Source organism: Schistocerca nitens, chromosome 3, assembly GCF_023898315.1.
Source record: "Schistocerca nitens isolate TAMUIC-IGC-003100 chromosome 3, iqSchNite1.1, whole genome shotgun sequence".
NCBI classification, from domain to species: Eukaryota; Metazoa; Arthropoda; class Insecta; order Orthoptera; family Acrididae; genus Schistocerca; species Schistocerca nitens.
In genome coordinates this window covers 242320219-242464397 of record NC_064616.1, presented here as the reverse complement: position 1 = coordinate 242464397, position 144179 = coordinate 242320219, and the positions used below count along the sequence as shown (strand labels likewise).

The 144179-nt window shown below is 43.7% G+C and overlaps 1 protein-coding gene and 1 long non-coding RNA gene across 4 annotated transcripts; one reads left to right on the top strand and one right to left on the bottom strand.

The window, feature by feature from the left end:
• Positions 1 to 24249: 24249 nt before the first annotated feature.
• On the bottom strand, positions 24250 to 28384 carry LOC126248199 (uncharacterized). Its single transcript, XR_007545426.1, has 3 exons — positions 27524 to 28384; positions 27326 to 27435; positions 24250 to 26157 (listed from the first exon to the last, which is right to left on the bottom strand). It is a non-coding gene; the product is annotated as an uncharacterized LOC126248199 (long non-coding RNA).
• Positions 28385 to 38267: 9883 nt separating this feature from the next.
• Positions 38268 to 142936, top strand: LOC126248198 (retinol dehydrogenase 13-like). Of its 3 annotated transcripts, none has more exons than XM_049948995.1 (7): positions 38268 to 38305; positions 101621 to 101751; positions 111211 to 111414; positions 118991 to 119149; positions 120688 to 120807; positions 131468 to 131675; positions 142391 to 142936. In XM_049948995.1, exons 2-7 carry the CDS (start codon positions 101631 to 101633, stop codon positions 142527 to 142529), a joined length of 951 nt encoding a protein of 316 aa, XP_049804952.1. In that variant the 5' UTR covers positions 38268 to 38305; positions 101621 to 101630; the 3' UTR covers positions 142530 to 142936. The 3 variants fall into 3 exon arrangements, with proteins under 3 accessions (XP_049804952.1, XP_049804951.1, XP_049804954.1); XM_049948994.1 differs by lacking the exon at positions 38268 to 38305 and adding an exon at positions 49877 to 49998; XM_049948997.1 differs by lacking the exon at positions 38268 to 38305 and adding an exon at positions 60823 to 60877.
• The last annotated feature ends 1243 nt before the right edge of the window (positions 142937 to 144179 follow it).

Genomic DNA, 144179 nt, shown 5'->3' with positions numbered 1-144179 from the left:
GTAGTAAATGACTTTTGCTATTTGGGAAGCAAAGTAACTAACTGATGATGATTGAAGTACGGAGGGTATAAAATGTAGGCTGGCATTGACAAGAAAAGATTTTCTGAAGAAGAGAAATTCATTAACATAAAGTATACACTAAAGTGTCAGGAAGTCCTACATGAAAGTATTTGTATGGAGTGTAGACACATATGGAAGTGAAACACGGATGATAAACAGTGTAGACAAGTAGAGAATAGAATCTTTTGAAATGTGGTGCTACAAAAAATGCTGAAGATTAGAAAAGCAGATCACATAACTAATGACGATGTATTGAACAGAACTGGGGAGAAGAGAAATTTGTGGTACAACCTCACTAAAAGAAGGGATCGATTGGTAGGAAACATTCTGAAGCATCAAGGGATCACCAATTTAGTTTTGGAGAGAAGCATGGGGGGTAAAAATCATAGAGGCAGACGAAGAGATGAATACAGTAAGCAGACTCAGAGGAATGTAGGTTGCAGTAGTTAATCGGAGGTGAAGATGCTTGCACAGGATACAGTAGCATGGAGAGCTGCATCAAACCAGTCTTCGGAGTGAAGACCGCAACAACAACAACAACAACAACAACATGGTAATCAGCAGAATCTTATATACCAAAAGTGTTAATGTAACCTGTCACAGCAGAACTATAAAAGATTTATGGTTAATGAAGATGTGCACCTGCTATCATGTTTTATGATACAGTGATCTTTGCTGATGAGTTAAAAATGCATACTTGTACAATCATATAATTAATGGCCAAACACATAATAGTACACACAGTAATTCTTCTAAGCAAATTAGGTAAATAATTAACTTTCATCAAGGCTAAAATTGTAATAGAGTAAATATCATTTCAAGAAAAAAAAAAGAAAGCATTTTCCTCTGTCTTTGCTGTTTTAATGATCACATACGCAATGCATAATTTTTAGCAGGTACTTTTATAGAACCAATTATGTCATAGTGTCACCTTTTGAATATTGATATTAGGATAGACAATTATCAGCTACTGACCCCATTTCATTAACAATGTCTTAACCAAAAGTTTTGGATAATCTGATGTAGTTACAAATAGTTGGGAATATCTTTAAATATGAAAATGTGAGCCAGTCAGTTTGAATTCCAGAAGGGTTTCTCTAATGACTGTGCCATGCTCCATTTCATGAAAGATGTATTTAAATAATATTATGAATAACGAAACAGTATACCGGCCATTATGTACAGTACTGCCTGCAGACACAAATGCAAATAAAAGGAATATACAGCTTAGCTTTGGGGACTAATAGCTACTTCATCAAGAAAGGTTGCTTAGTATTTGGAGAACAACCAGGTGAATCTGAGTTGGGAAAAGAGTTAAGGAGTAGCAGGAAGTGGAGGAGTTCATCTTCTGCATTAGTCCACACCACAAAGATATTATTGATAAGTCAGTACTGAGCCAGTGTTACCAGCTCCCAGATCCTGAGAAATGTCATACTTATTCTCTAAGAAGTAGCCCTTATTTGTTTACATGTATGGTCCTCAAAAGATTTCATTTTTGTATTAAAATATGTACCTGACAAATTTTCATCTTGCAAGAGTAAGGTCAGTGCATCACTTTCTTCTTTTATGTAATTATCTTCTGATGCAGCGCTACTAAATTACTGGTTATTTGGCAGAAGCTAGCAGTAACAATATTGCATAAAGTGGTTAACTGTTCATCTTGTGGAAAACTTTTGAAGGTAAATGGAATTCTTACACAAATTCCCCAATACATTTAATACTTGATGGTTTGAGTTGCAGATAACAAGAATCATTTTCAGCTGAACTATGATTTACACATCAATAATAGGAAACATAAAAATAATTTTCATATAGTCTTTGCCTCCTTTTCTAGCAATCAGAATCCTGTTATGTACTCTGTTGGTAAGGTATTCAACTAGCTCCTGTCTAACATAAAGCAGGAAATAGGGAATAACTATGAATTTAACAGAAAATTAAAAACATACACCGATGAGCCAAAACATTGTGATCAAGCTCTTAATAGCTTGTTTGTCCGTCTCTGGAACAAAATACGTCACTGATTCTGCATATCAGGAATCCAACTGTTTGTTAGTAAGTCCTTGGAGGTATGTAGCATTAGATGTCTGTGCATGTGCAGATGTCGTGTAATTCACATAAATAACAGGCTGCTGATTTGCTTATGCGGTGATTGTGTCTGATCATGATCCAGATGGCCTCCATAGGGTTTACATCAGGTGAATTTGGTCACTGAGACATCACTGTGATTTCACTATAACGTTACTAAAAACCACTGCAGCACAGTTTCAAGATACAGACAACTATACTGCTGGAAGGTGACATCACCATTGGGGAAGAAATCAAGCATGATGGGACGCAGGTGGTTTGCAACTGTCAGCGTGTCTTCGATTACTACCAGAGGTTCAGCACAAGTGCAGGAGAATATCTCCCATGACAAAATACTGTTCCCACCAGCCTGCATCTGTGGAGTGCTAACATTTTGAGCCACCATTTACCTCAATGACAGTGTTTGTGGAGACAACCAGCATGGCGGCAGCACTGTCCCGCTGAGATAATAGTCCGATTAGGACATTATCTGGGCAAGCACCCACGCCAGCAAAAGGTCGGCACGTGTAGAAATTTTAAAATTACAGTGCAATGCTGTACCAGATTTTTACATTGTTACGTATATAAATGCAGAATAGAATAAATGTCATTTAGTCAGCACAATGTCATGGTTAAATGAGCATTTAAGCACAGGGCAACATGGTTCAATACAGTACGAAGGAGAAAATTTGTATCCAGGACAAGTTGACAGTATTGAAATGGCTGAAAGGGGAAATAATTTTAATGTGAACAGGAGTAACAGTATAAGGGCAATTGGTAGGCAAGATGATGCAAATGAAATAAGATATGGCAGAAATCCAGCATATGATGACTAAGACGAAGAAGTGGTAGAATCTGAGTTAGAACCTATGGAGACAGACACTAATTCTGTTGCTCGCCAGCGTCGTCCATATCAATATGGTGAAGAAGGTCACAAAGCAATACAAATAGATACATCTGAAAATACACCACTTTTATCTACAGCAGCTGAAACAGCAGTTGATGGAGCAGCCTTAACCACCTCTTTATCCACAGGACAAATACCTGGTGCTGCTGGTGTAACAGCTTTAGCAGGTGCTGGAATTAGTTGAAAGAGTGAAAAATAAAGGATTAATGTTACCAGGTAGTGATTACGTGGGACCTGGAAACCCTATAAATATTGACGCACCATGAAGTGGAGCAGATGCCATTGCCAAAGAACGTGATGTTGGGTATGATCGTTTATTGAAGGAAGCTCGAGAACGTGTTTTTACTGAAGAAGAATTTAGGCAACGAGTACAGCAGTTGGTTGCTAAAGCGATTATAGACTTTGCAATTGATTGGAGTCATACAAGAAATTGGCATTCTTTTGCAGGAAAATACGGACTGAAATTAAAAACTTTTGTTGAAAAGAAACTTGAAAAAGTCTTATATCCAAAAAAAACCTGATGTCAAACAACAAGATATGTATATTTATTTATTTATGTATTTTTACAAATAATTTATATATTATATTTATATAATAATAATAACATTTCTTGCCTTCGGAAGTACGATTGGCCTCCTTGGGAACGCCCAAATTGGAATCAAATGCATGAAGGCCAGAAACGTTATTCATATGAACAATGGTTAATGTCTCGTGTACATCGTGGTTTGCCTATAGATCATGATTAGATTAGATTAGATTAGTTTTTCATTACATAGATCCGTGCTGAGGAGATCCTCGTGGATGTGGAACACGTCAATTTTTTTTTTCTTTAAGCTGAAATAACAATACTAATAGTATGAAAATATACAATACATCATTTGTTTCTAATAAAAAATTCATCGATGGAGTAGAAGGAGTTGGCCACTAGTAAGTCTTTCAGGTTCCTTTTAAGCTGATCTTTATTTGTAACTAAATTTTTTATGTTTGCTGGCAAATTATTGAAGATTAATGTTCCTGAGTAGCGGACCCCTTTTTGAACTAAAGTAAGTGTTTTTAAGTTCTTGTGCAGATCATTTTTGTTCCTGGTATTGTATGTATGAACTGATCTGTTTTTGGAAAAAAGAGGTATATTATTTAGGACAAATTTCATTAAGGAGTAAATATACTGAGAGGCAGTGGTTAGTATACCCAGTTCTTTGAAGAGGTTTCTACAGGACGTCCGTGAATTTACTCCACAAATAATACGTATTACACGCTTTTGGACTCTGAAAACTTTTGTTTGACTTGAAGAGTTACCCCAAAATATTATACCATATGACATTGTGGAATGAAAGTAAGCAAAGTATGCAAGCTTTTTCATTTTTATGTCGCTTATGTCTGCTAACAATCGAATTGCAAATACAGATTTGTTAAGGCATTTCTGCAGTTCTGTGGTGTGCTCCTCCCAACTGAATTTATTATCAGGTTGTAATCCCAGGAATGTAAGACTGTCAACCTCTTCTATCTGCTCTTCTTCATACTTTATGCATATGCTGGGTGGAAACGTCTCACAGGTTCTGAATTGCATATAGTTAGTCTTTTCGAAGTTTAATGTCAGTGAGTTGGCATTAAACCATTTATTAATATCCATGAAAATATCATTAGCAGACCTTTCTAGAACTACACTCAACATACTATTTATTGCAATACTTTGTGTCATCTGCAAACAAAATGAACTCTGCTTCTGGCAGTGTAACTGATGAGAGATCATTAATGTACACAAGAAAAAGCAATGGCCCTAAGATGGATCCTTGTGGGACACCACATGTAGTTTCTTCCCATTCTGATGATGACTGATGACTCAATTCACTAGTCCCTTGCACTGGCACTCTGTTTCCTGTTAGCGAGGTATGACTTGAACCATTTTGCAGCACTGCCCGTGACGCCATAGAATTCTAATTTATTTACAAGGATGTTGTGGTTCACACAATCAAATGCTTTTGACAAATCACAGAAAATATCTACTGCTTGTAACTTGTTATTTAATGAATTAAGTACACTTTCACTGTAGGTGTAAATAGACTTCTCGATATCAGAACCCTTCAGAAATCCAAACTGTGTTCTTGATAATATGTTATTTGTGGTCAGATGGTTGAGAAGCTGCCTGTACATTACTTTTTCTAAAATTTTTGAGAATGCTGGCAAAAGTGAAATTGGTCTGTAGTTTGATGGTATCTCTTTATCCCCTTTCTTGAATAGAGGCTTAACATCAGCATATTTTAGCCAGTCAGGAAATATCCCAGTTATAATTGACTGGTTACACAAGTAACTTTGAATTGCACTAAACTCAGAAGAACATGCCTTAATTAACTTTGTTGATATTTCATCATAACCACTAGAATGCTTTGTTTTTAAAGATTTTATTATGGAAGTTGTTTCTTTTGGTGAAGTGAGTGACATATTCATGTACCCAAAGCTATTTGTAAAGGCTAGTTTCAGATATTCAAGAGCCCATCAACTTCTGGAGGTACATCATTAGTATTCAACAGGAGAAACTGCCTGAACATGACGACAACTTCTCTGAAGATGAGATAGAGCTTTTGGACAAAGAATCAGACAATCATAACCCACGTGTACCATTGGTTCCACATTCAATGATATTTCATTTCCTATGATAATCTGTCTTAACTGCATCTCTGAGTGCAAACTGGTTTGTTTTGTTATTGCAACAGCCAATATGACCAACATTCAAGGCTAAAGAAATGAAACAATCAAAAAAAAATTCTTCCCACTATTGGGTGGACCAACAATGAAAGGTGTATTTAACTTCTTACTAAATACATAAACATCATTACCACAACTTGTTGCCATTGGTAAACAGCATTACAATTAAACCATGACACCATATTAGATAAAAAATCAGTTGCCTTGTTTGTGTCATCGTTACATTGAAATAATAGTAATTTATTAAGCCAGCAAATAGAATCTTGTAATGTGTAACAATAATCCCAGACATTAGTAGTATATGAGTAAAATACGTTTTCTTCAGATCCAGAACATAGCAAATTTTGGAGACCACACAAATCCAAGCCGCTCACTGACTTTTTGTACAATTCTAAACCCACGTCAAAAAAACCTTTGAACTTTGGATCTATCAAGTTGTTGTTTTTTTTTTTTTTTTTTTTTTTTTTTTTTTTTTTTTTTTTGTTATGGTTTTAGGGCGCAAAACTGCTACGGTCATTAGCGGCCGGTCTGTGACTTAGGAAAAGCTAAAAAAACGAAACTGGAAACCAGCAGCAACGGGAGCAAAACTCAAAAAAGTGGGGAAACCAAAAACAGAAGGAAAGCTTAAAAAATCAATATAGAAGGGGGGTTGTTTGTCCCCAAAATGAGCTTCAAATTGCTGACGTCATCTCACTGGCACTAATGAACTCGAGAACGCGATCGGCTGATCGCATGTCATCTGCTAAAATGGAAGATATATCAGGCGACAGCTGTAGACGGGCGCGTAACGGAGTAAAATAGGGGCACTCGAGTAAAAGGTGTCTCACTGTCCACAGTTGAGAGCAGTTGGGACAGAGTGGGGGAGGATCGCCGCTTTAAAGATGTCGATGGCTAAAAAGACAGTGCCCTATCCAGAGTCTAGTTAAAATTACCTCCTCCCGACGACAAGTTCGGGAGGAAGAGGTCCAAGCACAAGGAAGAGCTTTCACGTCCCGCAATTTATTATGGGGAAGTGTCGACCAATGTGCGTACCATAAAAGAGCAACACAACGACATAAAACACTCCGCAGAACGGCGAAGGGAATCATGCGAATAGCTGGCCAAAGAAGAGAGACTGCAGCCTTGGCCGCTATATCGGCCGCCTCATTTCCACAGATACCAACATGTCCTGGGATCCAGAGGAACGCCACAGAGACGCCCCCCAAGTGGAGCAAGTGGAGGCAGTCCTGAATCCGGTGGACCAGAAGGTGGACAGGGTAGAGAGCTTGGAGACTGAGGAGAGAGCTGAGAGAGTCTGAGCAGATAACGTACTGTATCCGCTGATGGCGAAGGATGTATTGGACAGCCTGGAGAACAGCGTAAAGCTCTGCAGTATAAATCGAACACTGGTCGGGAAGCCGAATTCGATTTAGGGTGTCGCCAACAATATAGGCACTCCCAACACCAAACGATGTTTTTGAGCCATCAGTGTAAATAAATGTGGCATCCTTCATTTGTGCGCAGAGAGCAGCAAATGCCCAACAATAAACAAGAAAAGAGGTACCATCCTGGGGAAACTGACAAAGGTCACGGATCAGGCAGGTCCGGGGCCGGAGCCAAGGCAGTGCTGTACCCAAAGTTGTCAAGAAAGTTTTAGGAAAGTGGAAGGAAAGAGACTGAAGCAGTTGACGGAAGCAGACTCCCGGTGGTAGTAGGGAGGAAGGGCGGCCAGCATACCCTAAATCCAAGGAGGCGTCGAAAAAAATGTCATGGGCCGGATTTGCAGGCATGGAAGACAGATGGCTAGCATAACGACTCAGAAGGACAGCTCGCCAATTGGACAGCGGAGGTTCAGCAGTCTCAGCATAAAGGCTTTCCACAGGTCTGGTGTAAAAATCTCCAGACACTAAGCGTAATCCACGGTGGTGGATAGAGTCGAGATGCCGAAGAATAGACGGCCGAGCGGAGGAGTAAACTATGCTTCCATAATCCAATTTCGAGCGCACTAAGGCGCGATATAGGCGGAGAAGGACCACTCGGTCCACTCCCCAGGAGGTGCCATTCAGGGCACGGAGGGTGCTGAGGGATCGCAGACAGCGAGCCGAAAGATAGGAAACGTGGGAGTACCAGCACAGCTTTCTGTCAAACATAAGACCCAAGAATTTGGCGACGTCCGCGAACGGAAGGCTGACAGGGCCTAGATGTAAGGAAGGCGGAAGAAACTCCGTACGACGGCCAAAAATTAACACAAACGGTCTTACTGGGAGAAAAGCGGAAGCCGGTTTCGATGCTCCAAGAGTGGAGGCGACCGAGACATCCTTGAAGCCGTCGTTCAAGAAGGCTGGTCCGTTGAGAGCTGTAGTAGATCGCAAAATCGTCCACAAAGAGAGAGCCCGAGACATCAGGAAGGAGACAATCCATAATTGGATTCATGGCAATGGCAAACAGTACAACACTTAGCACGGAGCCCGTTTTCTTGGGAGAAGGTGCGGGAGAGAGTAGTGTCCACCCGCACTTTAAATGTGCGCTCTGCCATAAATTCACGAAGAAGAAGGGGCAGCCGACCTCGAAAGCCCCAAGAGAACAGTGTGCGGAGGATGCCTGTCCTCCAACAGGTATCGTATGCTCTCTCCAGATCAAAAAATATCGCTACTGTTTGGCGTTTCCGGAGAAAATTGTTCATGATATGAGGAGGGAGCAACAAGATGGTCAACTGCAGAACAATGCTTTCGGAAACCGCATTGGGCAGGTGTTAAAAGACTGCGGGACTCCAGCCACTAGGCTAAATGGCAATTCACCATACGCTCCAAAACCTTACAAACACTACACGTGAGAGAAATTGGTCGATAGCTAGAGGGAAGATGTTTGTCCTTTCCAGGTTTCGGAACAGGAACGACGATAGCTTCCCGCCATCGTCTGGGAAAAGCACTGTCGGACCAAATTCGATTATAAAAGCGAAGGAGGTAGCGCAGACTGTGGTATGGTAAATGCAGCAACATTTGGATGTGGATACCATCTGGTCCTGGGGCGGATGAGCGAGAAGAAGAGAGTGCATGTTTGAGTTCCCGCATGGAGAAAACAGTACTGTAACTTTCGCGATTTTGAGAGGAGAAGGCAAGAGGTTGCACTTCCGCTGCACGTTTCTTTGGGAGAAACACTGGCGGGTAATTTGAAGAGCTCGAAATCTCAGCAAAGTGTTGGCCCAATGAGTTAGAAATTGCGATGGGGTCCAATAATTTATCATGCGCGATAGTGAGCCCAGAGACCGGTGAGAAACTAGGCGCTCCAGATAACCGCCGAATCTGACTCCAAACTTCCGAGGAGGGATTGAAGGTGTTAAAGGAGCTAGTAAAGAAGTCCCAGCTTGCTTTCTTGCTATCGCGGATGACGCGACGGCATCGCGCACGGAACTGCTTATAGCGGATACAGTTGGCCAAAGTAGGATGGTGTCTGAAAACGCGAAAAGCACGTCGCCGCTCACGTATTGCGTCACGGCATGCCTCGTTCCACCAAGGAACTGGGGGGCTCCGGGGCATTTCGGAGGTGCGAGGTATTGAATGTTTCGCAGCTGTAAGAAAAACTTCTGTAATATGAGTGACCTCATCGTCGACACTAGGAAAGTGACGGTCATCGAATGTCGCTAGAGGCGAAAAAAGTGTCCAATCGGCTTGGACAAACTTCCAGCGTCTCGGGCGCATAGATGGCAGCTGTGGCTGCAATCAAAGGACACATGGAAAGTGGTCACTTGAGTGTGTATCATCAAGAGCGAACCATTCGAAGCGCCGAGCTAGCGGAACAGTACCGACCGAAAGGTCCAAATGAGAGAAATTTGTCGTGGAGGCAGACAAAAACGTAGGGTCCCCAGTGCTGAGGCCAACAAGATCCGCTTGGTGGAAGACATCTATCAATAGTGAGCCGCGCGGACAAGGATGCTGAGATCCCCAAAGTCGGTGGTGGGCATTGAAATCCCCAACCAGCAAATAGGGGGGCGGAAGCTGACCAAGAAGATGAAGGAGATCAGCTCGTGCCATTGGTGTGAACGATGGAATGTAGACAGTACAAAGAGAGAAGTTGTATCCAGGAAGGGAAAGACGGACAGTGACAGCTTGGAAGGAAGTGTTTAAGGGGGTTGGGTGATAATGAAGAGTATCATGGAGAAGAATGATTAGTCCTCTATGTGCCGGAGTGCCTTCAACAGAGGGGAGATCAAATCGGACTGACTGAAAATAGGGAAAAACAAAGTGGTCGTGGGGACGCAGCTTTGTTTCCTGAAGACAGAAGATGACCGGCGAGTAGGATCGTAAGAGGATCGACAATTCATCCCGACTGGCTCGAATGCCGCGGATATTCCAATGGATAATGGACATAGGGTGGACAGAAAATGGAATAATGTGACCAAGATTGCCCTCAACTCAACGACTGCTCAGAGCTTGCGACCGACGGTGTGGAACGGTATTCAGCCGAAGGCAGAAGATCCTGATCCATAGGTTGTTCGGGAGCAGCTCCTGCCACCAGTGATCGGCTGGTTGATCAGCCGCCAACAGTGCGCCTCGGCGACACAGAAGACGGCCGAGGGCGGTTACCGCCAGGCGGTGCTGTAGATGAGACATGCCGTGGTGGTGAAGGAGAGGAACTGGGTTTCTTATTAGCCTTTTTGGAAACAGGATGTTGAGATGAAGGAGGAACCGATGTTTGTGAAGTTGGGGTACGTAAAAAATCTTCACGAGTAGGCTCTTTTTTGGAAGTCCGGGTGTCTGATTTTGGGGCTCGAGATTTAGCAGAACCCGATGGAGGGTGAGCCATAGAGTTAGCAGGTGAGAGTGGGTAGGTTGAAAGGGCGATCTTTGCACTGGCCGATCTGACGACCGTGGCACTAAAGGTGAGATCACAAGTCTGAGTGGCTGCCTCCATTGTTGGCCGAGGAGAGGCAAGGACAGTGCTGTATTTACCTGTGTGAGGCACAGTGGGCTTTCGACTGGCGAATAACTTTGGAGCAGCAAAGGTCGACACCTCTTCCTTCACTCCGATTTCCTGAATGAGCCGTTCGTCTTTAAAAATGGGGCAATCTCTCGAGGAAGCAGCGTGGTCACCCATACAGTTGATGCAACAAGGGGATGGAGGTGGACAAGCACCCTCATGGGCATCCTTGCCACACGTAAAGCATTTGGCCGGATTGGAACAGGACTGGCTGGTATGATTGAACCACTGACACCGATAGCAACGCATAGCGTTTGGGATGTAAGGGCGAATGGAAATTATCTCATAGCCCGCTTTTATGTTCGATGGGAGTTGAACTTTGTCAAATGTCAAGAAGACAGTACGGGTTGGAATGATGTTCATGTCAACCCTTTTCATGACTCAATGAACAGCCATGACACCCTGGTCAGACAGGTAGTTTTGAATTTCCTCGTCAGACAATCTGTCGAGGGAGCGTGTATAAATGGCCCCACGTGATGAATTTAAAGTGCAGTTCGCTTCCACCCAGACAGGGAAGGTGTGTAGCAGTGAAGTACGCAGCAATTTTTGTGCCTGGAGGGCACTGACTGTTTCTAACAACAAGGTGCCATTTCGTAATCTGGAACAAGACTTTACAGGACCTGCAGTTGCGTCGACACCTTTCTGAATAATGAAAGGGTTGACCGTGGAGAAGTTGTGACCTTCGTCTGACCGAGAAACAACAAGGAACTGTGGCAACAATGGAAGAACTGTCCGTGGCTGAGACTCATTGTACTTACGCTTGTGAGCAGACATAGTAGATGATGAGGAAACCATTGCAGAAGTATCCCCCATGATTACGGGCGTCTCCGATGGCCCACACCTTCCTTGTGGGGGCCCTCGCTGAGGGCACTCCTGCCTTGGGTGATTGTTCACACCTCAGGTCACACCTCCTGAGAAACGGACGGAGGGACCAATCGGCACTTTCGGAAGGTATCAGCTCAGGTAACCACCCCTCCCTGGGCCTGGCCGTTACCAGGGGGTACGTACGTGTCCTACCTGTCTACCCGGGGCAGGGAATTATGCACTACCCCGTCACCGGCTATGCATGGGAATGCGTGGGTCGGCCTTCAGACACGCACAAGGAGGAAAAAAGAGAAAGGGAAAAACAAAGAAAGGGGAAGGAAAGAAGAGAGGTCTCAAACGCCGCAGCGGAGAAAAGGGTAAAGAGAAGAGGTAAGGAAAATAACGACAAAGGAAGGACAAAGACTTCTCAGCAGAGAAAGCAAAGAGGAGAGACTGTTTTACATACTCGAGCGTCCGTCTCCGGACGTAGGCACAAAACATACTCCCAGAGGGGGAGAAAGGGAAGGAAAGAGGCGGAGGTGAGGGGGGGGGGGGGGCGAAGATGGGGGTTGGGGAAGGATGCGGAAAAGGAAGGTATGCAGCCCGGAAAGGAAGGAGGGCCACATTAGCTCGGGGTCCCGTGCTCTATCAAGTTCATAAAATATGTGTGAGCTGCAGGAATCACATTTGTAATGTTTTCGGGAGGAATGCAACTTTACGACATTAAAAGGCATAGTACCTTTTTCGCGATTGTCGTCTGGTTGCACCCTTTTCCCGTAGTGATTCATTGCCTCTTTGAATGAGGCCATTTACTGCATCCATCAATGCCGATACCTGATCTACATTCAGCATCATTTCCAGGCACTTCCCCTTCCAATACATCGACGGATCTTTTCATGAAATCTTTCCGTTGTACAATTTCAAACTGACCAGATAATCGCTTATAGGCTCTTCTAAGCCAAACTTGTCCCCTACCTGACCGTTTTTGCACAAAGAGGTAAAGCAATAAATTGATCCAGTCGATGTCGGACATTGCTGCTACGGCTCTTGTTCTTCTGAATGATCTTTTAATTGGGGGGGTCAATAAATGCATCACACCGGAAGCGGCATCTGCACCTTTTGGAGGAGTAGATACAGTCGTGAATTACATGGAAGTGGTCGCCACATTGTTTATACGTGATAATCTCTCGAGAATGTCTGCGAAGTTATTAAGGCATCTACACAATTCGTCAGTTTCACTCTCTGATCTTGGGACAATGATGTCAGTGAAATACCATTGTTCGTTGATTTCACAAATTCTAAGAAATACTGTAACCCACATGAACAACTTGCAAAATTCAGATCGTATTGTGTCAAATAATTCAACGTGTTACGAGTGTGTATAATAGTCCATCTTCGTTGGCCAAGGTAAACTGCATTCGTGTCAGAAGGTACGTCGTCATCTTGAGACCCGGCTTCGGGAAGGCGGCATCCAGTAAGGTGTGTAGAGGCGTGATTAACTCCAGCAGGTTCTCCATTACTCAAAATCTGCAAACACTCGATCTATTAAGTCTGCATCTTCTTCCTCCAAATCACTAACTGAACCCAAAGAACCTCCGCAATGTACACTGCGAAATAATGGCGTATTCACACAGAAAGAACACCAATGGCTGTAATGTATTATTAATGGGGGAGCAATAACACGGCGAACAAATTTTTTTTCTAAATATTGTAAAGTAACGTTCGATAAACTCCAACAGTCATGCAAATGTTCTTTTGGTCTCACGGCAACAAGTTCATGTAAACAATTGTGACACATATCGAATACAATTCCATGCACAGTTACTTCAAGGTAATGTTCATTAATTTTAAATGTATTCAAACAAAATTCACATGGGTGCATATCGCTCATTGTTAGTAAATACATTATTGACCAAGGTATTGGTACATTTAATCTAAATTTTCTCCCAGCAGTAAGTGCGTCAAACATAATTTCACGAATCATAGGTACTTTCTCAGATCCATTAAATATGTAATCTTCTGGTAGTCTGTAATTGTCAAGCATGAAACGGAATTTATCAGTACGATAATTAACTAAACAATCTGATTCAATTGTATATGGTAACCCCAACACAAAAACATCTAATGCATTATTTAATGCTCCATTAACTTGAATTCGTGCACATGCAAAGAGAGATTTAGGCTTCACCATTATTAACAGTGTACTTACGAATGATTCTTCAGGTGCAGCAGCAGACGAAGTAGATGTAACAACGAGACTGTATTCCGAAGACATGATGCAAAGTCAGGAAAACTTAACGCCTTATATACTCGTTTGTCGTCGTCTGTTCGTATCCAAAATCGTTTATCTGACACGAGAATCCGACATCGCGCTCTAACTTTTAAAACTTCTACACGTGCCAAACTTTTGCTGGCATGGGTGCTTGCCCATATAATGTCCTAACCGGACTATTATCTCAGCGGGACAGTGCCGTCGCCATGCATAATGGGGTCTCGAAATGAAAGGGCACATTGTGCCATGTTTCATGAGAATCCAAGGTCATTGGGTCCCCCAGGGTCAGCATGGCAGCAGCACTGTCCTGCTGAGATAATAGTCCGGTTAGGACATTATCTGGGCAAGCACCCACGCCAGCAAAAGGTTGGCACGTGTAGACATTTTAAAATTACAGTGCAATGCTGAACCAGATTTTTACATTGTTATGATATAAACGCAGAATAGAATAAGTGTCATTCAGTCAGCACAATGTAAACAGTTGTGTAGCAAAACTATGATTCATCTGAAGAGACAACTTGCTGCCATTGAGCAACGGTCAAATCCCAATGGTCCCGTGTCCACTGCAATCGTAATTGATAATGTCAATGGGTAACATGTCACACATAGGGGTGGTCTGCTGTGGAGCTTCATGTTCAACAATGTACAATCAACGATGAGCCCCGAAATACTTGTGCATCCACCAGCATTGTGCTCTCTCAGCAGAGATGCCACAGATCACCATTGATCTTACTTTACAGAGCAACAAGCCTGTGATCCCCACGTTCTGTGAAGAGTTATGGACATCCAACCATTTAGCACATAGTGGTAGCTTCAGTGTCCTTCTACCTCTTTTTGTAGATGCTCACTACAGTAGCACATGAACATTAGAACAGCTTCACCATTTTCGGGGTACTCATTCATAGAATCTGCATTATAATAATCTGCCCTTTGTCACAATCAGTTATCTCAATGAACTTCCCCATTTTCAGCCCATATTTTGACTAGGGTGACACCCTGCCTGTATCTGCTCTGCTTACATATTTTTGTTACGGCGCCACATGCCCACATTGTCATCAAGCAGGATCCAACATCATGATAGGCATTGATCATAATGTTTTGGGTGATCAGTGAATATAATTACTGTTTCCTACAAACTATCTGAGTATCAAGATACAGAGTTGGAAAATTCTATCAACTACATGGCAAATTGTAGTGTTTCTCATAAAGCTGCATGCCAACTGGTATTTTACTGTACACTGAGCTGACAAAGGTCATGGGATAGCAATATGCACATATACAGATTTCGGTAGTATTGCATACACAAAATATAAAAAGAGCAGAGCATTGGTGGAGCTGTCATTTATATTCAGGTGATTAATGTGAAAAGCTTTCTGATGTGATAATGGCTGCACAAAGTGAATTAACAGACTTTGAACATGGAATTGTACTTGGAGCTAGATGCATGGTACATTCCATTTCAGAAATCAATAGAGAGTTCAATACTTGGAGACTCACAGTGTCAAGAGTGTGCTGAGAACATTAGATTTCAGGCATTACCTCTCACCACGAACAGTGCAGAGGCCGAAGGCCTTCTACTAATGACCAAGAGCAGTGGTATTTGGGTAGTTGTCAGTGTTGACCGACTATCGACACTGCATGAAATAACTGCAGAAATCAGTGTGGATGTACGACAAGTGTATCCAATAAGACAGTGTAGTTAAATTTGGCGTTAATGGACTATGGCAGCATATGACTGATGCAAGTGCCTTTGGTAACAGCACGACATTGCCTGCAGTGCTTCTCCTGGACTCGTGGTCATATCTATTGGGCACTAGATGACTAGATAACCGTGGCTTGGTCAGGTGAGCGGTTTCAGTAGGTAAGAGCCGATAGTGGTTCAAGTGTAAAACAGACCCCACAAAGTCATGGGCCCAAGTTGTCAACAAGGCACTGTGCAAGCAGGTGGTGGCTCCATAATGGTGTGGGCTGTGTTCACATGGAACAGACTGAGTCAACATAGTTATATTCAGCCACTTGGAGGCCATTCACAGCCATTCAAAGATTTTGTGTTCCAAAACAATGATGTACTTGTTATGGATGACAATATGCCATGTCAGTGGGGCACAACCGTTCGTGATTGGTTTGAAGAACACTCTGGCCAGTTCAAGCGAATGGTTTGGCGGCCCAGATCACCCAATATGAGTCCCACTGAACATTTATGGGACATAATTGAGAGGGCAGTTTATGCACAAAATTCTGCACTGCAAAACTTTCGAAATTATGGATGTCTATGGAGGCAGCATTGCTCAATATTTCTGCAGGGGACGTCCAATGACTTGCTGAGCCCATGCTACATTGAGTTGCTGTGCCACACCAGACAAAAGGAGGTCCAACGCAATATTAGGAGGTATCCCATGACTTTTGCCAGCTCAGTGTAGATAGGTCTTTGAAAAAGACCAGTACATTCAAATAAATAATATGCTGTTAATGACAAATAAATAACATCTATATAGTGAAACTGAGGAGGCACCAAGATCCTTACATTTTTCAAAGTCTTACAAATATAGTTGATTAAATGTAAATTGCATAAACATGAATAGCATTAAGCAATATTGTGATAGTTTATTTTTACCACCACCTAAAGCTTGAGATTACGTAATTTCCTTGTTTCTTTTCATTTATACCTTCACTTGTTCTGCATGATAGAAGAAAGTTCATTATGGGGGGCTTTGTAACACACTGAATGACTAAATGGCAATGTAGTGAGTAGATTTGTGTTTCCTGTGTGGTTCTCAACCCATTGCTTATAAATATAAGGTTTATAATTTGGTTGTCCCCTGGATAACTTTTCCACTTAAACTTTAAGGGATTCTAAGTCTTTCTACAGTAATTCAGATCTGAACATCTAGAGTTGTGCCTCTGCAGTTAACAACCGTAGTTGTAAATCAGAGTTTGCTCCACCCAAGGTTAACTACCTTCGACAGTAAACCATGGAAAGGTCTTTTAGGAAAAAATTTTCACTGTCCTGTCCAAGAATGCAGGAGAAGGCTATATCGAATTTGGTGGGTAGCCACCTAGAAGGCATCAATGAGTCAGAGCATTGGCAATCACCCATTCTTATGCCAGTTCATAAGAACAAGATCAGCAAGATCAGATCAACTACATTGCAACTCATACTATTAATTCCCTACTTAAAGCAGGAAAACTAAAGAATCTGACGGATGAATTAGATAAACAGAAAATTTTAGTAGCAGGACTCCAGGAAATGAGAAATACTACAGAAGAACCATTCGAATCACAAGGCTACAGAATTTACAATGGGAAACCTGGAATAAGGGTTATGAAAGAATGTCCCCAATTTGGAACTGGGTTCGTAGTCAATGTGAAAATAATAGAGTCAATTATCGATTTTCAAGCCACCTCCCATAGAATTGCAACTGAGTTTAAAAGCATCCACCAAAATTTATACCATCATCAATGCGTAAGCCCCCACTAATGAAAAGAATTTTCTAACAAAGACTAGGAAAGAAGTGGAAAAGTTTTGGGATCTCCTTGACCAAACAATAAACCAAGTAAATATTAAAATGTTAAGATCCTGTTGGGGGACTTCAATGCCCAACTCAGAAGAGCAACGAAATACCGGGATATAATTGGGAAATGGTCTCCATGTAAACAAAAAAATAAAAACGGTGAAAGACTTGTTGACCTCTGTAGAGAACACAAACTGATCTCAAAGTCCACACACTTCAAAAGGAGGCCAAACAAACTTAAAACTTGGAATAATCCTGATTGGAGAAAAGGAGAATGGCAGCTGGATCATGTATTTATGGACAAATTCTTCCACAGAGAAATTTACAATGTTAAAGTATTAAAAGGGGTAGATACAGGTTCAGATCATTACATTGTCAAAATCAAAATTAAGTTTACACCACTAAAAAAGAAACCAAAGTGCAATAAAGGAATGAGGAACTTTGATCCCCACCAATTAATTAGAAATGATAAATATAGAAAAGTCACACAAAACTTAAAACTGAGAGATAATTTAGAAGAACTGGTTCAAATTATCAGGCAACAAGCAGAAAATTTATCCCTATTGAACCCACATAAAAGACGTGTGTGGTGGAACTCAGAATGTGATAAAATTCATGAAGAAAGAATTCATGCATGGTTAAAATTTCAAACACACAAAACAGAAGAAAATGCAACCAACCTCCAGAATATCAGGAAAAAGTTCTCACAAATTATCAGGCAAACCAAGAGTCAATCATAGAAAGATCTAATCGACTCAATAGAAGAAAATTACCATAAAACCAATTCCAGAGACTTTTACAAAATGTTTGGGAGACAATTGCAAAAATTTGCCCCTCCCATGTTAATGCTGAGAAGGGAAGATGGAAAAATGGCAGATAATGACAAGGAAAATGTTGAAATCATGGCACAAACATCTAGTAAACTTCTGAATTGTGAAGAACCCCAGGAACTTTTAGCAGTTAATACAGACACACCCATCAAGACTCCACCTGATCTCAAAAATCCTCCAACAATCCAAGAGGTGGAAACAGCACACAGGGAGATGAAAAATTGTAAGGCATGCGGAGAAGACCAAGTTTTTGCAGAAATGTGGAAATATGCCAGTAATACAGTTCAAACATCCTTACACATAGCCCTAACAAAAATCTGGATAACACAAAAGTTTCCCGAACATTGGACCACAGCCATAATCCACCCACTCCACAAAAAAGGAGATAAAAGCAACCAAGATAATTACGGAGTTATATCTCTCTTAGACTGCACATACAAGATTTTCAATAGAATCCTATAAAAAAGGATCAAAGAGCAAATAGAGGAAGAATTAGGTGAATACCAAGGAGGCTTTAGACCTTGGAGAAGCTGTGCAGAACAGATCATCACTTTAAAATTAGCCACAGCATATTACAAGAAATGAAATAAGCCTCTTGTAATAACCTTTGTGGACTTTAAAGAAATTTCGGGCTCCATACAAAATTAATCAAAGTGGTAGAACTCACCTTAACCAACACTGCATCAAAAGTCAAGTTCAGGGGGAAACTCTCTGAGCCATTCAACATAAAAATAGTTTTAAGGCAAGAAGATTGCTTGGCACCCCTGCTGTTCAGCTGTCTTTAGAATACATAATGAGGGAATGGTACAAGACTAACGCAAAGAACATCCAAACTGGAAGACCCAAAGACAACATAAGTTTAAATTGTCTAGGATTTGCTGATGACCTTGCTCTCTTGTCATACAATATTCAGGAAACCAAACAACAAGTTATCTCACTGCAGGAAATAGCACAGAAAATTGGTCTTGGAACATCCTTTGAAAAAACAGTCATCATGTTAACTGACCCACCACTTAAACAAAATTGCCATAGGAAATGAAGAAATCAAACTTGTAGATAAATTTAAATATCTGGGAGAAATCATAACATATAACCTCAATGAAAAGCCATCATGGCATAACAGAATAAACAAACTGATTGGAGCACAATATATCACCAAGAACACCTACAACAAAAAGAGGCAGTCAATAGCAACAAAATTAAAACACTACAAAACAGTCACTCAACCAGAAATAACATACACAAGTGAAACCATCTTCAAAACAACTAACACTGCACAAATAGACAAAATACTCAATATAGAGAGAAGAATCATCAGAATGTACATCAACAAATCATACCAGAAAGATGGACACTGGAGAGTAGCCACAAATGAAACAGTCTACAAGGAAACAGAACTGGTAATGAGTACAATCACGAAGAAACGCATTTCATTTTTCAGACATCTAATCAGAACACCAGAGAACAGGATCATCAGGAGAATAATAGAAAAATTGTGGAATAGTAAGTGCAACATTAAGTGGATTACAGAAATCAAGGAAGATATGGATGAGCTACAGATTACATTGGAAGACCTAAGAAACAAAACTGACAAAATCAGGAAACTCACAAACAAGCAAACCAGACTGCAAATGAGAATCAACGAACAGACAATAGGAAGGGTGATTTATAATTCAGATGTGGCAGTGCATATAACACAGAATACCAGAAGAAAATGTTAATTTAGTACAAAGTTGTTTGCATGGTTTAATTAGGGATCACAAATGGAAAAGGAAGTGGAAACCAGATGTAAGCTTAATAAAGCTGTGTTAAAAAAAATTCAAAACTGAGAGGCAAACTATTGGTATTTTTCAGATTATTTGAAGCAATTTGGTTGAAGATTTTTCTACATTGAGCACACAGAATCCAGAATTTTGGGTTCCCTTGTCTATTGTTGGTTCATTATTGCACTACAATGCTTCCTTTAGCATATCTCAAAAATTCTCCCTTACTTCAGGAGTTAAAGACCATTTTTGCACATTTTTTCCATTTTGTCAATGGATGAAATACATACATCCATTAGCAGAGAAATGTGTGTTTCACTTGGGAACAACACAATGACTAGTATACCATTATCAAAGCAAAACCCAGACAAGTGTAAAGTCCTGTGAGCTACATGACCATAAATGAAATTTGATAGGCCATTGGCTTTCTTGTTCAGTTTCCTGAGGTAAGAGCTCATGTGTCATACATTCATAGAACATGGGTTCAGATCATCCAGTATCTAACACTATTGGCATGGCAATAGCTAATATGCCAAGAAACTCTGTCTTCAAAATACAATGAATACTTGACAAAAATTAGTTTATAAGACACACCCTGAGGCATCAAGGAACAGTCACTATGGTAATGGAAGGAACTGTAAAGGGGAACATTATAAAGTGGGGACAGCAAGCAGGTTCAGCTTGATGCAGATTGCAGTAGTAACAAATAGGCTTGCACAGGCTTGGAGAGTTGCATCAAAGCAGTTTGCTTTGATTATTTTGTTGGCACCGACCTACATAGGAAGGAAGATCACTATGATAAAATAAGGCAAATCAGAGCTCATATGGAAAGATATAGGTGCTCATTCTTTCCGTGCGCTATACGAGATTGGAATGATAGGGATTTGTGTAGGTGGTTCGATGAACCCTCTGCGAGACACTTAAATGTGATTTGCAGAGCATCCATGTAGATGTAGATGCAGACTGAATACAATGACATTTCCTTTCTCATCATTCCCAACACTGCATACAGCTTTATTCCTCTTTTCCCTCTTCATGTTATTACTTTTCCCCCTGCAGACTGCAAAAATAAAAAGTAAAAAAATGTGCTTCCATCTGAATTGAAACCTACCTGACTCAACTGCTACTTGAAAATGTTCTCTTCTCACAAATACTGTTTTACTACTGTAGACTAATTATAAATGTTGATCAATGGCATATTCACAGGAAGCTGTCAAGTTCTGTATCATTCTTACACGTTATTTAGGAAGGACTTGGTTTTAAGTGAATCACATTCAGTCTGGTGTTCCATTAATAAAAGGGGTTTTGGCTTTCAATTGAAGAGGACAGTAGTGTACCTAGAGCCAGCTTGTACATACAGCCACATACATTATTTGGGAAAAAAATTAGGTATATTTAATTTTTTTTGTACTCAGTTGAGAGGTAAACACTACCAATTTTTATGTGTACCACACAAATTATAATTTGATGTATTATCTATTCCAATATTATGCTTTTAGGTTGTTCAAGAGTCTGAGGTTATTACAATCACATTTGCTTGTCATTGTAAATGTCTGCACCTAGGACCATGGACTTATGTATGAGGATACTGTAGAACTTGTAGAGGTTGTGCATAATTTCCACAGCAAATGTAAAACATAAAACTGAACTTTCAGTTGATAAATTGCGGCCAAAAACTTCCGATAAGGTGTAAAATGCTAACAATGGTGCTTAAATTTATCACAGTTTGCATGCTGGCATGCCAAATGAAAAGAACTTTGGCTAAGGTTATCTGAAGGTCTTTACACCAACTAAAATAATGTCTGGTTTCAGAGCAACAGGCATCTGTCCAATTGATAGAAAAATTTTCAGTGAAGAGAAGTTTGAGTGTCACTGACAGGCCTCATCCCACTAATGGACACTTATGTGATCATAATCAAGAACCTTCCTTCAGCAGAACCTGTTTTGCTACAACTAACGAACATTAAGATTTGGCATCTTTTTTATCTACAGCAGACACATGCATCAGCTTCTGAAGGAAACACCACCACTATACTGCTTGCTCCAAGTTCATTCCTTTCCAAAGACTTCATCTAGAAAACCTCAACATCAAGGACATTTTACAGGCAAGAGCTGAGTATTGACTGCTGCTACTCCTGAAGAGTTACATGTACTTGCAGCAAAACCAGTAAAAGAAGTCAAGTCAGTTAAGAAGGCAGTGAAGAGAGATATCACCAACAAAAAAAATTGGACCTTGCTTTAGGCAAACTTAAGACAACTGGGAAAACAGTGGTACTATGTGGTGATTTTAATATTGACTTCCTGAGCCATAGCCCTCACAGGGAAACATTTTTAAATATTATAAAAGCCTACAATCTTTGTCTTACTGTTAGCTCTCCAACACATGTAACTAAAACTAGTGTCACTCTCCTCGATCAGGTATGTGTAAACATGGACAAGTGTACATCAGAAAACTTTGATACCAGCTATAGTGATCACCTTTCGCAATTACTGACCATACCTGTAAATCACATTTCGACCAGTATAGGAAATGTTATCCATAAAAGGATTTATAGTGAGAAAAATATTGAATACTTCCAGTACCTAATCAGCGAACAATCTTTGAGTGAAGTATATGATACCTCTAATACTAACGAAAAGATGGAACATTTTTTGAACATTTTCAAGCATAATTTTGACATAGCTTTTCCACAAAGGAAAGTTATTTCCAAAAGCACAGATAGATTCAAAAACTGGATTACACCAGACATCAAGAGTGTCTCGTAAAAGGAAGCGGGAACTTTTTCTGCAGTCAAAAACTCACAGAAGTCCACAATTTATTAATTATTTTAAAAAAAATACAAGCTAGCTTTGAAACGCGTCATAAAGGAAGCAAAAATTAAGGAAAATGACAAATATATTATGAAGTCATCCAATAAAACTAAGTCCATGTGGAAAGCTGTGAAGGATCTTACGGGGAAGAAGACAACTCTCAAAAATATTGTGATATAACATGATGGCAAGAATGTCACTGACCCTAGGGAAGTTGCAAACAGTTTCAATTCTTACTATGCAACTGTTGCTGGGAAATTAGTGAAGGAAAAATTTGGAAATCCACCTAATACAACATGGAAAGAACTTTCATCTATTGAAATAAATAATATACCCTTGTTCCTCAGTCCAGTAAGCCCAACAGAGCTCCTAAATACCATTAATTCACTGAAGAGTAAGTATTCAACTGGTATTGATGATATTCCAGATTATATTATAAAAATAACAGCAAGACAAATACTTCCACCTTTATTGGACATATGCAATTCATCCTTATCATGTGGTGTCTTCCCTCAGCAACTGAAAATGGCAAAAGTAATACCCCTGTATAAAAAAAGGTGATCATCAATGTATGCGTAACTATAGGCCTGCGTCTCTATTGTCACGGTTTTCGAAAATTATTGAAAAAGTGTTCCTTTCAAAACTAATTACATTCTTCGACAAGAATAATATTATTTCTGGGTGTCAACATGGCTTCAGACAACAGAGATCAATTGAAACTGCCACTTTCAATCTGATAAACCATGTCTTAAATGCAGTGGACAACCACAGAAATATCTCAGGTTTATTCTTGGACCTAACAAAAGCTTTTGATGTGATTGATCATTCTATACTCCTGAGGAAGCTTGAATGGTATGGTGTAAGAGGTGTGCCAAATCAGTGGATTAAATCATATTTGGAATATCGCTCTCAGGTAACTGAAATTAAGTACATGGAAGGAAATGAACTCCAGGTACACCTTTCAGAACCATGTGGACTAAGTCATGGTGTTTCACAGGGCTCCATTTTAGGTACCTTTCTTTTTTTGTCTACATTAATGATTTCCCATCACACGTTAGGGATTCTGAACCAGTACTGTTTGCAGATGACACCAGTCTATTGATTGAAGGGAATAATGAATAAAATCTTACTACATCTGCAAAAGATATTACAAAAGGAATGTCTGAATGGTTTACCAGAAACAGGCTAATAGTTAATCCCCAAAAAAACGGTACTCATGAATTTCCACACTGATCAAAATAAAAATCCAGCACAACCTGTAATATGTATAGATAAGCAAAACAGTGCTGTCAATGGAACTAAATTTCTTGGGATTCATATCCAGGAATATCTTAAATGGAACACTCATATCACAGCCCTAAATTCAAAACTAGCAAAAATGAGCTATGTGGTAGGAATTCTCTGCAACAGTACTAGTGCAGAAACAATTAGGGCTGTATACTTTGCTCGTGTACATTCAATACTGAAGTATGGTATCATTTTCTGGGAAAATGTACATCAGGCCATAACAGTTTTCAGGAAACAAAAGGCAATTATAAGAATAATGAAACAAGCGAGCAGCAGAAAATAATGCAAATCTTTCTTTAAAGATCTAAAGATCCTACCGTTTCCCTGCATTTACATACTGGAAGTAGTCACACATGTCAAAAAAAGCATACTGAGAAAAGAAAACCTTTTCCTCAAAACAAAAGTGTCTATGATTACAGTACCAGGTCAGACAGTGACATACATGTTAATCATTGTAACACCACATTATGCCAAAAAGGTGTATATCATGCAGGAACAAAACTTTACAACAAATTATCAAGACATATAAAGTCTCTTACTGAACTACAAAGCTTTAAAAAGTCTGACATCCTACCTTCTGAAAAACTGCTACTATTCAATCTCACAGTATCTTATGCAAGAAAAAAAATGAATTTGTATCTTTAATTGTAAAAATAAGTTATAAATATACAGTATTTCAAAAATTTGTAATTATTAACTGTATAGTTCCAATTTGTCATAAAAATTTATAAAATGTATGTTTGACATTTGAAAACCCAATAGTTAAAATCGTTTTCTGTCCAATATTCTGTATACAATATATGTTCTTAAAAAGAGATTTATATGGACAAATAAATAAATAAATAGTACAACTGGAAGTTCAGCTGTCCAGTGCTTATGCTGAACATGTGGTGTAAAGTCCTCAAATTTTAATATTAAAGTAGATTGTAAAACTGATTACTGTACTTCACTTAATCAGCCTTACTACAGGATGAGATGCAGGTCGTATGTTTGTAAGATACAAATAAAAGGCTAATGAGATGTCCTATTTCTTGCAGGATTGTTTGAAGGTAACTTCCAAAAGCCAAAGTAACAAGTCGTCTATCAACTTCTTGGCCATAAAGTAAGTTACTTCGGAAACTAACTTTGTTAAATTTTACAAAGCACCTTTGCCTGTATGTATAATAAAGAGTAAAAACTAAATAGTTGCTCAATCTACAACGTTCTGACCCAGGTACCTGGAATCTACGACCACATGAAAATAAATTGGAAACTTTGTAAGAATCTATTTTCAGTTAAGTAAAAATCCTTAAATTTATACATGGGTATCACAATGAAGAAGTACTTACAGTGATAATTTTAATTTTTCAAAAAGTCAATTGTTTATCTTTTATATCAAATCATAAGTTAGAGGCATTAGGAGTAAGGGGAGTGGTTCTCAAATGGTTTTGTTCATATCTAGAAAACAGAGTACAGTCAGTAGAGATTACACACATCTCCAGTTGATCAAAGTACATTAAGAAACATATCTGATCCACAATACATCAATATTGGGGCCACTCAAGGAAGTGTACTGGGCCCAGTATTGTTTCTGGTGTATATAAATGATTTCCCACAACGTATCAGCCATGGAGAGAAGATATTGTTTGCTGATGACAGCAACATAGTAATCACCAGTAAGATACCAGCACAAACGCTGGAAAATTCAACTGAAGTGCTGAGGGATGTTGACAAATGGTCTCAGGAAAACAAAATAACTCAACATAAAGAACATAGATGATGTACCTACAACAAAATTCTTAGGGCTGCCCATTGACAGCAAAATGAAGTGGAATGAACATGCTATGAAACTCTCGACAAAGATATACACAGCATGGTATGCACTCGGAATCCAGGCACCTCAAGTGTCACATGAAATCTTGTAGACACCAGAATTCTGCACAGGGCTAGTAGTTGACTTTAAATTATGGATGATATTTTTTCACAAGTTGTTATTTGTAGAAAAAGCAATATTACATTTGTATTTAATCCGAAGCAAACTTTGAATCTGATATGACACTGGACATGGCAGTACCATGTCATGTGACACACACACACTAACACTTCTTTCAATGTCCAGAGGCTCCCCACAATCTTCTTCTTGGACTTCTGCAATATTAGTGGTGGAAGATGCTGCAGGAACACTTTCATACGACACACTGTTGTCTACCTGAAATGTATGAAACAGTCACTTCAATTAAGTATCCATGGAATAATTACTCACACTGAGAATGTGTGCAAGGTTAACAAATAATAAAACATGTTGAGCTTGTTGTCCAGTGATTTCCATCTCTAGAATAGCCTGGGGTAATTTTCTGACAGTAATTTTGAGGTTATCAGCTGAAAGCCTGACTGCACCCACAGTAATATGAATTTTTGTTATTTTAAACAAATATTTCCAGTTAGAGCAAATCTTCTCAGGCAGTTATGTTTTCTGAATCTAATTTCCTGTTATGTTTACTGCAGTATTGGTTTAGAAAATGTTGCCAATAAATTAATGTTAAACATTTTGTTTAATCAAATTCTAATTTAATTTTCCATTGTACGAGTGCAATTAGAGCTCAATTCTATGCAGAGTTATCAGCCTACATAAACCACTCTTTATGCAAGAACTATAGTTTCTAAGCATTAGTGTGACAAAGACTGGAAATGTTAAATTTTCTACAGATGACAGTCATGCAGGGATTGAAGACTAAGTATTATGAAAACTAACAGATTTATAACAAATGCTACATTTTTTTCAAAATATTGCCACAGGCTATGCATTTGCTCACCTGCGGCTGTGTGATTCAGGAAATTACAATAGTAGTAACAAAACAATGCATACTTGACTATGAATAAGCAACATATTTAAGCACTAGCTTTACTAATCTTTCAATTATGCCTTTAAAGTCGATCTGTGACAATAGGCTTGATCATGAAAACAAGAATATATACTGTTAACCAATCCAGACAGCAGCTTTCACACTTGAGTAAATATTTTGGTGAGTTTTATATGTCCATGAAAACTTTTGCACTGTCATAACAGTCTTGCCATAAATTAGTTGCAGCGGAGTATTAACTGCGTAATCTTACGTACAATGAAAGACGCCTGCCACCCCCCCCCCTCCACACACACACACACACACACACACACACACACACACACAGTGCCTGTAACTAACTGAAGCATATGAGAGATCCATACCTACTGTCAACCATGACTCCTAAAGCAGTGATAAAACGCGGTAATTCACACATGCAGTTAACGACAGATTGTTGGCGGGGGGGGGGGGGGGGGGGGGGCACAGGAGACAAGTATGAAAACTATTGAGCAAAACATTTACAAAGCTCAATACCTTAGCTTTCTTCTGTGACAAGTACATGTGTACTTTTTCCTTGTCTGTGGCATATAGTATTCTTCCAAAAATTTTAATTTCTTGAAACACCATGAAGACGGTATACACCGCTGAAAGCAATTGACAATGACAAATGAAATATATTACAAATCACATTTGGCACAGTATCAAACCTATTATTAACCGGAACTTACTTACCTTAAATGCACCAACTCCGGTTTTCGTGCTCTCTTACTTCCCATGTTATACGCTACATATAGGCCTAACACATATTTTAAAAAAAAAGTTTGGCATTACTACGGAGACAATAACAGGCTTACTACATTTTAAAATAAAAAACTAGGGTTATTACAGTCTTTACGTGAACGACAATAGCTTACTTTTTTTTACAAAAGCATAGGTTTCATTTCACCGCTTCTTCTTAAGTAAATCTTTCTTGGATTTGATGTTATCACAGTATTGAGTACAAGCACGATCTTTATCGTTTTACTTCACGATCAACAAATTCTTAACGCGCTGTACAGAAAGTAATTTCTTTTATCAGTCAAATTTAAAACAAACATCGTTTCTACAGCTGCATTGCGTGCAGCGTTCGCAATGAAAGGCATTGCACACTTTTCAATACTTCTACATGGTCATCTCCGGAATGATTGTGTGATTTCATGAACAATCAATCTCCAACAACTTTCTGTAAAAATCTGATTTGAGCTGTTCACATACAAACATTTTTAGATGATTTACCTCGTCAACCTCTTGCTACTTTCGAGATGTTCTCTATAATCACAACACGTAATACCTTTGCTTACTCCACGACCCGAGCTGAAAAGATATAAATGACGACAGTAGTACACCTTCACCATTTAAGCTGGTATTACACGACGATCCACCGCGAACGCTACTGGTTAGAGAGCGTGTATATAGGTTCTCTAACAAATGTATCAACCGCGCGGCAGGATAGAGAGCAGTAAAGAGAATGGAAGGTGAATTCAAGGTTCGTATGAGCAGTTGCCAGCGGGCTCTTGCGCATGCGCAGAGCTGAATTCGCGTATGAGCAGTGCCTTCCTCCAGCTTCTGGCTACTTGGAGCGTGGCTGTTTGGTGTATGAGCAGTAGCAGCAAGTAGCCAGAAGCTACCCGGAAAAATTTTCCTGGCGCGCTCAAGCTGCCAGATTCGCGCATGCGCAAAGCAAGCTGAATTATAGAGGGGGGGGGGGGGCGTCCTTCCCCACGTGACCCGTGCCCGTGTCTTCGTTTACAGCTCCCACGTCAAATGAAAACAAAACAGATTTCTGTGGCCGGGAGCCATTAAGTGAATTAACATACATTCACATAACCATGAAAGACCAAAATAAGTTATTAGTTTCAATTTTCTGAATTTATATTATTTCCAGGTTATTAGCAATCAACCATTAATGTATTAAATTAAGCTAATTCTGTCTGTTTTATTGAGAAATTTGCTTCAGTTAATTTCTTTTCCGCTGAGGCAGTTAGTTTATTTGAAACGAAGTGGTTCATTTCGCGCTATTGGCTACTTACAACCTCGTTCAATTTAAAGTGCAAATTTTCATTTTCTGGGACGAATGACGTTATACCATAATAAAGAACCAAACATGAGAATACAGTACTGGACCTCCAAGAAAATTAGTATCACGAGAACCACATGAAAAGCTGAATATCAGGTACTTCAGAGTCCATCTGGACTCCTCTCTAGAGGAGCACTAAGGGGCCCGCCAAGCTTGACGCCCCATACGACGGGCAGATCACCATCAATAGTGTCGCATACCCTCACTTCATGAGAGACAGCGGGGAGATTTGATATTTAAACCAGGTTGGTTCAAAATGGCTCTTAGCACTATGGGACTTAACGTCTGAGGTCATCAGTCCCATAGAACTTCGAACTACTTAAACCTAACTAACCTGAGGACATCACACACATCCATGCCCGAAGCAGGATTCGAACCTGCGACCGTAGCGGTCGCGCGGTTTCAGACTGTAGCGCCTAGAACCGCTCGGCCACTCCGGCCGGCTTTAAAACAGGTGATCGGAAACTTTACGCCACCATCTCTCCCCTCCCCCCATCCCATCCCCCGCCTAACCCCCCCCCCTCCACCTGACGGTCAAATACTGTCATTGAAAATTTCTTCGACCACCAGGATTCGAACCGGCTTACCTCCGCACAGGCGTGCGCTAGCGACCTCGGCCACTGATGTGGGTATGTAAGTAGTGTAAGATTGGTATGGTCATTTTTTCTGTATGTCGTCGTTGCCTGGATGCTTTTCTATTCTTGTAGATGTGGTCTGTCTATGTAAGTAAATGAAAGGCTATTTATTTTAAGCCATACACGTTTCGCCCCTTTTTATTTGTGAAGTATCTTCAGTGGCCTTAGTACTTACTTGTTTTATGTATTTAATAATTGCGTCACATAATGATTCGTTATTTTCTTGTTTTTCGGTAAGAAACAACTTATGGAGCGAAAGTTTCGTAAGGTTAAAAAAACTACTTGATTCCACTGATGACGTTATTGTTCGGTATGTGTAGTTCGCTTTTGTACTTAGTTGGCCTGTCTAGACCAGAATGTCCGATTTTCGGCGCTTTCGAACACATTGAAACTGAATATTCTACTTTCACTCTTACACTATGTGTTAGTTGTGTATTTTTATTGCGTGTAATGTTTCCAACTGTCGCTGTGTGTTCTACATTTGTGTTTCCTTTCTGTTGTGGTGCCTATATGTTGTTTGACATACGTTTGTTTATTACGTGTCTAAATGTGTTGTTATATGTGGTGGGGCCTGCTCTTGGAAAAAGATTATGTTAATCACTAAGACAATAACAAACAGGGCTGTAGAACACAAAGAAAAAATAATTTAATCTCCTACTACATAAACTTTTATAAACAAAATAAAAACAGTTACGGTGATTCGCTCCACTCAAAATTTTCCTTTGTTCCAAGAGCAGAGCCCACCATACACAATAACGCAAGTGCACAGTAACGAACAAATGGATATCAATTACATAGAGACACCACAGCACAAATAAAAGACGAATCCAAATCACACCGCGAGATTTGACATCACTATATACAGTAAACACACACAACTGACACACAGTGAAAGAGTGAAAGTGGAGCGTTCTGTTGAAATGTGTTCGAAATCGCCGAAAATTGGAAATCCTGGTGTACACAAGTCGACTACTTACAACTCCAGGTCAACACATACAGAATAATAAGATCAAAAAATACTTAGAAGAATTAAATAGTAGTTTAACATTGGGAAACTTACGCGAATAAAAAAAAATAAAATAAAAAATTGCAATATAGCAACATATTTAGAATCATTTGAGAAGGAACAGCTCCGGTCTCATAAACTGACATATAGCCGGGAGAGCAGTGAGCTGACCATATGGTCCTCTATATCCGCATCCAATGATGCCTGTGATCTGAGGATGACACGACGGCGGGTCGGCACCGTTGGGCCTTCATGGCGTTCGGACGGAGTTTAGTTTATCCAGAATTCTTATATAATACAATTATTATATGTATAAAACAAACATGTATTACTGATCGCTGAAGGTGCTTCATAAATAAAAAGAAGCGAAACGCGTATGGCACATAACAAACAGCCTTTCATTTAGTTGCACCGACAGACTATATCTTCAAGAGATGATGCTGTCAGCAATGGCGCAGAATAATTGTCACATAATCAGCAAGAATGGTCAGTGGTGTACTTTGCACTGTGTGTGTGTGCGTGCGTGTGCGTGTGTGTGTGTGTGATAGAGAGAGAGAGAAGGTAAGGCGTGTTACGCATGTCATCGAGCAAGAACGGTCGGCTTTCAGGTAAGTGAGTGACGAAGGTCACTTCTCAGGCAAGAGTCATCTGTACTACGACCTGTTTATACCCATCACATTCTTCAGCTTATTGCTTTGCACCGAACACGCTCTTTAGGTACACAGCTTTTATCTATCACCTGATTCAGAAATAAGTTTGATGGTGTGATCCTCCTGTTATTCACTTGACTTTGATAACTTATAGCGTTATTTACATATGTTAAAACCATGATGGCGGAGTTACAGAATTGAAAGTAAGTGCCGGCCGGAGTGGCCGAGTGGTTCTAGGCGCTACAGTCTGGAACCGGGCGACCGCTACGGTCGCAGGTTCGAATCCTGCCTCGGGCATGGATGTGTGTGATGTCCTTAGGTTAGTTAGGTTTAAGTAGTTCTAAGTTCTAGGGGACTGATGACCTCAGAAGTTAAGTCCCATAGTGCTCAGAGCCATTTGAACCATTTTTTTGAAAGTAAGTGACAGAAATTGCTTGGGTTGGCTAAAAAAATGGAAACACCGCGTGAAATGCATGCTTGAATGTATACGCAAATGCTACCCAAGTCTGTAGGTTGCGCTGTCGTATTTGACCACGAAAGGCACCTGTGCAATGCTCTCAATACGTTGCAAGTGTCAGTCGAGGTCAGAACAGTGCTCTGTGTAGTTGGGAGTGCTTTACGTCGAAGGTAAGTGAATTCGAACGTGGGCAAATTGTTAGTGCTCGCATGGTTGGTACTTCCGTATCCAATGTAACAGAAGTGTGTGGTGTTTTAAGAAGCAGCATATCGAAAATTGATACCGGATATAGTGAAAGCGGAAAACATCATACGCCAAGTCACAACGGGATGAAAGTGTGTGTTCAGTTCAAGAAGATTATGACGAAGAATAAGGGGAGGACAAATGCCAAAGTCACTGCAGAGCTGTATCTAACGGGGGGGAAATTACATTAGGTGTTCCACAAGGTTCGATCATGGGTCCCCTCCTGTTCTTGATATATGTGAATGACCTCTCTTGTTATGTGAAACAAGATGCTTAACTGACACTGTTTGCTGATGATACAAGCATAATTATTAATGCAGTAAAAGAAAGTCCGATAGAAAATGATACAAATAAGGTCTTTGGAAAAGTTATTAATTGGTTTTCTGCGAAGGGACTTGCTCTGAACTTTGAAAAAACAGAGTGCATCCAATTTTCTGCTGCAAAAGTATAATCCCTTCAATAAACATAACACATCAAAAGAAGTGAGTAGCCAGGGTAGAGCATACTAAGTTTTTGGGTGTACATATAGATGAGAATCTTAATTGGAAAAGTCATATTTTGGATCTCCTAAAGCTACTAGGTTCAGCAACTTTTGCAATCAGAATAATTGCCAATTTTCAGGATGTAGAAATTAGTAAGCTAACATACTTTGCATACTTCCACTCTCTGATGTCATAGGGGCAACTCAACACTTAGGCAAAAGGTATTCACTGCTCAAAAGAAAGTAGTTAGAATAATGTGTGGGGTTCATAGTCGCACAACTTGTAGGCATCTGTTTAAAAGGTTAGGAATTCTTACAACTGCTTCACAGTACATTTACTCAGTAATGAAATTTTTTCTGAACTACATGGACCAGTTTAAAATCAACAGCGACATTCATGATTACAACACCAAAAAAAAAAAAAAAAGAAATCCCTGCACTATCCTTTACTTAACCTATCTTTGGCTCAGAAACGGGTACATGGACCAGTTTAAAATCAACAGCGACATTCATTATTACAATACCAAAAAAAAAAGACCTTCACTATCCTTTGCTTAACCTATCTTTGGCACAGAAAGAGGTAAAATATGCTGCTATAAAACTTTTTGATAAATTACCAGATGAAATAAAATGTCTGATAGACAGCAGTAATAGTTTCAAAAAAAAAATTGATAATCATATCTCCTTGACATGAATTCTTCAACAACTTTTGCAATCAGAATGAATTCTTGAATATGAGTAAATATATCTGTAGATATAATATATGCATATTGTGCCATTTAAGGGAATAGGATAGATAATAAAATATTTAGGTATAACACTATAACGTAAAAAAAAAACGTGTTTCCTGTGCGCATTTCTTGTGCATTTGACACGTTCCACATCATAACGGTTTTTCCGTGCTATTGATCAATGGAACACGTAACTAACTAACTAACTAACTAACTAACTTGCGAACCCTGTCAGTGCCAAAACAAAGCGAAGGGAGCTCCATAAGCAGGGAATTGTAGGGTGAGATGAAATTCCAACATCTCTCATCAGTGACTCAAATGCCCGTAATAACAGGACGTGGGACCGAAGCCATAAAACTTAAGAGTATGGAGCAATAGAAGAAAGTCATTTAGTTGCATGAGTCTTGTTTCGCACTGTTTCCAACTTCTGGCCGAGTTAACGTGCCAAGAATGAATCACGGCGGCGATTCCGTGGTGATTTGAGAAGTCATATCGTGGTATCCCATGGGCGCCAAGCTTACTCTGCTAGGCAACATTGCTGCCAAGGATTATGTGACCATTTTGGATGATCAGGTCCATCACATGGTACAATTTTTGACCCCCAGTGGTGAAGCTATGTTTAAAGACCCTGGTCACACAGTTCCCATCTCCCAGGACTGGTTTCGTGACAACGAGGATGAATTGTCGCATCTCTCCCAGGCACCACAGTCACGAGGTCTCAGTATTATTGAGCCTTTACGGTCTCCTTTGAAGACAAGAGCGTGTGATCGCTATCCGTCTCCATCATCATTACCTAGTCCGCAGCTCGTGGTCTTGCGGTAGCGTTCTCGCTTCCCGCGCACGGGGTCCCGGGTTCAATTCCAGGCGAGGTCAGGGATTTTCTCTGCCTCGTTGTGTGCTCATCATCATTGACGCACGCAAATCGTCAAGAACTTGCAATACGGCGGCCGAACTTCCCGGCATGGGGCCTCCCGGCCAACAACGCCATACGATCATTTCATCATTACCTAAACTAGCCACTATTTCGCAGGAATACTGGTATAAGATTCCCTTGAAAATCATACATGACCTCTATTTATCCATTCTGAGACGACTGGAAGCTGTTTCTGACTCCAAGGGGTTACCTACACTGTTTTAAGCTTGGTACTGCTTTGTGTTTTAACTATTTCCATATTTTTGTTCACCCCTGTACATTTTCTTTAACCGTACGTGTAATCACCTCTGCTTGCACGGAGCATAAAAGAAGTCATTTAATCGCACTCTGTGAAGATAACAGACGTAGAGTAGCTAGTTATCAGCCCGTCGGTTATGCGTTAACGGGAATAGAGATAACGACCTACAGCGAAGCGATACAATACAATCGTGGACCTTGACTTTTAAGTTTACGGAGCGAAGGATTTGTGAGTGTAGAAAATGAATTCTGAAACTAGTTAGTCGACACTCTAAATTCAGTAGCAATTTCTGTACTCTTTAATCTTAAAGTTTTGGGAACATGTTTACAAGGTTTTCAGAGGAATCGATACATATTCAAAGAGTTTCAGATAAGAAAATTAAATATGAATGTTTATTCTTAATTCTACTGGGATGGAATAAGAACCATTTCAAGTTGGCAGGTACTGTTACACTACCTTTGAGAATGAACTTATTGCAGATGGAGTCTGTTTTGAATCCGAAAAATTTATCTGTGCGTCTGTCACTCGAAAAGCAAGTATACGTGCCAGTTTTTCAGTACACAAACGTTTTGAGGAATAAATCAGCACAGTTTGCAAGGTTTTGATAATACTAAACAGCGTGTATACAAATACCACATAGCATTACATTCTCTCACACTTCCGCGTTCCAGAAAGAGCAGTTTTTAAAATCTTTGTGTTTTTCCTCAAATTTCACTAAAATTTTTCCGCGCTGTAGGTACTAAATGACAATTACACAAGTGCCTCACGTCACATATAAAACTCATATTATTTTGCCCTTAACAACAGTAATTTGGCAGTTCTCTGGTGACTAATACGGGAAAACCTACACAGTAAACGTATGATCCTGGTTTGAAGCATGTTATACCAATACAGGCCAAAGTAATGTGATTAATTGTAGGTATAAGGTATTTTTTCCCACACTGAACGAGCATTATGTTATAAAATGTTACATTCAATAAATAAAATGTTCCACTGTTCGTACAGAAGACGCTAGCTAGAAATTGGCGGACCATTTGTACTTCAGGGACAACTAGTGTCACGGTCTTAGTAGCTTCATCAATTACACTAAAAACTCCACCCGAACTGGCCATGAAGGTCCAACGGTACCGACCGACCGCCGTGTCATCCTCATCCTATAGGCCTCCCTGGATGCAGATATGGAGGGGCACGTGGGGAAGCAATTATCTAAATGTCCAAATAGGGCGAAAATGGGTAAATTCGACGTACGTGTACAAATAAACTAGTGGCTACTATTTCGGAAAAACTGGATGATTTACTCAAGAGAAAGACCTTAACATATGGAGCAAGTCAATAAATTGTCGGTCCATCTCCAGCCCTTGTGCAGCAGTTATTCAGCTTCGCACTGATTGATAGGGTTGATGGATGTCCTCCAGAGGAATATAGTGCCAAATCTGTCCAATTGGTGCGATAGATCGTCAAAATCCCGAGCTGGTTGGAAGGCCCTACTAATAACGCTTCAAACGTTCTCAATTGTGGAGAGATCCGGCGACCTTGTAGGTCAAGATAGGGTTTGGCAAGCACGAAGGCAAGCAGCAGAAACTCTTGCCGTTTGCGGGCGAGCGGTATCTTGCTGAAGTGTAAACACAGGACGGCTTGCCATGAAAAGCAGCAAAACTGGGCGTAGAAGATGGTCGCAGTACCGCTAGGGTGTGAGGATGACAAAGGGATCCTACTACGAAAAGAAATGGCACCCCAGATCAACACTCCTGGTCATCGAGCGGTATGGCGGACGAAAGTCACGTTCGTATCCCACCGTTGTCCTGGATGTCTCCAGACACGTCTTCAGTGTGGAATCTCATTGACTGTAGCAGAATTGTCTTCAGTGATGACCCCGCTTCGAAATGAGCTCCGATGACCAGCGACATTTTCACTACACCCCGAATCTAGAATTCTGACAATATTTTTTTCATTACACGTTACTGAGTTTTATACAGGGTGTTACAAAAAAGGGCCGGCCGCTGGTGGCCGAGCGGTTCTGGCGCTACAGTCTGGAACCGCGCGACCGCTACGGTCGCAGGTTCGAATCCTGCCTCGGGCATGGATGTGTGTGTTGTCCTTAGGTTAGTTAGGTTTAAGTAGTTCTAAGTTCTAGGGGACTTACGACCTCAGCAGTTGAGTCCCATAGTGCTCAGAGCCATTTTGTTACAAAAAGGTACGGCCAAACTTTCAGGAAACATTCCTCACACACAAAGAAAGGAAATTTGTTATGTGGACATGTGTCCGGAAACGCTTACTGTCCATGTTAGAGCTCATTTTATTACTACTCTTCAAATCACATTAATCATGGAATGGAAACACACAGCAACAGAACGTACCAGCGTGACTTCAAACACTTTGTAACAGGAAATGTTCAAAATGTCCTCCGTTAGCGAGGATACATGCATCCACCCTCCGTCGCATGGAATCCCTGATACGCTGATGCAGCCCTGGAGAATGGCGTATTGCATCACAGCCGAAGAGTCTCTACATTTGGTACCGGGGTTGCGTAGACAAGAGCTTTCAAATGCCCCCATAAATGAAAGTCAAGAGGGTTGAGGTCAGGAGAGCGTGGAGGCCACGGAATTGGTCCGCCTCTACCAATCCATCGGTCACTGAATCTGTTGTTGAGAAGCGTACGAACACTTCGACTGAAATGTGCAGGAGCTCCATGGTGCATGAACTACATGTTGTGTCGTACTTGTAAAGGCACATGTTCTAGCAGCACAGGTAGAGTATCCCGTATGAAATCATAATAACGTGCTCCATTGAGCGTAGGTGGAAGTACATGGGGCCCAATCGAGACATCACCAACAATGCCTGCCCAAACGTTCACAGAAAATCTGTGTTGGTGACGTGATTGCACAATTGCGTGCGGATTCTCGTCAGCCCACACATGTTGATTGTGAAAATTTACAATTTGATCAGGTTGGAATGAAGCATTATCCGTAAAGAGAACATTTGCACTGAAATGACGATTGACACATTGTTGGATGAACCATTCGCAGAAGTGTACCCGTGGAGGCCAATCGGCTGCTGATAGTGCCTGAACACGCTGTACATGGTACGGAAACAACTGGTTCTCCCGTAGCTCTCTCCATACAGTGACGTGGTCAACGTTTCCTTGTACAGCAGCAACTTCTCTGACGCTGACATTAGGGTTATCGTCAACTGCATGAAGAATTGCATCGTCCATTGCAGGTGTCCTCGTCGTTCTAGATCTTCCCGAGTCGCGAGTCATAGGCTGGAATGTTCCGTGCTCCCTAAGACGCCGATCAATTGCTTCGAACGTCTTCCTGTCGGGACACCTTCGTTCTGGAAATCTGTCTCGATACAAACGTACCGCGCCACGGCTATTGCCCCGTGCTAATCCATACATCAAATGGGCATCTGCCAACTCCGCATTTGTAAACATTGCACTGACTGCAAAACCACGTTCGTGATGAACACTAACCTGTTGATGCTACGTAGTGATGTGCTTGATGCTAGTACTGTGGAGCAATGAGTCGCATGTCAACAGAAGCACCGAAGTCAACATTACCTTCCTTCAATTGGGCCAACTGGCGGTGAATCGAGGAAGTACAGTACAAACTGACGAAACTAAAATGAGCTCTAACATGGAAATTAAGCGTTTCCGGACACATGTCCACATAACATCTTTTCTTTATTTGTGTGTGAGGAATGTTTCCTGAAAGTTTGGCCGTACCTTTTTGTAACACCCTGTATAACAATAAATACATCATCACTACTGAGATTTATCCTATCTTTCCTACATATATTACATTCGTGATTTAAGGTTTCGCTGACATCCATTTCTGGTTTTAGTCACCTCCCTTCTTGTAAGTGGAATTAATAAGTAAGGATAATTCTGGGACTATATCCTGAGTGATTCTGCCGTTAAGAAACTTGAAATTTATGTTTTATTTTTCTTACCTGCAGGGACGTATGTGCTCCATGGCTCTGTGCTGTAAGCCTACTACGTCAACCTGATCATGGTCCCCACAGGTGAGTTCTCTAATCTAAAAACCTGCCCCCAAACTCTAATAACTAGCAGCGCTTCCTGTCCATATTGCACTACTAACTTATTAAGGACATCCCACCGCTTTTCCATCTGACAGCGAAGGTCGAAACATCTGCATCCGAGATGAACCCTCTGTCTTCAGCCCTCCGCTTCGCTTCAAGTTAGAAAACTGCAGTCGGTTCTGGTGAAAGTTCTAAAAATTACGAGATGTGCTTCAAACTTGCGAATTAGTGTTGCAGCTTTACCAATGCAGTCAGCTAATGATTTTAGGTGATAGGCGGCACTGGTCCCGACACGAGACATGACTTGCTGCCCACTATATAAAGTGCATACAGTATTTCTAGCCGAACCTTCTCCACATCTGGGACATGACTGCCTGGCACACATACCGAGTGCAAGCTACTTTTCCTATTTTACTCACTGTTATTTCTCGAGAGTGTTCCGACACCCTCCTTGTAAGGTAGCAGATTTTGCACCTTACATGATGCTAAATCAGTAATAATACACCGAATACACAGAGATAGCCATTTAACAAAACGAGATAATTGGCCCACCGGTAGGAGAGAATGGACACAGAAAAGGAAGTTGTGTGTGTCATGTCAAACTAACGAGATGGCCGCAGAGGCTGCAACACGGCCGGACCCCTTTGTCGGCTGGCATTTCAGGCCACCAAAGACGTTGGGAGGGGCTGGGCCATCACAACAAGAAGTGAGAAGGAGCTATATGCGAAAGAGAGAAAGACGATTTCGCGCCACGGGATTGGCGCAGAGCGCGTAGAGATACATATTAAAAGTTTGGCGGTAACAGTAATCGCGGGAGAATTCTGTGTCGTGGTTGAGTACAAAGGCGCACGGATACATGGAAGTCTGCGTCGTGATTGGCTACCAACGGGCGCGGATCCATAAGGCGAAGAACGGCCAAGTTTGAAAAAATCTGAATGAGGACTTTGGGGTACGCACTGGACTGGAACAGTCGCGGTGTCTGGCTGCCCTGCTTAGAGACGCAGATTTGTACTAACTTGTGGTGTTCATATACAATCTGAAGTGTACCTTTGCTGCCGCACGCTTGAGTCGACCAGCTACTCTTGGCATATGTGCAAGTAGCTTGAGTATTGACTCGTGACGGTCTCCGCAATTGAACACTTAGGTACAGGAGTTAACGGACGCAAATCACGTCCACGTTTGAGATTAAAGCCAAGCTAGCTCACGGGAAAGACGGCATCACGACGTTGGCTGGGCCGACCGTCGTAATCATCACGGAGAATTACGGTGATACTAGCAATCATCTGCCAAAATAGGGCACTGTAATTCTGAATGTGTTCCTATTCCACTAGCTCTTTGACTGGTGCTCTCTGAGTCTGTGTCCGTTCGAGCAGAACTTCACTAGAGTCACTCGCGGGTTCAGTGTTGGCTCAAATGGCTCTGAGCACTATGGGACTTAACTTCTAAGGTCATCAGTCCCCTAGAACTTAGAACTACTTAAACCTAACTAACCTAAGGACATCACACACATCCATGCCCGAGGCAGGATTCGAACCTGCGACCGTAGCGGTCGCGCGGTTCCAGACTGTAGCGCCTTTAACCGCTTGGCCACCACGGCCGGCGGTTCAGTGTTGACTTAAGGAGTTAGGAAAAGAGGATATATTGTGCCAATGATAGACTAGTTAGGTTAGCGAGTGTATTGGATTCTAACGTTAGGCTAGAAATATTGCTCATCCTGTTTTCTGAATAAATCTTAATTTGGTATCATATGCTAATCACCGCATTATTGATTTCGTAGCTAGCAATCACCATATTTTTGTTTAATAATTAGAGTGTAATGATAATTTCGATGCAAACAATACTCGAGGCATAACCGCGCGTTTAAACAGAGCCAACTTACGTCAGATAGCAACTCAAGGTCGACTAAGACTACCAGTAGATATTTTTAAATATATCGATGATTGTACAATAAAACCCCACGTACGTTGCAACCTAACATCTGGACTACTAATAACAAGTAATCTCTCTCTCTCTCTTAATGAAGGACTCCGCCGGCCGGAGTGGCCGTGCGGTTCTGGGCGCTACAGTCTGGAGCCGAGCGACCGCTACGGTCGCAGGTTCGAATCCTGCCTCGGGCATGGATGTGTGTGATGTTCTTAGGTTAGTTAGGTTTAATTAGTTCTAAGTCCTAGGCGACTGATGACCTCAGAAGTTAAGTCGCATAGTGCTCAGAGCCAATGAAGGAATCCATCATTTGCCTAACATTGGAACTGCTATTAACGAGCAATCCCTCATCCCTGTTGTAGTATCGTAGCGTATCGAAACTGTTGGAGCTGGCGCCTCGAATATTCCTGCGGGTGTCGTTTTCAACATCGCCACCAATGATGAAACTCCAGGCCGCCGATCAATGAAGACCGCGGAGATGGTGTAATAATTGTCAGGTACCTAGCCATCAGTTTGTAGTAGAGATTACTTGAGTGTCGCTAGATGGTCCCGCACGTTACACCGAGCTGTTGATACTAACTCAACCGGCAAACATTTACCGTACGTAGACGCACCACCGCGTCAGGTCTCTGCTTATAGCTAGACACAGCTGTCACATGTTGTCAACAGTATAACAGTGCTTCAGCAACAAGTTGAATACAATATACTTTTTAAAATGCACTTGTGTCAACTAAACTTTTGCTTCCCTGTCCAGATTCCTACGGCGACAGATCCCTTTAGTCAGCTTGAAAGCGGTCACTTGCTTCAATTACAAATATATATCTGAGTGATGCTAAATGTTATTATTTTTATATAAAGAAAAGTATTATCTTCTCAAGAACCTTCAAATCGTGAGCTACACACTTAATTTTTACACATGGATTAGTGAATTTTCTCATGGCACTTCTGCTGCCTATGCCTGTGGTCACGTTCAGAACGCAGATGAATAATCAAATTAATGACTTTAATGAGAATTAACTATAAATTGCTGGTATACCCATGCACCACCACAATAAAATAAAAACAGTGAGTAGCTGACGGAATATAAATGAGAACAGTGACGTATTTAGGTTTACAAAATAATGACAGGTTTTATTGATACTTTAGTCCTTTTGTAACTACAACTAGGAAAATGACGAACAGAAATCAGAAAAGTAATGGTGTTTGACTGGCAAAGCATACATTGGGGTGGAAGCTACACAAATTCTCCCTTAAATTAATTCCTTTTACAACGCAATCGAACTTCGTTTGCATGTATCTACTGTGAGGCCCTACTCTGTTCAAATGGAATCAACTACGACCAAGTATATCACAAACTGTGGTTCACCTGAGAACAGGGAGCTGTGAATATCATTTAACAACCCTACGCTGGTGCAGCAGTATTTTGCTCTTTACCTTGATACAGGCGGCAGCAGAAAACGAAACGGTGCACTGTGGGCGAGGAGCGTTGCACTGCGGCAGCTGTAATGCTCTGACTTGTCCACGAAAATTTGCAAACCCCCCGGTCTGCCGTTCTGATTATCAGAACGCGGAAACTTCCCTACAGCCCTGCTGTACCGGCAGGCGCACCCGTTTGTTGGTCTGGCCAAATCAATTTGACTCAAAGGCACGAAGGTGAGTGCTGGAATTATCTTACGTCAGACGACCGACTCAGTACGAATAAATTAACTCTGTGACACCCCGGACGGCAATTAAAGCATGATAAGGTGAGTTGTATAGTTAGTTATTGCGATTTTAAGCCGTTGTTGTGCAGTGCTATGCAAATAGTTGTGTAATTAGGAAGGATCTTTGTGATTAGTTATATAATTAGGATGGATATTTGGGTCAGTTTCCCGAATGTGCACTTAAGCTTTCCATCCAGCAGAATCTGGGTTCGAGTGGTTAATAAGTTTTACTTGCACTGTGTGTTTGTGCATTGTATTAAGTTCGGATGATTAAGCGTTGTGAGCGTGTTTGCATGTATTATTTTAGTGATGTGCATGGTGTGTACTGGATTATTTTGGTTGGTTTGTTTGAGAGATGAGACCGGACAGTGAGGTCATCGGTATCATCAGATTAGGGAAGGACGGGGAAGGAAGTCGGTCGTGTCCAATCAAAGGAACCATTCCGGCATTTGCCTGGAGCGATTTAGGGTTCAAAAATGGTTCAAATGGCTCTGAGCACTATGGGACTCAACTGCTGTGGTCATAAGTCCCCTAGAACTTAGAACTACTTAAACCTAACTAACCTAAGGACAGCACACAACACCCAGCCATCACGAGGCAGAGAAAATCCCTGACCCCGCCGGGAATCGAACCCGGGAACCCGGGCGTGGGAAGCGAGAACGCTACCGCACGACCACGAGATGCGGGCAGCGATTTAGGGAAATCACGAAAAACCTAAATCAAGATGGGGCCGAACGCGGGATTGAACCGTCGTCCTCCCGAATGCGCGTCTAGTGTGCTAGCCACTGTGCGACCTGGTAATTTACGAGTTGTTTGCGTCTCTGCACATCAGCGTAATGCATGATTTAGGAGTACTTCCGAGATCTGTAAACTGTATATTGTGACTCCAAGCACGTTAGGGTGAGTGTTTTGCATCAGAGTAATAAATACATTAGGTGAAATCCGTAGCTAAATAAATTGTCCAGAAAATAAATAAAGTACAATCCTCCCTCTCTCGAGCAGCACAGAACATGATGATTCGTTTTTCACACCAATTTTCCATCCCTCCAGCCTTCAGACCGCCGGCAGGGTGAGTGTTTTGTATCAGCGTAAAAAACTAGGTGACATATGTCCCTCGATGTATGTAGGAAATGCGATTGGATGACCTTGAAAAGTAGTTGAAACAAGGTAGTTGAAACCGTAGCGAACCCCTTTTCTTACCTATGTAAAGCTTTGTGGGACTTTGGCCTCAAGTAAGGCTGGCCCAGGCGGACGTGAGTTTTCTTAGAGAAAGTGAGAATGTTTATGTTCGGCTGACGTCAGAGGGTGTGAAAGTAGGCTAGTCGGCTGTAGATCGTATTATCAGAGCGCGACACACATACAGCCTGACGACAACGTGACATATCGTGAAGCGCAGCCTCTTGTGGCAGTAACGCAACACTAATGCCGTAGGTAGATAATAAATTTAAACAAATTTAAAGAAATTTAAACAAATTTATAGAAATTTAAAGTATTTTATAGAAATTATTTTCGAATTAAATGAGCAGCCTCTAGGGTGGGCAACACCAGACCAACTCCCCTCAACAAAATTTTCCAAGAGGATGGCTAACAGAGCGGTTCTAGGCTCTACAGTCCGGAGCCGCGCGACCGCTACGGTCGCAGGTTCGAATCCTGCCTCGGGCATGGATGTGTGTGTCTGTCCTTAGGTTATTATACAATTTTGAACATGGCCGATAATGCAGCAACCGCAGACGAAATTTATAGTATTACTTGAAAATACAGCTCTTCGGTTGCACAGGCAAAAATTTCCAACTTTAGGTAGGTTTCAACTGCTCTAAGGCAGCCTTCATCAGAAGTAAAAAATGTTTACATTACATATAACAGAGTTTTGGAATAATATAAAAATTATTAAATTAAACATATGTAATAAAATTACATCATAGCTAACTGCTACGGCACAGTAGACAAAGAAAGTATACTTACAGAGAGTAAATAGTTAAGAAATGGTTTAGAGCAACAGTGCTCACGTTAAAGATAAAAATATATTTGTACATTATAAAATATTCCTAGGAATGCAACTTGATTAAGACGCGCCGCTAAGGGTCGCGTGTGCGGCCGGCACTGTAAGCAGCATCAGACTGACAGGCGCGTGCGCCGTTGATGTTAGCAAGCCATCTAGTATTGAATGCTTGTAATTTACAGTGACAACAGCTGTCAGAAGCATTGGAACAGGAGTGCACGTAATGTGCTGATTACATTATGTCAGATAGTATGTAACAGATCGAAAGTTGAACAAAATATTATACTGTAAAACAGAGAGAGAGAGAACAATATTTTAAGGCTACAGTACGGGAAGCATAATAGCAATATTCCGCGTTAAGTGATTTTACGCAAGGGCTTTACACCATCAAAGAAATTTTTATCACGTAAATGTAATTGCTCATTGAGGATTAAATGGTCGTTACGGGAAAAATGTTTGAAAATTTCCAACTGTTCAAGAATATCAAGTCTGAAGCCTTTCTTTTCTGTATGTAAGATACTAATATCATGAACATCTTTAGGTTTGTGTCCTGTGATAAGAAGGTGGTCAGCGAATGGCGAATTATGTACGTTCGTACCTTTTTTCCCTAATAGATGCTCTTTACATCTAATCGATTAGAGTTGCTGTCCATGCATCAGCATGGCTTTAGAAAGCATCGCTCCAGCGAAACGCAACTCGCCCTTTTTTCACATGATATCTAGCGAACCATGGATGAAGGGTATCAGACGGATGCCATATTCCTTGACTTCCGGAAAGCGTTTGACTCGGTGCCCAACTGCAGACTCCTAACCGCCGACAGTTGAAGAGGGTCGTGAAGCGTAATAGGCAGACATCTATCCAGACCATCACACTGGAATTCCGAACTGCATCAGGGTCCACTGCAAGCACTATGACAGTCAGGCGGAAGGTGAGAAAACTTTATGGTCGATCGGCTGCTCATAAGCCACCCATCACGCCGGTAAATGCCAAACAACGGCTCGCTTGGAATAAGGAGCGTAAACATTGCACGATTGAACAGTGGAAAAACGTTGTGTGGAGTGACGAATCACGGTACACAATGTGGCGATCCGATGGCAGGGTGTGGCTATGGCGAATGCCCGGTGAACGTCATCTGCCACCGTGTGAAGTGCCAACAGCAAAATTCGGAGGCGGTGGTGTCATGGTGTGGTCGTGTTTTTCATGGACAGGGCTTGCAGCCCTTGTTGTTTTGCGTGGTACTATCACAGCACATTCTTGCTTCCCACTGTTGAAGAGCAATTCGAGGATGACGACTGCATCTTTCAACACTATCGAGCACCTGTTCATAATGCACAGCCTGTGGTGGAGTGGTTACACGACAATAACATCCCTGTAATGAAGTGGTCTGCATAGAGTCCTGACCTGAAACCTAAAGAACACCTTTGGGATGTTTTGAAAAGCCGACTTCGTGCCAGGCCTCACCGCCCGACATCGATACCTCTCCTCAGTGCAGCACTCCGTGAAGAATGGGCTGCCATTCCCCAAGAAACCTTACAGCACCTGATTGAACGTATGCCTGCGAGAGTGGAAGCTCTCATGAAGGCTAAGGATGGGCCAACACCATACTGAATTCCAGCATTACCGATGGAGTGCGCCACGTATTTGTAAGTCATTTTCAGCCAGGAGCCCGCATACATCACATAGTGTATGTGACTGGAATAAATAGAGGAAACGAAAACAAAATAAGTGGACCAAAGAATAAATTGGAGGGGAAACTGTTATTTTACAACGGAAATGAAAATGAAATGTAGGTGTTACATAAGGAAATGCCGAAGTGACGACATAATTGAAGGAAGGCGTGTAACATGCAGGAATATCATAGAAGCCTATTGCTTGTGATAAAATTTCATAATCGAGTTTCGAAGTACAATCGATCGTGAAGCCTAACAAACAAAGTAACCAAAAATTTATATCAAGTGAATTAATTCGGCTAATTTGGATAAACGTTGGATTGCGGTTTATCGTATCGCGACATTGCTGCTCGCGTTAGTCGAGATCCAATGACTGTTAGCAGAATATGGAATCGGTGGATTCAGGAGGGTAATACGGAACGCCGTGCTGGATCCCAACGGTCTCGTATCACTAGCAGTCGAGATGGCAGGCATCTCATCTGCATGGCTGTAACGGATCGTGCAGCCACGTATCGATCCCTGAGTCAACAGATGGGGACGTTTTGCAAGACAACAACCATCTGCACGAACAGTTAGACGACGTTTGCAGCAGCATGGACTATCAGCTCGGAGACCATGGCTGTGGTTACCCTTGAGGCTGCATCACACACAGGAGCGCCTGCGATGGTGTACTCAACGACGAACCTGGGTGAACGAATGGCAAAACGTCATTTTTTCGGATGAATCCAGGTTCTGTTTACAGCATCATGATGGTCGCATCCGTATTTGGCGACATCGCGGTGAACGCACATTGGAAGCGTGTATTCGTCATCGCCATACTGGCGTATCACCCGGCGTGATGCTATGGGGTGCCATTGGTTACACGTCTCGGTCACCTCTTGTTCGCATTGAAGGCACTTTGAACAGTGGACGTTACATTTCAGATGTGTTACGACCCGTGGCTCTACTCTTATTCGATCCCTGCGAAACCCTACATTTCAGCAGGATAATGCACGACCGCATGTTTCAGGTCCTATACGAGCCTATCTGGATACAGAAAATTTTCGACTGCTGCCCTGGCCAGCAAATTCTCCAGATCTCTCACCAATTGAAAACGTCTGGTCAATGGTGGCCGAGCAACTGGCTCGTCAGCATACGCTAGGCACTAATCTTGATGAACTGTGGTATCGTGTTGAAGCTGCATGAAGATGTTGCGTAATGTTCAAATTCAATGTAATGACTGATTATAAAAGTAATATTTATTAAGGAGATGCTGAAGAACAAAATTTCATGTTTTAAACATACAACTACCATCAAAACACAACAGCTGAATTAATTATACAAGCATATGAATCAAAATATTAAATCCTCAATTACTTCACGAAATATTAGAGAGCCTCAAAGCCTAAGAGAATTTCTGGAGTCAGCACAAAAATTACTGTAACATCTTATACACAAATTTTCAGTCGTTTTAAGTTTCGTAAATTTCACATGTTTTATTTTACAAAGATGGTAGTCGGGTTCAAGGATATAATAGTGGCCACAAGTACGCTACTGGTCATTAAAATAGCTACACCACGAAGATGACGTGCTACAGACGCGAAATTTAACCGACAGGAAGAAGATGGTGAGATATGCAAATGATTAGCTTTTCAGAGCATTCACACAAGGCTGGCGCCGGTGGCGACACCTGCAACGTGCTGACATGAGGGAAGTTTCCAACCGATTTCTCAAACTCAAATAGCAGTTGACCGACATTGCCTGGTGAAACGTTGTTGTGATGAGGAGAAATGCGTACCATCACGTTTCCGACTTTGATAAACGTTGGATTGCGGTTTATCGTATCGCGACATTGCTGCTCGCGTTAGTCGAGATCCAATGACTGTTAGCAGAATATGGAATCGGTGGATTCAGGGGGGTAATACGGAACGCCGTGCTGGATCCCAACGGTCTCGTATCACTAGCAGTCGAGATGGCAGGCATCTCATCTGCATGGCTGTAACGGATCGTGCAGCCACGTATCGATCCCTGAGTCAACAGATGGGGACGTTTGCAAGACAACAACCATCTGCACGAACAGTTAGACGACGTTTGCAGCAGCATGGACTATCAGCTCGGAGACCATGGCTGTGGTTACCCTTGAGGCTGCATCACACACAGGAGCGCCTGCGATGGTGTACTCAACGACGAACCTGGGTGAACGAATGGCAAAACGTCATTTTTTCGGATGAATCCAGGTTCTGTTTACAGCATCATGATGGTCGCATCCGTATTTGGCGACATCGCGGTGAACGCACATTGGAAGCGTGTATTCGTCATCGCCATACTGGCGTATCACCCGGCGTGATGCTATGGGGTGCCATTGGTTACACGTCTCGGTCACCTCTTGTTCGCATTGAAGGCACTTTGAACAGTGGACGTTACATTTCAGATGTGTTACGACCCGTGGCTCTACTCTTATTCGATCCCTGCGAAACCCTACATTTCAGCAGGATAATGCACGACCGCATGTTTCAGGTCCTATACGAGCCTATCTGGATACAGAAAATTTTCGACTGCTGCCCTGGCCAGCAAATTCTCCAGATCTCTCACCAATTGAAAACGTCTGGTCAATGGTGGCCGAGCAACTGGCTCGTCAGCATACGCTAGGCACTAATCTTGATGAACTGTGGTATCGTGTTGAAGCTGCATGGGCAGCTGTACCTGTACACGCCATCCAAGCTCTGTTTGACTCAATGCCCAGGCGTATGAAGGCCGTTATTACGGCCAGAGGTGGTTGTTCTGGGTACTGATTTCTCAGGATCTATGCACCCAAATTGCGTCAGTTCTAGTATATTTGTCCAATGAATACCCGTTTATCATCTGCATTTCTTCTTGGTGTAGCAATTTTAATGGTCAGTAGTGTATTATTGCTGCAACTGTAATTATAAGTCAGTTCAAACTAATTTAATGTGCAACAGAAAAACTCTTTTAAGTTAATATTAATGAAAATAAAGCTAGCCTTCAGATAGCTTAATTCTACTTACTAAGCACATTTTTATACGTCGCTTTTGTGACATCAATTCGCTGAAACTGGTGGAGAGAAGTATGTCCATAAATAAATTTTGGATAGACGATAAGCTTCACTAGAGGGTGTGTTGATGTTGTGGCAGGTCACGTAGACCTGCAACACTTTTAATTTTTGTGAATGCCATTCAAACGTAGTTTAGCAACAGAGCATAAATAAGTCTGATGTTAGTCACTGGTGATTTCTAAGAGTTCTTTAAGGCATAAGTTCTAAGTTCTAAAGCCATCGTTTATTTACCAATACCTGCAATGCAGTTACAAAGTCTGACAGTTTAATGGAGCTTCAGTACTAGAGAGCTCGATTCAACTACAGCCATCAAATGAGTCATATTACGTTGATTAAACCAACAAGTTGCATTTGTGGAATACTGGTACTGTATTAAGTGGGGCTCAGCCAATTTTTATCGACCCCCAAGCATAGATAACGCCACAACCAGAAGACCGCTATGCATGTCTGGAGGAAGCCTTTATCTAGTATTCTATAGCAAATGGGCGATGAACGGTGATGAAAAAAATTTCTTGACTCCTTAATCATTTCGCTACAGATATGTTCATGCCAAACTAATAATGTTCAGAGCTATTACTAGCGAGAGAATTATATAATGATTATATTGGGTAAATGCAGATAAATTCTTATGGTCATGGGTACGTAGTTTATTGTGTTATGACCAGTCTGACGACCACTGGTTATGTGAAGCTTCGCAAGAAGATCCCACCGAGCTGAGGAAGAACTTGTCGCATATATTAAGCGTACAAAGAATTCCATTCTGTCTGGAAACAAAGTGCACAGTCCATAAACGAAGCTGTGTTCCTCAAAAGTGTGTCAGTTCTCCTAATGCATCCCAGTACATATCGGGCAGTGGCCCTGATAATATCGTAACAAAAACTGGGACTCTTACGTACGTAAAAAAAAAAAAAGGCATTTTTCCCACGCCCACAAAGAAAATGGACCACATAAAGCGTCTAATATTGATACTACGTGAGTTTCACCATACACTGTAAAGTGGTTTACATAGTATACGTACTGACATTCCTCCTGACATTGAAAACGACAAAGTCCATCCATTCTCGGGCAAAAGCTAAACTCAACTGATAGGAGATTAAGAACAATGAGTTGCGAAAATTTTGATAATTATGTGGTCACGAGAGCAGAAGATAACGGCCGCTACGTCTAAAGTGCGAATTGCCGTGAATTGTTCCGCAGTCTCTCTTAGGCATCTGACTCACACCTGTTGGCTACTCGGGTTGTGGAACCCTACGCCTGACAACCAGCGCTCCCTCCAGGAAAGTGATTCAGAATACGAAGTCAACAAACGGACCACTAGATAAATACGTGTAAGTATTAAAAGCTTTCCTTCGATAATACTGATTACTAATGCTTCGTCAGGGAGCCAGCTCCATTTCCCACCTATCTGTCCACTTCCGGGACGGAGCATTCACTGCATAGATTAGTTATCTATTCATTCTGCTCCCGTATTTATTTACAAATTATGAAGAGTGTTTAAAGAGAAAACAGAAGTATTTTAAGAGATGATAATTCTAGCACATCTAAAGGGAAGCTATGGGAAAATCTCTATGGACATCCTCAGCAACTCAAAGGTGAAGAAGTTAGTAAATCATGAAATCGTCACAGAAAGTGTTTTTTGGCAATTTCATATTACATAACATACTCAGATTGTCATCACTAGCTTCAATGAAATTTCCAGCTTTGTAGACAAATGCCGTATAACTAATCGGAGTTGCGCCCCAGAATTTTATTTAACAAGTAAATAAGCGTTTAAAAGATGACAAAAATCTTTTCACCTGTTTACTTCTGGTGAGTGCAAACTTCGATCCTACATGTCATAAATACACTGCTTGACAAAAATGAGTAGCACCTAAGAGACATGGTAGGACATTAACGTAACTTCGTACACGTACACAGCAGCGGCGGGTTTGTAAATGATTGGTGTTGCAGTTCTGTGTGACGGGTAGCACGGCATTAGAGTGCATTAGCTTTGTTGGTATTTAGTGTAGTTATCACATCTTGTAGGGTACACACTGAGATGGTAGAAGTCATGGGATAGCGATATGGCCGGCCGGTGTGGCCGAGCGGTTCTAGGCACTACAGTTTGGAACCGCGCGATCGCTACGGTCGCAGGTTCGAATCCTGCCTCGCGCGTGGGTGTGTGAGATGTCCTTAGGTTAGTTATGTTTAAGTAGTTCTAAGTTCTAGGGGACTGATGACCTCAGAAGTTAAGTCCCGTAGTGCTCAGAGCCATTTGAACCATTTTTGATAGCGATATGCACATATACAGATGGCGGTAATATCGCGTACAAAACGTATAAAAGGACAGTGCATTGGCGGAGCCGTCATTTGAACTCAGGTGATTCATCTGAAAAAGTTTACGACGTGATTATAGCTGCATGACGGGAATTAACAGACTTTGAACGCGGAATGGTAGTTGGAACTACACGCATGGGACATTCCATTTCGGAAATCGTCAGGGAATTCAGTATTCTGAGACCCACGTAGTCAAGAGTGTGTCGAGAATATCAAATTTCAGGCATTGCCTCTCAGTAGGGACAACGCTGTGGTCGACGGCCTTCACTTAATAAGCAAAAGCAGCGGTGTTTCCGTAGAGTTGTCAATGCTAGCAGACATGCAACAATGCGAGAAATAACTGCAGAAATAATGTGAACGTACGACGAACGTATCCGTTACGACAGTGCGGCGAAATATGGCGTTAATGGGCTACGGCAGCAGACGACCGACGCGAATGTTTGCTATAGTACAATAACACCTACAGCACCTGTTCTGTGCTCGTGACTGAATCGGTTGAACCCTAGACGGCTGGAAAACCGTGACCTGATCAGATGGGTCCCGATTTCAGATGGTAAGAACGGATGGTAGTCTTCGAGTGTATCGCAGATCCCATGAGACCATGGACCGAAGATGTTAAGAAGGCACTGTGCAAGCTCGTGGTGTCACCATAATGGTGTGGGCTGTGTTTACATGGCATGGACTGGGTCCCAACTGAACAGATCAATAACTAAAACGGTTATGTTCGGGTATTTGGAGACCATTTGCAGCCACTCATGTTCCCAAACAACGATAGAATTTTTATGGATGACAATGCGCCAGTGGGCATAATTGTTCGCGATTGGTCTGAAGAACATTCTGGACCCAGATCGACCGACATGAATTCCATCGAACATTTATGGGAGAAAATCGAGAGGTCAGTTCATGCACAAAGTCCTGCACAGGGAACACTTTCGCAATTATGCACGGCTGTAGAGGTAGCATGGCTCACTATTTCTTCTAGGGATTTCCAACGACATGTTGAGTCCCTAACACGTCGCGTTGCTGCACCACGCCGGGACCGAGTGGGGTAACACAGTGGTTAGCACACTGGACTCACATTCGGGAGAACAACAGTTCAAACCAGCTTTCGGCCATCTTGGTTTAGGTTTCACGTGATTTCCCTAAATCGCTTAAGGCAAATACCGGGTTGGTTCCTTAGAATGGGAGTGGCCGCTTTCCTTCTCCATCCTTCCCTAATCCAAGCTCGTGCTCTGTCTCTATTCACCTCATGGTCGATGGGACGTTGACGACTAGTCTCCGCCCCGGTCTTCTCCTGCACTACGCAGGGCAAAATAGGTCCAACACTATATTAGGAGGTGTCCCATAACTATTGTCACCTCAGTGTACGAGGGCCGTTAAGAACATCAAACGTCGAGTGATCACTCTGAAAGACACGGAGATGCCATGCACCCATTTGAGACAGCATTAGCCGTGCATGACTTAGTTTGCAAGGGTTTTCGTTGCGAGTCTGCACTTTGCCAGTTTGTCGAATAGAACTGCATGCAGATATATGGGGCATTAGGATGCGACCGTTACCTGAAATTGGACTGAAAGGAAACGAGAGGGCAAACATAGTTTTCGTCAAGGTTCTAATCGACCGCGTCTGACTACCACAAGGGAGGAACGCCACATTGTGCACCAAGCAATCGGTGGCTGCCAACCAAGATTAAGTAACGGACTCCCTGGGACATTTTATGTGATAACACACCATTGACTGGAGACTAGTCTTCGTGTGTTCCCTGCCGCCGTTGGATAAGCAGCTGCAGCAGCAAGTCGTATACTCCTAGCTCACTCATTTGTTACATTGTTTAATTCTTAATTTCTTTGCGTGTTTTTGGTACTTGCATTGTTTAATTCATACATTTCTGGCGTATTATAGTATTTGAGAGTTGTAGCATCGCGTTTTAGTACCTGAATAGTGTAAAATCGCGTAGTCTGCTTCCACCGCCGAGCAGTGTGTCAGCAGAGCGCAAGTAGCAGCATTACTGCATTTACTAGGCAATCTTGTATTTTAATAACCGTTTAAATTTTGTGTCGATTTGTTTGCGCTCTCTGTTGATTAGTTCAGACGTTCTTTGCATAACAGTTTTTAGCATGGATAGGGACTGCAACTGCTGTGTTCGGATGCAGGCTGAGTTGGCATCCCTTCGCTCCCAGCTTCAGGCAGCGTTGGCTTCGGTCACACAGCTTGAGGCTGTTGCCAATGGGCATCACTGTGGGGATCCGGATGGGGGTTTGTCGGGGACGGCCAGCTCGTCCCACGCATCCCCCGATCGGACTACGACTGTGGTTGCCCGGGATACTGCCCGCATTGAGGCTGATCCCTCACCTGTGGTAGAGTGGGAGGTCGTCTCAAGGTGTGGCAGGGGGCGAAAGACATTCCGGAGGGCTGAACGGAAGGCCTCTCCAGTTTGTCTGACGAACCGGTTTCAGGCTCTGTCTCAGGCTGATACTGACCTTCGGCCTGACATGGCTGCTTGTCCTGTTCCAGAGGTTGCCCCTCAGTCTGCAAGATCCGGGCGGTCGCAGAGGGTGGGCTTACTGGTAATTGGGAGCTCCAACGTCAGGCGCGTAATGGGGCCCCTTAGGGAAATGGCAGCAAGAGAGGGGAAGAAAACCAATGTGCACTCCGTGTGCATACCGGGGAGAGTCATTCCAGATGTGGAAAGGGTCCTTCCGGATGCCATGAAGGGTACAGGGTGCACCCATCTGCAGGTGGTCGCTCATGTCGGCACCAAAGATGTGTGTCGCTATGGATCGAAGGAAATCCTCTCTGGCTTCCGGCGGCTATCTGATTTGGTGAAGACTGCCGGTCTCGCTAGCGGGATGAAAGCAGAGCTCACCATCTGCAGCATCGTCGACAGGACTGACTGCGGACCTTTGGTACAGAGCCGAGTGGAGGGTCTGAATCAGAGGCTGAGACGGTTCTGCGACCGTGTGGGCTGCAGATTCCTCGACTTGCGCCATAGGGTGGTGGGGTTTCAGGTTCCGCTGGAAAGGTCAGGAGTCCACTACACGCAACAAGCGGCTACACGGGTAGCAGGGGTTGTGTGGCGTGGGCTGGGCGGTTTTTTAGGTTAGATGGCCTTGGGCAAATACAGAAAGGGCAACAGCCTCAACGAGTGCGGGGCAAAGTCAGGACATGCGGGGACCAAGCAGCAATCAGTATTGTAATTGTCAACTGTCGAAGCTGCGTTGGTAAAGTACCGGAACTTCAAGCGCTGATAGAAAGCACCGAAGCTGAAATCGTTATAGGTACAGAAAGCTGGCTGAAGCCAGAGATAAATTCTGCCGAAATTTTTACAAAGGTACAGACGATGTTTAGAAAGGATAGATTGCATGCAACCGGTGGTGGAGTGTTCGTCGCTGTTAGTAGTAGTTTATCCTGTAGTGAAGTAGAAGTGGATAGTTCCTGTGAATTATTATGGGTGGAGGTTACACTCAACAACCGAGCTAGGTTAATAATTGGCTCCTTTTACCGACCTCCCAACTCAGCAGCATTAGTGGCAGAACAACTGAGAGAAAATTTGGAATACATTTCACATAAATTTTCTCAGCATGTTATAGTCTTAGGTGGAGATTTCAATTTACCAGATATAGACTGGGACACTCAGATGTTTAGGACAGGTGGTAGGGACAGAGCATCGAGTGACATTATACTGAGTGCACTATCCGAAAATTACCTCGAGCAACTAAACAGAGAACCGACTCGTGGAGATAACATCTTGGACCTACTGATAACAAACAGACCCGAACTTTTCGACTCTGTATGTGCAGAACAGGGAATCAGTGATCATCAGGCCGTTGCAGCATCCCTGAATATGGAAGTTAATAGGAATATAAAAAAAGGAAGGAAGGTTTATCTGTTTAGCAAGAGTAATAGAAGGCAGATTTCAGACTACCTAACACATCAAAACGAAAATTTCTGTTCCGACACTGACAATGTTGAGTGTTTATGGAAAAAGTTCAAGGCAATCGTAAAATGCGTTTTAGACAGGTACGTGCCGAGTAAAACTGTGAGGGACGGGAAAAACCCACCGTGGTACAACAACAAAGTTAGGAAACTACTGCGAAAGCAAAGAGAGCTTCACTCCAAGTTTAAACGCAGCCAAAACCTCTCAGACAAACAGAGGCTAAACGATGTCAAAGTCAGCGTAAGGAGGGCTATGCGAGAAGCGTTCAGTGAATTCGAAAGTAAAATTCTATGTACCGACTTGACAGAAAATCCTAGGAAGTTCTGGTCTTACGTTAAATAAGTAAGTGGCTCGAAACAGTATATCCAGACACTCCGGGATGATGATGGCATTGAAACAGAGGATGACACGCGTAAAGCTGAAATACTAAACACCTTTTTCCAAAGCTGTTTCACAGAGGAAGACCGCACTGCAGTTCCTTCTCTAAATCCTCGCACAAACGAAAAAATGGCTGACATCGAAATAAGTGTCCAAGGAATAGAAAAGCAACTGGAATCACTCAACAGAGGAAAGTCCACTGGACCTGACGGGATACAAATTCGATTCTAAACAGAGTACGCGAAAGAACTTGCCCCCCTTCTAACAGCCGTGTACCGCAAGTCTTTAGAGGAACGGAGGGTTCCAAATGATTGGAAAAGGGCACAGGTAGTCCCAGTCTTCAAGAAGGGTCGTCGAGCAGATGCGCAAAACTATAGACCTATATCTCTGACGTCGATCTGTTGTAGAATTTTAGAACATGTTTTTTGCTCGAGTATCATGTCGTTTTTGGAAACCCAGAATCTACTCTGTAGGAATCAACATGGATTCCGGAAACAGCTATCGTGTGAGACCCAACTCGCTTTATTTGTTCATGAGACCCAGAAAATATTAGATACAGGCTCCCAGGTAGATTCTATTTTTCTTGACTTCCGGAAGGCGTTCGATACAGTTCCGCACTGTCGCCTGATAAACAAAGTAAGAGCCTATGGAATATCAGACGAGCTGTGTGGCTGGATTGAAGAGTTTTTAGCAAACAGAACACAGTATGTTGTTATCAATGGAGAGACGTCTACAGACGTTAAGGTAACCTCTGGCGTACCACAGGGGAGTGTTATGGGGCCATTGCTTTTCACAATATATATAAATGACCTAGCAGATAGTGTCGGAAGTTCCATGCGGCTTTTCGCGGATGATGCTGTAGTATACAGAGAAGTTGCAGCATTAGAAAATTGTAGCGAAATGCAGGAAGATCTGCAGCGGATAGGTACTTGGTGCAGGGAGTGGCAACTGTCCCTTAACATAGACAAATGTAATGTATTGCGAATACATAGAAAGAAGGATCCTTTATTGTATGATTATATGATAGCGGAACAAACACTGGTAGCAGTTGTTCTGTAAAATATCTGGGAGTATGCGTGCGGAACGATTTGAAGTGGAATGATCATATAAAATTAATTGTTGGTAAGGCGGGTACCAGGTTGAGATTCATTGGGAGAGTGCTTAGAAAATGTAGTCCATCAACAAAGGAGGTGGCTTACAAAACACTCGTTCGACCTATACTTGAGTATTGCTCATCAGTGTGGGATCCGTACCAGATCGGGTTGACGGAGGAGATAGAGAAGATCCAAAGAAGAGCGGCGCGTTTCGTCACAGGGTTATTTGGTAACCGTGATAGCGTTACGGAGATGTTTAATAAACTCAAGTGGCAGACTCTGCAAGAGAGGCGCTCTGCATCGCGGTGTATCTTGCTGTCCAGGTTTCGAGAGGGTGCGTTTCTGGATGAGGTATCGAATATATTGCTTCCCCCTACTTATACCTCCCGAGGAGATCACGAATGTAAAATTAGAGAGATTAGAGCGCACACGGATGCTTTCAGACAGTCGTTCTTCCCGCGAACCATACGCGACTGGAACAGGAAAGGGAGGTAATGACAGTGGCACGTACAGTGCCCTCCGCCACACACCGTTGGGTGGCTTGCGGAGTATAAATGTAGATGTAGATGTAGATGTAGACTAGCAGCAGCCGGATTGTGGAATTACCGACCCATGTCATGCCGCCGTTAACACCGGAACACGAACGTCTGCATTTGGAGTCATGCCACGACCAACTGATGAATGGCGTCACACTGTGTTCGGAGATAAATCGTGGCTCTGCACTATCCCACATGACCATCGTCGACGAGTAAGGTGGCGATATGGGGAGAGATCCCAGTCTTGCAGTGTTCTGGAGAGATACAGAGGTGTTGGTCCTCGCATCTTGGTGTGGGGAGCTATCGAGTATAACTTCAGGTCACAGCTGGTAATAACTGAGAGAACAACGATACGTCACGAGTATCCTGCTTCCTAATGTGTGTTCGCACATGCGACAGTACCATTGTGCCATCTGTCAACAGGACAATTCTCGCCCACACATGTATCATCTCTCTATGAACTGTCGGCATGGTCCTGAGCTATCCCATGGCCAGCAAGATCCGCTGATCTGTCGCCAATAGAACGTGCGGGACCAGGTTGCACGTCAGCTCTTCCCAGTGCCAGGACATCCATGTTCATGGTATCAAAGGCTATGTACAACATTTGTGGGCCAGCTGGCCTCCGAGGTGGATACAACGGGTTTATGACACCCTTTCCAATGGAATCAATTCATTTCTCCAGGCCAGGGGGAGCGGAGTGTCAAAGTGATTAGTGGGCTCATCAAGCCAAGTTCTTCATAAATGTGAGTCGAGTTTGTAATCGCTAAAACAACATCATATACCCTCTCAAGCCGCGTAGTTTCACTTCATTTCCTCCTCTTCTCCTGGGTACTTCAATATTTTTGTCAGGCAGTGTAATATCCTTGCACAGAAATGTCCGTGGGCCTGGTGAACACGTAAAGACCCGAAGTAGTTTTCCATGAGGTACTAGCCATGAGAAATATGGAGGTACTCCTTCTTGTTTCAGATGCAGTGCAGGCCTTATCATCAATTAAAGCGAGCCTGAAGGGCTCTGCATCATACGGCACCTGGTCAAAAGTAGCAGGACACTATTAGTGGATATTAATATGACGTGTGACCACTCGCTGCTTCTACGATGGCTTATATCTGCTGTCAACACTTTCATTCATGTGTCTGAATTTCTGTGGAAGAATAAGAGCCCATCCTTCCTCAAGAGCCGAAACCATAGGACACTGGGGTCTCGAGCAAAGTCGTCTTTCTAACTCATCTCAAAGGTCTTTCGTTGTGTTCAGGTCGGCACTGTGAGCAGAAAAGTCCTTATCAGGAATGTTATTGTCCACAAACCATTGCCTCACAGATGCTGCTTGATAAGAGAAAGCTTTGTCATGTTCATAGAAATGTCATCGTCTCCAAAATTTCCCTCCACTGTATGCAGTACATAAAAGTGTTCCTTCTGGATTTAGCGTACCCTTAAATGCAATAAGGGTTCCACACCGTAAGCATGAACAGCAACACCGTACTGTAATAAATACCACCTCCTCTGCATTTCACTGTTGGCGCTACACATGATGGCACATAACGCTTTCGAGACATTCGCCAAACCCAAATCCTTCCATCGGATTTCCACAGGGTATAACGTGGTTCATCACGACAAACCACTGGTTTTCCATCATGTCCAGTGACATCGCGCTTTACACCACTTGAAACGTAGCTTGCAGAAATGTATAGCTTATTAGGAGCTACTCGACGACTGTTCCACATTCTTTTTAAATCCTCATGCACCGCAAATGAGCTAGTCTGTTTACTGGTAACACTTTGAAACTCACGAGTGCTTCCTTCCACTGACTTAAAACGAATTTTTATAACCATTCTCCGCAATGCTCCCCGCTCCGTGTCCGTCAGTACGTGAGGTCTGGCTGTTGTTGGATTAGCTATAGTCGCACCTTCGCATTTACACTTAACAATCACATCACCAACAGTCGACTTGAGCAACTTTAGAGGAGTTGAAATATCGCTAATGGATTTGGTGCTAAGTGACACCCAATGAGTAATGCACGTTCGAAGTAAATGAGCTCTTCTGAAGGAGACATTTTTCTTTTACTACTTCTCTACTGATGCAATACTCCCCTCCCTTTTACACTCGTAAGTCCATCTCACGGAAGATCTAGTGGTCAGTTCCACATTACATAGTGATTCCCGGATGCTTTTGATCAGCAAGTGTATCCTGCAAGAACTGCAAATTCCATTTTCCATTAAGTTAGAGATGTATCTTGTTAACAGTTGAGAATAAAGTCTAATGTTTGGACCATTTGCCTTAGGAATGGACTACACAGATATATCTTGTGGTTTTGTGTTTACTTCTGAAGCATTGAGTGCAGTGGTGCAGTTAGATTGTGTACATCGACATAGTGAATGAAATATACAGAATAGGTCAAGTGCAATCAAATATTATTTGCAACACTCGATTAGTATGCTGTTTATTGGTCCCGAGTTCCACATTCTTCATTCTTTTATTTCCATCATCATAGGTGTCCACACACACACACACACACACACACACACACACACACACACACTGAGCAAGGTGGTGCAGTAAAAAAACTGTGTACTGAGTAGGACTCAAATGCGAACTGTTGACATTTACAGTATAGGCCCCTACCTGCTGAGATATTAAGTGGTTTGTGGGATTAAAGGGACCAGACTCCTACGGTCATCGGTCCGAGATATTAAGTCACAGCTTCAATCCACCTGTGGCTCCCTTCTACTTTCCGAATGGTTCAAATGGTTCTGAGCACTATGGGACTTAACATCTTAGGTCATCAGTCCCCTAGAACTTAGACCTACTTAAACTTTACTAACCTAAGGACATCACACACATACATGCCCGAGGCAAGATTCGAACCTGCGACCGTAGCAGTCCCGCGGTTCCGAATTGAAGCGCCTAGAACCGCACGGCCACCAAGACCGGCCTCTACTTTCCGAAGCCCGCATAAGTTCTGCTGTGTACATTGCTGTACTAGCACTCCTGAGAGAAAGGACATCGTTCAGAAGGGTGCAATGGGGTCGGATGGTTCAAGTGCCTATCTTTCTATCCTGTTGGAGATAGTGATGACAGTGCAGGTTGGTTAGTGGGGTAGCAGGTATGTAGAACCAGGTGGATGACAGTCGTAAAATCATAGAAGCAATGTGAAACCGTTCATTTATTTGTGCGTACAGTTTAACGCCGAAAACTTGCCTTGTTGTGGTCAGCACCCAAGGAAGCAGGCTGGCCCTGGATGGCGGGGAGTGCTTAGCTCAGCACGTGGTCCAGGTGTCGGCCAGCGTGCAAAGTGGTGATGTCAAGGAGGCAGTAGCAGGGGCGAAGTTACGTTGTCAGCATCTCGGTGAGTGTAATGCCTTGCCGGACACAGGCAAAAGGCCAGTACGCAGTGACAGCGAGCACCGTGGCGAGTCAGTCACACTGTATGGCTCAGATGCGCATGGCAATGTAAGTGGCACCCGAACGTGAGGTGAACCGATGACTCCAGTGTAGGATGCAGGGGCAGGGGTCCACAGTTGCAAGCCTGCAGCAGCAGACTGCACGTGCAGAACAGAGCCGTGCGCAGTGGCCTGGCACAAGCACTGCGGCCGCAGTGGACTAAAACAGCGACCCTGTGACGTCACCGCAGGGGCCGACCAGTGATGCACGGTGCTGCTGCTCAGCAGAGTCGCGCATAAGTCCTGGCCATATAGAACGCGGTCTGCCCGCGCAGTCTGTGACCTTGAGCGGCGGCGAACTGGCCGAGTCGTTGAAATGCTTGTTACTGCAACGTGTCGGTCACACAAAGGGCGTCTTGCCGCCACGTGCATCTGCCAGCAGCCGCGGGGCAGCGCCAGTCTGTCTCAAAATACAGATTCGCCGCCGCGGTCGGCGCCTGTGAGCGCCTGCACCCGCATTTTAGGCTGTGTTCACACACTGGCGGCTGAGCTAGCATCAGCGGGAGGCAGGTCTGTCTTATGGACGAACGTGCAGTGTACTCTGTGGAAATTTTTGTGTTAGCAGAAGAGCCAACACCGTGTTACGAGTGGAGGCCGAAATGCACGCGTTTTAGCTCACACAGGCTGGCGTGAGGAGGGAAGAACTATACTGACGTGAGGTCTGGAACATGACAAGGAATGAGAACTCAGAAAGCGAACGTAATTAGTTTGATACTTAACTTTAATCCATTAATGATAAACGTCGCTCTTGACGGTACATGATTCACAATATTATCTGTTCAGAATACATTCTTGAAGATAGTAATTATAGTAACTGAATATGGCGCCTTCCTAGGTCGTAGCAAATGACGTAACTGAAGGCTATGCTAAACTGTCGTCTCTGCAAATGAGAGCGTATGTAGACAGTGAACCATCGCTAGCAAAGTCGGCTGTACAACTGGGGCGAGTGCTAGGGAGTCTCTCTAGACTAGACCTGCCGTGTGGCGACGCTCTGTCTGCAATCACTGATAGTGGGGACACGCGGGTCCGACGTATACCAACGGACCGCGGCCGATTTAAAGGCTACCACCTAGCAAGTGTGGTGTCTGGCGGTGCCACCACAGAAATCATGCAAACAGAAAAACTCATCCAACAGGTGAAGAAATACAACTTCTTGTACGATACGGGGTGGCCGTGCGGTTCTAGGCGCTTCAGTCTGGAACCGCGGGACTGCTACGGTCGCAGGTTCGAATCCTGCCTCGGGCATGGATGTGTGTGATGTCCTTAGGTTAGTTAGGTTTAAGTAGTTCTAAGTTCTAGGGGACTGATGACCTAAGATGTTAAAAAGCCCGCATCTCGTGGTCGTGCGGTAGCGTTCTTGCTTCCCACGCCCGGGTTCCCGGGTTCGATTCCCGGCGGGGTCAAGGATTTTCTCTGCCTCGTGATGGCTGGGTGTTGTGTGCTGTCCTTAGGTTAGTTAGGTTTAAGTAGTTCTAAGTTCTAGGGGACTTATGACCACAGCAGTTGAGTCCCATAGTGCTCAGAGCCATTTGAACCATTTTTTAAGATGTTAAGTCCCATAGTGCTCAGAGCCATTTTTTGTACGATACAGGCGAGGCAGATAATAAGAACGTTTTGAGGTAGGCCGATGCATGGAAGGATATATAGCTGCTGAACTGTTTCAAAATGGCAAGTAGTTCTCAAAAATTTTAATTTTCGCTCATCCAATATGTTACGTAAAATGAAGGACAGTACAGTAACAAGTACTGGAAATCGGCTAGAGGATATTACATATTAAAGCATGTGAAATATATATTACAGGAAGTATGTAAGCAACCATGGGATCAAAATAGAAAGTAACATGTATAAAATCGAACTCCATGTAAGCCAATTATATGTCTCATTTAAACGAATATTAATTGTCAAGCCTCACATGGTTTGCTGATGTCGGAATGAATTATTTCCATACTTTCTTCTAACACTGATAGTTGAAGATGTTACTTCATACAATTGTTTTGTAATACAATTTAAAGCTATACCTCCATTCTTGTGAGAAATTGTATACTTAACATTTGCAGTCAGTCAAGAGTTTTCCTACTCCTTAAAACTGAACAAAGCCCGAAGGTCGAATGGCTCAAAAATGGTTCAAATGGTTCTGAGCACTATGCGACTTAACTTCTGAGGTCATCAGTCGCCTACAACTTAGAACTAATTAAACCTAACTAACCTAAGTACAGCACACACATCCACGCCCGAGGCAGGATCGAACCTGTGACCGTAGCTGTCTTTCGGCTCCAGACTGTAGCGCCTAGAACCGCACGGCCACTCCGGTCCAATGGCCTCCCTGTCAAATTCCATATTGCTGCTGTGTTAGCTCCTCCGTTACCTACAATCTATTGTAGATCCCTCGAACAAAAAACACACGCAGTAGTTGGAAGGAAGCGTAGGTAAGATCCATCTACAGGTGGGATAGCAGAAGAGATCCACAAAATTACCGTTCAACATCTTACACATAAATTTGTTGCAGTATCTTAGAACACACTCTGAGCTCAAACATTATGAGGTATCTCCTCCATACCAGCCAGCATGGATTTCGAAAACATCGACCACACGAAACCCAACTCACACTTTTCTCACTTGACACATTGAAATATTTGTATCAAGGCAGTTATGTAGATGCAGTATTTCTTGATTTCCGAAAAGCGTTTGACTCAGTGCCACATTTACGCTTATTGTCAAATATACGATCATATGGGGTATGAAGCGAAATGTGTGACTGGACTAAGGATTTTTTGGTAGGAGGATGCAGCAGGTTATCTAGGATGAAGGGTTATTGACGGATGTTGACTTAACTGCGGGTACACCCCAGAAAGTGTGCCGGCCGGGATGGCCGAGCGGTTCTAGGTGCTACAGTCTGGAACCGCGCGACCGCTACGGTCGCAGGTTCGAATCCTGCCTCGGGCATGGATGTGTGTGATGTCCTTAGGTTAGTTAGGTTTAAGTAGTTCTAAGTTCTAGGGGACTGATGACCTCAGAAGTTAAGTACCACAGTGCTCAGAGCCATTTTGAACCAGAAAGTGTGTTGAGACAAGTGTGTTGAGATCCTTGCTGTTCGTGTTGTGTATTTATGGCCTTACGGTCAACAATAATAGTAACCACAGATTTTTGCTGGTCATGTAATTATTTGTTGCGAAGTTCTGCCTGAAAGAAACTACAGAAATATTCAATCAGGTATTTCTGAGATTTCAGTGTTGTGCACACATAGACAACAAACCTCAAATGTTCAGAAATGTAAAATTTTGTCCTTCACAAAATGAAAAAACTTTGCATCTTATGACTGGACTACCATCGAGTCACAGCTGGAATCAGCCAACTCGTAGCAATACCTGGGTATAGCATTTTGTAGAGATATGAAATGGAATGATCCCATAGGCTCAGTCATGGGTAAAGCAGGCGGCAGATTTCAGTTTATTGGTACAATACTGGGGAAATTCAGTCAGTATACGAAGAAGATAGCTTACAAATCACCCGTGTAATCTATTCCAGAAGCCTGCCCAAGTGTGTGTAACTTGTACCAAATAGGACTGACTATGGATATTGAATGTATACAGAGAAGGGCACCGATTTGTCTCACCCATGGGAGAGAGTCAAAGAGATGCCGAAGAAACTGAACTGGCAGACACCTGAAGATTGATGTAAACTATACCGAGAAATCCTGCTCACAGAGTTTCAAGAACCGGTTTTAAATGACGACTCTTGGAATATAATAGAACCACCTACATATGGCTCCCATGGGGATCGTTAGGACAAGATCAGATTAATTACAGCACACATTTAAACAGTCATTCTTCTCGCGCTCCATACGTGAATGGAACAGAAAAAGGACCCAATTATTGGTACAATGGGACGTACCATCTACCACACACCTCACAGTGGTTTGCAGAGTATAGATGTAGATGTAGAATTATGTATGGCTACATAAAAAATAAATTAGATCTTAGATACAGTTTCGCAGAGGTGTTGCTTGGTTCTCTTTCCTTCAAAGGTATTCATTTATTGAAATGTAATACGAGACTGTAGTAGCCAATATAACTTCTTTATTGAAAGTGCGGTATAGCTAGCACTGCTGTCAACTGCGTTGTGACATAGAGAGAATGTCTCCGTGGCTACGACAGACCCAGCTTGATGAGTGCTGAGACAGTTCAGATAATTTCTTATGTGGTTGTAAAACATACCATATTTTGACGCATGCTTGCTTTACTTCTTGAAAATTATATAATGTTCTACCTGAAGTGAAAATGCAACTTTTCTGCTTATGTTAATATTTTCCAGGTATGTGGAAAAACACCATTAACAACAGCAAACATGATAAATAAACGACTTTCTTGCTTTAGTGTTATGGCTAATTTCGCGTCAGGTGTTACTGGATACAAATAGCTATTTGATGAATTCTTTCCCAGCCCGCATCTCGTGGTCGTGCGGTAGCGTTCTCGCTTCCCACGCCCGGGTTCCCGGGTTCGATTCCCGGCGGGGTCAGGGATTTTCTCTGCCTCGTGATGGCTGGGTGTTGTGTGCTGTCCTTAGGTTAGTTAGGTTTAAGTAGTTCTAAGTTCTAGGGGACTTATGACCACAGCAGTTGAGTCCCATAGTGCTCAGAGCCATTTTTTGAATTCTTTCCCAAAGCTTGTTTAACCAGATCTAGGAAATAATTGAACCGGGAAATACTTAACCTGAAGAACCCACGGAACTTGGCCTTTGCTTAAGGAGTGTCGTAAACGGAATTTTTGTCAGGCCTTGTCTTAAAGATGGGATATGTTTCAACTTTTCAATTGTCCAACTGTTGGTGCAAAATGTCTTCTTCTTCCTCATTTTCTTCTAGCAATAAGTTCAATAATAATTCACGATCACTAATCTGAAAAAGGTTTGTATATTTCCACGAAGTGTTCACGATTGAGCCGTCCTCTGTGGCCGAGCGGTTCTAGGCGCTTCAGTCCAGAACCACGCGGCTGCTATGGTCGCAGGTTCGAATCCTGCCTCGGGCATGGATATGTGTGATGTCCTTAGGTTAGTTAGGTTTAAGTAGTTCGAAGTCTAGGGGACTGATGACCTCAGATGTTAAGTCCCATAGTCCTCAGAGCCATTTGAATTTGTTCACGATTGCGTTGCAGGCTTGGTACTTGCCCGTGGGTTCGCAGCAACATATCGCTCAAAACGAACGACCCTTAAAGAAGCTAGCGACCACATTTTTCATTGCAGACCGTTCAAAATTTATGCTTTATGGTACTTTGAAAATAGATATCACAATAACTACAACCAATAACAACAAAATAGGCACTTCATCATCAAGCTATAATACGAAACATCAACTTTTTGTGCCAATTAGTTTCCTCTGAAACGAATGAGAAGTATTTTATAGTGAAGGTAGAACACAAAACCGAAAGAAGTGGTCTTTAATTTTATAAAAGGAAAGGACAATCTCCGGCCGTAAAACTAACTCCAGGGGTTGACGTAGCTACGCTCCATTTACATACAGTATTTTTTACAGCAAGAAATTCGGAAGACTTACTTTATTCGTGTGCTGCTATCTGCCGCTCTGTGGGAACCACTTCCTGTGTGGCGTACCTCTCCGCTGGAAGTCGCCGCTGGCGGCCGTTGTGACCGAGCGGTTCTAGCCGCTTCAGCCTGGTACTGCGCGACCGCTACGGTCGCAGGTTCGAATCCTGCCTCGGGCATGGACATGTGTGATGTCTTTAGGTTAGTTACGTTTAAGTAGTTCTGAGTCTAGGGGACTGCTGACCTCAGAAGTTAAGTCCCATAGTGCTCAGAGCCATATGAACCATTTGAAGTCGCTGCCTTTCGCGCTGCCAGACCGCCGGGCCTGTAGAGGCGCAGACCGCATTAATCCGGACTGAGCGAGCCTGTGACGTCACCACACGCGCGGAGCAGTGCTGCGCGCAAGCACTCATATGCCGCGGCCTACATGCTGTTGGCAGCACCGACAGCCGTTGTGTGCTAAGGTCTATGAACGGCGGATACAGCAGTGCTTAGTGGAGTGGTACGACTTCTCCATTTTTTCGTAACGCAGTAAATCAGTGTAGAATCTAAACGTGGGCTGCAAAAGGAGGAGAGAATGTCGAGAAAAAGTAAAGTAAAAGAAAAAAACAATCAGTCGTGAATATAGAACAACAGCTTGAAACGAATCTTTAAAGTTCAGTTTGAACGATATTTAAGCCTATTGTGGACAGCGATGGTTGAAACGTTAATTCTGTTTGCTGCTCACTGTGCAGTTAAATATACGTTTATGCTAAAGGTTCAAGTGGCACTTCGCACATTTCTCGCTATTATGAGTGTTTGATAAACGAGGCTCTTGTGTGGACGAGAAACGCCTTCCTAAACCTGCTCAGGAGATAACTGTTGAAAAATGAGTGGCTATGTGTGCTCGAGGCAAGGTCGTACTTAACAGTAGGAGATGAAGGTTTTTTGGATCTTGTTCAGATATTAGTCAACACTGGAGCGCCTTACGGAAAAGTATACACAAAAGCTATTATATCTTATCCCACAACCGTGTTGCGGTACATGGCACAAAGTGCTAAAAAGCTAAAAAACACTACTGGCTCTGAGCACTATGGGACTTAACATCTATGGTCATCAGTCCCCTAGAACTTAGAACTACTTAAACCTAACTAACCTAAGGACATCACACAACACCCAGTCATCACGAGGCAGAGAAAATCCCTGACCCCGCCGGGAATCGAACTCGGGAACCCGGGCGCGGGAAGCAAGAACGCTACCGACACTACTGGCCATTAAAATTGCTACACCGAGAAGAAATGCAGATGATAAACGGATATTCGTTGCACAAATATATTATACTAGAACTGACATGAGATTACATTTTCACGCAATTTGGGTGCATAGATCCTGAGAAATCAGTACCCAGAACAACCACCTCTGGCCGTAATAACGGCCTTCATACGCCTGGGCATTGAGTCAAACAGAGCTTGGATGGCGTGTACAAGTAAAGCTTCCCATGCAGCTTCAACATGATACCACAGTTCGTCAAGAATAGTGACTGGCTTATTGTGACGAGCCAGTTGCTCTGCCACCATTGACCTGACGTTTTCAATTGGTGAGAGATCTGGAGAATGTGCTGGCCAGGGCAGCAGTCGAACATTTTCTGTATCCAGAAAGGCCCGTACAGGACCTGCAATCTGCGGTGGTGCATTATCCTGCTGAAATGTAGGGTTTCGCAGGGATCGAATAAGAGTAGAGCCACGGGTCGTAACACATCTGAAATGTAACGTCCACTGTTCAAAGTGCCGTCAGTGCGAACACGAGGTGACCGAGACGTGTAACTAATGGCACCCCATACCATCACGCCGAGTGATATGCCTGTATGGCGATGACGAATACGCGCTTCCAATGTGCGTTCACCGCGATGTCGCCAAATACGGATGCGACCATCATGATGCTGTAACCAGAACCTGGATTCATCCGAAAAAAATGACGTTTTGCCTTTCGTGCACCCAGGTTCGTCGTTGAGTACACCATCGCAGGCGCTCCTGTGTGTGATGCAGCCTCAAGGGTAACCGCAGCCATGGTCTCCGAGCTGATAGTCTATGCTGCTGCAAACGTCGTCGAACTGTTCGTGCATATGGTTGTTGTCTTGCAAACGTCCCCATCTGTTGACTCAGGGATCGAGACGTGGCTGCACGATCCGTTACGGCCATGCGGAGAAGATGCCTGTTATCTCGAATGCTAGTGATACGAGGCCGTTGGGATCCAGCACGGCGTTCCGTATTACCCTCCTGAACCCACCAATTCCATATTCTGCTAACAGTCATTTGATCTCGACCAACGCGAGCAGCAGTGTCGCAATACGATATACCGCAATCACGGTAGGCTACAATCCGACCTTTATCAAAGTCGGAAACGTGATGGTACGCATTTCTCGTCCTTACACGAGGCATCACAACAACGTTTCACCAGGCAACGCCGGTCAACTGCTGTTTGTGTATGAGAAATCGGTTGGAAACATTCCTCATGTCAGCACGTTGTAGGTGTCGCCACCGGCGCCAACCTTGTGTGAATGCTCTGAAAGGCTAATCACTTGCGTATCACAGCATCTTCCTCCTGTCGGTTAAATTTCGTGTCTGTAGCACGTCATCTTCGTGGTGTAGCAATTTTAATGGCCAGTAGTGGATATACTTGTGCCTGAGGAAACTGCTTACATGATAGAAAGTGAATGCTCAGCAACTACAGACATGTGGACATGTAGCGCGCGAAGAAACATTACCTGAACGTGTACTGTCTCCTGTTTTGTTAACTGGACTCGTACTTCGATTACAACCCAGTTGCGATAACATTCCAGGCGAATTGTTAAGACGGTTTATGTCTCTTGGTATCCACAATACTGCTTTGAAAGACTTGAGTTTTACGACTGATCAGGATGCCAACCTTATCGCTGTTCTGCCTGATTATTCACGATTGAATTGTTCCTGCCACGTGCTAAATCAGTGCTACGCAATGCTTTTAATGCGCAGTATCTATGCGTCAATTGTCAACAAGTTCATGGTCTTTTAACTGCAGCGAAAGAACTGATCATTTCCGCAAAAAAAAGTGACCTTCGTCAATGCTCTAGATAGATCACTGTAACAGTCCAACAATATTCGCTGGAATACGCAGTTGACAATGTTACAATCGGCAGAAAGCCAGTATTCGGCCTTGTGCTAAAATCTCTCTGAGAAGCAAGAAATAGCTCGAGTTGAAGGAATTGTTATCATGCTGAAGAAATGGTTCAAATGGCTCTGAGCACTATGGGACTTAACATCTGAGGTCATCAGTCCCCTAGAACTTAGTACTACTTAAACCTAAGTAACCTAAGGACATCACACACATCCATGCCCGAGGCAGGATTCGAACCTGCGACCGTAGCGGTCGCGTGGCTCCAAACTGAAGCGCCTAGAACCGTGCTGATGAAAGAAATAATTTATGTTCTCATGGTATGTATGGTACTTTATTACTGTGATTCTTATTCATTATCATTTTATAGGGAGCCTTTTAAGATGTGAGAGTTTCTGCAGCCCTTCAAGGAACCGTCCAAGAAATCACAAGTGGAGAAATCACCGACAATGTACTTTCTGTTTGCATGGAAGAGGACACGACCTCGCCATTTGAATTACGCACCTCACGACCGAGAAACCTCTGAAATAAGGCTTTAACGTAAACGCCTCAACTGTCCAGAGATAACAGGAGGTAGAAACCTTTCTCCGCCGGCCGGAGTGGCCGTGCGGTTCTAGGCGCTACAGTCTGGATCCGAGCGACCGCTACGGTCGCAGGTTCGAATCCTGCCTCGGGCATGGATGTGTGTGATGTCCTTAGGTTAGTTAGGTTTAATTAGTTCTAAGTACTAGGTGACTGATGACCTCAGAAGTTAAGTCGCATAGAGCTCAGAGTCATTTGAACCAAACCTTTCTCCGGCCACCATTTCGTCATTTAAAAATGATAAATCCATGGAGAAGAAATAAAAACTTTGAGGTTCGCCGATGACATTGTAATTCTGTCAGAGACAACAAAGGACTTGGAAGAGCAGTTGAATGGAATGGATAGCGTCTTGAAAGGAGGATATAAGATGAACATCAACAAAAGCAAAACGAGGATAATGGAATGTAGTCGAATTAAGTCGGGTGATGCTGAGGGAATTAGATTAGGAAATGAGACACTTAAAGTAGTAAAGGAGTTTCGCTATTTGGGGAGCAAAATAACTGATGATGGTCGAAGTAGAGAGGATATAAAATGTAGACTGGCAATGGCAAGGAAAGCGTTTCTGAAGAAGAGAAATTTGTTAACATCGAGTATAGATTTAAGTGTCAGGAAGTCATTTCTGAAAGTATTTGTATGGAGTGTAGCCACGTATGGAAGTGATACATGGACGATAAATAGTTTGGACAAGAAGAGAATAGAAGCTTTCGAAATGTGGTGCTACAGAAGAATGCTGAAGATTAGATGGGTAGATCACATAACTAATGAGGAAGTATTGAATAGGATTGGGGAGAAGAGAAGTTTGTGGCACAGCTTGACCAGAAGAAGGGATCGGTTGGTAGGACATGTTCTGAGGCATCAAGGGATCTCAAATTTAGTATTGGAGGGCAGTGTGGATGGTAAAAATCGTAGAGGGAGACCAAGAGATGAATACACTAAGCAGATTCAGAAGGATGTAGGTTGCAGTAGGTACTGGGAGATGAAGAAGCTTGCACAGGATAGAGTAGCATGGAGAGCTGCATCAAACCAGTCTCAGGACTGAAGACCACAACAACAAACAACAACAACAACAACTGAAGATAAGAGCATGTGAAGTCATGGCCAAAGTAAGACGTACAATCCATTTATTGTTATGTTCATAGCACCCCGCTGGTCATTTCCAAATGGAACTGCCGACTCTCAGTCGAAACCAAAGTCGGTCACAGGGTCGTGTATAGGCCTCTTCTAAAGAATAGCCGAATGTATGAGAATACTTTGTCAGACTGTCCAATCGTATTTGTGAGCGGTATTTGAAAAGCCCCAAAATAGAGTGAAATAATTCAAATGCCCTCGAAAACAGAACATTTTTTTTCAATAATCTTTCATATTCAGAGCAGGGCTCACATTGGCGCGGATTTGCAAAACGATATATTAAAAAGTTTTTACATTGCTCCAATCAGGTAAAAAGAATTATGGCGAAAGAGGCATGTACGAGCTACGAAGAGGCAATTCTTGATCAAAATTCCACAAAAGCTTCACTTCTAGCGAAAGTAACGGTTCAAATGGCTCTAAGCACTATGGGACTTAGAACTACTTAAACCTAACTAACGTAAGGACATCACACATATCCATGCCCGAAGCAGGATTCGAATCTGCAACCGTAACAGCAGCGTGGTTCCGGACTGAAGCGCCTAGAACCGCTCGGCCACAGCGGCCGGCAGCGAAAGTAAGAAAGTGTGTTTTGTGGGCAGATGTCGATGACTGTCTTACTCCAATAAATGAGTTGGGGAGACATTTAAATCAAAACTGCACAATGAGAGAAAGTGCGGCTTCTTACTGGAAAACGAGTGGGTTAAGTATTTGACTCTCCAGAAGACCGCCAGAAAAATATTGTGTATACAAGCACCTTGCTATTCTTCAGAAATAAATTTTAGTTTTGCCGGTTTCGTTCTCAACGCATGTCGGTCACTTTCACACCTGGATAATGTTGTTGTTCTTCTTTTATTCAGAGTTATTCTGTCAGAGACAAAGAGTGAAAAAGTATGCTGAAACTGTTTTGCGCATTAAGTTTCGTTTTCCGTTGTTTGTAGCGGTGAGAAAGTTTTCGTTAATTGCACAGATGTTGCGTATGTATAATTTACATACATTGTTTTTTAAATTAATTTTGATTTTTTGGAATGAAATGAAACTCAGTTTATTTCCAAATTAGTACTGAACAACAGGGCCAATACTGGCAGCTGTATCTTAGACTCAGCTTACCGTGTTTTAAACTTATTTAAGAAAAAAGGATATCATTTTACCCACAAGTGTTCTGATCGAATAACCTGTTTCGCCTGTAATGAGTCATCGTTGGAACTAAAAATCCAGTATCTTGTTACGAAAGTAACACATGAAGTCGTCTTCAAACAAACACTCGCCATCGTCGTTCAGCATACAGCTAACAAATGCGAGCGAGATGTCTATGAATAAAAGAATTTCTCAGCGAAGGTGACGGTGGGAGTAGGGTGACCAGATGCAATTGTTTAAAAAGGAGGACAAACAGCTTCAAAAAGGAGGACAAAGGAAGAAGAAAGAGAACACATCAAACGGGTCAACTGCAGATGAGATTCCACCCTTCAGCTGACGGTTAATCTGTCGAGTTATTTCTCACATTTATTGGCCACTGAGACGAACGTTCCAGATCCACATATCTTACATTCCGCTTCAAATTCATTTCTCCCTTTCTTGAAAGCCGGATATTTGCAGGAAAGGACATCAGAAAATGTACACTTTCGTTTAGGCATAGCCAAATATTTTACGTAACTCACTCGGTTAAAAATTACACGCACAAATCACACGTGCACTACAGGAAGCCAAGCCAATACAAAGCGAAGATACGAAGCGAAAATTTTTAACAGTCGATATTTGCGTTCGCTTACAGGTCGACCAACGATAACATCGACGATCCTAGTGCCACCTACCAACACCACAGTCTAACATAACAGTCGCGACACTCACTGCTGTAAACGTTGTTACCGTTTGACAGATGGAGCGACACTAGCGCTCCAAGCGGCGAGTAAGATGAACGTCAGACGAGTCGTAAGCATATATGTTTCTAGAAATGATTGTAAAATAAGCGCAAGTATGGACAAAAACCATGAATTGAGTGGCAAGCTACAACACATTCGTGAAGAAACATTTGTGACGTTGGATAGAATTGCACCTTACCTCGCTGGTATCAAAAGAATATAAACATACAGATTCACACGTAAGAAGCACAGACATGTACCTCTACATGCAAAAGCGATCGACAGCTCATTTATCGTTCTGTAGGCCTACTATGTTTGTCATTGTTGCCACAAGTACGGCCTTCATCGTTATATTATTCTAAGTGGGACAAGCGACTGAAAAATACTGGGAGAAATATGTTGAAAACATTATAATGAGCTGATTACACTACATTTCACTCAAAACCAAATATTTGAATAATTTTCAAACGATCTGTCAGTTAACAAGGTGCTAACAAAATGTCGTCATAGGAAGGAAGCAAGGAAAATTAAGTGACTAAAAACAGAAGTGAATGAAATACACACCAAAGAAATCAGCAGCCCAAATGAGCTAACTTCTTCAATTTCTTATTTGCTTTCTTGTTGTTAGAAACTATGTCTTGATACCAGTAAATATCGGGATCCTACAGTCTTCAACATTCGTTTGTCCTTTTCACTTGATCCTTCTGATACAGTTTCTGTAGCTGTCTGTAGGCACTTTCCTTGTCCCGTAATAGTTTTGCTCGAAGTCTAGCGATCTGCACATTCTGACAGTTCACACGCTTTTGTAAGACACGAATAACTGCACTTAATCTAACCACTTCATCGTCAAAACAGTGCTGTGTTGCAGATTCACACAAATCTGGTACTGATACACGGAGAGTTGAACTGGCTGCTTCTGTGTCATAGGACTGCTTTATAACGTTAGATGGATTGTTGAATCTTTGTGGCAGTTTCCTTTTCATCGACATTTGAGGTGGCTTACTTGGGATGTCAAACAGTGTGGGTACTACATTCCACACGAGTTTATTATTGTCTGCGTTCATGAATTGGTTTTGTTCGAAATGTAGCGAACAAAACCTAATATTATTAAACAGGTAAACTGGATCTTTTTTCATAAGGTCTTCCCGCTGCTATTAACTAGCCATTTTCTCCTCCTAAAACGAAACATTAATCATTAATACACATGTAGTTTGCAAGTGAATCCTGACGATACAGTTTATTAACACGATGGTATATACCTCTCAGGATCCTTAGGAAACCTAAAAAAGACAGCTGCGGTGTCTTCTTCCTGTTGTTCCTGCAATTTATTGCGCTACAAACGCTCCCGCTTGTAAAAACCATTGTAGAAATCAAAATAAACAACCACTATTCGCTTTCACGATCGCGCCGAACTCTCAGTTTAACCTACTGGCCACATGGGGCGCTGCTAGCGAGGTAGGCAACAAAATCGAGGCGAAGTGTCGCGACTGTTACGTTAGACTGTGCTAACACCGCCTTCGTGCGTGTTTATCATGAAGGCTGTGCCAATAGTTAAAGTATTTAAGAAAAGAGCAATAGAACGGGACGAATTATAAACTGAACTGTATTACGCTCAACTTTGTGAAAAAGCCGAACACTGTAAAAATCCACCCGGACCCCGGACAAAGAGCTAAAAAGGAGGACATGTCCGGATTAATCCGGGCGTCTGGTCACCCTGGGAGGTGCATGCTTCACAGTATTAGGCATGGCGTGCGTCACGCATACCCCCTCTGTGGTGCGGTGAGTCTACTACACAGCTTTGCCCGCGTTGTGACGCAGTACAGCAAGTGCGGTGGCCTGTGGCAAGTTGAGGTAGCCCAGAGCCACGGGCTGCCAGGCGGCCACGTCGAATGCGGTGGGCCGAGCCCGAAAAACTCGCCGCTTGGTGGGCCATTCTGCACTGCTCTGGCGCACACGGCAGGAGGCAGCTCGCAAGTGAGTTAGGCCCAGGTATGAACTGTGGGCTCCGGACAGCTGCCCTGAAGTTGGTATAAATCTCTCAGCAGACGGCCCCCTAGGTGAAAGGCACCATTTCAGCTTCCGATGGCATCAGTACTGGACGCAGCCTGCAATCACGCAGCTAACAAAGGCGGCGCCCAGAATCAGTAAGTTGGGTGGTCCATATGAGGACGACGGTTAGCGTGGAGTACCTCTCAGAGCTGGCTGCAAGTAGTGACTGATACAGCATAGCTGGCATAGGCAGTATTTGCAATTGCCCGTCCCATCCCAGTAATCAGAGGACGTCATTCCTCCTCACGTAGGCCCAGGAATCGGCGCTATTCCAAGCTCGGACGTGTCACCATGTCACCGTTACAACAGCCTGGGCCCTTGTCTTTTCTGTGTCGGCTATATTCCAGCCGTGGCAGCTAGACATGTGGTAACCAGCCCTACTGTAATGCCAGGGTGGGGCCTTCCGACACGTTAACTCGCTCTGTCTATAGCTTCTTGCATCATACTGCAGTGACAGGTTTTCCGTTTGCGTGGCTACAGGTTACACACACCAAGTTATAAGGCAGTGGGTACAAGAAGAGCTTAATCACAGCCTAAGGTGTGTTTCCAGAATGAATCTTTACTCTGCAGTGGTGCTTCTGTAAACTTAGAAAAGTGAAAAGAGAGGAACTTGCAAAATTTACACCGGGATGGCAGGCAGTGAGCCCCGTCTGGATAGCTCAGACAGTTGGTAAATTAGCTTTGGAAAGCTCACAATTTTCATCTATCGGTAGATTTCACAAGGGAGTACACTCCACTGCAAAGTCAAGATTTCGGTCTGCATAATGATATAGTTATTTCATAGTTCCAATTTAACGCTTCAGGCAAATTCTGGATTGATTGGTTCAAAATGTTCACAGTATATATCCTTTTTCGTCTGAGTCCAGCTGAGGTGGTATTTCGTCTCCAATGTCGATGATAGAGCTGTAAGATTCCTTTCTGTCTTCCCTCTGCCACGTATGTAGCCATAATAATTCTGCCGGTTCAAGTCCCCAGCTGGCCGCGGTGGCCGTGTGGTTCTGGGCGCTTCAGTCCGGAACCGGGCGACCGCTACGGTCGCAGGTTCGAATCCTGACTCGGGCATGGATGTGTGTGATGTCCTTAGGTTAGTTAGGTTTAATTAGTTCTAAGTTCTAGGCGACTGATGGCCTCAGAAGTTAAGTCGCATAGTGCTCAGAACCATTTGAACCATTTTTCAAGTCCCCATCCATTCAAGTTTAGGTTTTCGGTGGCTTCCATAAATCGCTCCAGGCAAATGCCGGATCGATTCCTTTGAAAAGGGCACGGATGATTTCCTTCGCTATCCTTTCGTAATCCGAGCTTGTGCGTCGTCTCTAAAGATCTCGCTGCCGGGGGGCCCTTAAACTCTAATCTGTCTTCCTTTCTTCGAAGTATGACCACATAGGGTATTTCGTATTTGACGAAATGACAAGTGGCTTGATTGCAGCTGTTTGGCAACGTAAACGAATTTTACACTAATCACATTGATGAGCCATAGCCCTAGGAATAGCTCCTAAGGCAAAGGAAGGAACATTGGGGCATAATGTCCAATAGACAATGAGATCATTAGAGACGGAGCACAAGTTCAGATTGTTTCAACGATAGGGAACGAAATCGCCCGTGCCCTTCAAAGGAAACGAAAGCTGAAGTTTCAAATTTCACGTTCAAGAAATCGTTCACACAGGAGAACCGTACTAACATATCGTCATTTGACTATCGGATAGACTCCCGTAGGGACAGCATAGAAATAAGCATACCTGGCGTAGAGAAACAACTGAAAGATTTGCAAACAAATAAATCACCAGGCCCGGATGGAATCCCAGATGGATTTTAGAAAGAGTATTCTACGGCACTGCATTTATCGTGAGTCGCTCGCTCAGCACAAAGTTCCAAGCGACTGGAAAAAAATTCCAGGTGACTCCAGTATATAAAAAAGGTAAAATAACGGACCCGCACAATTACAGACCAACATCCCTAACTTCTGTCTGCTGCAGAATCCTTCAACATATTCTCAGTTCGAATATAATGAACTTTCTTGAGACTAAGAATCTTATGTCCACGAATCAGCATGGTTTCAGAAATTATCGCTCGCGCGAAACTCAGCTTGTCCTTTCCTCACATGATATACTGAGAACTATCGATGAAGGGCAACAGGCAGATTCCATATTTATAGATTCCCGGAAAGCACTTGACACAGCGCCCATTGCAAAAAAAAAAAAAAAAAAAAAAAAAGGTTCAAATGGCTCTAAGCACTACGGGACTTAACATCTGAGGTCATTAGTTTCCTAGACTTAGAACTACTTAAACCTAACTAACCCAAGGACATCACACACATCCATGCCTGAGGCAGGATTCGAACCTGCGACCGTAGCAGCTGCATAGTTCCGGACTGAAGCACCTAGAGCCACTCGACCACAGCGGCTGGCTGCCCCGTTGCAGGCTGTTAACGAAGGTACAAGCATATGGAATAAGTTCACAGATGCGTGAGTGGCTCGAGGACTTCTTAAATAATACAACCCTGTATGATGTCCTCGACGGCGAGTGTTCATCCAAGACAAGGGTATCGTCAGGAGTGCTCCAGGGAACTGTGATAGAACCACTGTTGTTCTCTATATACATAAATTATTTGGCTGATTGGATGGGCAGCAATCTGGGGCTGTTTGTTGATGATGCTGTGGTGTACGGTAAGGTGTCGAAGTTGAGCGACTGTAGGAAGATACAAGAAGACAGCCAAATTTCCAGTTGGTGTGATGAATGGCAGCTTGCCCTAAATGAGTAAAAATGTGAGTTAATGCGGATAAGTAGGAAGAACAAACCTGCAATGATCAGATGCAGTATTACTAATATCCTGCTTGACACAGTGAAGTCGTTTAAATATCTCGGCGTAATGTTGCGTAGCGATTTGAGGCGGAACGACCATGTGAGAACCGTGGTAGAGAAGACGAATGGTCAGCTTCAGTTTGTTGGGAGAGTTTTAGGAGAGAGTGGTTCATTCGTAAAGGGGACCGCATATAGGACACTGGTGCTACCTATTCTTGAGTACTGCTCGCATGTTTGGGATCCGTATCAGATCGGATTGAAGGAAGACATCGAAGCAGCTCAGAAGCCGGCGGCTAGATTTGTTACTGGTAGGTTCGAACAACACGTAGGTGTTGCGGAAATGCTTCGGGACTTCATACAGGAATCCCTGGAGGGAAGGCGACGTTCTTTTCGAGAAACATTACTGAGAAAATTTAGAGAACCGGCATTTGAAGCTGACTGCCGAACGATTGTACTGCAGCCAACATACATCGCGCGTAAGGAGCGCGAAGGTAAGTAGATAAGATACTACAAATTAGGGCTTATACGGAGGCCTACAGACAGTCGTTTTTTCCCCGCTTTACTTGCGAGTGGAACAGGAGCGGAATTGACAGATAGTGCTACAGGATACGCACCGTGTGGTGGCTTGCGGAGTATCTATGTAGATGTAGATGTAGATGTAGAACTATCCTGGCCTTTGCCTGGAGCGATTTAGGAAAATCATAGAAAATCTAAATCAGGAGGGTCGTACGTGGATTTCAACTGTCGTCGTCCCAAATGCGAGATCCTAACGCGATGGCAGATGAAGCACTTTTGTGATGTTTGACTTAAGTCTTGAGCTATGGGCGTTCCAATGTTTTACCACATCACACCTAAAATAGAAACAACTTATTTGCGATACTCTGAATATAGCTCACTAGCTTGTTTCACTGGTAGCACCCAGTTACTTCACAATGCAAAAACTCGATGGCCCTACAGAGAGGCAACTTCTGGTCTGTCACGCTGCCTTGTTACAACTTCAGATGCTGTCCGTATGTTACAAACGGAAGATGGTATCATTATGTCTATAACACTTTTAGTGGGTGACTGGATGTTTTTCTGCAGGCGTCTAATTGATATTAGCGAGTATTTTGCAGATCATCATCATGTTACTTATGTCAATTTTCCCTTGAACCGTCAGTTAGGTGCAACATGGGCAATATTTACCAGATGGACACATGGTCGAAGGATATGTCTAGAAGTTCCATAAGGCAGCAGTGCGTTATCTCGGCGAGAGCAGTGCGAGAAAGTAGTAAAATCTGAGACGAGAAGTATCGTTAAATCGTGGGGCACGAAAAATACGTGATACGTAAAGTTGCCATTAGTGCGTTCCATTCAGGTCATAAAATCAGTTCATGTCGGGATCGGTGAACATATGATATGGCGAATCAGTTCTACGCAATATAGATGGGCGTCTCGAGGGTTAAAAGAAAGAATATCAGACTGGAGAAACAACCAATCTTCTGTTACACCATTTCGTTTCCATTAGTGTGCTTGCCAAACTAATTTTCAGTTCTCCTCTGTGAAACTTGCTTTCGACTTTCGACATCTTTCGTTTCTATTAACTTGAACTGTCGTGCATGCACTGGAACAGATCTCGAGTTGTGTACCAGTTGTCAACGTTCAGTGGCTGTTCTCTTTCCTAGTAATATTCCAGAAGTTTAGTTATTACATTGCTCCATTTTTATATAACCTACAGAAATTTTTATCTCAGTCTTTATATGCATGTAAACTAAGAAATGCTATAGAAATCCAGTTTCACAGACACAGAAAGTTGTTATTCTCAAACAAATTTCTTTACTTTCTTCTGTAGAATGTACTGTATGAAAGCCAGGCACGCTTTGAACAGGAGGTGGATGGTTTCTTCACTAAATATGTTTTGAAATAGTGTGAGGGGTGACGTGATCTTTTATTTTTTGCATACCTAGCAACAGACCTTACAAAGAACGTTGTTACTTCTGGAAGGCTCCTGCAGGAGACGAGAAGATGATTTTTTGACCCTGAGATGCTGAAAGACCAGAATCGGCCGTTACCACAATATCGTCATCACGAAGGAAAATTAAAATCATAATATATGTCACCATAAAAAGTAACCTTTCATCTTCCTCGTTTGATAGTCCACGCTTGTACATCTTCTGACAGCTTCGTAACAAGTTTCTTCAGTGTAATCCTGCTAAAATGAGTGAATACTACATAAAAAGATGGGGAAGTTCGGACGCCGAATTCCAAGTATCTTCAGTTGACGCCACAATGGGCGATCTGCGTGTCGATGATGATGAAGATAACACAACAGCCAGTCCTCAAGCGGAGAAAACCTCCGACCCGGCCGGGAATCGAACCCAGGCCTGCTCCATGGCAGTCAGACTCGCTGACCACTTTTTTTTTTTAATAGTAGAGTAAGAAGTATTCTATATTACTTCTTCCTCGAGAAAGAGAACACAAAATAATTTGAGGTTACCATTTCGGCGAAATCAAAACGTACTCTGGAGGCGCCGGGTAACGATCCCGGTACCTCTCACATGCTAAGCGAGCGCTCTACCATTTTTTTTTTCATCACGTGGGTTGCAGGTGTTACATTCTTTCTTTTTATTTGGATACAAAATTAGGCAGTTCACAAACACTAAATGAAATGCATCCTCTGAAAAAAAAAAAAAAATGTAAAACAAATCACAAATGTAAAGGAACAGGGATACAGGGATGTTGTTTTTTATTTATTTATTTTCCATAAGGACCACTCTGTTAAAAGGAACATGTAGATCATTTCATGGTATAGTATGTGCATTACATATGGAGCGGTGAGAGAAGCGTGAGGTTCATTATCAGCTGTCAAATGTGCACACCGACTGCACCCGGCACATCCCAACTACGTGGGGGGTCGAGGAAGACTGCCTGAAGATAGTTGGCAAAGATTTTCCGATAGTGTGACCATCTATGAACCTCATTGTGGGCTTGCTGCAAGAAATACCAAAAGTCGAGTCGCGACTTGGCAGCATCCCCATAGAGGTACGCGATCGTCCAACCTTTGACCCAGATGATCGACTGTGATTTAGTCGCCGGAAAGTAGTCACTTTCCGGATGTAAGAAGGAAGCGGGTGTAATATGTTGCGGGGTCACACGGAGGTAGCAAGCCACCATCTGTCTTCCTAGGAGCCATACGTCCTCCACCGCGATACAAGTTAAACGGTGATGGTCGTCATCCACTTGGCGACATTTAGGGCATAGTGGAGTGTCCACTAGTCCAATTGCATGGAGTCGTTGGTTGGTGTTGAACTTGCCACACGTGACAGAGAACCACAGTGCCCGAACGAAGGTAGGAAGGAATTTTTGGTGCACATGTCTCCAAATCTTCGGCCAATGCAACTTGGGGTGTTTGAGTTCAATGACATTACGACTTATCCGTCGTAGCAGCCAAACATAAAAAGCCTTCGCGCATGGCGGTCTCGTGCGCGGAAGCTCGTCTCTGATATAACTAAGTTCCACGATAAATGTTGATACATGCGCAAAATGTGGCGTAATGTTGCCCACCGCCACCGGAGGTGTGAGGGACGCTGGAACTAGGAGATCCAGTAGGCGGGATGTAAGGGAATCACGCCCGCTACGCCATTGCTTGTACATCGTGGCTAGAAGGAGCGCCGTCGCTCGGCAGTGAACATTCGTAAGTCCGAGTCCCCCATTGTCCGTAGGGAGCGTGAGCGTTGCGTATCGCACCTTGAGGGGCGACCCAATCATCACAAAATAGCCTAGTGCTGATTGAAGTCGACGTCCGAGCGTGAGTAGTAGGGGCAGGATCTGCGAAATATGCACCATTCGAGAAACCACATAAGTGTTCAGATATTCGACTCGCTGCAAAGGATCAAGGCGCCGTAGGAGATGTTGTCGGACCATGGTACGTGTTGCCTGTAAAATACGTCGGTAGTTAACTGCCGCAGTATGTTTTACAGATGAGGTAAAGTCTATGCCGAGATAGCGGAATCGTTGCACATAAGGAAACGGACTGATTTCTTCCGGCGTAAGGCCCCTTCCAACCGGCATTGCTGCCGATTTGTTCATGTTCACTGTACTACCCGCCGTCGTCACCTCTTCCTCAGAACGAACGAGCAGCAGGAGGTCGTCCGCATAGGCACGACATTTGAAGGTGTAGCCCCGCAGTTCCATCCCAGAAAGAGAATTTGTTAGCCTCCCAATCAATGGTTCCAACGCTATCGCGAACAGCAGCATCGAAAGAGGGCAGCCCTGGCGAATGGATCGTCGAATTTGAATGGGCCCTGCTATACGCCCATTAACCTGTACTAAGGAAAAAAATGGCTCTGAGCACTATGGGACTTAACATCTATGGTCATCAGTCCCCTAGAACTTAGAACTACTTAAACCTAACTAACCTAAGGACATCACACACAACACCCAGCCATCACGAGGCAGAGAAAATCCCTGACCCCGCCGGGAATCGAAACCGGGAACCCGGGCGTGGGAAGCGAGAACGCTACCGCACGACCACGAGATGCGGGCGCCATGTACTAAGGATTGTGCGCCCCCATAAATCCTTCTAATGAGACCAGTAAAACGGTCTGGAAATCCCATTTGTTCCAGTACAGCGTACAGATAGTTGTGGCGCACCTTATCAACAGCACTGTCAAAATCAACCGCCACCATCGCCGCTTTAAGCCGGCACTCCTCCGCCAGCGCTATCACATCACGGCATTTGCCAGTAGCTGTTTGCACATTCACCGATCCACCCGGTGTCGTCTGTTCTGGAGAGAGAACGCTACGAATTAATATACGACATCGGGACGCTAGCAACCGTGCAAAGATCTTATAGTCGGCATTAAGCAGGGTGATGGGGCGATAATGTGTGACCGTAATTCCTGGCTTCGGTTTATGTACTGGCACCAAGAGGCCTTCCATAAAAGCCGGTGGAATAGGCGCATCGGAATTTAACATTTCGTTGTACATTTCCGTCCATCGCGGTGCCATTTCGTTGCGAAATTCTCGATAAAATTCAGCAGGAAGTCCATCAATGCCTGGGGACCTATTCAACGCACCCTTTGCGATCGCATCATGTACTTCCTCACAGCTAATGGCTTCCAGTAAGGTTCCCGTGGCTTCCACCGTCAGTGTACGGGAGACGTACGTGGCTATACGCTCGAGGTCATCGACAGGGGCTGCTTCTTCCCGATAGATGTGTTGGTAATGGTCGGCGAATGCAGAGACAATGTCCGCTTGACGCGTCACTCTTCGGTCTTCGCGGGTAATCAATTCCCGTACCAAAACGCGTCGTCGGTGCTTTCGTTCATTCACGACGTGGTGCATGGAAGGAATCTCGTGCATTATCGTATCGTGACATCTGGCGCGCACCATGGTTCCCTGAAGATGTTTCCGAGCTAAAGCCACTAGTTTAGCTTTTATCCTTTTGCGTTCGATCCAAACGTCCTGTCCCGGCGGAACATCGTCCAGGTCGCGCAGCGCTGCAAAATAAAAGTCGGTCGTACGGCGGCGCCATTCTGCCATCTCCCTGCTATATGAGATCAACGTACGGCGAAGCGCCGGTTTAGTACAAGTCAGCCACCAATCAAGCTTCGTCGCATACCTTCCAACCCTTCGCTCGCACATCGTCCATGTCTCAAGGATCCGTTGACGGCATTCAGGATCATGTAGATGTTGAATGTTTAGTTTCCACGGGGCCTTACTGTTCCACACCTCTCTACGGGGAAGAAGCACCGTACAGATGTAAGCGCTGTGATCGGAAAATGCCAATGGCCAGCATTCCGCGTCCTGGACATCATTTGCATGAGCCCGTGAGATATAAATGCGATCTAACCTGCTCGCCGAATGACTTGTCACATAGGTGTGTCCCGGTGCATCTCCATGTCGTAATTCCCACGTGTCACTAAGTACAAGGTCGTTGACAACGATTCGCAACTCTTGGCTGATGTTTGCTTGCGGCCTTTGGTCTTTCTGGCTGAGAACACAGTTCAAATCTCCACCAATTATTACACGTTCATAACGTCCATGGAAAAGTGGGGCAATGTCTTCTGCATAAAATCGCGCCCTTTCCCGCCGCCGATTGTTTCCCGACGGTGCATAAAGATTGATGATGCGTGTCCCAAACGTCGTGAAAGCCATTCCCCTGGCCGACGGAAGGTAACACACATTTTCCACTGGGAAGCCATCTCGCACGTAAACTGCCACCCCACTCCCATTGTGATCTCCATGTGACGAATAGGATTGGTAGCCTGCGATGTATGGGAGTGCAGCTATGTGGACTTCCTGCAGCAAAGCAATATCCACATCAGATGCCCAAATCGTTTCCTTCAGTAGGTGTATTTTGGCCGGTGAACGCACGTCATTTATATTTAATGACGCAATACGGTTCGCATGGCGTTGAATCCCACTCTGTCGCGGCACAACAACATCTCCCTGCATCGGCGCTGGGGGCTGAGTTAGAAGACGTTCTCTCGTCCCTCTCCCTTCACCTTCAGCAATTATTAGGCCGTCTTCGTGAGTGCCGGCTGCCTCTGTATGACGTCCGGCGCCTCCTCTATATCGTCATACCACATCTTTGCAGGCAGTGATATATTCGTGTCCAGAGCCACAGCATCTGCGTCTGGAGAGCCAACTGGTTGTGAGTCCTCTTCAGCATCACCACGTCCCGGTACCGTCAATATGACAGACCGCTGCGGGTCTGATCGAACAGTTTCCATTGCCTCATCCTGTTTCGTAGAGGCTGTTGTGTCGTCTTGGTCCACAGGCACATCGTCGTCGGGGCAAGGGGAGTCACCCCTAGGAGATGTCGTGCGACGACGCCGTTTCCTCCTTTTCGGGGAACGTTGTTTTCGTGATCTTCCTTCCGTGTCCTCAGATTGTAGGGAATCACGGCTGCCCGACAGAAAAGCATCCGTAGGAACTGGAAGTGTTTCGAGTCCCATCGTTGTACTTGGCGGGAGTTCGGTCGAAACTGATGTTGTCGTCACAGAGTGCGTTCCAGACGGAACAGCATCCGTAGTGGCTGGAACTGCTTCGTGTACGATCGGTGTGCTTGGTGGGAGTTCGGTCTCATCTGATGTTGTCGCCGTAGATTGTATGCTCGATGGAGCAGCATCCTCTGTCATCCCGACGTCTGCTACAAGGTTTCGGAGAGTGCCATCTTGATCTTCCACCGGGGCTGTGTCCTTCCGGTCATCAGCGGACGCAGTGAGGGCTTTGGCATAGGTGATCGGTAGTACTGTCATCGCCGGCGACGGCTCCCGGACATATGAAGGCAGTTGCGTAATCCGCCGTTGCATACAGTTCGACCTGAGGTGTCCCTCCTGGCCACAGCCAGAACATGTACGTCGTTGAACATCGTAAATCACCACCGCCCGACAACCACCAATTGTCAGATAGGACGGTACATGCTTCTGAAGATCAATAGTGATCTGTCGCACTCCGTTAAGAACGGGGTACGTGGCGAATTGTGTCCAGCGTTCTGCTGTGTGACCATGTACCGTGCCGTATGGCTTAAAAGCCTCGATAACTTCGTCAGCCGGGAGCTCAAATGGCAGCTCAAAAACACGTGTTGTCCGTACACCCAGACCAGCATGTTCTACAGTTACCGTGCCGACATTCCCGTCACTATGGCAAAATCGGAGACCAGCTTTGGTCGCCTGTAGAATTCTCTCACAAGCCGCGTAGTTTCCCATCTTAACATACACCGTGGGACTAACGATGGACAGGTGAATTCCGACAATATCGTTTGGCGGTATCTTGACGTCCTCTCGAATGAATCGTTCCACTGCTAAGGCCTTTGGTCGTTCATAGTCTTTGCAGAAATTGAATCGCAATGTAGTTTTCCTGTACTTGTTCGCCATGATCGTTGTTACTAGCCCGCGCGCAGACTAAGTCCACAAATAAACAAACACTCGCACACGCCGCACAGGCGGAAGTATCGGATCTCCGCTTCGCACGGCCGCTAGCGCCGAACTGACCACTCAGCTACCGGGGCGGACAGCTATTTCTGCACTCTAAGATAGACATTAATATAACTGTTAATATGACCATACGCTGAACCATCTTCCGGGGAATGTTGGGGTTAGACGATGTGTCGTGTTTCTTGACCTCCACGATTCTCGGACTTTACCACTGCAGATATAGGCCTGTGGGGACGGTTGGAAAGCGAACTCTACAAAGGTAAATTAAACACAAGGAACGATTTGACCGTTCGAATTATAAATACTGCTATCACCATAAACGAACGCCAAGACAACCTCAGAAAAGCCACTGCCAAGACAATTAGAAAGTGCATAGAAGTCGAACCTTGAACTTAATCATTAATTAATATTTAATGTGCTTCCGCAAGGCATTCCTGCTAATAGTACCTTGTTTTCTTCCAGTTTCACAGTAATGTGGAATCCAATTAACGTTCTCAGTTTAGCAATGATGAAACATGAAGAACACGTGGTTTCCAACCGAAATCACCCACCTCTCCTGAGGACGTACATATGTGTCATTTGTTAGTTGATTTCCTTGACATTCATTTCGAATGATATCGACATTTCGTTTGAAATTGTGGATACGTTAGAAGAAATAGGAAAAAACTGTGACGATTCCATGAATTGTGATTCGGACGACGTCAGTTGTGCCAGTAACAGAGGAATACCTTCCAAGCCTTTTTTTTAAAAAAAAACTATGAAATATTGGTTAAACGGAGGAGGGGAAAAAACGCTTGAAGTTACGCATTGCTCAAAGGCGTTTTCATTTCGTAAAATCGGAGCGTGAACTCTGCAAATGGAAGAATGAATTACATGAAGTAAGAAATATGTGCCAAACGGACACCCAAAACCACCTGAATGGAAAACTATTCGAAAGATTTAGAACTGCTCGTGAGAGGCAGTGCACCTTTACCGATGGAGATCTACGAGACTGGGCCCTCCGAATTGCATCTGACATCAACACTGCTGATTTCCAGGCTTCGTCGACCTGGCTGCGCAGGTTCAAGAAATCGTACAGAATTGGAAGTCGCAAAGTTACCAAGTTTACCTCACGTAAACGTATAGAGCAGCTACCAGTGACAGAAATAGAGAATTCATAGCTGACTTAAAGATGAAACTTGCTATTATCCTCGAAGCTGCTGTCTATAGTTCTGATCAGTCAGGTTTCGTGAAAGAACTGCGTGCACACTGCACTTAATCATTTTGGGGTGAGAAAAAGATGGAGTCGGTTGCCCGATCAATGAATGCAATGACACATTCATATACGATAATGCCAGTCATAAGTATGAGTGGTTTACTGCTTCTGCAGTGCCTCGTGTAACTTCCGAGCCCATCTATTAGGCCACTTATATCGGCCTATGTTGTCAAAAGTAATAGTCCTATAACAAACCACTGTGCTTCACCCGAAGTTACTTCTACATCTGAAGATTTATCACCCGGCCGCGGTGGCCGAGCGGTTCTAGGCCCTTCAGTCCGGAACCGCGTGACTGCTACGGTCGCAGATTCATATTTTGTTGCCGGTCGCTGTGGCCGAGAGGTTCTAGGCGCTTAAGTCTGGAACCGCGCGACCGCTACGGTCGCAGGTTCGAATCCTGCCTCGGACATGGATGTGTGTCATGTCCTTAGGTTAGTTAGGTTTAAGTAGTTCTAAGTTCTAGGAGACTGATGACCTCAGATGTTAAGTCCCATAGTACTCAGAGCCATTTGAACCATTTTTGAAGATTTATCTCCGTTGAGAATGACGTGTTGTACTCTGTTTCCTAGGAACTCTTCAGTCCTATCACATAGATGGTCATATATTCCGTGCGTTTCTTATTCTGCTCATTGTGCAGCAGTGCGGAACTATATCGAACGCCTTTCCGAAGTCAGGGAACACAGGATCACTCCGGCGTCTGTAGCTGTTGCTTCCTGAGTCTTTGTTTTAAGAATTCATGTTCATTTCTAATATTTGCGTAATACTAGTAAGTTTCCATTTGGTCTCCAGGACGAATGCTCTTATAAGATACTGTGTTAACTGTCGTTGTTATGAAGTTAACCACACTGCACACTGTGATCTGCAACATCTGTGCAACCATTTACAATTAATGGGAGAAAACGTGATTGCTGAATATTCCGCACAACAACTGCCTGTACACTACAGTATTCAACATCCAGAAAGCCTCCTCAAAGGGCATGAAGTGTAGGGGATTCGTATTCAAGATAAATGTTTTGGAAACGTATCACCAGTGTTTGGACTTTAATAGAAAAAGCGGCACACTATTTACATAAATTTGAAACGTCTCTGCGGAGTCGTTTCATAAGACGCTTGTCTCACTGGATTCTGTGTATCCTACTCTGTCCACCGCCTGATTGCGGTTTAATTTATTAACTCTACCAGAAAGACTGAGCAGTCAAGCTAAGGCTTATTAAATGATATTATGTTTGATTTTTTTGTGTTCCATAGGAAATCATGACCTGTATTTATTACGTTTTTTCTTCACTCTACCCTATATGTTCGTAAATGTGACTGAATGAGTGTTTTTACGAGTGGTTTCGGGTTTCTTTTGTGGGGGACGCTGAGACGGTTGTCGTCTGCTAGGAGCAGGTGATGTTTGCTTATCGTTTGGAGGACAGCACAGGATGACCAACTTAGGATCCCAGTACCTGGACAGAGAGGTTTACCCCTTTTATTCTGAGGCTGGTTTGTCTGTCAGGTTGGTGACGGGAGCTTCCGTTGCACCGGTAGTTAGGCGAAGCTCGGCGGTGAAAGGACTCTGCAGCTAGCGGTTGTTGAGTACAGTTCGTAGCTCATAGAGAAGAGTTCTGCTGATAGGAAGTAGGTCGAATTAGAACTTCCCTATGTTAAATTCATGGACTGTTTAAGTACTTCAGCTTAACTGAAGCGTGTGTAATTGTGTATTTTTGGAATGTGGCGTAATTATTTTGTTAAACAAATCGGCGGTGATGGTGGTTGAAATTAAAAGTGCGGAAGTTGCTTTGTTCCTTTCGGACGTCATGGCGTGGTATTTATAGCAGTGAATACCTTTAGTCAGTATAACTTCGGGTGAACGTGAGAATAATAGTGTTTTCGAGCGAGTCTGATTTTTATTGCTCTTATTTTCTATGTTATCGTGGAAGATGCTATTGTCTCTTTGTGCTCGTCTTGTACCTCGTGTTTGGTAACCGATTATCCTTCTGGTCTACTACTGCACTGCAGTAGGTTATCATACTACCAGTTTAATTGTTTCGTGTGTTATAATTTCAGTAAAATGTCAGTGTTTCGAGCGCACAGAGGAAATGTTTGTAACGGTTTGTTTCTGAACGGACCACGTGTAAGTTGAAACCGTTGGGGGGGCTTTCTGCCTTGCCGAGTTAACTTTATTTCGTGGTGGCAAAATCATTCTGGTATTGCACCATTAATATTTCTTACATTTGTGCTTGGTTTAATGTCTAATTTATGAACAGTTAACTCGTAATCAAGTTTACTACGTGCTGAAGTTCGGTCGTTCGTAAGCGGCAGCGCGGTTTCCATGTCGTATATCTACTCTACAAAACCTTGCGAATCGGATAAACTTCTTTCCAAGATAGTGCATAAGCATAATGGTGACAGGTATCTCTCTGAACTATTTCTGTCGTGGGTATGTAGATGGAATGATTGAATTATTGTGTTCAACTTCACTTTTGTGTGTTTTTTCCTTTTTAATTTCGCTAATCTACCATTTTTTGGCGAATGATTTAGTTAATTTTTTTTTTATTTGTGGCACCAGTCATGTGTATTCATAGGATGTGCATCAAGTTCAGTCATGAAATAAATGTGCCACGTAAAAGATAAATTCTGCGTCCTTTATCTTTCTCATTGATGCCACTTTTCAAATTAATATTCTACTCCCTGATTTTTTTAAAAGTTAATCTGCTTGCTTTTGATGAACAAAAATGGGAGGAAAAATCAAAGTGAACGGGTGCCAAAATTAAGGAATTCAGATTTAATTAAACAAGCTCATTTATGTGCGGCATACAATGCTGTTCATCTTGTTAGTTTCTCTGAAAAATTTGCATTCTTATAATTAAATTCTTAATTTAATTAAACTGATAATTTTCAGTTCGGTCTTTTCTTAATTGTTAGGAAGAGCTTGGGCTGGTGACAACCTTGTAATTTTTAAATTTATAATTGTCCTTGTGAGGTGGCTTAACCAGAAATTGCGCACAAGGGTTACATCTCCATTATTCTTGGTACGTAACGTATGTCGAGCCTTGGCTAGGATCCGTTTACAGTTCTACATACATACTTTACACATTATCCCCGAAATATTTCCATCAATTTCAATCACCGGCGACAGTTATTGATGTAGCTGCAGATGATAGTACCTCAGGCAGCTTTGATGGCTCTGCAGACAACGATGTGCTCGTGGATGCTAAAGCGTAGGTTTAGCACTACTCCTTAAAACTTCTGTTTGCAACTGCTTCTGTTTCTTTCTTATTGTAGACTGTGACGAATCCATACCTTTAACAGACTGAACCGTTAAATCTCTTTTTAAAATGTGTTTTATGACTGTGGCCGTCCGTGGCCTGTGTGTTGCAGTAGTCTGCACTACAGTTTGGATGATAGTCACGTGGTATAAGGATACATTTCGACAAGAAATTCTGCATATTTATCCTGGAACAATAATCTTAACTAATTCTGGAACCACTGTAAAGTAAAGTTTACACATGCAGCTGAGTTATTGCAAGTAATAAAATTTGGAAATTTTTGCGGCTATTTGTGATCGGATGCGAGAATTAATCAACAGCGTGACTGACTGTGTTTGAACTTTGATCGCAACTCTTCTATGTTTGTCAGTTTTTGACTGAATGTTCTCAGTTCTTTGAAATAGGAAGAGGGTCCCAATGTGTGATAGAGCATTCGTTAAGGTTGCGACGGATTGTTACAAGATGTACAGTGGAAACAAGAACGAGAAGGAGGAGGAAGGGGAAAATGGTGATAGGATTCCTCATAGCGAAGATACTACGTCTATTAGAACTGAAATCTTATCGAAGCTGTTGTTGATTTTAAATTATTTTCAGAAAGAACATCACGTAGATGTGAGACGGATATTTTACAGAAAAAAGTATCGTGGGAATAAGGTGAAATTTCAGGATTAGTATGAGACGTATAAAAAGGACGAAATTTATATTAAAAGGAGATTTACAGATGTATGAAACTGTTTGTTATATGAGGCAGAAAAAAGACGTAAGCCTGCCAACTTCATCAGCCATATACCAGAATAACACTAAACGCAGTTTGTTAATGTAAATATGGTACAATCTGTGCTTTGGTGTAAGAAAAGAACACTTTCTTCAAAAGAAATGTAACGGGAAAGTGGAATGTTTACATGCTCAGGTGGGTCGTACCGTATTCAAAATTGTAAGGAGCTCAGAAAATTTTTCTGTGTTACCATAGATGACGCTACAATAATTAGGATTGTGAAACGATTTGTAAGACCTACGATTTCCCTATGAATGGGAAAGGAGATACTTGGAGTCATTAAACAATTTAATGCACAGTCCAAATGGCCGATCACAAGGCCGGATAATAAATAGGTTAGAGGGCGATGTATTGGGATAATACATAATAATAGTGGTTACGTATCAGTAGTATTAAGAATTTCTGAAAGATTCCATAAAAAATGCAGAAGCAGCAATGTTCAGACCAAAGTGAGCAATAACAATTTCCTGGACAGAAAACTTGCAAACAACATATGCAGATTTTCCAAGAACTAATGGGAAATAAATTTATATTCTGATCTCTTACTAATAGAACCGGACCTAACTGTAATCTTGTTAGTTTAATTGTCGCCTGAACAGCAAGAAAAGCGGAGAGGTAATCGTAATAAGGATACTGGCAAAGTATTATTGTTCCCTCCAGAAAGCGATATGCTGGAGGGAATGGAGGTCTGAAATCCAAACCAATCACTGAGGGCATCGTGTTTATGGTTAGCTAGTAGCAACTCTGAGTGACAGAAGAAACAGATATCGGAAGAGGTAGGATATACCGTAAATCAACTGCATCATTTTTTTGGAAACAAAAGTCAAAAGATTGATGATGCACTTTGTACAACAAGGGAACTACCAGAAACCGAAGAAGGATGTTGAGAATCGGCTCACTAGGTAGTGGAGGCTGAACAGTTGTTCCAAGAGGTTTAGCTGAGAACCATACATTGACGAGTATCAAGACACTGTATCCTATTGAAATGAGTTAGTACTTCGTAATAGTAGTTCCGTCATGGAATATGGTGTTACTACACTACTTAATTCTGGAGCAGGGGTGCTCAAGCCGTCGATCGCATTGTCTTTAGGAGCCGCTCTTTCAGAACCTGTGTCCGAAATCGGTTTAAACGAGCTGTCTTTGTAAAACACCAGTTTGTTGACAATGAGTGATTTGCACGGTATTCATAGGCGGTAAATCTGACGACACTGCCTCCACCTGTCTTGTCTCTATCTGCATTTCACCGCCTTCAACTTTCACGCCAAGCATGTCCTTCCTCCTGAATTGTGAGGTTACTACTCGGGAAATGTAAGTGAGCGATTGGTTGGGGGGACAGGGGTGGTGAGACAAGCTCCGCCTCCAGTTGGCAACACAAACTTCTGTTTTTGAGCTTCCACGAAACAACACTGTGTATGATGGAGGTGACGATCAGTTAAATACTTTGTGTTATCGAAACTGAGATCGCTGTTTTTACTGACATGTAAAATTATCGCCTCATCACTCATTTTCGAAGCAATCCCAATCAAAACAGCGCGACAGCACATACCACAGTGACAGCACAGCTCAGAGAAAATGAAGTTGACACCAACGAATAGTGTGGTGTATACTTGGCAAACGAACAAATCCAAAACCAATACTCCACGAAGTATCCCGCATGCTGCCGAGTGCTACCGATCAGAAATAGAAAGTCCACGCGCCAAGTTTGGTACTCACTTACTAATGCGATCGTGAAAAATGAGGACAGCTAAATACAGGAGAATATACCAATTCCATGCTGACAGTTTTTGGTTATAATGCATAAAGATAAGAGTGTACAATGATGAGGCAAAACATTATGACCACCTGCATAAAAAGTTCTCGGTTTACTTGCCACGTCAAATTTGGATAACATCCCAAGCTTTCAATGACTACCTCCGTCATCTTCGTCAGGGGTAAAACTCACTGTCGTGGACCGGTTTTTTTTCCGTTTATTGTGATTTCATTCCCCTGCTCCATATGGGCGAGTCATCAAAACTCAGAGAAGACACTGAATGGACATGCACATGTTAAAAGTCGGCCACAGTAGTATAAACACTCCGGAACAACACACTTAAAACCCACTTGGAGCACACACGACGAAGAATAAAACTGCCAGGCGGGACCTGTCGAGGGAAAGGGCACAGAGGGTGGAAAAGGAGGGGAGAGCATGGGGCAGCAGGGGAAGTGGCGGGATGAAGAGAGGAGGGGCATCAGTGGGTTCACGAAGAGGCAGGAGACACGTGGGGCGGGAGAGGAAGAGGGAAATCAGGGCAGAAGGGAGTGCAGAGACACTGAAAGGAGGCACAAGAGATGGAGGGGGAGTAGGAGGGGGAAGCCGCTCAGGAGAAGGGAGGGGGAGGAGAGGGAGCCCTGAGGAGGAGGCAGGAAGATGGGGTTAGAGCTGGTAGGAAGGGTAGATGTCAGGGCGAAGCTCATCATCCGGGAGGGGTAGACGGTGGAAATTGTGTCGGTAAAGGAGGTAGAGGGTGTGGAGATGGAGAGAGGGTGGGACACAACGGTGAAGCCTCGGCAACTGGTTGGGAGTGGAGAGGAAGGGAGACACCAGAGGGTGAGGGGGATCAAGGCGGCGGACAATATATAGTGTGCGGATGTGTTCAAGGAAAAGGAGAAGGTAGGGGAAGGGAACCAGGTCGTAGAGGATGCGCATGGGGGACAGAAGGCGGATGTGGAGGTCGAGTCGGAGCGCATGACGTTCGAGGATTTGGAGGGCTTTATAGAACCGGGGAGGGGGTCGTGGACCGGTGAGGCTTCCACTTTTATAAGCAGTGGACGGCTTCTCATTGGCTGGATTACGTTTCGGTGAAAACAGCGCGTACCGAGGTGGCGGCCTCTATATCCATAGATTTTCTTTGCGCGCTTTATCCAGCATTGCTTGCAGCGCCATCCATCGCAACAGGTGGAGAACTGCGAGGAATGTGAGAAGTCCCCCTCTGCGCTCTTTCTTTATCAATTGCGCGCTTCCATGCATTGCTGAGTGCATAACCGGAGTCTCTGTTGAAATTATTTTCACAGAGTCTAATTTCAACTGCTTCCCTGATGACAGAGTCCCAATAGTTTGAAGCGTGAGCAAGTACTCTTGTTTCATTGAATAAAATATTATGTTTATTTAACAAACTGTTCTCAGCCACCGCTGATTTTTCTAGATACCTGTTTTTCAGGTGACGCTGATGTTCCACACAGCAATCGGCAACAGTTCTTATAGACTGGCCCACATAATTTTTTCCACACTCGCAAGGAATGCTGTAAATTCCCAGTACTCTCAGGCCGAGATTATCTTTCATGGGTCGCAACATCTCCTTAATCTTCCTGGGTGGGCGGAAGACTGGTCTGATTCCCTGCCGATCTTGCTGGTCGTTGTACCGCAGAATGGTAGCCGCACGATGTGTTGGTCCTCTTCATCTGCTCGAACAGTGACCTTCCTAGGTTTCTTCGCCAGAGTAGATCTGATATCACGATCGGCATATCCATTTTTTCTGAATGCCGTCCTCAGATTGTTAATCTCGGAGCCGAGATGATCATTGTCCGAAATAGTCCTTGCTCTGTGTACCAAGGTATTCAGCATAGCTCTCTTCTGAGCTGGGTGGTGAAAACTACGCGCGTTTACATATAAATCTGTATGCGTCGGTTTTCTGTACACAGAATGTCCAAGACGTCCACCTGATTTTCGCTCCACCAGCACATCTAAGAAGGGTAACTTCCCATCTTTCTCCACCTCCACTGTAAATCGTATGTTCTGATGTATACCATTCAAATGATCAACAAACTGCTGCAGTGCCTCATTGCCATGTGGCCAGATTAAAAATGTATCGTCAACGTACCTGAAGAAGCAGGATGGACGTAAGGGAGCACTGTTCAACGCTCGTTCTTCGAAATCCTGCATGAAAAAGTTAGCTATGGCTGGTGACAGTGGCGAACCCATGGCTGTTCCATCAGTCATTTCATAATATTTTCCACCATACAAAAAATAGGTGGTCGTCAGAGTGTGTCGAAATAACTTCAGTATTTCACGAGAGAAATGAGCAGCCAATAGTTTTAACTTATCTTCCACCGGTACCTTTGTAAACAATGAGACCACATCTAGGCTGATCATGATGTCATTCGGACCTATCCCCATCTGCTTGATGATGTCAACAAACATTTTTGAGTTATTAATATGATGGCTACAGTGACTGACTATCGGTGCTAATAGTTTGGTTAAGTATTTTGCCAACCAATATGTAGGAGACCCAATAGCACTAACAATAGGTCTCAACGGGTCCCCATCCTTATGGACTTTGTGTAGACCATATAACCTGGGTGGCCTTGGTGCTCTTGGTCGTAAATTCTTGACTATTTCTTCTGGGAGGCCAGAGTTCTACAGTAGCTCCCCTGTCTTCCTGCTAAGTGCTGCTGTAGGATCCCATTTAAGAACCCGGTACGTGGCATCTTCCAATAATAGGGCCACTTTCTTATGATAATAGGTAGCATTGAGGATAACTGTGGCATTCCCTTTGTCGGCTGGTAGTACAAGTAACTCTTCATCCTTCCGCAACGATTTCGATGCCAGTTTCTCCACTCTGCTTACATTGGACTTAGGAGGCTTGTCTGTTGCTAAAATCCGACTAGTTGCAAGACTTACCTCATCTGCTGCCTCTTCAGGAAGGTGCCGAACCGCTTGTTCTACTCCACTGATAATCTCGTCCACTGGTAGCTTTTGTGGAGCTGGAGAAAAGTTCAGTCCCTTACTGAGAACTGAGATAGTGGCGCCGGCCGGAGTGGCCGAGCGGTTAAAGGCGCTACAGTCTGGAACCGCACGACCGCTACGGTCGCAGGTTCGAATCCTGCCTCGGGCATGGATGTGTGTGATGTCCTTAGGTTAGTTAGGTTTAAGTAGTTCTAAGTTCTAGGGGACTTATGACCACAGCAGTTGAGTCCCATAGTGCTCAGAGCCATTTTGAGATAGTGGCGTCATCAATTTCCTTGTCGGAGAAATTGATAACAGTGCGATGTGCGTCGCTGGACCCAGTAATTCCTTTTCCCCGGTTCAGGCACACAAATTTATCAGCCTGCTTTGATGTAGTCTTGCTTAAATTAGCACGCTGATGTGCAGCGAAGGTCATGTCTACCCATTCCCAGTCCCATGGTGACAAAAGTGCAAACAAAAACAGATGGCAACTATATAAGGAGCGAGTGTTGGCATCCAGGTCATACCTCGTATGGTGTATCCTCTCCCTGACGATCGCAAGACTTGTCTTCCGCAAAATTCTGTCACCAGCCATAACTAACTTTTTCATGGAGGATTTCGAAGAACGAGCGTTGAACAGTGCTCCCTTACGTCCATCTTGCTTCTTCAGGTATGTTGACGATACATTTTTAATCTGTCCACATGGTAATGAGGCACTGCAGCAATTTGTTGATCATTTGAATGGTATACATCAGAACATACGATTTACAGTGGAGGTGGAGAAAGATGGGAAGTTACCCTTCTTAGATGTGCTGGTGGAGCGAAAATCAGGTGGACATCTCGGATATTCTGTGTACAGAAAACCGACGCATACAGATTTATATGTAAACGCGCGTAGTTTTCACCACCCAGCTCAGAAGAGAGCTATGCTGAATACCTTGGTACACAGATTAAGGACTATTTCGGACAAGGATCATCTCGGCTCCGAGATTAACCATCTGACGACGGTATTCAGAAGAAAATGGATATGCTGATCGTAATATCAGATCTACTCTGGCGAAGAAACCTAGGAAGATCGCTGTTCGAGCAGATGAAGAGGACCAACACATCGTGCGGCTACCATTCTGCGGTACAACGACCAGCAAGATCGGCAGAGTCCTGAGCCGGCAGGGAATCAGACCAGTCCTCCGCCCACCCAGGAAGATTAAGGAGATGTTGCGACCCGTGAAAGATAATGTCGCTCTGAGGGTACCGGGAATTTATAGCATTCCTTGCGAGTGTGGCAAAAATTATGTGTTGCCGATCACTGTGTGGAACATCAGCGTCACCTGAAAAAAAGGTATCTAGAAAAACCAGCGGTGGCTGAGAACAGTTTGTTAAATACGCATAAGATTTTATTCAATGAAACAAGAGTACTTGCTCACGCTTCAAGCTATTGGGACTCTGTCATCAGGGAAGCAGTTGAAATTAGAATCTGTGAAAATAATTTCAACAGAGACTCCGGTTATGCACTCAGCAATGCATGGAAGCGCGCAATTGATAAAGAAAGAGCGCAGAGGGAGACTTCTCACATTCCTCGCAGTTCTCCACCTGTTGCGATGGATGGCGCTGCAAGCAACACTGGATAAAGCGCGCAAAGAAAATCTATGGATATAGAGGCCGCCACCTCGGTACGCGCCGTTTTCACCGTGACGTGATCCAGCCAATGAGAAGCCGTCCACTGCTTATAAAAGCGGAAGCCTCACCGGTCCACGGTGGGTTTTAAGTGTGTTGTTCCGGAGTCTTTTTACTACTGTGGCCGACTTTTAACGTGTGCATGTCCATTCAGTGTCTTCTCTGAGTTTTGAAGAATCGCCATCTGTGGTTTTTAACTTTCTGGTAACTATTTTTTTAACTGTCCTCCATTAACTTCTCCGTGTTAGTCTATATTTTTACCTCCATTTTCTCCCATTATTCTGTTTTAAGTTCCCCTTTATCGCCTTATGTATGTACCATTTTATTCGTATTTTAAGTTCATGTCACTCGGCTGAAGAGCGGCGGATTGTGTCGCTGACAGCCCTTCCCTGCCCATATGGGGCAGGGGAATGAAATCACAATCAAGAAAAAAAAAAAAAAAAAAAACCGGCCCACGACAGTCAGTTTTACCCCTGACGAAGATGACGGAGGTAGTCATCGAAAGCTTGGGATGATATCCAAATATGACGCGGCAAGTAAACTGAGAACTTTTTATGCAAGGACTCCGTCGCGACAGACTTCATAGTCATATTATTACCTCCTGCTTAATAACTTGTTTGTCCGTCTTTAAAACCACATGCATACTTGATTCTGCGTATTACGGAGCTGACAGTTTGTTGGTTGGTTTGTGGAGGTATGTGGCATTAGGTGTCAACGCAGACGTCATGTATTTCACGTCAATAACGATCCGCCGATTTGCGTACGTAGTGATGGCGATCGATAGCGACCTAGATGGGTTCCATAGAATTTACATCAGGTGAATTTGGTCGCCGCGAGATCAACGTGAGTTTACTATAATGCTCCTCAAAGCACTGTATCGCATTCTAGCTCCGAGACACGGACAATTATACTGGTGAAGGATGACATCGCCGTTGGGGAAGATATCAAGCGTGAAGGGATGTAGGTGGTTCGCAGCTGTCAGTGTGTCTTCGATTACCAATACAAGTCCCATGTAAGCGCAGGAGAATGTGGCCCATAGTTTAATACTGATCCCGGCAGCTTGCATCCATTGCGCATTACACGTTTCGAGCCGCCGTTCACCTAAATGACAGCGTTTGTGAAGGTGACTATCGACCTAGTGTAGCAAAAATTTGGTTCAGCCGAAGAGCCGACACGTTTTCACTGATCGACGATCAAATTCCAATAGTCCAATGCACACGGCAATCGTAATTGACGATGTCGTTGGGTTAACATGTGAACACGTAGGGATGGTTTTGCTGTGGAGCTCCATGTTCAACAATGTACGGTGAACAATTTGCCCCAACACACCTGTGCGTGCACCTGCATTGTGCTCTTTCGGCAAAGAAGTCACAGATCACCATCTATCCTACTTTACAAAGCAGCAAGCCTCCGAACCCCACATTCTATGAGGAGTATTGGACGTCCAACCATTTAGCTCCTAGTAGTATTTGACTGCCCTTCTACCTCTTTCTATAGATAATCACGACAGTAGCAGGTGGACATTTGCCCAATCTCGTCGTTTTCGAGATACTAGTTCACAAGCTATGCGTGACAACAATTTGCCCGTTGTCTAAGTACCTCATCTCAATGGATTTCCCCATTTGCAGCCCGCATCGTCGCTAGGGTGCTCCGCCGCCCATGTCTTCTCCACTTACATACTTTAGCTTCCGTGTGACTTACCCTCAGTGGCACCAGGCACCATTAAACGTCACAGTGGGCTGTGGTCATAATGTTTTGGCGTATCAGTGTATGTTTGATATGAAACGCTAGTTTAGCCACAGCTAAAACTGCCAATTTGCAACAGTTCTTATAGACTTCATATCAGAAGCAGCAGTTGATAATGAGTTGAGGAGTAAGGAATTTTCTAATACAATTAAAATAACTTTTGGAAATTAGTGAGTGTAAAAACCCACCTCAACTCTGTAAAAGTGGATTTTTTGTATCGACGAATCTATGTGAGAAAGCGTTTTCAGCGATGAACGTAATGAAATCTGACAGTAGAAATAAACTGACAGACAGTCGTCTTTAAGACTGTACAAGGGTGGCTCTGGCAAATTGAAAGGGTGGACAGGAGGAAGTGCTAACGAGCAGTTTCGTGAAAATTTGATCACGCTCTCTGTTTTGGTTTCAAGCGCACTACATGCTGATACGATGCAGTTCGCATGTCTACCGCTAGAAAGTGCTGACAGCTATATAAATTGTTTTGTCTTATCGCAGCTTTGTTCTTATCTTTGGATGAAAAGAATGCTACGCCATAGAGGAAACACGGCAGTTATCATGAAATCCTGTATTCAATGACACAGCTATTTGGCGAGTATGTAAATAACAACAGTAATCCATTTATTGATGACAGTGATGTAGATCCTGATGACACACCACAGATTACATTAATTATTTAAAATTCTCTAACTGTAGCTTAGCATTATATTGCCGCCAGTGTAACCTCACATGGTTTATGCATAGCATTTGTTAAAATTCTGGAGACTTCGGTAACGTTAAGAGTAAATTTAGTGTAAAATATTTCAGTGAATACTTGTGAGGTTGTTACAATCGCTTTTTCATCTCACCTTGTAACAAGAGAAAAACCTGTTATCCATGTGTTTGACGGTTAGCAACGTTTGCGCCCTAACGTTAAACATTGTGGTTTAGCATCACTTTTATCCTGTTTTTGTCCTCGACAGATGTTTGTGTGGTTTTATTATTAGGAAAAAGCACTGTCTGTATTCACTGAAAAAATAGTAGGAAGCAGGTCGTCACATCTTACTCAGGTAGCTCATAACACACACAAAAAAGGAAAAGAAATATTGCTAAGAAGGCAAGAAACAAGAAAAGAAGAAAGGAAGGTAGATCTGATAAAAACTATAAACGGGAAGTAGTTCGTGGACAATCTGTCGGCGAACAGTGTAGTTGTCCACTGAAGTGTGAAGAAAAACTGTGAAATGTCAAGAACGACATTTTTATTTCTTCTGGCATCAAAAATTTCTTTATTAGATTTGTGACTGCGTTTAACTAAAACTGTTGCTCTCTCGTGAGTGTGTTATACATATTTCATTTCAGTTTATCTCATTTTGAAGATTTAGCTTTTTAGTATTCATTTTTGCAATGCAAACGAAAACTAACATAAAGACTCACAAACACTTCCTGTACCAAATAAACTGAGGACAAAAACTGACATTGTTACACTGTGAATGTTTTAATGTTATTACATTAAGAGTTGCTTTTTCTTTCGTGCCTGGCAACTTTGGTATATTCGTTACTGATGTATGATAATAGTCACATACTTGCTCTAAAAACTTATGCAATTACTTTTTGATGAAGTCAGTGCTAACACTGGACGGCAGAGATTATGTTATACATAAAAAATATTCTGGACTAATGTATGATGCGTATAAGATATTAGATATTTAAAGAAATAGTGGAGCCATTTGTAGAAAATGTTTTCAAAAAAATGGTTCAAATGGCTCTGAGCACTATGGGACTCAACTGCTGTGGTCATAAGTCCCCTAGAACTTAGAACTACTTAAACCTAACTAACCTAAGGACATCACACACATCCATGCCCGAGGCAGGATTCGAACCTGCGACCGTAGCGGTCGTGCGGTTCCAGACAGTAGCGCCTTTAACCGCTCGGCCACTCCGGCCGGCTAGAAAATGTTTTAATTAAGTCCATTGTGTTTTATGATTTACAGACTTAACGAAACATATTTCACGCAATAACTCAAAACTTAGATCTTGTGGGATGGCACCTTATTTCTGACAGTCCCTTCAGTTATTCACCAGATCATAATAAACTTGTCAGTTATGTGCAAACACAAGTATCCCACTAAAACGTTTTCAGCATTTATGATGGCATATATTTCAATTTCTTTCACGTGTGTAATATTTTGAAAACTGAGTAGTAGACCTACAAATTTTGGTGGCAAGAAAATTGCCTGCCATATATTTTGTATAATTAAAATGATTAATTTTGTTTATCGTGTCGTTTTGCGCTTTTATGTTTATGAACTTTTCAGTCAGTAGATCTCTAAACGGGCTTTTTGCATGTACTAGATCTCAAGCATAAAATGATTGAGCACCTCTAGTCTAGAGAGAAATCAGAATGGTATTGCACCCGTATTTCATGACTTCCTTGTCATCAGAGTAAACTTTCTCAGTAATTTCCATAGGTAGATGTCCTTCCCGATTCTCCGCCACCATTCTGCCTTCATTCGGGAGAGAAAGCGCGTAGGTCATTGTCAGTATGATTAATGAAAACTGTCCCATGCACTGTAGCAATCACAAGCTGAGAGATGCTCTTACAGAAGGAAACATATGATATTTAGTTGTATGCAAGGTAGACCAATGGAATCTGTTTTTGCATTTGTCCCTCTCACACACACACACAGAGAGAGAGAGAGAGAGAGAGAGAGAGAGAGAGAGAGAGAGAGAGAGAGAGTGGGGGGGGGGGGGGGGAAGAGAGAGAGAGAGAGAGAGAGAGAGAGAGAGAGAGAGAGATTGAAATATACTACTCTTTATGAAGAGGATGTGTGGTTCACAGTAAGTGTGGTGTGCTGCTTCATATCTAATTTTTCTTTGCAGCCGGAAGACGATGGGTGGCTTGTTCAGTTCACGGTGTCGCAGCAAGGCTCGGCTAGACGGCAAGACGGCCATCATCACTGGCGCCAATACAGGCATTGGCAAGGAGACAGCGATGGACCTGGCACGCAGAGGTAGGCGTCCACCGCATTCCATCTGAATACAACGATATTCTGTCCCTTACATTACATTTTGTAGTCGCTTCGCATTTAGCTATAGCCTATACACTGAAGTGACAAAAGTCACAGGATACCTCCAAACATCGTGTCAGACCTTTTGCCCGGTGCAGTGCATCAGCTCGACGTGGCATGGACTCAACACGTCGTTGGAAGTCCCAAGGAGAAATAATGGGCCATGCAACTTCTATAGCCGTCCATAACTGCGAAAGCGTTGCCGGTACAGGATGTTGGGCACAGACTGACCTCTCGATTACGTTCCATAAATGTTCGATGGGAACCATTTAGGGAGAGATGGCTGACCAAACCATTCGCCCAAATTGTCCACAATGTTCTTCAATAACCACCAACTGGGTTCCGATGACATGACACCGTTATTTGGGAACATAAAATCCATGAAAGTCCTCAAATAGTCTCCATGTAGGTGCAACATAACCATTTCCAGTCAATGATCGGTTTAGTTAAAACAGAGGACCCATTCCATTTCGTGTAAACGCAGCCCACACCATTATGGGGCCACCGCCAATTTGCACAGTGCCTTGTTGACAACTTTTGTCCATGGCTTCGTGGGGTATGCGCCACACTCGAATCCTACCATGCACTCTTACCAACTGAAAACCGGAGTCATCTGATCAGACCACGATTTCCAGTCGTCCACGATCCAACCGATAGGGTCATGAGCCCAGGACAGACGCTGCAGGCGATGTCCTACTGTTAGCAAATACACTCGTGTCAGTCATCTGCTGCCACAGCCCATTGACGCTAAATTTCGCCGCACTGTCCTAACGGATACGTCAGACGTCCGACATTGATTTCTGCTATTCTTTCACGCAGTGTTGCTTGTCTGTTAGCACTGACAGCTCAAGGCAGACGTTGCTGCTCTCAGTATTTACGTGAAGGGCGTCGGCCTTTGACACTATTGCTCTCAGAATATTAAATTCCCTAACGACTTTCGAAACGGAATGTCCCATGCATCTAGATCCAACTACCACTCCTTGTTCAAAGTCTTTTAATTTCTGTTGTGTTGCCATAAACGCGTTGGAAACTTTTCACATGAATTGCCTGGGTACAATGACAGCTCCGCCAATACGCTGGCATGTTATACCTTATGTACACGACAGTACTGCCATGTGTGTATGCGAGTAGCGCTATCCCATGTCTACTCAGTTTAGTGGACAATGGCCGCCAATTTTACTCGGCGTAGCCATTACCGGACTCCGAGGATAAGGCACAAAATTTTCCGCCTAGCAGTAAAGTCGTAAGTGAAAATGTGGAAGGTTTTCTCCGTTCCAGAAGAGGAACATTTCATGGCCAAAAGAAGACAGAAAAAAAGATTGGCTTTATGGAGCTCCGATATGCGTTGGAGTAAAGCAGAAAAATGAAATATTCCTACTAAAAACGAACAACAAATACAATCCTTAAAGTTACGTACTTATTTTTTGTTTGTTTGCAGGTACATGCTTGCAGCCCTGGTACACAATGTGATTCGCGCACCTAGGTACCATAGCACACCGCCAGAGGGTTCCAGGCAACATGGCGTAATCTACTAACGCATCTCCACATTACCAGTGCTCTGCGTGGTTTTCTCTCTGTTTATTTTTTCTTTTTAGGTCGTCTAGTGGCGTGCTACGGTACTAAGGCGTGCGAATCTCATTGTGTGCCAGGACTCCAGGCATGTATCTGCAGGCAATTACAAAACAATTACGTAATATTATTTTTATGTGTTCATAGCTAAGATGTTGTTATTACCCCTCGTATCTGTATATCGACGATACAGAAACAAATATACAAGTAAGTAATGCATCATACATACATGCTCTTGGCGTGATTAGTCTGGTCGAGCATGCTGCTCTTAATTAGATGAGGCGTTCTCAGTACACTTTTCATCATTCCAAACACCACATTACAAATGTGTCTTCAGCAAAAGTCCGCTGGATCGCTATTTTATTTGGTGGGAAAAGCTCATCATTATCTGCTGTTTCGGAAGGTGCATGTCTTGTAAAATACATCGAAAAGAAGGAAGTAAGTAGATCGCGGTCGCAGGTTCGAATCCTGCCTCGGGCATGGATGTGTGTGATGTCCTTAGATTAGTTAGGTTTAAGTAGTTCTAAGTTCTAGGAGACTGATGACCTCAGATGTTAAGTCCCATAGTGCTCAGAGCCATTTGAACCATGGAGAGCTCTGCAGGAATCATGGTATCAATTCCTTCCAGCACTACTTCAGACATTAGTCTACTCCATGCCACGTCGTGTTACGGCACTTCTGCGTGCTCACGGGGGCCCTACACGATTTTAGCCAGGTGTACCAGTTTCTTTGGCTTTTGAATGTGTCCGATGCCTTGTAGACAGTGTCACAGATGTTTTGCGACATATCCATGAGGTTATAGACGAGGGATGATTGAGGTTGATTGAGAATGATTACATACAGTAGATGGTGTGCTATGTGAGGAATTATTTAATAAAAACAATGCTTCAAACCAGTAGCTGTTTTCGGTTGTTTGCAGATGACGCTGTCGTTTATCGACTAATTAAGTCATCATAAAATCAAAACTAACTGCAAAACGATTTAGAGAAGATACCTGCATGGTGCGAAAAGTGGCAGTTGACCATAAATAACGAAAAGTGTGAGGTCATCCACATGAGTGCTAAAAGGAACTTGTTAAACTTCGGTTACGCGATAAATCAGTCTAATCTAAAAGCCGTAAATTCAACTAAATACCTAGGTATTACACTTACGAACAACTTAAATTGGAAGGAGCACATAGAAAATGTTGTGGGGAAGGCTAACCAAAGACTGCGTTTTATTGGCAGGACACTTAGAAAATGTAATAGACCTACTACGGAGACTGCCTACACTACGCTTGTCCGTCCTCTTTTAGAATACTGCTGCGTAATGTAGGATTCTTACCAGATAGGACTGACAGAGTACATCGAAAAAGTTCAAAGAAATGCAGCACGTTTTGTATTATCGCGAAATATGGGAGAGAGTGTCACAGAAATGATACAGGATTTGGGTTGGACATCATTAAAAGAAAGGCGTTTTTCGTTGCGACGGAATTCCAATCACCAACTTCCTCCTCCGATTGCGAAAATGTTTTGTTGACACCGACCTACAGAGGGAGGAACGATCAACACGATAAAATAAGGGAAATCAGAGCTCGTACGGAAAGACATAGGTGTTCTTACTTTCCGCGTGCTATACGAGATTGGAATAATAGAGAATTGTGAAGGTGGTTCGATGAACTTAAATGTGATTTGTAGAGTATCCATGTAGATGGAGATGTAGATGTAGACACTGAAGTCGTAAAAATCTACAAAATCCTATGATCAGTACATTTGCTTTTCAGATGTATAGTGTTACGCTTTGCGGTGGAAATGCTGTCTACGATCTGGAATCAAGTCTTTTCATTCAACCACACACTTGCGCTGGTTTCAATGTAGATGTCTTTTAATTGTTACATACACTAGTGAATCATATTCGTGGCCCCTTTTTTGAACCTACTTGCTAAGGACCCCATACAGCAAAACTCTAGTGTGTTTTTAGACAGTCTCCCTGGATCTTGTTACTGTTCCTTAGTTTCTGCCCCACCTTCACTGTCCCTGCAGCTTTGTCCATGGGATTGTTCCAGTTTAAGTCGGAAATGAATTGAAGTCGGAGAGTGATTAATCTACCACATTCTGTATTCCATGGAGAAACAGGGTGAACTGAGATAATAAGACAGGATCGTGTTTTGACCACTCGGTAGAGATGGGAACATTTGCCACAGCTCTGCCAGTCGTGTATAATGTGTAAGAGCAGCGCCACACGAAGCTTTCTCCTGAAACATAAGGCAGTAGAAAAGATAGCACAAGCAGTTATGGTGGCGTTTCTTACCACGAAAATTAGGAAGACTTCACATGATACGGGAACTAGAAGAAAAACGAAGATTTCGCTACTGTATTGTGGTGCGTTTCCAAACTACATATAGATACTGCAGTCCTTGGAGATCCGAGTCTCTCAGGGTGCATTCACATCTGTCACTCAGACATATCTCTTTCTTTCTCCCCTCGTTATTTGGTACCATTCAACAGAGAAAAACTACAAACTATATACTACCAAACTTTTAAGCTCCATACCATGCTAACGTCACCTGGTAGAGAACTCGATGAGATTTTACTGTGTCTCTTTCTTACTATATATCGAAAACAAATGTAGTCCACGTGTCAGCATCGCCCACATGTTTTGATCCAATTAAACATATACCTAATGATTCATTTGAGCAGGTGATCAAAGTCGCTCCCACAGACCTGTGTAAAGTTCACCTGAATGGAAGAAGACCATATCCCAAAGACTAGCATTCACAATAGAGGTTTCTTGTGCCATAGCTTCGTAAGCTGATTCATCCATTGTTTTTTCGCTGTAACACAGCCAAGAAATGTATGACAACGGCTATGTACAGCGTCACACTCTTTTTTACCACACAGGGTGGTAGAAAAAAACCAAGGCAGAGGCGATATTTCTTATAGACAAAATATACTGCAACATATGACAACTGGAAGAAGTAATCAATACACTGCTTTCGAACGAGCATAATACGTGTTTCACACTGGCATAACCGACTGACGCCAGTGATTGCACATATTACGTTTTTTACGACTTCAGTGTAGCATTGGTTTTTTTTTTTTTTCTTTTTACTGGCTCCTCACATAGCACACCATCTACTGTATGTGATCATTCTCAGTCAACCAACATCCTCCCTTGCCTATAAACATGTGGATATATTGCAGAAACTCTGGACACTGTCTACAAGGCATCAAGATTGAATACATTACAGATACTATTTGGCCTTCTGGTCACCTCTTCCACACAGCTTCGGGGACAAGTCCTGGGCAGCGGCCTTTATGGTGCCCGCTGAATAGCTGAATAATGAATTAGCCAGTACACAGGTAGAGTGGCAATGGAATTGGATGAGTGTATTGCATGAGAAGATTCAATATGACAGGTGTTTGCGCTGGACAATTATTCCCTCCATCTAAATTGTTTGGTTGACTGCTTGGTGACAGTTTCTCTCCGACCTCTGATCATTCAGTACGCCGGGCATGTGGATGCCGGGGAATGGGTGTGCTGCTGCCAGCATGGCCGGTGCATATTAAAGATAGCAAAAATTGTTAAGACAATAAGAAACTCAGTTCATTTGCAAATATAACATGTTCTGTAGTAGAAGACTTCCTTCCTTTACAGGGTGCAAAGGGACCATTTACTGACGAGGAATGGCTTCACCATCCACATGTTATGTAACTTGTTTTAAAAATACACAAAAATTTACTCACCATAAGACACAGTAAAGAATTAGCTGTACACTCCACATAGTTAAAATGTATTATACAGCAGTTCAGTGCGTAGTATTCATAATACTGAAACATGACAAGCCCTTCGGATAACCTCTTTTCATTCTTTGGTCACCTTTAGCTATGCAAATGGAGGGACGTTGAATTAGGTCAATGAGAAACGTATTATGACTCTGATAGTTTATGCCAATTTCACTTCTTTTTCTTAATTTTCTTGCAATCGGACTTGATGCCGAGTACTTTCAGTTGTTTCCTGGGCTTAATTTAGAAGCAGGGAGTGCTGGAAACATGAGACACGCATCACATGGCGAGGTCCGGTGGAATACGTTGCGCGATGGGGAGGGGGGGGGGGGGGTTGTAGGCGCGCCATCATTCGCAGAAATCAGGTTGGGCGCCCACCTCCTGCCCAGGGAGGGATGGAAAATGCTTAGGCACATGGAGTTGCAGGCAGACAGCCCACTGTCCATTTATGTGATGGTTGGTGCATTGCCGAAATAGGAATGCCTTTGTTCCAGAACACGAAAGTCTGTCAGTGGGCGATACGCGCTGGGAGCTTGTGAAGTGACATGCTTGCGGAGATAAACATCTCCTGTTTTTCCTAAAAAGACTTGAAAACAGCTCTGACCTACATTATGGATGGTCGCTGGAGCATAGATGGCTATTAGCCTCATAGTAAGCTCTTTTACGTCTTTTCTTTAAGAAAAAAGGGGATCAAATGTGATTCATTGGCTTGTTGTAGTTTCGGCGTTTTTGAGTGTAAAATCTTACCTGATAAACAATTACGCCATTGTGCAATGCTGGAAAGATTCTAGAGGATTAGTGGACATGTAGGGTTGGCTAGAAGACAGCAGCAATCTACGTTTTTGGAGTACTGGAGAGACATGGACGTGGAAGGTGGTAATCAGGATGGGAATAAGAGAGAATGGTTACGAGACCTGGAAGCTGATGCAGCTAATGTCATGGATAGGAGATGGGAGATAAATTGTGGCTGCATTATCAAGTCGCGGCGTCACTGTATCTCCACTTTACTCACAAAAGCATTGAATACAGCTCTGGCATATTAGGGAAACTAAGAGTATGGTAGTATACTTGCAAGATAACTAACACTGGCTAATTTATCAGCACTTCCTCAGATCTGATTGATCACCTATGTTCCTCATGCCAATTATTCGACCTGTCTCAAAGTCCGAAACATGGCGATAAGCTGCATGCTCCTGTGGGGTAGCTCCATTGCAATATTCCACTCAACTTAGACACAACCAATAGCTATCATGTACTCACACTTTTCTTCTCCTTCTTCTTATCTCTCTCTCTCTCTCTCTCTATCTATCTATCTATCTTTCTGTGTGTGTGTGTGTGTGTGTGTGTGTGTGTGTGTGTGTGAGAGAGAGAGAGAGAGAGAGTGAGAGAGTTTGTGCGTGTTTGTGCATGTACTGAAAACAAGCTTGTATCTCTCAGGCATGAACTTGCAGGAGTAACGTTGGTAACGCTCAGTCAAGGATGATGTAATACTTTCTATTTCCGACAGTGTAGTTCATATATAGATTTTTGACCTGCTTGTATAGCGTAACGCGCAGCGCGCTAGTTTGCGAGTGAGAGAAGAACGCCAGAACACGATCGAATCCGAGCGGCTGATTAACGAAAGTCGACTGATACAACAGCAAGTCTGAGTTTTGATTTTATGCAGCTTCACAGGCTCATTCAAGCAACTGATGCTCTAGTCTCTATATTCCACCTCAATGAATGTGATACACAAACAGTTAAAATACGTTAAAACACAGAGAAACGTTTACACGATTCACGGAGAGTTGGCGACATGATGACTTCCCTCTCTTAGGTTACCTTGACGACACTGATGTCACGAAGGACATCCGGCCATACAGTTAAATCCACACAGCCATGCACGTTATAAATATGTATGTATATATGTTCCACACCTCCTAAACCACTGGACAGATTTCACGAAACTTGTTACACATCTTACTTAATCTCTGGGAAGAAATACTGTGGGAGTAAGAAACACCAGCCTCCTATTGGGGTAGCAGTGATAACTTGGAGAGAGAAGGGTGGAGAAGGAGTGGACAGAGATAGGGAGATGAAGAAATGGATAAGGAAAGGGAAGAGGAGAAGATGGACAAATTAAGGGGAGAGGAGCAGACAGACATAGAAAGGAAAGAAATGGGCAGAGAGAGAAGGGAAGAGGTAATGGGCGGAGAGAGGGGATAGGAGGAGATGGACAGAGTGAAGCGTAAAGAGGAAATGAACAGAGGGAGGGGAAGGAGGAGATGGACTTAGCGAGGAAAGGAGGATTGGTTGGTTGGTTGATTTGGGGGAGGGGACCAAACAGCAAGGTCATCGACCTCATCAAATGAGGAAAGGGTGCGGAATGGAATCGACTATGCTCTTTCAATGGAACCATCCCGGCATTTGCCTGATTTAGGGAAATCACAGAAACCCTAAATCAGGATGACTGGACGTGGTTTTGAACCGTCGTCCAGTGTGCTAACCACTCCGGTACCTCGCTCGGTGGCAAGGAGGAGATGGAATTAGAGGGCGAGGAGGAGATAGAGGAGGAAGGAGGAGGACTTAGAGGGCGAGGAGAAGATAGGCCGAGAGAGGAGGATGGAGCAGGTGGGCTAATAGAAGACTGGAAGAAATACATACCCTGGTGACACCAGGCAGTCAGCTAGTAATAAAACAGAATTTGCGAAATGCTGGAAAAGAGAACCCTGTACAAGATTGGATGAGCGCTAGGGGAAAGAAGAAGCATCTACATCTACATATCTACATCTACATGCATACTCCGCAATCCACGATACGGTGCGTGGCGGAGGGTACCTCGTACTACAACTAGCATCTTCTCTCCCTGTTCCACTCACAAACAGAACGACGGAAAAATGACTGCCTATATGCCTCTGTACGAGCCCTAATCTCTCTTATCTTTGTGGTCTTTCCACGAAATGTAAGTTGACGGCAGTAAAATTGTACTACAATCAGTCTCAAATGCTGGTTCTCTAAATTTCCTCAGTAGCGATTCACGAAAAGAACGCCTCCTTTCCTTTAGAGACTCCCACCCAAGTTCCTGAAGCATTTCCGAAACACTCGCGTGATGATCAAACCTACCAGTAACAAATCTAGCAGCCCGCCTCTGAACTGCTTCTAAGTCCTCCCTCATTCCGACCTGATAGGGATCCCAAACGCTCGAGCAGTACTCAAGAATAGGTCGTATTAGTGTTTTATAAGCGGTCTCCTTTACAGATGAACCACATCTTCCCAAAATTCTACCAATGAACCGAAGACGACTATCCGCCTTCCCCACAACTGCAATTACATGCTTGTCCCACTTCATATCGCTCTGCAATGTTACGCCAAAATATTTAATCGACGTGACTGTGTCAAGCGCTACACTACTAATGGAGTATTCAAACATTACAGGATTCATTTTCCTATTCATCTGCATTAATTTACATTTATCTATATTTAGAGTTAGATGCCATTCTTTACACCAATCACAAATCCTGTCCAAGTCATCTTGTATCCTCCTACAGTCACTCAACGACGACACCTTCCCGTACACCACGGCATTATCAGCAAGCAGCCGCACACTGCTATCCACCCTATCCAAAAGATCATTTATGTAGATAGAAAACAACAGCGGTCCTACCACAATTCCCTGGGGCACTCCAGATGATACCCTCACCTCAGATGAACACTCACCATCGAGGACAACGTACTGGGTTCTATTACTTAAGAAGTCTTCGAGCCACTCACATACTTGGGAATCAATCCCATATGCTCGTACCTTAGTTAGGAGCCTGCAGTGGGGCACCGAGTCAAACGCTTTCCGGAAGTCAAGGAATATGTCATCCGTCTGATAATCTTCATCCATGATTCTCAAGATATCATGTGAAAAAAGGGCGAGTGGCGTTCCGCAGGAGCGATGCTTTCTAAAGCCGTGCTGATGTATGGACAGCAACTTCTCTGTCTCAAGGAAATTCATTATATTCGAACTGAGAATATGTTCGAGAATCCTGCAACAAACCGATGTTAAGGATACACATATTGACTGGTAAATTGTTTCTGGTTGCAGGAGCGACAGTTGTGCTGGCGTGCCGAGACGAGCAGAAGGCGGAGGCAGCGGCGACAGAGCTGCGGAAGCGTCTGCAGAGCTACCAGGGAGCGGGAGAGGTGCGCGTCCAGAGGCTGGACCTCTCGTCGCTGACCTCTGTGAGAGACTGCGCGCGCCGCCTGCTCGAGCAGCACCCCAACATACACCTGCTCATCAACAACGCGGGTAAGGCAAAGAGTCCACCGAAAAACATTGCGAATCGATTTTGAACAGCGAGGATAAGCTGTGGGATGAGATTCCTATGAGGATAAGAAACACTTGCCAGAAATGTATGGTTTCCATGCTGTGGGGCTATTTTATTCATCTATTCCTCCCAGTAACATGGATCGCCCTGAAATGTAGATGGATAGAGTTAGTTAAGCCCCATGTTGAACCCTAGTGACGTGTCCTTCCCATAAATACACTCAGAAACATTGAAAATAGCAGACCAAGATGGGAGCATTAGATCAAATTGAAATTTATTAGAAGTAATGATATGGATGAGAGATTCACATGATCCCAAAATCAAGACAAATGAACAAACAAGTAGACAAATACAATGTAACATCAGTAATGCATTGGACCACCTTTTGCTGCAATGCATGCTGCAAAACGGTCCAGTATCGAGATGACTAGACGTCCGATGTTGTTCTGAGGCAGACTGGCCCACAAATCTTGAACAGCCACCTCCAGTGATACGGGTGCGTCTGGTGTTTAACCTGGTCCCACACATGTCCTATAGGGAGTGAGTTCGGGGAGCAGTCCGGCTGTAGAACCGTTGGAACATAACGTTTTAAGTCTTGAGCAACTCGAGCTGTATGTGGATGAGCGTTATCTAGCTAGAAAAGTACCCCTGGAGACCATGCAGGAGACGTCCCACATGGGTCAAAAAATGAACATAATTCTGGTCTCTAAAATGTTCCAAGTACCACAATTAGAGAGGAGTGGCAACCGTAGGCTATGGGCCCTGAGACAATTACGCTACCTGTGTGGGTGATCCGGTGTGCGACAGCATGGGAGGGACTGTACCGTTCACCAGGCTGCTATGCAGTTAACATCTGTCCACATCATGAATTAGGATTCATCACTTAATACGACGTTTCGCCAATCTGTGGCAGCCCACTCCGTTCTGGCTTGGCACTACTGTAGACGAAGTCGCCGATGTCTCAGTGTTAACGGCAGTACACGAAAGGCCGCCCGGATCGAAACTTCGCATTCGCAAAGAATGTGGAAATGGACTGTGAAACAACTGGCACCCATACATCTGCTTGTATTGTGGGTCGAGTCACTGTAGGATCCCTGATCGCTTGCCGCACGATCGTTCAGTCATCCCTCCTTGTCATTCTCCTGGCCGTTCCATACACAGTACATGCACCTGGATGCCACATCGTGTCCACTGCGTCCAGCATCGTCTGACGGAACACTCCTAACAATCGTCCTGGAGAGCCACATGGCTGATCGACCAACTTACGGATTTCATGTCGATCATCAGGCGCCTCCCAAACTGGCTTAACTGTGAGAAATGACATCTAACACATTTACCTGTCATTCTGCGCCTACGAACTTCCTCCTCAAGTCGGGATATGATCGTCACATACAGGGTGGTCGGAAATTCCCGTTACAAACTTTTAGGACTTGTAGTGGGGAGTGAATACGTAATATTTTGAAAAGGAACACATGTCCGGAAACGTGCCGTTTTCGTGCTACAGCCGTTTGAAAACATGTTTACTAGGTAGGTTGCAACAGGATAGCGATAGTGATGGGTGCTTACGTCAGACCGGCTGATGTCATTTGACGTCCTATCCTACCTCACTGACCTGGTTGAGCCTCATTCACGCGTTGTCAGTGTTGGAGTAACACGGTTGAGTACAAGTTTGCAGAAAACACCGACATGATCTTCCTGAACGGTGAAGCTCAGGGCAATGGAAGAGCTGCTTGTCGCCTTTATCAAGATAGTTCTCCACAACTTCTGACTACATCTCGTACCCTTTTCGCCACAATCACGCACCGCTTTCGAGAAAGGGTATCTTCACCAGCAGCAGGCGTGACTGTGGCGCTCCAGGGAGGCCCCACACGCCGGAACTGGAAGAGGCGTTAGTGCATCACGTTGATGAGAACCCATTAACAAGTACACGAGCAGTCTCATTGTCTATTAATGAGTGGAACTGTAAAACAAGTGATTTACTGGATCACGCCCAGCCAACTACTCGTAAAAATGGTCGCATTAGCAACACGTTTTCAATTAGTTGTAGCACGGAACATGGGTTCCTGTTGAAAATATTATGTACTCTCTCCCCACCACAGTTCCTGGAAATCTGTAGCGGGAGCTTCCGATCACCCTGTATATGACCCGTTTGCTAATCACCGTATAAATAGGGTGTCCTGCCCTATTGTAGCGCCACGACAGGGTCTGTGAGCATGAGCACTGGCACCAAACTTCGATCATTTGAGTATCGGATCTCAGTGAACCTATTTGCGAAGTTTCGTGTTTGTATCTTTCTTCCCTTTGGGTGCCCTATGTTCAGTGTTCCTGAGTGTAGATCAATAAGCACAGATGTGTTTTTAAGTAAATGTCAGTTACATGCTAGTTAAGTGATATGACTCTTCCCAGATTTTCAACTGGACTATCGTGTCTGACTGACACAATATTTCGTCCAGTACCTTGCCAGCATTATCAGGTGCAACTGATGAACTGCGCTATCGCGGGAGTTGCCCCTACCGCTACCTCTCGTCCAGCCGGCCGTGTTGCGTCATGTCGTCTGCGACCAGGTCCTGAGCCTGTTCACTCCAGGAGTATGTGAAATGCTCCCAAACGATGTCTTCAAAGAAAGTTATGTACACTGTACTTTGAAAAATAAATGTGTATTGCTGTTCGATTTTAAGCAAAGAGGTACAACAATAATTTCAGTAGTGCCTCACAGACCGTTTTAACATTTAAAAAAAGCAACTGAGAGAAATGGTGTGTCATGACAAGTTCGTCATCATTTTCCTACCTGACAACACTAGTTAACACACAGGGAGCTACTTGACCATCCTAAGTACACCTTTGATACCGTCACAGCGTTTGTCAATCTATAGGAAATTTTAACACATCCTACTAAAGTTCGCAGATGGCTGAATTCTACGAAGAGCGTATTAGAATAACTACCTTCTGTATGATGCCTGACTTTTTCAAGACAGCTCTACCAAACCTACAGTTCGATAATTTTGGTACAGCACACAAATGGCGTAATAAATGGCAGGATTTCCGGTAGGATTGGTAGGAAAAGAAAGATAAATAAATGTGTGAGAGAGGAACTGTAAGCCGATGACTTCTCTTTGTCTTTTGTTTATTTGTTTGTTTTGCAATTATAACTCATGTCGCTCAGAGTTAGTTCATTGTTTATTTTATACCCTTACAAAATATAAAATGCATTCCAAGAGTAATAAAAATAAGTTCACCGTGTAACTTCTGCGCTTTTGAGTAACCAAAGCAGCTACGTTTGATCCAAGTACAGTTTGTATGCACAGACATAAAACATACACTTATTGTTATTTGTTCGTTCTCAATAGAACATTCCTCACCATGATCGAAGGCAAGAGTTTCCTATTTTTATCTATGAGTGCGAAAGTTGTACATGAATACCAGAACATGTTTTATGTAAGCTCGACGAAGTACTGAAACGATGTTTGATACGTTTTGTTTTGTTTTTTCTTTAAATTTTGCCATTTTGTTTGAGGAAGTTGCGTTTTCTATTGCTGTATGATAAAACTGTATTGTTTTTAGGTTTGTAATACAACATCCCTCTGTTCCGCGATACAATTCGACAATTTTCGAATTAAACCTGAATTAAACATCAACAATTTCAATTTTATTATAAATACCTTTTACTTTTATGTAAAAGACAGGGGGATAATTATGCAGAACCAAAATTTTCGTATTTCACACGACCTTTCATACATCACCACTCAGATTTTAAACGGTTCATCGATTCAGATTTCTAGGGGAATTAAGTAAGATAGTGATCGTACACGCAAACAAAGGGATCGAAATGAGGTAACGCCCGACAGGTATGCAATATACCTAGGGTACAGGTAACATGGTGACGATCTTAACTCAGCAAGGCTACTACGTGAACTACCGTAGCCTACTTATAATAGTCTGCGGTAGCCTACGGTAATTTTACAGCTGTGGTCAAGACTTTCCCCGTTAGATGTGTCAGATACCAGGACTTTGTGGAACCAAAGACAGTTGCAACATCAACTGAATTCCTCATTCCCTTACGACTGCTTTTAATGTGAATAAATGTCAGGACATTAGATACTGTAGTCTGAGAACAGACTGACGCATGATTAAAGCGCAACTTGTTGTTTCGTTTGCTGTGCTGCCTTGGAATTTTGTGTTCCCCGGAATAACACTGCTGGATGCAGCCCCTGACCGCTTCAGGGAGAGATACATAACACCTGCAAACTTATGGAAATGGCGAAAGAGAAAGCTCGATAAACTAGAATTATATTAAAAAGAACTGCATACACAAGGAATTATCGTATGAAATCGTTCGTCTCAAAGTTGTCCTGGATACCTACAGGTATCATTTTTCGGCTTTTGGTTTTCTGATGATCATTTCCATAGTACATCGAAACTCATCACATCTTGAGGGTGGGCAGTAGACATCCTCTGGCAGACACATTTTCGTCATCAAGGGTTTCTCTCTTTCTATACATCAGAACGCAACAGATTCCTTCCTGTCGACACAACAAGAAGAAATTCTCAGGGGAACGACACATTTCTTCTCTCAGCTGGTCAATAAACATTTGTATGGTATAGTTACAACTGCATTCAGGGGCCCACATGGTATAATTAACATACAGTATCTATCTGATCAGATCAAACGCTTTGAAATTTGTAGTCTGTGATTTTCATCTCCTTCTTTAATTAAAAAAAAAACAAATTAATAACACATTTGTCTGTTTTAATGTATGTGATTCCCTATCAGCTTTTTCCTTCGTATAATCTGTTCACAACTACATGAATTCGATCTTTGATGGTTTATCTTCAGTGATCTGCGGCCCAGCAATAATTTAAAAAAAATGAATGTATAACAAATATCTGGCTCTTAGAATGGTGCTTTCGAAATAAGTGCCACGTACTTAACGGCCTACGTGGGACTAACAGAAATACCCACTATATAACAGATTGTTCAGCATGTTGCTAAGAACAGGATCGAATACACAATTGGTGTGCAGCGTCAACACTGCAGTGTATACAGGGTGTTTCAAAAATGACCGGTATATTTGAAACGGCAATAAAAACTAAACGAGCAGCGATAGAAATACACCGTTTGTTGCAATACGCTTGGGACAACAGTACATTTTCAGGCAGACAAACTTTCGAAATTACAGTAGTTACAATTTTCAACAACAGATGGCGCTGCGGTCTGGGAAACTCTATAGTACGATATTTTCCACATATCCACCATGCGTAGCAATAATATGGCGTAGTCTCTGAATGAAATTACCCGAAACCTTTGACAACGTGTCTGGCGGAATGGCTTCACATGCAGATGAGATGTACTGCTTCAGCTGTTCAATTGTTTCTGGATTCTGGCGGTACACCTGGTCTTTCAAGTGTCCCCACAGAAAGAAGTCACAGGGGTTCATGTCTGGCGAATAGGGAGGCCAATCCACGCCGCCTCCTGTATGTTTCGGATAGCCCAAAGCAATCACACGATCATCGAAATATTCATTCAGGAAATTAAAGACGTCGGCCGTGCGATGTGGCCGGGCACCATCTTGCATAAACCACGAAGTGTTCGGAGTGTCGTCTAAGGCAGTTTGTACCGCCACAAATTCACGAAGAATGTCCAGATAGCGTGATGCAGTAATCGTTTCGGATCTGAAAAATGGGCCAATGATTCCTTTGGAAGAAATGGCGGCCCAGACCAGTACTTTTTAAGGATGCAGGGACGATGGGACTGCAACATGGGGCTTTTCGGTTCCCCATATGCGCCAGTTCTGTTTATTGACGAAGCCGTCCAGGTAAAAATAAGCTTCGTCAGTAAACCAAATGCTGCCCACATGCATATCGCCGTCATCAATCCTGTGCACTATATCGTTAGCGAATGTCTCTCGTGCAGCAATGGTAGCGGCGCTGAGGGGTTGCCACGTTTGAATTTTGTATGGATAGAGGTGTAAACTCTGGCGCATGAGACGATACGTGGACGTTGGCGTCATTTGGACCGCAGCTGCAACACGGCGAACGGAAACCCGAGGCCGCTGTCGGATCACCTGCTGCACTAGCTGCGCGTTGCCCTCTGTGGTTGCCGTATGCGGTCGCCCTACCTTTCCAGCACGTTCATCCGTCACGTTCCCAGTCCGTTGAAATTTTTCAAACAGATCCTTTATTGTATCGCTTTTCGGTCCTTTGGTTACATTAAACCTCCGTTGAAAACTTCGTCTTGTTGCAACAACACTGTGTTCTAGGCGGTGGAATTCCAACACCAGAAAAATCTTCTGTTCTAAGGAATAAACCATGTTGTCTACAGCACACTTGCACGTTGTGAACAGCACACGCTTACAGCAGAAAGACGACGTACAGAATGGCGCACCCACAGACTGCGTTGTCTTCTATATCGTTCACATCACTTGCAGCGCCATCTGTTGTTGAAAATTGTAACTACTGTAATTTCGAAAGTTTGTCCGCCTGAAAATGTACTGTTGTCCCAAGCATATTGCAACAAACGGTGTATTTCTATCGCTGCTCGTTTAGTTTTTATTGCCGTTTCAAATATACCGGTCTTTTTGAAACACCCTGTAGAAGTTGCCTAGTTTCATTAGAAAATTACATTGAGAAGCAGATTAGTGTTGTAACCTCAATTTATATGTGTTAAAGTGTAGCATTGGTTTCTACTTTCTTGTGGTTCTCCACTTTATTCCAGTGTATTCCAGTGCATTGTATGACAAAATAGTTCATGGAAGTATTGCCAGCTCTTGGTATCCAAAGGGCCCAATATTTGGGCGATGGACTCTGTCACCATCGTCAGGTATACTTAGCCTTATTCTTTCTCTCTGAAGAGTACTTGATGCTGGAGACAAAACAGCCACAGCCAAAACCGTGAATTACTGCACTTTTTACTTACTAACGAAATAGAAGTTATTTTCAGAACTGCCCTCATATTACTTCGTTATTGTAGTGGAATGTTCCATGATCATGTTGCAGTCGTCTTAAGGAGTAACATTTAATAATAAGAAACAGGAATACATTTAATTGTATTCAAATCAGTCACATACTTTAATTAGTGCATATTCGCTAGCTTGGCTACAAGATTACATCGAATACATAAAATTATGCAGACAACTGTGATATTGCCAGATTTCTCGGTTGAGCATTGTCGAAAGAAAGAATGAGGCATGATGACAGGTGCTAATGCCTGGACAAGGTCCACGAGAAAGACATGCCATGGCACAGCACATGACACTACAGGTCTTAAGAGTACCAGCAGCCGTCTCCGGCGGGCATCAAATAACTATTTCATATGAGTTTAATAATTCTTAACTGCTCATCTAAGTGGGTGGCAGCATTCAATAGCACATGACAAAGTTAAGAATTTTAGCAGGTGCCTTTCCATTGACATATTGACTGCCACTGGCCCTGCACGGAACCAGACATTCGCGAAATATGGCGGACAAGGCGGCTAGTGTGACGTCACACGTTTGTTGTGGGGCCCGTATTACTCGTGGTCCCCGCACCAGGAGTCGTGATGGCGTGAGTGCTGTGTTTCAGGCGTCATGGCGTGTCCACACAGCCTGACGGAGGACGGCTTCGAGATGCAGCTGGGCGTCAACCACCTGGGCCACTTCCTCTTCACCTGCCTGCTGCTGCCCAGGCTGCGCGCCTCTGCTCCTGCTAGGATCGTCGTCGTCTCTTCCCTAGCTCATCGCAGTACGTATAATAAAATTTTAGTTTTCTTCTCTAATTTTCGTATTTGCCAGAGCCATTCACAAAGTAAGGGGCGATCAAAAAGTTCCCGTTCGAAGGTCGTACGGTCCACCCACCGTGAACATTGAAGCAAACATCCCACCGTCGCTCCAGGCTGAAGATACCCGTTTCGTAAAACACCGTGTCCTGGTGCGTGAAGAAGTCCGTAACTGCCCGATGCTCATCCTTGTCCGACAGGAATCGTCGACCCTTCAAGGCCTTTTATTAAGGGACTGAAGGCGTGATAATCGCATTGGAAGAGATCAATACCTTAGGATGGTGAACTCTCTTCATTCTTCGATGGATGACTACCGCCGTTTGGCAGCTGAGAAACGAAGAACAGCATATTGACCGTGTTTCCGCATGTGCCGCACGCACGTCGGAAAGACGACTGCCACATTTATCCCTTGTCTGCTTATGAACACGCATGGTAGCTGCGCCACATTGCACACACGCTGCAGCAACGTCCTCGAACGGAAACCTGTTGATCGTCCCTGACACATATAAAAAATTCTCATTCTATGTTTGATAATAATGGTATTTTATACTTTCGTTTTGGTACATGTCGCACGACAACGAAAGTGCCAACTAGAATAGGGCTACTTAAAAGAGTAGCATTTTTTAATACTTGGATATCTGCTTGTTCCCTGTTACATAATGGTGACCTCTCGCCGTGATATGGAAAGAGTCAGTTTTAGAACTGTACTATACATCCTGCAGGCGCGTACCGCAGGAAGCAGGCAATTTACATGATTTCTTATGTTCTGATTTTTTATTTTTTTACGTGCATACGGCGAATTACATTGAACTACAGTGATAAAAAAAATCACAAAACCGAGGAGAAGTTGGTAGGTGCGTTTCTACAACCGAAATATGATGTCTATTCAAATTTCGCGCCACTCGCATAAGAGTGGCGATAGTAGCGCCGCTATGAGGACGAAGATGAAGTTTGCTTGAAATACGCTCGGTAACTGAAACAAGGTATCACTACCGTGAATGTTTGCACTGAATTAATAGTAACATTCAATTGCAACATCTCAACAGCCTTATGTCGATGTTAAGCGATTTAATCTGGTTTCAAATAAAGTATGGGACTTTCAATAAAAATTTGAATGGCCACAAGGCAACGCAATACTTTTGCATTTTTGCTGGTCTCTATTAGAGGTGAACTACCATTCTTTTAGTATTTCGAAACCTGGAAACGTTGCCATAACTGAAAATAAGTTCTTCATGCTGCTTCTAAACATATTACATACACAAGGAACTCTTACAGTACTTATGAGAGCATTCTATCAAATCTTGATAACAACTTACATCTTTCGCCCCTCACGATTGTTTACTGAAAAATAATTACTCGACACTCTTACAGTACTTATGAGAGCATTCTATCAAATCTTGATAACAACTTACATCTTTCGCCCCTCACGATTGTTTACTGAAAAATAATTACTCGACACTCTCTTAATTACGCAAATTTTGTAGATATTTACTTTTTATTACAGATGGATCTATCAATTTCGACGATCTGATGTGGGAGAAATCGTACAGTGCAGTCGGCGCCTACGGACGTAGCAAGTTAGCTAATATCTTGTTTGCCAAAGAACTGGCAAAGCGACTGGAAGGTTAGTGTTCTCGGACTAACTGCTTCAAGCAGAACTGTCACCCATAACGACTTGCTGCAGTTTAATTTTAAGTTGCCAGAATTAACACAGACTTAGCATAGTTTTGTCATTGTTATTGTGCTCTCCTTGTTAATATTTAACGTTCCATCAACAGCATCATCCTGGACAAGATTTTTTTTTTTATTTCTTTTGTTCGATCATAGGGAAACAGACATACGGAATTCATGAACTACTGACATCATTTGACGTATTACATTATGTTAACCAGACATGTAGCCTTTGTGTGACACTTTTTAAGCAGATTTGATGATGATGATATCATATTTGGTATTTCCTGTTTTTGGGAGATAGCATAAACCTTCGAGAATATTCTAAATGTAGCAGATTGTTATAAACTGCTGTTCATTTCGAGTTCTATACATTCAGGTTCAAACTTAACAATGAGCGTAGTTCTTCCATGATGCGTCACTGCCAAGTAAACACAGGTCAAATAAACTTGTACCATACATAGAAAGAACTGCTACAGTGGTGCACAGAAGGTAAGTGAAAGAAATGCGCACCGACGGCAATGCATGTTGCGCAACGTGCTCACACTCTGGCCACAAGGTTGGTAAGGAGTTCTTGTGGTGGGGCGTTCATTCCTCCACCAGCGTGGCTGACAAATCCTGGATGGTCGTTGGTGCATGTGGACATTCTGCAATATGTCTCTCCAATGCATCCCACACGTGCTCGATGGGGTTTAAGTCGGGGGAACAGGCAATCCAGTCCATTCGCCGATTATATCCTCTCGTTATAAGAGCTTCCCGCCTTTGCTGATCGATGCGGTCACGCTTTCTCATCCATAAAAATGAAGCAAGGGCCGAATGCATCTATGAAAAGACGCACATGGGGAGAGGAGTGCAGTGTCACAAATACGTCGATCGGTGAGTGTACCGTGTTCAAAGATTTGGTTCGTTCACCCCTGTCATCCATGGTTCCTGGTGCACCACGGTTGCCTTGGGGCCGGTTTTGGATAGCGTTGTTTTGCAATGCACGGTATGCTTTAACCGCGTCGGCAAACGAACAATTAACATATTTAACCGTTTCGGAAATGCTTCCACCCTTGGCCCGAAAGCGAATCATCGTGCCCTTTTGGACGTCAGGTAAGTCGCTCCGTTTCCGCATTACGACAACGAGTGCGCTGTTTTACCCGTCATGACGACACGCTTTATATACCCTCCACTGCTAGTGCTGCCACCTGCCGTCTGTGAGTGGTTATTGCACGTTGACGTCGAATATCGATGGTGGCCGCATTAATGTGGCTGGACCGTGTATGTCTACCAGTCCTGGCAACAACACTAAACATGAACAACACTAAAGTACTCTTTTGGGCATTCCACCTGTCGCATAGAATTGAACTCTGTATCATTTACGTACCCGCCGCTGCTGTGTACATGTACGAAGTTACATTGAGATCCGATGATGTCTTTTGGGTGTTTCACTTTTTTTGTCAGGCAGTACCGGGTGATAAAAAAGTCAGTATAAATTTGAAAACTGAATAAATCACGGAATAATGTAGATAGGGAAGTACAAATTGACACACATGCTTGGAATTACATGGAGTTCTATTAGAACCAAAAAATACAAAAGTTCAAAAAATGTGCGACAGATGGCGCTTCATCTGATCAGAATAGCAATAATTAGCACAACAAAGTAAGACAAAGCAAAGATGATGTTCTTTACAGGAAATGCTCAATATGTCCACCATCATTCCTCAACAATAGCTGTTGTCGAGGAATAATGTTGTGAACAGCACTGTAAAGCATGTCCGGAGTTATGGTGAGGCATTGGCGTCGGATGTTTTCTTTCAGCATCCCTAGAGATGTCGGTCGATCACAATACACTTGCGACTTCAGGTAACCCCAAAGCCAATAATCGCACGGACTGAGGTCTGGGGACCTGGGAGGCCAAGCATGACGAAAGTGGCGGCTGAGCACACGATCATCACCAAACGACGCGCGCAGGAGACCTTTCACGCGTCTAGCAATATGGGGTGAAGCGCCATCCTGCCTAAACATCGTACGTTCCAGCAGATGTTTATCAGCCAGGCTGTAACATATCGGCGTACCTCTCACCCGTCACGGTAGCAGTTACAAAACCAGAATCACGCATTTCCTCGAAGAAAAAAGGCCCGATAACGGTAGATGTGGTAAATCCAACCCATACCGTGACTTTCTCGTCGCTCAATGGAGTTTCCACGACAGTTCTAGGATTTTCGGTAGCCCAAATTCTGCAGTTGTGGGCGTTGACAGACCCTTGGAGCGTGAAATGAGCTTCGTCGGTCCACAACACGTTACTCAACCAATCGTCATCTTCCGCCATATTTTGAAACGCCCACACCGCAAATGCCCCCCGCTTCACTAAATCGCCAGTAGCAGTTCATGATGCCAATGGATTTTGTACGGATAGCATCGGAGGGTACGCCTATGTGCCTACCAAACAGTAGTGTATGGAATGCCGGTGCTACGTGCGACTGCACGAGCGCTGACTTCCCCGTGCATAGACGAACCCGCTACAGTCTCCATTTCTTCCTGAACTGTCTCAGCAGCATTACGCCTTGTGCTCGGTCGGCCACTACGGGGTCTATCGTCTAAACAACCCGTGGCTTTGAACTTCGAAATCATTCTCGCCAGAGCTGCACCCTTTACCCGATCGAATCCCCTTCCTATGGCGATAGGATCGTAACGCTGAACGAGCACATTCCCCATTCAGATAATACAGCTTCACTAAAAGCGCCTTTTCAGGTAACGTCAACATGCTGCGACTGCTGGCGCATCTGATTCTCTCTCTCTTTTTTTTTTTTTTTTTTCCTTTATTGTATTTCAATTCCCCATCGGGGCGGGCTGGCAGCAGCATAGGCGCTGCTCTTCAGCCGAAAGACATAGAACAAAACAATAGAAGACAGTTAAAAACAGCAAAGGAGAGAATAAGGTGAACATAGACATAAAAAAGGGGAGCATCATGGAAGGCAATAGACAAAAACGGGGTGACTAAAATGGAGATAAACTGTTTAAAAGTAGCACACACAAAAAGCCACACACTGCGACGGTTAAAAGAACACGAGGCACAGTATGACTGGAGCATAAAGGTAGCGACGTATGGCATAGCACATAATGTAACACTGACGGCGAACCTCAAGGCAGGACACAATTAAAAGCACACCTCTTGACGCACACGAGAAACAGCACTAAACAACACTGATGTGGCACACTGATGAAGAGCAACACAGAGGATCTGCCAGGCGCTAGGAGATGAGGGAGACCTGAAGAAGGGAGGGAGGGGAAGAGATGGGGGAGGTGACCGGGAGGCGCGTGGAAGAGGGCCAGGGAGGGAGGGATGTGGGAAGGAGAGAGGCAAGTATGGTGTGCAGGGTCTCAGGGGAGGGGGGGACAGAGGAAAATCCGCTCTGGGAGAAGGAGGAAAGAGGGAAAGGGGCCCTGGGGAGGGGGGGGGGGAACAAGGCCAGGTTATAGTTGGAAGGAAGGGTAGATGTCACGGCGAAGTTCGTCATCCGGGAGGGGGAGGCGTTGGAAATTGCCCTGATGAAGGAGATGGAGGGTGTGGAGGTGGAGAGAGGGAGGGATACAGCGATAGAGGCGCGGCAATGGGCGGGGGGTGGAGAGGAAGGAGGAAACCAGAGGGTGGGGGGGATCAAGCCTGCGAACAATGTAAAGGATGCGGAGATGTTGGAGGAACAGGAGGAGGTGGGGGAAGGGGATCAGTTCATACAGGAGCCGTGTGGGGGAAGGAAGGCGGATACGGAAGGCAAGGCGGAGCGCATGGCGTTCAAGGATTTGGAGGGCCTTGTAAAAGCGGGTGGGGGCGGAGATCCAGGCAACGCTGGCATAACAGAGGATAGGACGGATGAGGGATTTGTAGGTGTGGAGGATGGTAGAAGGATGCAAGCCCCATGTCCGGCCAGACAGGAGTTTCAGAAGGCGGAGGCGGGAATGGGCTTTCTGCTGGATGGTCAGGGGATGAGGGGTCCAGGTGAGGTGGCGGTCAAGGGTGAGGCCAAGGTATTTCAGGGTGGGGGTGAGTTGGATAGGACGACCATAAAGGGTGAGGTAGAAATCATGGAGGCGGAAGGAGCGAGTGGTGCGGCCTATGATGATTGCCTGGGTTTTGGAGGGGTTGAGACGGAGGAACCACTGGTTACACCAAGTGGTGAACTGGTTAAGGTGGGTTTGGAGGGTACGTTGAGACCGTTGAAGGGTAGGATAGAGAGCCAGGAAGGCGGTGTCATCAGCATACTGGAGAAGGTGGACTGGTGGGGGTGGCTTGGGCATATCAGCTGTATACAAGAGATAAAGGAGAGGGGAGAGGACAGAACCCTGGGGGACGCCAGCCGTGGGATAAAAGATACGGGAGTTGGTGTTGTGGAGGGTGACATAGGAAGGACGGTGCGAGAGGAAGGAAGCGACCAGACGGACAAAATTGATAGGCAGGGCGTAGGTTTGGAGTGTAAAGAGGAGACCGGGATGCCATACACGGTCATAGGCATTTTGGAGGTCAAGGGAAACAAAAATGGCGGAGCGACGGGAGTTGAGCTGGAGGGACAGAAGGTGAACAAGGTTGAGGAGTTGGTCGTCAGCGGAGAAGGAGGGTCGGAAGCCACACTGGGTAAGGGGGAGGAGGTGGTGTTGAGCAAGGTGCTGATGGATACGGCGGGAGAGGATGGATTCAAAGACCTTACTGAAGACGGAGGTGAGGCAGATGGGACGATAGGAAGAGGCGGCAGAAGGAGGTTGTTGGGTTTGAGGAATAAGAGGACGCGGGAGGTCTTCCACAGGTCAGGGTAGAAGCCAGTAGAGAGGACGACATTATAGAGATGGGCGAGGACAGTCAGGAAGGAATAGGGGCTTTCGCGAAGGTGACGGTAGGTGACACAGTCGTGACCAGGGGCCGTGTTGCGTTTGGACCGGAGGATAAGTTTAATATCTTGTGCTGTGATGGGAGTGTTTATGTCGGAGGGGGGCAACTGCCCCAAGTACTGGAGACTAGGAGCAAGAGGAGCGACCGAGGTATCGGCACGTTCCATGACCGTGGGGAAAAGAGAATAATCAAAGTGGGGATCATCGGGGATGGAGAAGACCTCGGAAAGGTGGGAAGCGAAGTGGTTGGCCTTACTGAGGTTGTCAGGAAGGGGGCGATCGTTATGGAGAAGGGGGTAGTGGGGAGCGGAAAGGGAACCAGTAAGACGATGGAAGGCGGACCAGTACTTGGAGGAGTTGATAGGGAGGGTGGCGTTGAGTCGTGTGCAGGTCTGGCGCCAGTCTCGGCGTTTCGTTGCTGTAATAAGGTTCCGTACGTGGCGCTGTATTTGCCGGTGGCGGTGGAGTGTATCCCTGTCACGAGTGCGCAGGAAGGAGCGATAGAGGCGGCGGGATTCACGGAGGAGGAGGACAGCCCGCGGAGGGAGAGTGGGACGGTGTGGGTGGATGGTTTTAGTAGGAACATGGGCCTCCACGGCGTCAGTAATTACCTGCTGAAGGAAGGACGAGGCGTGGTTGATGTCATCAGGATGGTGATAGGTAAGAGGGTGGCTTTCGACCTGGGCGGAGATGGAGTCCCGGTAGGCATCCCAGTTGGCACGGCGATAGTCATGGACGACCTTGGGAGGGGGTGCAGGGTGCGGAGCCGGAGGGGGGCGGTTTGCAGATGTGATGGTGAGAAGGACAGGGAGGTGATTGCTACCTGTGGGGTCAAGGACGGCGACAGTGATACGCCCAAGGAGGTTGGCGGAGGCAATGACAACATCGGGGGTGGTGTTACTTTCAGGTCGGGTGTGCTGGGGAAGAGGAACAAGGTCACCTTGAAGTGTGGAGAGGAACTGATGCCACCGCCGAAGGGCAGCAGGAGTGCGGCTATGGATGTTGAGGTCGGCGGCAATCACATAGGTGGAGAAGGTGTGGTCGATGTGTGAGATGAAGTCATAAGGAAGAGGAGCAGTGGGGCGGACATAGATGGTGGCACAGGTAATGGTGAGGGAGGGGAAGAAGACGCTAAGGATAAGGTGTTCAGTGGGGTCATTGAGGAGAGGTTGTGGCCGGACAGGGATATGCTTAAGGTGGCCAATCGCGACTCCACCCTGCGCACGAGGACCAGGAGCGTCAGTGCGGTGGAGGATATAGGGGGAGGTGCGGATAGAATGGTGGGGCTGGAGAAAGGTTTCGTTCAAGAGGAAGGTGGCGACCTGGTGGTGGGAGAGGGTGTGCATGAGGAGGTATTTGTTGGAGCGGAAGGAGCGAATGTTCTGGAAGAGGATGCGAGACTCGTGCCGCGCCATGACGGGAAGGAGGGGGGGAAGAGAGGGAAGGGAAGAGACTTAAACTAGGGTGTCGAGGCGGGTGAAGGTGAAGTGGGCTTGGTTGTGGGAGTAAGTGGCGAAGGCGTTCAGGTGGAAAACAGAGCGAGCAGCAAGGGATATTTGTTGGAAGGTGTGGGGGCGCTGAAAAGGGTGAATGTTTTGGAGGACAACGGTAATGAACCGGATGATGTCCTCGGCCATGGGGGGTGGACGGAGGGAATTGTTGGGATGGACAGGGGGATCGACGGGACGAACTGGGACCGTAAGTTCAGGGGTGGCTGGAGGGGGTTTAGCTTTACATTTGTGGGAGTATGTGGGATGGGGGCCATTGCAGGTATTACAGGAAGGAGGAGCAGCGAGGTTGGGGCAGTTTTTAAGAAAGTGGGAGGCCGTGCAATGGGGACAGGTGGGGGGGTTTTTGCAGTTGGGAGTCAGGTGGTCATTGTACATCAGGCACCGCTGGCAACGGTAGGATTGGGGAGGGGATTTGGAGGATTCAACAGGGTGGCGATGGTGGTATATCAGGGCACCCTGGGTGAGGAGATGGTCTATGGATGGGGCGGATTCAGAGAATACCCGCATGAGGTATGTGGGACCAGAGGCATTGTGGATACGGCGGGCAGAGCGGATTTCCAAGTCCGGGTGGGAGTTCAGTTCTACCAACACTTCATCCTCTGTGATCACCGGGCTGAGCTTGGTGATCACAGCGGTGTAGGTGGGGGGGCGTCGGGGAGGCTGGGGCTGACGAGGAGTGGAAGCGGAAAGGAAGGGTGTCAGAGAGGCGTGGGGGCCAAACATAACTCGTGGGAGTTTTCGCAGGAGGTCTGTGTGAAAGGATGGGGACGGGGACTTGATAAGGACTGAGTCCCTGCGGGGAATGAGTTGGGAAATGGGAGCACCAGGTAAGTACTTTCGTATTTCCTTGGTGAGGGTACGAGCGTCGAGGAACTTAGGATCGGGAGTTGACAGGACGAAGGTGTGGAGGGTGGGGGCCAAGGTATGGGTGGCAGGAGGAGGGGTGGTGTCCATGGTGACGGCAGGGGGAGGGGGAGGGGGAGGTGGTGTTGATTTTTTGTGGGAAGTCTCGGGAGCAGAGTCGGTAAGGACGCGCTTTTGGGGTTTTTTGGAGACTGGAGGCTGGGAGGAGGGGAGAGGGACGGGGAGGAGAGGGAGGTGGCGGGTGGCAGATCCCTGTGGCGTAGCGGAGGCACCGGGAGAAGCAGCTGGTTCAGTGGTGGCGATGGTGGCTCGGCGCGACGTGATGCGTGCGGGAGATGCAGAAGACGAAGCGACGGGGTCGGTGAGAGAGGGGAAGCCAACGACCTGAGGGGCGGCAGCAGAGGCGGCAACAGAGGCGTACGTGAGGGCGGGGGTAGGAGTGGGAGCTGTTGAGGGTGTGGAAGCTGGAGGAAGGGTGTAGAGGTGTGGGTATACAGCAGGGGAGGAGATAGGGGGATGTGTGAGCGGGGGAAGGGAAGGGGAGGCGGAAGGAGGGAGGCCAGGGGCGGCACTCCAGGAAGTGACTGTGGGAGAAGGGGAGGGGGAGGTGTAGATGACGGTGGAGGTGGGAGTACTCATTGCAGACGAACGGCGACGGACAGACGGACGTGCAGCAGGCAGCGGCGGCGTCAGCGGCGGCGTCGGCGTCGGCGATGGTCGGCGGCGAACAGCAGGCGGCGGCGGCGGCGGCGGCGGCGGCGGCGGCAGCGGCAGCGGTTACGACGACGGCGATGGACAGCGAGCAGGCAGGCAGGCAGGCGGACGGACGGACGAACGAACGAACAGCGACAGCAACAAGCGGCGGGCACACAGACAAACACACACAATCTTCGAAGACGGAGATTCCACCCTGAGAGTAGCCCAGGCTTTGCAATCTGACCCTTTCGAAGGAGGGGATCCAACCCTCTAGATGTTGGATTCTCTCTCTCGTTACAGCTCCTTTTATACACGACTGTCATGCGCAGTCACTGACGTTTTTGTGTCCAGCGCCATCTGTCGGACATTTTGCGAACTTTGTTTTTTTTTTTTTTGTTCTAATAAAACCCCATGTCATTCCAAGCATGTGTGTCAATTTTTACCTCTCTATCTACATTATTCCGTGGTTTATTAAGTTTTAAAATTTATACTGACTTTTTGATCACCCGGTATATTACTGTTCAGATCCTTGCGGACGGCACTGGCGGAAACAGGCAGCAGGGGGAAATATCTGAAATGCTGAACGCCGATTTTAGAAGATGCTCCACAATGGAAAAATGCGGGATACTGTCCCCTTTGTTGAGCAATACAGATACAAGTACCAATGAAGTTGAAAAATAGCTAAAATTTCTCAAAATCTTTAAATCTCTGGAGCGCTATGGAACTTTTGTGCAGTGTCTGTGTTATTCTGGATTACGATAAAATATTCCTTCGGACATGTATGCATGGCGAACGTTTTTATGATTTTCTTTATGATATTATATACTCTTATGCCACAGCGTGTTATATGTAGGTATTGAAAGATTAAACGCAACAACATCAGTTCATAAAATATTGTTGTTCCATTTCAAAGAGGTTTATCTCATTTCATCTAAAATTTGCTGTAAATTGCAAACACACTACCGCTCATTAATTCAATACACCCTTGTATTTCAGATTTACAAAGCAAATCAAACCTTATTTCTCACAAAATATAATTATATTAAGTTCCACATACATAATACAATCACAATCATTATATTTTACTTTCATCAAATTATCTTCCTTTGGATTTAATGACTGCCTCACAAACTCGAGGCATGCAGTCAATCAGTTCTTGTAGGTGTCGTGACTCCATATGATTCCACACGTCCTTAACAATATTCCAGAGATGTTCCTTGCTGGATATATTAACTTCCCTAATACGTCTATCCACTTCATCCCAGACCATTTCAATGGGATTACAACCGGTGTTTTGGGATGGCCATACCATATCATTCAGTACTTTCTGTTTTACCTTTGTTGCAATGTAGTTCGTACAGTATGCCGACCTATGTTTTGGGTCATTATCCTGTTGTAAGGTGAACCCTTTCCTTATTAAGCGCAATCCACTTCGTATTGAATGATACTCAAGTATGCAGTGGTACCGCTTCTGATCCATACATCCTTCTATTTTCACAATGTCGCCAACTGTGTCTCCGCAAAACATCCCCAAACCATAATAGAACCTCCACTTTGCTTAACTGTAGGTAAAATACACTGCTGGGCTACCCTTTCCCCTACAAATCGGCGAACAAATATTCTCCTTCTGGTTCCAAAAATCTCGACATGCGATTCATCGGCGAATAACACCTTCGTCCACTCTTCCGATGCCCAATTACGATGTTTTCAACCAATCAAGTCTCTTCCGTTTATTTATGGGCCTTAGAAGAGGTTTTCTTGCTGTGACACATCCTCTCAAGCTGGCTTCAGTCAGCCTCCTTTCTACTGGTGCAACAGATATTGTTGTCGTGTTCATTTCTACCGATTCTGCACGAATTTGGAGCGCTGTTTTGAATCTATTTCTCTTACTGGTAATTCTGATATATTTATCATCACCTTTAGTTATTTTACGAGTTCGTCCTGGTCGTGGTATTTCCTTATTGCTACCTGTTCTCTTCTGGCGGTGAAGTTTATATTACACTCCCCCTATGGACACAATACACTGTTTTGCAATTTGCCGAATACATAAAGCTGCTTGGCTAAGTGCTACAATTGCAGCACGTTTTTCTATGGATATCTCCACTCGTGGATCCATACTAGCGATGTGCACACTTCATTGTCACGAAGGAACTGACGTGCAGGAACCACATGTTACGTATCGTAGCAATGCTTGCCGTTCGCTGCGGACATCACATCACTACAGGTAACAACACAGGTGCACCAAATGCGGCGTCTGTTGGCAAATAGGTAAACAAACATATCATATAGGTACGTAACGTTTATGTACACAAAGTTGTTTGTTGGATACTATTGTATCTCGATGACCACAAACAAATATCATGACATGTGTGCAACAGTTGTACTATTCCTTTGCTTACTCAACCGTACCCACGGTATTAGACCTTATCTACAGAGAACAAGATGTCATTTAGTGGGTGTATTGAAATTAATGAGCGGTAGTGTACATACATACATTCACTAAGATCTTATCGTTGAAAGACATAAGACATTCGTCGATTTGAGCAAGAGATGATACCAGTCATTCGCCAGTGGTGGAGACAAACTCTTGTGTTTTCATTGTTTCAAAGTACATGATGTACCGACCAGAGAATAAGATTGTCAAGGTAATGGCTGTGTGTGATGTTGTCTGCACAGGTAGCGGAGTAACGACGTACAGCCTGCACCCTGGTGTTATCGCGACCGAACTAGGCCGCCATTTAGACGACTCGTTTTTCCCGGGCCTTAGCTGGATTTTTGGCAAGCTTGGCCGCCTCTACCTGAAATCACCGAAGCAGGGCGCTCAGACCACCATATACTGTGCCGTCGAAGAGAGCATCAGCAATGAAAGCGGACTCTACTACAGGTACAGTACCAAACAGTTTCATTGGCATACATTGAGCAAATAGAAGAAAGTGTTTACAGGAACTGCTTTTACAAAGAAGACTGCGAGAGGCTTGTTTCTAAGTGAATCCACAGCGTCCAACTAAGGTTTTAATACTTCACCAATAGCACCCGCTCCCTTGCTCATTTCTTTCACTTCTTTTACATACATTGCCGGAGCAAAAACGTGAAGCACCCAGAAAACATGTTAAAATTAACTTTTGTACAGATAATAAACTAGAAATGAACATTATACACAGAACAGACGAACCTAAAAAAAACTATCAATCAGGAATATGGTTCATGGTGTGGGTTCCTGTTGTCATGTCCTAGTTCATGAACCACGGGCAACGTATGAGTGGCCAAGTAAGTGGTCTTGACAGTCCAGATACCAGTTACTTTGGAATAAGGCTGGGCATCTCGTACATATTCTGAGTCTTGGTCACCTTTGTGCTCAGACGGCAAAGACTACCAAATCCACCGGTTAGTCCCTCAACCGTTAGGGGTAAAACTCAATGGGACATGGGGCAAGTAAGGCTAGCAACGTGCTTCCCTGGTACTTTAAATTTGATGCTGGCAACAATCAGAGCAAAATGCCTCGGACCTTTGGAGGTGACGGAGTCCCACCTGTAATTGACAAACAAGGGACTCCTAAGATACGACTCGGCAAACGCATGGTAACGAGATGGGGAGCTATTAATATCAATGGGGGCTACTCTGGGAAGAAGGTAGAGCTGGCAGAGACTGCAAGTAAGATGGGGTTGGACGTTTTAGCTGTTAGTGACATTCGGGTAAGGGGTGAGAAAGAAGAGGAAGTGGGAGAATACCAGGTCTACCTGTCAGGAGTCAAAGCAGGAAAAGCACAATGGGGTGTAGGGCTTTACATCAGGAAAGAAATGGAACCCAGCGTAGTTTCAATAAGGTATGTAAACGAACGACTGATGCGGATAGATTTGACAGTGTCTAGCAAGAAAATTAGGATTGTGTCAGTATATTCGCATTGTGAAGGGATAGATCAAGATAAGATGGATAATTTTTATGACGCACTCAGTAATGTAGTTGTTAGAGTAAAGGACAAGGACAGTGTTCTACTCATGGGTGATTTTAATGCTAGGATTGGAAATCGAACAGAAGGGTATGAAAAGGTTATGGGTAAATTTGAAGAGGATATGGAGGCCGACAGGAACGGGAAACAACTCTTGGATTTCTGTGCCAGTATAGGCTTAGTAATCACAAAAAAATGGCTCGGAGCACTATGGGACTCAACATCTTAGGTCATAAGTCCCCTAGAACTTAGAACTACTTAAACCTAACTAACCTAAGGACATCACACACACCCCTGCCCGAGGCAGGATTCGAACCTGCGACCGTAGCAGTCCCGCGGTTCCGGACTGCAGCGCCAGAACCGCTAGACCACCGCGGCCGGCTAGTAATCACAAACTCCTTCTTTAAACACAAGAACATTCACTGGTATACTTGGGAAGGCAGGGGAACCAGATCTGTCATTGACTATATAATAACAGATCAGGAATTCAGGAAGGCTGTGAGGGACACACGTGTATTCAGGGGATTCTTTGATGACACTGATCACTATTTAAACTGCAGTGAAATTGGTATTGTGAGACCGGAAGCGCAGGAGGTCAGGTCCATATGTAGGAGGATAAGAGTGGAGAAACTTCAGGATAAGGAAATCAGGCACAAGTACATAACAGTGATCTCAGAAAGGTACCAGTTAGTTGAATGTAGTCAATTACAGTCACTGGAAAAGGAATGGACAAGGTACAGGCACACAGTACTAGAAGTGACTAAAGAATGTCTTGGAACAGTAGTGTGTAAATGTAGGATGAAGCAAACAGCTTGGTGGAATGATACACTCAAGGCAGCCCGTAAAAGGAAAAAGAAGGCTATCAAAAATGGCTACGCACTAGAACTCAGGTAGACAGAGAAAGTTATGTTGAAGAAAGAAACAAAGCCAAACAGATAATTGCAGCATCCAAGAAGAAATCTTGGGAAGACTTTGGAAACAGGTTGGAGACTTTGTGTCAAGCTGCTGGAAAACCATTCTGGAGTGTAATTAGCAGTCTTCGAAAGAGAGGTAAGAAGGAAATGACAAGTATTTTGGACAGGTCAGGAAAACTGCTGGTGAATCCTGTTGATGCGTTCGGCAGATGGAGGAAATATTTTGAAGAGTTGCTCAATGTAAGTGAAAATACGATCAGTAATGTTTCAGATTACGATGTACAATGGGATAGGAATGATGATGGAAATAGGATCACATTTGAGGAAGTGGAGAAAATGGTCAGTAGACTGCAGTACAATAAAGCGGCTGGGGTGGATGAAATTAAGTCGGAACTCATCAAATACAGTAGAATGTCAGGTCTTAAATGGCTACACAGGATAATCGAAATGGCGTGGGAGTCGGGACAGGTTCCATCAGACTGGACGAAAGCAGTAATCACACCAATCTTTAAACATGGAAATAGAAAAGATTGTAACAACTACAGAGGTATCTCTTTAATCAGCGTTGTGGGTAAAATCTTCTCAGGTATTGTTGAAAGGAAAGTGCGAGTATTAGTTGAGGACAAATTGGATGAAAATCACTGTGGGTTTAGGCCTCTTAGAGGTTGTTAGGACCAGAACTTTAGCTTACGGCAAATAATGGAGAAGTGTTACGAGTAGAACATGGATTGTATCTATGCTTTATAGATCTAGAAAAGGCATATGACCGGGTTCCTAGGAGGAAGTTATTGTCTGTTCTACGAGATTATGGAATAGGAGGCAAACTTTTGCAAGGAATTAAAGGTCTTTACATGGATAGTCAGGCAGCAGTTAGAGTTGACGGTAAATTGAGTTCATGGTTCAGAGTAGTTTCAGGGGTAAGACAAGGCTGCAACCTGTCTCCACTGTTGTTCATATTATTTATGGATCATATGTTGAAAACAATAGACTGGCTGGGTGAGATTAAGATATGTGAACACAAAATAAGCAGTCTTGCATATGCGGATGACTTAGTTGTGATGGCAGATTCGATTGAAAGTTTGCAAAGTAATATTTCAGAACTAGATCAGAAAAGTAAGGACTATGGTATGAAGATTAGCATCTCCAAAACGAAAGTAATGTCAGTGGGAAAGAAATATAAACGGATTGAGTGCCAAATAGGAGGAACAAAGTTAGAACAGGTGGACGGTTTCAAGTACTTAGGATGCATATTCCCACAGGATGGCAACATAGTGAAAGAACTGGAAGCGAGGTGTAGCAAAGCTAATGCAGTGAGCGCTCAGCTACGATCTACTCTCTTCTGCAAGAAGGACGTCAGTACCAAGACTAAGTTATCTGTGGACCGTTCAATCTTTCGACCAACTTTGTTGTATGGGAGCGAAAGCTGGGTGGATTCAGGTTACCTTATCAACAAGGTTGAGGTTACGGATATGAAAGTAGCTAGGATGATTGCAGGTACTAGTAGATGGGAACAATGGCAGGAGGGTGTCCACAATGAGGAAATCAAAGAAAAACTGGGAATGAACTCTATAGATGTAATGAACCCTATAGATGTAACAGTCAGGGCGAACAGGCTTAGACGGTGGGGTCATGTTACACGCATGGGAGAAGCAAGGTTACCCAAGAGACTTACGGGTTCAGCAGTAGAGGGTAGGGCTAGACCAAGGAGAAGGTACCTGGATTCGGTTAAGAATGATTTTGAAGTAATAGGGTTAACATCAGAAGAGGCACCAATGTTAGCACTGAACAGGGGATCATGGAGGAATTTTATAAGGGGGACTATGCTCCAGGCTGAACGCTGAAAGGCATAACAGTCTTAAATGATGATGATGATGATGATCAGGAATATGTAAAACTAAGTACAGCAACTGTGACATGTTGTGAAACAGACAAATGCATGATATAAAGAACTTATAAATAAAAACGAAAAACAACCCCTCTAAATTTAGTATGCATTTTCGAGAAAATCGAGAATCTTTAGTAGACATGAACATTAATTTTTCTATTCTCCATAAACTCATGAAACGAACCTACATGAACAGCTTAGAGAAAATCAAACTTTACATACATTTGGCAAGAAGTCTAAACAACATTATAAACTAAAAAAAAACTTAAAAATAAACAAAGTGTTGAAAGTTTTGACAAAATTCTCGTTCGTCATAGATAATTAAGAACGAAAGACAATCCTTAATGTTACATACCATATAAATCGATTTTTATCAAGGATATGAATTTAATACCTAACTATGTGTGTGACATGTAAATCTATATTTTAATAGTAATGCACAAATATGACAAAAAAGTAATTCATAATCGAAAATAACATTTAAGATCTTATAATGTAAGTAAAAATTGTGTGTGCTACTAAATAGTGCGCATTTATACTACACAGGGTGACTCAACTGCCCCTGCCGATGTTGTTTTATGCAACCCACAATGGTTTATGTGGCCTTCATAACCCATGTGCGATATTTTCATCTTAAAAATTGTGTGAAATCTTATGGGACTTAGCTGCTAAGGTCATCAGTCCCTAAGGTTACACACTACTTAACCTAAATTATCCTAAGGACAAACACACACACCCATGCCCGAGGGAGAACTCGAACCTCCGGCGGGATCAGCCACACAGTCCATGACTGCAGCGCCTGAGACCGCTCGGCTAATCCCGCGCGGCTTTTCATCTTCTCTCGCTCCGTACAAGCGAACTATTAGTCCTACGGAAAAAATGAACAGGATCTTTTGGTAGGAAATTAAATGCAGCTAAATTTTTTACAGCGCTATGTTTCCGCTAGAGACCGCAGTTCTCGAGTTATTCAAGAAAAACGTACAAAAGAGATCTTCAAACACATTCACTCTCCCACACACAGCCCTCACCGGTCAGGATTTCTAGTATGTTTTCCTGGCACTTCCCTCTGCGATTGTACAAAAATTTACAACGGCACGATTTATTTTCCATATTCGACATTTTTTGGCCTTCACTGCCTGGCCTTATGACGCCACCGGCTTAGTTGAGCACATCCAAATTGTAAAATTGACGTTTGTGTAAATTTTACCTAGCAGTTTTGTGAATCTTAATAGCATACAAGAAACAATTACATCGTTGTGTTCGCCAAGCATTCTCACTACGAAACTACTGTACTTCTAAGAGTTGAGTTTGGATGGAATTGCCAACGAAATTAGTTTCACCATAACGTTTCCAAAAGTCCTTTTCCTTTCCTCACATTTAAATTAATAACGTTAACGAAATACCGGTGGTGTAATAGCCCAATCAGTAGACAACAAAAATGAATAAATATCGGGAATAGCTCCTGCAGTCGGAAACTTTTGTGCAGCGGTTCGGAGTGCCACGAACAGCATACTAGAAATGCTTGCTGTTGACGGTTGAATGAGAGAGAGGTGGGTTGAAGGTCACTCTTGTACGTTTTTCTTGAATAACTCGAAAACCGTGGTTTCTAGCGAAAACGTATCCACATTAAATTTAAATGTCCTGTTCATACGAGGGTTGCCCGGAAAATAATGCACCTCTTTTTTTTTTCTCAGCCGTAAACAATGTTACGATCGCGAAACCTTACATATGTATTATTTGAAGTCTCCTGAGTGAGTGCGTCAAGTTTCCGTCACTTCCGACAGATAGCGTAGCTGCAGGACAGTTTCAAAATGGCGTCTATAGGTTATGTACGTTACAAGCAATGTGCCGTCATTGAATTTTTCACTGCAAGGAAAGAAACTGTGGGGAATATTCACAAACTCTTGTGCGATGTCTATGGAGCATCTGCTGTCGACAGAAGTACGGTTAGTCGCTTTGCACGAAGGGTGAGGTCATCAGAGGGTGGTTCAGCCGAGCTCCACGATTTGCGGCGGTCGAAGAGACCATCCAGGGGTATCACACCTGACATGTTGCAGCGAACTGATGTTTGTGCCATTAAAGGATGCCATTGGTGGAAGACATTTTGAGGACGATGAGGAGGTGATTTTTATTTCTCGTTCGATCTGCCAGATACATTTTACAAAGAACAGATAAGATTAATATAAATCACAATAAACGTTTGGAACTTACAATGTGGAAACAAATTATATCAGTTATTACATTACAATTATGTCAGGGAAACTACATTATTACATTAAATGGAACAAAAATCACATAAATTGAAGACAGTTAATTACACAGTAACATTAAGATTATGGAGCCATTTCCTGGCATTGTCCGTTAACTTGTGGAGCGACATCAGAGAGCCCTCTCTGAAACCATGAATGTTACAAACCAGAAGATGGTCCATTGTTCGTACCTCGCCACAGTCACAACACGAATCGTCTGTATATCCCCATTTGGTTGTTTGCTGTCCGCATCGTCCAACTCCCGTGCGAAACCTGTTTAGAGCCGACCTGTGTTTCCTGTTGAGATTGAAGACTTCAACCTATTTGGTTGGGTCATGGATTAGGTGATGGTTTCCCACGACGCCTCTTCTCAGACTATGCCATGCATTCTTCCATTAAGCATCGAGACCCTCTGTACCCAATGTTCTGCTCCAGACGATAGGATTCCTGGACTTGAGTCTCGTGGGTCGTCCCATGTCGGCATGTATGGGTAGCCTTGGGTTTGCTTCAATTTTTTCTACTATGTTCTGGGTTTCTTTCTCTCTACGTATGGAAGCAGGAGCGATGTTTGCCAGCACCGGAAGCCACTCAACGGGGGTTGGCCTGAGAGTGCCGGTGACGGTTCATGGAGTGGCATTTAGTTGTACATCCACTTTTAGGCATGTGGGCTTCTGCTCCAGACTGGGCACAGTATTCTGCAGCGCTATACACCAGTGCCAGTGCAACAGTTCGTAGAGTGGCTGCAACACAACCCCAAGTGATGCCTGCTAGTCTGTTTAGCAGGTTATTTCTCGTCTTTAGCTTTTGGGCAGTATCAGTTAGGTGTTGTCTGAAAGTCATGCTGCGATCTAGCTTAATACCGAGATATTTTGGGAAATTCTCGTGGCTGACAGCTTTACCATTTATAACCAGGCGTAGTTCCCTTCTCGCTTCCTTGTTGTTTAGATGCATGACTGTGCTTACTGTTTTTGTCACATTGATTTTTAGATGCCATGTGTCATAGTATTTTTTCAGAGTAGCTAGATCTTCATTCAGTGTTGATTCCAGGTTTTCAAACGAGTTACTTTGCGCTGTAATAGCTAAATCATCTGCGTAGGCAAATTTACGTGAGTGCAGTTCAGGCAAATCTGCTATATAGATGTTGAAGAGCCAGGGAGCTAAGACTGATCCTTGTGGAAGACCATTTTTTAGGGTACGGCACTTGCTGGTTTTACCATTTAATTTGGCCCTGAACTTCCTTTCGCTCAGCATGTTGTTCATGAGCTTCAATGTTGTTTTGCATTTGACTATCTTTGCCAGTTTTAACATGAGATCATTTAGCCATACAGTGTCGTACAGGTCAATGAGGACTATCCCTGTTTTCTTCTTTTCCTGAAAGCCTCGTTCAATGTGTGTGGTAAGCAGCAACTTCTTCCTTGTCTAAAACCTGCTTGCTCCACTGGTAGTTGTTCCTCCAGTACTGGTTTAAGTCTTTCCAACGGTATCCTTTCAGACAGTTTGTAGGTTATGCACAGTAATGAGATTGGCCTGAAGTTCCCTGCGCCAGTTCCACTCTTCCCTGGTTTAAGTATGGCAATGATTTTGGCTATTTTCCATTCTCTGGGGATTTCACAGGTTTGCATAGCCATTTTAGCGCTTTTGGTCCAAGATTTTTCAAAAATTCAGGGAGGATGTTGTCTGGTCCAGCTGCCTTCCCTGCCCGTGTGTGTTGGAGTGCCATCTTCACCTCTTCTTGTTGTACTGCTGCCATGAACATGTCGGCTTTTTCTTCACATTCCTGCAGTGCCACAGCCATCTGAGCTTTCATGTTTTTTCGTTGCCCGGGAGTCACTGTTATCTTGGCGTTATCCCTGAGTTTCTTCCTGATTTGGTTTGGGTGGGTACTGGCCTCTGCTGACTTCCTGTGGTTGGCTCCTCCCAGCTTTCTCTTGAGACTCCAACTTTTACGGCTTGAATGTGTGAAGTCCATTTGTTCCATCAGCTTATGCCATCTTTGTTTTCGTTCCTCGTCCAGTAGGTCGGTAAGAGCCTGGGCAGTGCCCTCATCTTCTGTTCTGTTAAATTTTTCCAGTAGGTTGCTGCATTCTTCAGACCAGCATGGGATGTGGTATTTTCTGGCTGCTCGGGGGATATTTTTATGAGCTGCGTGGATGAGTAACTTACAGAAGCGTGCATAGTTTGCAGCAGTAGGTGGTATTTTCATGATCGTTTTCCCCGCGCTTTCTCGATATGCTTCCCAGTTGGATTTTCGTAGATTCCAACGTGAGATGGGAGGGCTCGTTACAATTTGTAGCTGTAGGCCTATTTTTATTAAGACTGGGCAGTGTTGGCTTCTAGGCAGGCGGTTTAATACTGTCCGTGATGCTGGCATTGCTGGTCCTTTATTTGTGCTGGACACGAAACATAAGTCGGGAGTAGTTTTGGTCTTCCATGCACTCGAGTGAAAAGTGGGCTTATCTTTGGCATCGTACAGAAGGTGGTAGTTGTTGGTTTTAGCCCAGTCTGCCAGACAGACGCCATCACTGTTGTTCTTGTTATATCCCCACTTGTAGTGATGAGAGTTGAAGTCTCCTATGTAGACAGAGGGGTGGAGTGTCACAGGGAGCATGGATGGAGACCAAGAGCTGGAGGGTGGCTTGTACACATTAAATATCGTCACGTCGTTCTCCTTGATTCCCACAGTGAAGTCGTGGCTGCTCTTCATTTTTGTTATGTTGCTTAACAGGTTGTTCCTTACCAGGGTGGCTATGCTATGTTTTTCGTGCCCAACACAGGCAACTGTCGTGAAGCCATGTACTTTGATCTTGGAGATGTTGTCATCCGTTAGGTGGGTTTCTTGCAATGCAAGGACGTACACTTTATTGTCGTTCATGATTTTGGACAGTAGACCTCCTTTCGCTCCACTGTAACCCTCTATATTAACTTGACACACAATCAGTGTGTGTTTCACCTTTTCTTGGTGTTGATCGCGCTTCTTCTTGTTGCGTATCTGGCTAGGCCGGGAGGCACAGATGCGTTCGGCCATCGCTAGGTGCTGGCGTTCAGTTTACTATTCACACCTTGAATAGTAATCCAAGGGCAGGACGAGGACCAACCAGCTCATCCTCAGGGGGTGATTAACAAAGTGAAAGACTGGCTCCGCCACCAGGAAAAGGATTGGTACCACAGGCAAACACGCCCTTGTTTCACGCTGGAGGAATGCTATAGAACAGAATGGAGGTTACGAGGAAAACTGGGGTGTGTAGATAAAACACCATTCCTTCGTGTGTGTAATTCTCATTATGTCCTATAAAGAATTGTTGTAGCAAAAAAATTAGGTGCATTACTTTCTGGGTAACCCTCCTATTTTCTGTAGGATTAACAGTTTGCGTGTAGAGAGCGAAAGAAAGCGAAAATCTCGCACAGGGTTTATGAAGACCAGGTATAACATTGTGGGTTGCATAAAAAGACATCGGTATGGGCAGCTGAATCACCATATATGTGTGCGCTCAAATGGTTCTGAGCACTATGGGACTCAACTTCTAAGGTCATAAGTCCCCTAGAACTTAAAACTACTTAAACCTAACTAACCTAAGGACATCACACACATCCATGCCCTAGGCAGGATTCGAACCTGCGACCATAGCGGTCGCGCGGTTCCAGACTGTAGCGCCTAGAACCGCTCGGCCACCCCGACCGGCTAATTTGTGTGCGAGTCTGTGCCGATAATACTTTGATTTGTCTAGGTACCAGAATGAAATTTTCAATCTGCAGCGGAGTGTGCGCTGATATGAAACTTCCTGGTAGGTTAAAACTGTGTGGCGGACCGAAACTCGAACTCTGGACCTTTGCCTTTTGCAGGCAAGTGCTTTTCCGCTGAACTACCCAAGCACGACTCACGACGTGTCCTCGCAGCATTAATTCCGCCAGTACCTCGTCTCCTACCTTCCAAACTTCACAGAAGCTCTCCTGCATACCTTGAGTAGCTCATTTGGTAGAGAACTTGCCCGCAAAAGGCAAAGGTCCCGAGTTCTAGTCTCGGTCCGCCAAACAGTTTTAATCTGCCAAGAAGTGTCATATGCAGGTACCTCTTGAGAAAGAGCCATCTCTCGCAACCACAAGTGGTAAATAAAATATAAAAAAAGAAGGTCTGATGGAGTATTATTACAATATTACGAATTTCATGCAATTGTTTTGAGGCTGTGGAACAGTATACGTAAGGAATAGTGCAGAATTCCAATTTGTGTATAGCTTTAAATTAAAATTATTTTAACACTTTTTTGTTAGGTCGCTTTCTTGTCTTTGTGCTTGTTCAATACAAATTTTTCAGTTGATTTTTAACTAGCTTCCCATTGATCTAGAGGCTTGAAATTTTAAACGTCACTCAGAACTGGATGATAATCAATATTAACTTGCTTCCTAGAAGGTCAATTCAATAGGAGTGGGCGTAGGGGTGGAAACATTTGGTAATGCTTGACATCTCTGCTACCCTGCAGGACCGGCGTGTCATGTGGGCAGTATCGGAATGCGATAATATTTCAGTCTGTGTTAGGAGACACCAGGCTGCTCACCGCATGTAGGTGAAGACTGACCAGACAGACTGTACCTGTGAGTGTGTTGTTGCAGTGGGTGCAAAAAGGCGACGCCCACACGACGGGCGCGGAACGTGGAATCGGCGCGCCGCCTTTGGGAGGAGAGCTTGCGACTTGTCAGGCTGAACGACTGGGACCCCTGCACTGCACCTGACGGATCGCAGCCGCTCTGAAGTGCCCCTGTACCACGTCGCCAACTACCATCTTCTCGCCGCCATGCAACTAAGATGCTTGCTCTCTCTCTCGTAAATCACGTACCTTTACTTCGGTTTTGAGCAGCATCACTGTCCACGCAATGTGGGCAAGCATTATCTTGTTACCAAGCAGCGAACTTGCAACACTAACATTTGCTCTCTGTCGTAAATCACACGATTTTACTTCGATGATGAGTAGCTGCTGCTTGCGAGACAAGATACGAGAATGACATTCCTGCCCGTTTTCGTTTTATATTCGTATGATCAATTTTCCAGTTTAAGATTCGCTACTGTCTTAAAAGACTGTTTTCAAATAATTGTCTTGCTGCAGTTGGAAGATATGCATTTTTTTATTATCTTTTTGTAGCTCATATGAAACTACATCAACTGGGAATGTGTGTTTGTGCAGGTTGACTTGCTTTTTTGCATTTTTATGGCTTTATTGCATGTGATCTGCTATGTATTCTGGAGAATTTGTTTAAAGTAAAAAAATATACTTCTCTGTCTTAGAAACTTTTAGAAGTTGCATTTTTCTTCGACATTTCTTAGATGTCGCATCTTCCTGCCACACAGTTTTACGAGTACATCCCTGGAGTTCCTCATTTTAGATTTGACAGAGAGGTCTCTCTGTTTCCATTTTATGGTATATCCAGATGTGAGAGTTTGTCGTTGTTGACTGTGTGATGACACAAACCGACGCTCGCTAACATTTTGGAAATGGATTAGCATTGGTGGATGTATACTCTAGAGCACAAATATTATATCAGAATATCTTATACCTACGCAAACCCGTCAACACAGGGAAAAAACATATATACATCTTTATATTTTTATTTGTAAAAACATGGTATGCTAGTACATCGAAAATCACTTTATTTTCAACCTAATTCTCAAATCGTGGGTTATCACTTGGGAAAATGAAGTTACTGAGGTTTTTGTTCCTTTGTGATTTTTTTGTTTTTGGAACACATAGTGGATTTTAATTTCTGTACTTTCCAATTTTAAGTGAATGGACTTCAGCAACAGGAAACGCCTGAGGGACTGGAACCTCTCTTTTGGGCCAAAGGAATGATGGCGAAGGCCCAAAGGGGTGCGTAAATTGTACGGTAACATCATGCTCTGTTGTGTTTAATTCCGTGATTATCCCAAAGTGGCACCGATAGGATTATTTACAACCTACATATATTGATGGCATCTCAGTTTCTTCACTTGCAAAGGATGCCAATTTGTTCATCAAATTATATTTCAAGGTGGGCACCACATCTCCACTGATCTTTCTTCCTTCTAAGTTTCCTAAAGAATTTAATAGCTTAAAGTAATGGAAACTGGTTCCATGAAGTTGTAGGGAAGCAGCCTGCTCATGCCATATAGAATTCATATGCTTTTCATTGTGTGTCAGCCTAGTCCGCTGTAACTAGCTGTGACGTCACGAATGTTGTGCAATACCTTAAAAGTAAAGTAAATAATCTGAAACGTTAATAGCATGTCAGGTGTGATGCTAAAATGATAATGTGTTAAGGGTCAGTATAGTAACTTTAACAGTTTTCGAAATTTGGACGTTTCAAGTAAAAATCATCGGCGCAACAGGAAGAAGCTAGAAAATTCAAAATTTATATTCGGCTTCCTTTT

Coding starts and splice junctions, on each gene's coding strand:
- LOC126248198 (XM_049948995.1), top strand. CDS start 101,631: ATGGGTGGCTTGTTCAGTTCACGGTGTCGCAGCAAGGCTCGGCTAGAC. Junction 101,752..111,210: donor GATGGACCTGGCACGCAGAG/GTAGGCGTCCAC, acceptor TTCTGGTTGCAG/GAGCGACAGTTGTGCTGGCG. Junction 120,808..131,467: donor ACTGGCAAAGCGACTGGAAG/GTTAGTGTTCTC, acceptor TTGTCTGCACAG/GTAGCGGAGTAACGACGTAC.